Source organism: Carassius auratus, chromosome 37, assembly GCF_003368295.1.
Source record: "Carassius auratus strain Wakin chromosome 37, ASM336829v1, whole genome shotgun sequence".
Lineage (NCBI taxonomy): Eukaryota > Metazoa > Chordata > Actinopteri > Cypriniformes > Cyprinidae > Carassius > Carassius auratus.
The window spans coordinates 8,589,853-8,731,970 of NC_039279.1; the positions used below are offsets into that span (position 1 = coordinate 8,589,853).

Below are 142,118 nucleotides of genomic sequence, written 5' to 3' on the forward strand. Positions count from 1 at the left end.
AATATTAATTGCAAAATACAGTTTCTACCATTGTAATAAGTATGGTTGCAAATACCGATCATGTCAAAAATAAACAAGCATCTGTCACAAAATGTTGAAAAAACACAGAATATGATTTACAAAGCAAACTAAGATAAGAACATATCAAAGTCAACTGATCTGCTAGATAAGGCACTGCTCCACGTATGCAGGATTACTGGTTTCATAATTGTTCTGACAGTAACCTATTCTATTGAAGAGAGGGCAGCAATAAAACAAACCCCACACTGAGCATGACAGAGACACCAATAACAGCTACTAAAAATGACACTGAAATGCTGTATTAGACAATAAAGGCAAGCAATGTCATTTTCAAAGCAACCTTTAATGAATCTTGCTTGGTAAGTACTAGGGTTAGTCACAGACCATACATCATTCCAACATAAGATAATTATTAAAGGGGGGGGTGAAATGCTATTTCATGCATACTGAGTTTTTTACACTGTTAAAGAGTTGGATTCCCATGCTAAACATGGACAAAGTTTCAAAAATTAAGTTGTATGTTTGAAGGAGTATTTTTGTTCCAAAAATACTCCTTCCGGTTTGTCACAAGTTTCGGAAAGTTTTTTTCGAGTATGGCTCTGTGTGACGTTAGATGGAGTGGAATTTCCTTATATGGGTCCTAAGGACACTTCTGCCGGAAGAGCACGTGCTCCCGTATAGCGAGGCTGAGCAGCACAGACATTTCACTAATCAGAGCGATTCACTGATCAGAGCGAGAGCGTCGCGAAAAGTCACAAAAGAAGTGTGTTTTTGGTTGCCAGGGCAAAACAACCCTGCACAGATTACCAAAAAAAGCCAGCATTAAGGGACCAGTGGATAGAGTTTATTTTTACAGAGCATCAACAGAGTTGTGCAAGTGTTTTTGTTTGTTCCCTGCATTTCGAAGATGCTTGTTTTACAAACAAGGCCCAGTTTGACGACGGATTTGCGTATCGTTTATTTCTTAAGGATGATGCAATCCCAATGAAAAAGGGTCACGATCGTGTGTTGGAACCGCAGGCGGTGAGTAAAACTGCTTCAAATATCTCTGCCTCCTTGTTAGTGCCTCCCCTCCCATGCCGGAGACCCAGGTTCGAGCCCCGCTCGGAGCGAGTCGTTGCTGCTGCTGCTCTCGTTCAGTTTCAGCCTCGGGATCTGATTCTGGATCATAAATAAACGGCTGAATCTGACTGTAAGCCATGGTTTGTTTTGGATGATGGTTTTTTTCCCTCACGGTAATGTCACAGCTTCCAAACGCTCTCAACGCAAAAGCCTACTGGCACTCGTGATTCTTTAGCTCCGGCCACACGTCACGCCTCCAGCCGGTCATGTTTTTCCGGGAAAAATCGGTACAGACTATCTTTCTCTTATGAATATAATAAAACTAAAGACTTTTTGGAGTTATGAAGGATGCAGTACTACTCTATAGGTACTCAAGATTAACAGGATATTGAGTGAAAACGTGCATTTCACCCCCCCTTTAATGATTATAAATTAGGCTCAGTATAGTACTGTCAAATGCAAAATGCATATCACAGGGACTGTCATCAGTCCATACTGCTGTACAAAGGCAAAATGCAGTAGCTACATATTTGCTCAAAACTAAAATCTGTAGATGTACTGTGACAGACAGGTTTGCTTTACATCGCTAATTAAAAAAATAAAATAATAATAGTAATAATAAAAAATGTTGTTTCAGTTAATGCCTTTGTGAGACCGACATGGTAAAGGTGAACATTGTGATTGACCGTCCGTTAACAATGATAAACACTTACACATCTTATTCACATTTTGATGATGCTTCACAGAAATATTCTGTACCTTAGCAAACTGCATTACCATTGAATCTATCCTCACTCAGACCTGGACATGAAGTGCGGTAGCTGTACACAAGTGTCCACCGAGACAGTTTCAAGGACTAAAGGTCATGTGCACAGTTAGACTGCAGTTTCTCACTTGGGGGGGAAAAGTTCCAATCCAATATTCCCTTGTGCCTGTTCTCCCCATATGAAACCACTCTTACAGGTTTTTAATTCCCATGTGTGCAACTAACTTTTTTTGTTCTTCAATATTAGTGCATGTTATAAAATAGTGAAAGACCAGATATGGATGGAGCACTGCAACCAACACATGATTAAAACATTTTAACAGGTTGTGCATGTATAAGATGAAACTCGTTTTCTTTTAAATCTAAAAACATTTTCCAACAATGGAATTATAGCCAGTCTTTTGGCTAAAAATAGCCTTGTACACTTTCTTCAGTACTGTAAGTACCTTTTTCTCTTTTTAACACTCAAGTGCTGAACATTGGAACGTGCTGACTCAGGCCCCCAAAACAGATAGGAAGAGATGAACCAGCGTATTTTGACCCATCTGATTCACTGCATCAATGTAGCATTTCTGCCAAAGTGACTGAAATCTAACACAGTTCCAAATGACGTACATAACGCAGCATAGTATAAAGGTGGTCCCAACATATCCAGAGAGCCTCTTTTGCTGTATTCTGCTTGTGGTTCTACAAATGTGTTTGTATCTACTGAATATTATACAAAAAACATCAATAAAAGTGATACCATAGCAGATTGTTTAGCAACTTGGTCCACAAAGCAGCAGAGCATCCGATGAAGCCCTCAATTTCTCTATTTTTAATTCCTCTTGTGCTGAAGAGCAAAACCTCATTAGTACTTATTAATTCCAAAGAGACGGACCCCGTGGAACTGAGGCAGTTTGGGGACAAGCACAGTGAGCAGGGAAATTGTGTTGATGATGAAGTGGACCCTGTCATACTTTGTATAGAAACTGGTCAGGAAATACCTGTAGAGGGGAAGGACAAGATCAAGTCAGATGTCTGATAGCAACATGAGAGGCATAGATACAGAAGCTACAGAAGTTGCTCAAGCAAGCACAGCATAAGACTGCATCTAATGGAAACACAGGATGTGGTTTCTTCATGCTGCAACAGAATACTTTTCACACATACACTGCCGTTCAAAAGCTTGGGATCAGTAAGACTTGTAATGTATTTAATTCTTTAAAAAAACATTACAAGTCTGATTCTAAACTTTTGATCGGTAGTGGATATATAAAAAGATTAGTATAAACAATAGAAAATCAGATCAATATAAAAACAGATACAGTTACTTTCTTAATGAACATTTCTAGTATTGTGCATGCTATTCTAAAGAAAAAAAATGTTTATATGTAACATAATATTTAATATACAGTGCACAGCATAAAAAAAAAAAAAAGCGCAGGAGAAATAACATGCAAGTCTCTCAGAGCCAGCAACAGCTATGAAAACAGTGACACTTTATCTCACAGAGTATGACGCAGCCTGCAGAAGAGACATGCATGGCTGTTGTCACCACTAGAGTTACCTACTGTAGCCAAAGCAAAATAAACTCATTTAACCTATTTCAAGGCCAAAATGTACAAAATGGAGACTCCTGGGAATCCATTCTCTGGTCTAAAGAGACTCGGATCCAAAAGCATCCCAAATGTTCTGGTGTTGTTAGAGGAGAAGTACAGTGCAGAGTTTGTGAGCGGAGCGAGGAGTGGAGCGGCGTGATTTTGCCTGGAGCTAGGAGCAGATTTTTTGAAAGTTGGAGCCTTGAGGTTTTCATTCACTCGAGAACGCTCCGCTACCACTCCATCACGAGCACAAATAAGGCAAAATCACGCATTAAACAGAATTACTTAGCTTGACAGATATGTGGATCACATACAAAGATTAAAAGGGTGATGGACGAGTGCGTTTTAAGTTGTACAGTTTGTTAATCTCCGCTCGAAACTAATGTGCTGCTACATTGCTGCACACAGACAGAGCACACAAGCTCACACATAACATACAGACCGTAAGCATACATTCAGGAATGAAGAAAAACTGAAAAGTTACAGCATATTCTGTTTCTGAAGTAACTACCCTCAGCATCGCTATAGTAGAGAGAGACGTTGCACACAGTATGCTAAGCGAGATAAGCAGTCCTTTAACATGGACTTGGGCTAATTGTAGGTGTCCAATAAACCATATTAAAACTATTCTTCTATTATTATGCATTTATTTTTCGTTTAATATAACCGGTGAACCCGGAGCGGAGTGATTATTGATTGCTTGGAGCACGGAGGGGAAATTGTTGGCGCTCCACTCCACTCACATACTCTGGTAAATCGAAAATTGCTTGGTACTCACAGTGACTTTCAGTGGTAGTAAAGCTTTTATATAGGGATGAATAAATGCTGAAGGTTTAAGGTAGTTGTGCTTTATCAATGCTGGCATGAATTCACACACTACTGTGTGCTGTAACACAAAAACTTGAAACAGAAGATGCGATCCTCCCCTCATTCCCTGCATTATTGGGCCTTTTTTCAGCATGACAAATATATTGATTCTCCCAAGGTGAAAATCCTTCAGCGGACATGTATTTCACTCAATCTTAACACTCTTGAGCAGCTGTGGGGGATTCTGTAGAGACGAGGGGAGCAAAACCCTCCATTAAAGACCAGAGCATTTAAGGAGGTCGTCCAGGAGTTAAACAGGACAGATGTGAAAATCTGTCATGAACTTGTACACTCAGTGCCAAGAAGGGTCAGAGCAGTATACTTTAATTCTGGAAGACATACTAAGTACTAGAATATTATACATTTTCTCAATTAAATCTAGGGCGTATTTACTTTACGTAATTGTCTTATCTTACAGAAAATAATGGCATGCATTTTGTTGTTTTTATTAAGCATATGTTTAATATTTTTCAATTTTGCAATCTTTACATGAATTATATTAGTGATCATTAATAAAATACATCTTTTATATTTATTTAGAGGAGGTGTACTCATTTATGCTGTCCACTGTAATATAATATAATATAAAAACATTTATTGAAATTCTTTTTTACATCAATACAGGCTATTAGATACTATTATTACACAGCTCTATGGATAACAGGAAGTATTAAACATCCAGGTTTTGAGGCTGGCACATTGTTCATGTCTTTCATATTACACCACTGTGCACTCTTGTTTTATTCAAATGCAACAGTTATCATCCTGAACCACTGATATTAACTGTATCTACTGTAAAACGAAAACAGCAGACTTCACTATTAATAGTAGGCCTTGTTGTCAGAATTATTGTTTTGTACTGGATTTAAGATAATAAACATATTATATAAAACACTTTCTTTTCAAATAACATTTTATGTTGTCGTGTTTCTTTTTGCAATGAAAAGTAGTGTAATTAGTTATACAACTGTACGTAATGCCTTAAATGTCTGTCTTGTCTGAACTTCATCTAGGCTCAAAGCCTAGTTTCTTTGAGGAAGCTTTGCATTTAAAGAAAAAGCAATAAAATATAACTCAAAACAAGATTTCATCCATCATTTACATATTTGCCAAGTAGTGGTGTAATAAGCAGAATAATATAGATCCAGACGGTTGTTATGTCAAAATAAACCCCTTCAGGGTGATGCAAAAGTGCTTCGCTTCGTGTCAGGGTCTTGATCACCATGTGAGGGTTTATTTTGCAAAAACAATGGATGTGCATTATTGTTATTATTACTTTTTTATAGTATAAAAACACTTTTTATTCAAATTAAACTTGAACTGGCAACTAATTTAAATTGAAGTTGTAGTTTACTTAATAAATAGATTAAAGCTAAAGAGAAACAGAATAGAACTAGTTAGAAATATTAGTAAATACCATAATACTGTATTAATAATACCAAAACACTGCTAAATACATATATACATACATATATATATATATATATATATATATATATATATATATATATATATATATATATATATACACACACACACACACACACATATATATATATACACATATATATACACACATATATATATATATATATATATATATATATATATATATATATATATATATTTTTTTTTTTTTTTTTTTTTTTACAATATCTTGTCGCTTTGAAATAAAATCTCTCATTGAAACTGATAGATATATCCTCACAATATGAGAGAATACAACACAAGAGAGAAGAAAAGAGCAAATGACAGTCAGGACTAACTAACGGTTTCTAAATCCATCTCTCCTTGCCAGCGGACACCACAGGAAATCAGCATCACTGCCTCTTGCTCATGGTCATGCAGAGCAAGCTGTTAAAGCTTTCCCAGTGCGTGTGCAGAACACAACCAAAAGGGACAAATTAGCGTGACAGGCAGAATGAAGCTTCGAACAGCACAGAGCAAAGGCGAACACTCTTACAGTATAATAGGGGTGATGGTGAGAAACTTGCGAGAGGCGGTGAACTGGACCCCGTAGTCCATCTGTTCCCAGTGGGTCAGAAGCCGGGCCTTGCCTTGGTCCGGAGTCTCAAACGGTGTTCCTTTTACCGTATGTAGGAGGATATACATGCACTATGGCAGAAAGAGAGTCACAGAACATCATGACCTTTGGTACAATTCCTCAAAGCTCTCTCAGCAGATGTTGTGAAACTCTTAGGACAACAGCAAGAGCTGAAGCGTTTTGGCTGCAGGACGACTAAGAAAGGTGATACAGGATGGCTCGGTTAGTCCAACATTGGCTGAAATTACAGAACCCGGAGTCAGCAATTGAACGGGCCAAAATTCAGCAAGAAAAAATGTTGCCATTTCAGAGTTTCTGCAGCTGGGGACTGTCACAAAACAAATGATTATTTTAAGCCTTTGCATCTTAAAAATCTCTTAAGAAAGCTACTTTTACACTATGACACTAATGCAATGGTTGTCCGCAAAGGCAGACTGGAAGCCAAAATGTGTCGCAGACTTGTTATGGATTGTGACGTCAGGAAATAACAAAGCTACTAACTATAGGAGTGTTTTAAGGCCGGTTCAAATAATAAAGATTTCTATAACAATAACTCTATTTTACTGTTCACATCATTGCATGATAATTTCCTATTTATTAATTATTATGTTGCTTTCTGATTTGAATGTTCAAGCTTTTTATAGTCTGACTGGCTGTCAATGTGTTTACCATTCATTAGCAGGGAAAAAAAATGAAAGTGATTCCAAATATATTGTTCCTCTGTGTCATTAATCAATATATAGCTGTGGACTTCGCTATTCTAACCGAATTAAAAAGTTTATTAAAACTTTATGGTTATCCTGAACAGGCCGTTACGTGAGCAAATTAACTAACTTATAGGAGGACAAATGAATCCCATAACTATTGCTGGATGTACAAAGCAAAACTGTACAAATTCAAATGTCACTTAGATGCTTGTCTAATTAGATGAATCAAAACAGACTATATTAAATATAATATAAAAGTATATAAAATAGTAATAAAAAAAATGTATATAAAAATATAATAGGATCACTTCCAGTGAGGACAAACACAATTTGAGCACAATAATTGTTCTGTATAATGAGACACTGCATGAAATTTTCCTATTCAGTCAATATGCCACGTTAATCATTTTGCATATTTGGGGCCTATTAAGTTCATAATCATTTTTAATAAATTTCAGAGCTTGATGTGAAGGATAATTCGGGTACCAAACTATTTTGGTACGGTGTTGGACCACGTAACTTAGCAAAACAACCAGCACCACGGATAAACTTTCGAGCCTGGTGACATTTAGCAGCTCTTACCAAGTTGTGGATGAGGTTGGTGAGGGTCCAGACCACAGGCACGCTGACGAAGGGGATGCTGAGCAATATGACGTGTAGGAGGCCGATGCCAAGCACATAGGAGAGCCATATACCCCTGCTGTTCATCACTCGCGTGTTTGGATTGACCTCGCTGTGCGCCGTGCCCACGTTCATCCTCGCGCAGTGGAGGGACACTCACAACTACTGCGTACTTACTGTCAGACACAAGAGACACGTGGAAATGCATTTATGGGTTTAAAATTATACAACGTTCACTGACATTTAGACGCATAGACCTTAAAAAGGTCATAGGCAATATGCAGAGAGTGGAAAATCAACACCACTTCTGTAAAGGTTAATTTGTTGTTATTTAAAATGATAAGCGGGACGAAGCAAGGGTCACGCAGAAACTTCACAGTACTTACGAACAAATATTCCTCTGGCTTTAAGTGTTATTGAGATATGTTCCGTTCTGGAGCCATTTTGCAATGTAGCCTTGCCGTTTTTCGCAACTTGACTCGTCTGTTTATTTCATCATGTTTGCTTTGAAGCAGTTTGTTCCCGTGCGAGCAGATGGTGACAACACAGCAAGACCTCATCGTTTCACGTCATCATTTTTTTTTTTTTTTTTTTTTTTTTTTTTAGAACTCACCTTTAGAAGGATGGGAATGTATTCATCGAGGTAACCGCTGATTGGATGATATGAGTCACGAGGAGGATGTCGCCCAATCAACGTTCGATGCGTTGATAATTTGTTGAAAAGGTGCACGCCCCCTTAACGTCACAGAAACTGCTAGTGAGAGAGATAACCCGATTATGCAAAAATACCGAGATTTATGGGTATGGTAGTTTCTTCAAACTAATTTGTACCTGTACTGTAGCAGTCTCAAGTGTCTGTTTCTGTAATAAACTGAATTGTTACAGAATTTCACAATACTTGGTACTTTGCATTACGCTATTAAAGTTGCAATGCATTTAAGTTCGCCAAATGAAAATTCTGTCATCATTGACTCTCTTTTGTTCCAAAACTGCACAAGTCATTTACTTCTTTGGGTCACTAAATGAGAAGTTAGGCAGAATGTTAGGGACTGAGAGCTTCAGTCACCATATTATGAAAATTCACAATTCATAATATGGGGGGAAAACAATGCAATGACAGAGAAAGATGACAAATGATGTCAGTAGCACTCTCCCTGACTTCTGTTCTGTGTTCCAAAGAAGAAATAAAAACTAGCTGGTATGGATCACTGTGAGAATGAGTAACTGGTGACATGATTTTCATTCTGAAAATCATTAAACTGTTCCTTTAAGTATCATCATCTTGCATAACACAACTACTTATGATTAAAATGTGAAATTGATCAATACAGTGAAAATGAATGGAATTAAACTATAAACTGTCTTGTTTTACATTCAAAGTTAATAATATAAATTACTTTTTGTTATTTCTACTGTGCACTGAAGAAAAAATAATAATATCATGGTTATTAATTCTAACAATGTTTATTGAGTTATTTTCATTAAAACAAACAGATTTTTCTTCCCAACCTTTTGTTTGTTTGTTTTTAAATGAAGGTCACATATGAAGGTCACCTTGGAAATGCCTTTCAAGTAAAGCTAAGGAAGGCTCCTTATTTGAGAATATCATACTATGAAATCTATCAAATAAACATGAATATTTTGATCATCCAAAGGTTAAATCTAAAAGAGTGAAATTCATACAAACTTTAAAACAACACATTCAATATATGTTGAATTATGTTGAATGATTTATGTCATTTTATTATTTCTTTTTAAACTATGACTGTAATGTGTGGAGGAAAACAAAAACAAAATCATAATAAATATAGGCTAACTTAAAAACTTTATTTTCTATAATGTATACCTTTCAATTAAGCTCTAATTTTGTAAAAAAATAAAAAAAATAATAATAATAATAATAATAATAATGATGACGATGATTTATATTAAAATATGATATGATGATATGAATGCACTGTAAGTTGCTTTGGATAAAAGCTTCTGCTAAATGCATAAATTTAATTTTTCTATTTAATTTAATTTAAATAAGAAATACCATTTATGACCAGGCCAGTCCACTATGAAGATAATGTTATTCTGAACCTTTATCTATTGATGCTGCACACCTCAGCCACCTAAAACAAGATTAAATTCTTTCACAATGAAAAACAGAGGATGTTTCGCAGTCATGCATAACCTAAAAGCTACATAACTGACTCAAAATTGCTATATTTGAACAATTTGTAACAGGTATATTCATGATGTCAGCTCATCATTGCAGTAGTCCTGTAATATTGCACAGCTCATTGTTATATAGCCCTTCAATCCTACACTTTGCAGTATGTGAAGCTAATGCTCTAACAGATGCTATAAGGACACTAATAGGCTTCTAAAAGAAGTTGCTTAGTCTCTGGGCCAAAGATGTGTGAAATATAAGCTCAGCTACACAAACTCTGTCATTTTGCCCCGTAAGAACTGAAATGTGAGCCATGTGTCTGAATGACGTGGGAGCGTCTTCACTGATGATTAAACTGAAGCAAATGCACACAACATCAAAAGACTGTGGTCTTCTGTCTCATGCTCTTACAAGGTGGGGAAGCTACTACAGTACGTTTTAAAAGCTGTTAAATTATATCTTGGAGCTCAGAACATGCTACTCTGATATTCTTTAACAATGCAACCCTTAGGCTCGAAGATTTATGTTTCCCAACGTGATGTGATTCCATCAGCTGGATCTGAGCCTGTTGGAAGTAGGCTACATTTAAAGACAAGATTACGTGAAGACTATAGAATTTCAGTAGCATTGTGTCTTTCTGTCCCCGAGGGATAAATGCATGTGACGTTAATTAGCCTTTAAATGATGGCTTTATGCATAGTAAATCACTGGCTGCAGATGAGATCAAATTGCCATTTTGTCAAGAGAGGCCAAACTGTGGGTATTTTCATTAAATTACTATTTAGCTTTTTTTTTAATATACTTATACTTTTAACAGATGTTTCCTTGAGGTTTTTGACAACAGTCTATGAAAATCATAAAGTATACAGAAGTTATTTCATTTTAAGAGCTTCCATAATTACTACTCTTCGTCTTGTAGAAGACAACAGCTCCGGGAATTTATACAAGATTATACAAGATGAAAGTTTCGCTGACTGTTCATGTTCTTACACATGTACGCATATTTGCCCCAGAGGTTTTTAACTAGAATTTAGAACATTCCCTAGCAGCATGCCTCAAATATTTCCAGCCAATCCCAGCCTATGTCTGTTTTTTTTTTTTTTTACATGTAGCATGCTGATTCCTCTTTTCCTAAATAAATGTAACAATATATGGAGGTTTAAGGAGCACAGCAGTCTATAAGATGGTCTACAGTGTCTATACACAGAAAGGAATTTCTGAGATAAATGTGTGACGGAACTGTGAGTAACCAGAAGATGTCAGTATAAATACACTCTTGATGTTTTTGTCTTACTGGAAAGATACATAATACTCACAATATTTTATAAGCTAACTGAGTCATATTTAATTTCTGTTACTATAATACTTTACTACGTTCTCCATCCTTACTATATTATAGAGCTTTAATGTTTACTGCTTTCTACTTAAACCTAATAATAGACAGTATATGCCTTGTGTGTTTGCTTTATGTTGTAAGCAAATAAATGCATACAAATATAACTTATATATATTGTATCATATATTGATGAATTAGCATAAAAACTGGTTTGAGAAAAGTTTGTAAAAAGAGCAGTTTGTACAGTAGTTAATGACTGTCACCACGGACTTAAACAGCTTGTCACCAGGACAGTTCCTTCAAAAGGACATCTTCATACCTTATCCATCCCTAAATAGTAGTTATCTAAGGCAGTGATATGCACCTTTTGAAGTAGACAAGGAACAAAGTTGTCCCTTAAAGGGAAATGCCCTAAGTAACAAGCTTGTAGGGTGTCATACTCTGTTCCTGGAGGGCCACTGTCCTGCAGAGTTTAGCTCTAACCCTAATTAAACACACCTGAGGAAGTTAATCAAGGTTTAAGGGATTACTAGAAACTTGCAGGCAGGGCTTTTGGAGCTGGATGGAGCTACACTCTGCAGGACAGTGGTCTTCCAGGAGCACAGTTTAACAAACGTACCCTAAAATAAAATGTTGGCACATTTTTCTGGCAGTAAAAGAATCAAATAAACCCCAGATTAAAAAGGATCTCACCACAATTTGTCGATACTCAGATCACATCTTAAATGGACAACAAATGAAAATGCTGTAATAATTTATTCACCCTTACGTTGCTCAAAATCCATATTCTCTGTAGAATTCAAGAGGAGATGCACTTTTCCATATAATAAAAGAAATTGGCCAAGTGCGGTTAAGTTCCAAAAAACAAACAAACAAAAAACATAACATAACTGTCCATAACAGCAGTCCATACAAACCATGCACTAAATGAAATGTCTTCTAAAAACACGTGATAGCTCTGTGTGAGAAACCAACTGAAATCTGCCATTGTTGATGAAAACCTGGCATTACATGAGACCTATCTTAATATATACTGTATAAAATCAATTTGAGAGCTGCCATATGAATAATAACATAGATTTCAGATTTTTCTGCCATCTATTATATGGCTTCAGAAGACTTGTAATATATGGATTACTTTTATGCTTTGGTTGGATGTGACACAAATCATATGGTTTTATTGTGCTGGTGTGTGAGGGTGAGTAAATTAAAGAAACCTCAATTTTAGGTGAATTATCCCTTAAATACCCAGAAGAGAGCATTTGGGCATCTTAAAGGATAGTTTACCTAAAAATTACAATTAATTATTCACCCTCATGTCATTCCAAAACCATAAGAATGTTTTTTTTCATCTTTAAAAAATGAATTAAGATATTTCCGAACCCTGAGTTGAGGTCATTCCATCAAAACACTGACGCTTCAAAAAGTTCATAAAGACAGAAAAATAATCCATATCAATCAAGCAGTTTAATCCAAGTCTCTGTTAAACACAATCGCTTTATTCTGTATGATGAAAAGATTTAATTTGAAATAAACAATGTCAGTGTGCATACGTATAGCACATTAAATATTGTACACATGGAAGCTGAAGCACACTAGCTTGATGCACAAGAACAAACCCTTTCAGTGTTTTCATTTTTGGGCGAACTAACCCTTTGAGAAACCGTGGTAAGGAACTTTTCAGTCTGAGGTACATAGACATTGCCAAATCTCGAATTTAACACACACAAGTGACATTATTTCCACTGCCCTTTCTTAAAATAAAATCCATTCATTCACAACCGTAATATCATCATCTGGGGCCTGGGGTTTGGACTGTCGCACTCTGAAAATAAACACGCTCTACGCTTCTCACGTTTGATTTGACATTCACGTAAGAATGCATGCCAGACGACACACCCAGAAATATGCAATATGCCCTGGTAATTTATTAATTTTTCGAGCTTCATTAACCCTGAGTTAAGAATCATTTCAAACCTGAGAAAAGAGGAAGAGAGGGCTTGTGACCCAAGCCGGTCTAATGATAGCCACACTGGAAAAAGCTAAAGTACTGACACTCCATTATTGTCCTATAGAGGAAGCTGAGGATTAGAACACCAAAGAATTCCAATAAAAGAAGTGTCTGTTGTGGGGCCGAGGGTCCTGGGGGGCTGCGGAGCTTTAGGCATTGTCCTGTAGGGTGATTGAGAGCGAGAGGAGGGGAGTGGAGAAGCATTGTGCAGGGATGGAGACTTTCTAAAGGTGGTTATTAGGATAGAAATGGCGTGGGGGTGGCTGTTGACTCTTCATCTTGTGTGAACAAAGTATCTGGCATATAACTCTCTCTCTCTCTCTCTCTCTCTCTCTCTCTCTCTCTTATTGCTTATTGTCCGGCTTAAGTGTGGTTTAATTAAGCGAGCTCTGTGTCCTGAGAGAAGAGAGGTGCTTTAAAGTGCTCAAGTCCTGCAGAGATGCCGGGGATGATGCTATTGAAGGGGAAAATGTTTGCTGCTCTAATGAAAAAGGTTTGTTTGGGGGGGATGAACGGGGAGGGGTGGAGGAGTGTCTGGGCTTTGTCCCCAGCTTACAAAGTAGGGACAAAAGCAGTGATATTATACAAATGCACCCATTTCCAGGACATGATGCAGAGACGGGGGCCCGGGGACGGGTCGGACTGCTCCATCTCAGCCCTGTTGGCACCTTACAAAATGATTTTTTCCCCCCACCACAAAGATAGGCATTCTAGTTAAATCCCGAGAGCAGGGGCTTCTGGGTACCGCAAATTTGGGGCTCGCGGACTTAAGCGGATTTTCTCTGCAACTGTAAGAACAAGCTAATTCCTCAGACCTCCTTTATCTCTAACATGGTAATAACAAACAATGAAATACTGAGGAGAAAGGGGCAAAGGAAGAGGAGGGAGGAGAGATGCAGACACAAAAGAAGGAGAGATGGAGGGAATGAAAGAGAGGAGAGAGGTGTGCGAGGAGAGGGTGGGCTTGGGCGTGTTAAGAAACTTTCTCGCTCTAGTGTTATGTGTGAACTCGCTCTGCTAATCCAGGTTTTATTGCTCGCCTGTGTCCGGCCACACTGTCCGGATTGAGTGTGTGTGTGAGGGACAGTGGGGGTCTACACATTTGAGGGAAGCCTGAGAAAGAGCCGGACCTGGTTGCGGCCGTTTTCGGGTCGCCTTAGAAACCCGCACCACAGGGGGCCTCTGTGTATGTCTCTGCATTGCCTGCGCATGCTGCTAGCAAACACGTACGGATTAAAGCTAACGCTAAAGGTGCTATCTCAATAGCGAATCTTCAATGAAAGTTTGCAGGCAAAACAAGTACATTATCTGTTGTCAGTAGTCTAGCAATGTATGAAGAAGTCACTTTCAAATCAAGCATCTTTATTTTTGTTAACGCGGCAAAACTGTGTGATCAGCTTGAACCGGTTGCGAATTCTAAGTGGGGAAGTCTTTTGCCCTCACGTGAAATTCCCAATCGTAAATGGATTCCTAGTGAAATGTATAGATTACACCAACTAATTTTGCAGAACAGTGTTAAAAGTGACCAAATCTTATGTATTAATTCACCAGTTGGCTTGTGTTGTTTGCGATAGCTTAAATTATCTTCGGTTCACTCTCTGGAAGCCAAAAGGGTGTCTTTCCCAGATTGTAGGGGCTACTTTGTGGGTGTGTGGGGTGATGTATTAGCCTAGCCCTAATAAAAAGCAGGAGTGTCCACAAACATGACTTAATGAGGGAGGATGAGAGACTCCTGACCCAGAAGTCAAAGCTCCGGGTGAGTCTCTTTATTCCCATTGATCTGCTTGCGCACTTCATTTCCATGCTCTAGGGCCCACTTCAGTAAATTCATTAAGTGCGATTGATACGAGAATCAAAACTTCCTCCTAAGCACAGTGGCTCTGCTAGAAGGGAATGGTCATGTTTGTGCTGTAGCTATGTCAAGCATCTCTGGCTTTTGTCCTGGCTTTACACCGTTGCGGTGCACGCTGGGGTTCGAGTCCTTGAGATTCTAATCGTCAGCTCATTTCCAGCCGGTCTGTTGTGTCAAGGCCTTACAGCCTTGACCTGGGAAATGTGGTTTCACTGTTGTTCAGATGCCGACCGCAGACCATTCCTCGCCTCCACTCATAAATTATGCTCCGATCAGGTTTTCCCAGCCAATCCTGGCGAGCAGATCCACGTCTGTCACTCTTCAAGAATGCAGAATCAAACTGCTGATCTAGGCACAATGCAGCTGATGGAAAGCAGATCTTTATTTTCAATGTCAGGAACACAGCACATGCTACACATCGATGTAACCTGCAGTCTAACTAACAGGTTCATATCAAATCAGCCCAGGGATGTAGCGTCCTGTTAGAAACACTGAAATGCAGTTTATGATAAACCTTTAAGATGTCAGAATGACCTCTCATCCTTCGAAGTGCAGTTGCAGCACATCTCTGACTCTTCTGATGTCGGAGAATAAACGGGGGAAAGAACAGGGCAATGGAAATATGACCTCCAAAACATGGTCAGTGTCTCTCTTCAGCTCCTGCGGTGGCTGCACACAGACCATGTCCCTGCCGTGAGTTAGACAGATAGATGCACTAGCAGATTGGAGGAGAGAGGTTATCTGACCACAGGCAAGCAAGAGAATACTGGACAATAACACAAATGAAACATTCCTGGAAAAGAGGTGGGCACTTATGTTAAAACTCTTTTTTTATATATATGAACTGGAATGCGAAGTGAATTGGCCACATACCTACAGGAAACTGAATTGGAATTTGAATCGGAATGACAGGAAAAGGAATTTGCTGAATTGCAATTCAAAGGAATTCAACAAAGGAAATGAAGTGTTCTTCCACCAAAACTGAATGTATTAAATATGATGAAACATATTAATAACTCCACATTTCTATGTGACATTTTATCTATCTATCTATCTATCTATCTATCTATCTATCTATCTATCTATCTATCTATCTATCCATCTATCGTCATCTCTGTAAGTCCAACAGACCTTCAAACTTTAAAGCTTTTAAAACTTTTTTTTTCTTCTTCAAAACTTCCAAAGAACCTATTTTCAAGTCAGCATTCATTATTTTATTTATTTGGTCTATTATTTTCTAGTTCACAATTACAGTCATGTCTAATTCAATGAATTTGTTTAATAGTTTCTGCTTTGTCACATTTGCGTTGTAATTATTCGATAATCATTTTTTGTTGTTGTCGTCTGATCGAATAGATCATTTATTATATTAATGCATTTCTAGGTTGTTCTGAATGTAAAAGCACACATATATTTGATATTTTCAGTATTTCTACCTGAAACCATGGTCAGTCTGAGACAGAGGCTATATTAGAATGCATTGTCATCTTTTAGTGCTGTGTCTCTTTCTCAGCTCCGTCTGCCCTCATCCTATCTGAATGACAATAGTGTTTATGTAAGATGTGCTGCCTTTGGGCCACAGGGGCAGAGAACACTGCATGCCTAGCCCTGCCACCCCACCTTTTACGCCTTTTTATTGTTATCTCTTTGTGCCACGTCGACGCGGCCATCAAAATTCTTCAAGACAAAATTCTTCTCAATGTGTGAATGCATGTGTATGCACACATATCCAGAACAATTAGTTTGGGGCATGGCGTACTTAAATATGAAGACGACGTTCCCCGATACTGTCAGCAGGCCCGACTCTGACCCAGCTGGTTTTCCTTGATGTTAATACAGACAACATAGACCTTAATAAAACAGGTCCACCCCTCACAAACTCTGACACCCTTTCATTCTTATTCCCTCTCAGCCTCCTCTCTCTTTCTTTCTCTCCCTCTGTTTCTTTCTTTCTTTGCTACATTACCAGGGGGTGGTGCGTGATTGACAGATGGGCAGGAATAATCATTTTTTTCTTTTCTTTTTTTGCGTAACCTAAGGCCATGCTCTGTGATTGGCTTGCCAGCTGACATCTCCAAACCTCGCTCTTCGTCCCCCCCCCCACTCTCTCACTCTCTCTCTCTCTCTCTAATATTGGCCCTGATGATCCTAAGGGGGAAAAAGTGGGGAGAGAAAAAGATATGTACCTTAGGGAAGAACCTCAGTGAGAGGGAGGGAATCAGAAGACGAGTAGGAGCGTGTGTGCGAGTGTGTGTAAGAGACACTTACTCTCCTAACTACTGGGACACACACAAGTTCCTCACCCAACTCAAAGAAGCAGCAAGCCCTGGAGATGTTTCATTTTTTGTTTTTATTTTTTAGCTTTCATTTAAACCCCAAAGCTGCTAATAATTCTCTCAAGCATCCATCTTTTCCTTAAGACTTGCCGGCTGGAACTTAACTTTCAGCCTCTCTCGAGGAATTCTATGTACTGATCAATAGACCGTTTCCATCCACACAAGACATACCTCATGGATTTGTACCTGGTTGGATATCTCATGTGCATGTGGTTGTCCAGCTCTCGGGTGCTTGGAGGCTATCCCATCTGGTGGTGAGTAGCAATAATCCCCACTTTCTGCATCACTTTCTCCAGTAGCACTGGGGGAGAATGGTGGTCAGTGACCATTTTTCAGAGGGCAGTAAAGAACACTTTCAGTTGACTGCGTGGAAAAAAGCTTCTCGGCTCAGTCCAAAGAATCTTAACCTCAGCCACTGAAGGGATGGAAAGGGCTAGCCTGTCTGTTTCCTCGCTGCCGTGTTTCGTCCGGCTCCATTTATTTTGAATGCTCAAACGAGGCTGTTTTTGAAGGTTGGAGTGTTGTGAAACAGATGCAGCGTGTTTGTCAGAGATAAGGTTAGGTTAAGGCTGCAGGATGGGGTATATTGTTGTCTCCTCGCTAATAGCCTCAGCACTCCAGCCGTGTTAGGAGTGTTAATTGAGGCATTAGTGTGGATGTCCCTTGGCTTGAGTCTCAATAAATTCATTGGGGTTTAACCTTAAGTATCATTACACTTTAAACTTGACTATGCTTTGAACATTTGTTTTTCTCTAAAGTCATTGTGTATTACAATCGAATCTGTGATTTTAAAAAAAAACTGATTAACTACTGTACATTAATCTGAAATTGGCTGACTTTCCAAAGAAGAGCACACTTTCCAGCAGAATCCATACAAAGTATACTGAAATGGGCTGCGTAAAGATATCACACAAGCTTTAATACTTTTACTTTTTCAATTGAATCATTTGAAAGCAAAACCGTTCAGATCATTATGACATTAAAAAATTTACAATAAAAAAGTAAACTCCTTTTATTTATTAGGATCTTTCTTTCATTTGTTTCTTGGCAGGTTGAGTTGAGCCATTTAAATATAGAAACGAATTAAATAATTAGCAATACTGAACGAATATAATACTGTATATTACAGAAACAAATAAATGACATGTCATTGTATATATTTATAACATAATACTTTTTTTTTCCTCCATTTTTCAAATGATGTCATTCCGATTTGACAGGTTAGTCCTGTTAAAGCACTTATGCTCTGTAGTTTTCGCGACATTCTGCAGAGATCATATTTACCTCCGAATAGTGCTGATAATGTCATAGTTCCACTAATTACCCCATCCTCAAAATGACACTGACCTCACAAGGTTCTTTAGTAACATGAGTCTTTTTGCAAAAATATTTGTGTAGGCGTACGACAAAAGCCCCCCTGGCTCATGATACAATACTTGTCAGAACTAATGTGCTTTAGTAGTCCCAGTTAGCATGTGGTCCCCGCTGCACTCTCGTTCCAAACCACCAGCATCTTCTGGTTTCGTTTATGAAGCGAGAGTTGCCAAACATGCAGCCGCACTCACAGACGTACAGTACACACACACAAAGGCCACGGAGCTGAAGCATGAGAAAGACAACGATACGCAAACGTACATGGCTGCAGGTACATGAGAAGATGCGTCATCATTTCTTGTCTTTTACTTGAATGGCATCAGTGAAACTGCAGTCTTTAAAAAAAGAACAGGAATAGATTAATAGAACATTATATATGTAGCAGGTACAATATCTTTACTGAGTGATTGAAACAAAAACTTTCGTAACTAGTGGTGCTAAATGTAATAAATTATAGATTTGTGTGTGTGTGTGTGTGTGTGTGTGTGTGTGCGTGTGAAAAAATAAATCATGCTTTCATGTCTACAATTCTTTCGATCTCAAATTCACGATTTTACATGACACAACCCCACATTTGTATAGCAGTTATTCCTAACAAATTCGTTTAAGGGAAAGAATATGAATTAAACCGTTAGAATAATCAATAATATAACTATTAGTATAATGCAACTGAATCAACTTGACTTATATAAAAAAAAAAAAAGGCTATAATAGAAACGTATAATGTAAATAGCAATAATTGTGTTTTCAGTCGTTGTAACGGTGTCATTCAAATACATTTGTGTCTTATAGTGAGATTTAAATCCACCCTGTGGTAGATCCTCTCCTTTTAATCCCTTCACATCTGAATGGACTTTAAATCTATGACGAACAGTGCTGCAGTAATCAGGCCAATTTCTTCCCTAATCTGTTTCAACAGCTTACCAGGCCGCTGATATCTGACTTTATCCTCTCAAGATGAACTAATTAAGCTCAGTCTTAAGCAGGGGGAGCTATTGAAAGCGATCAGCCTGTCTAGCTTTGTTCAGTTTCACGTGCATTACGGATGACGAGCAAGCTGAGACACAATCGGCAGTCACTCCGAATACCAGACAGAAAGGAACAAGGTATTTGTGGCTTCTTCCCACGACAGCACCGCAAAGCCGCCATCCGTTCGGATCCAGCTGGCTGTTTCCAGCGCCGTTCATCTGTTATCTATCAAAACCTCAGCTCGGTTACAGCTCAGAAGAGGCCTGACCTCAGACGATCAAGTCACGGCTTGACCTGGAAACACTTCAGTAGCTCTTATGATCCGAAGGACCCGTCGAAACAGGAGAAAAATGAACCACTCAAAAACCAAATACACTTTTGGTTCACAGTTTACTGAAATGTATTACTTTGAATTAATAATGAAATTCGAACTAAATATCTGTCCACCTTTTTTAAGATATTTTTTATAGTTTACTCGTAAAATTACCAAAAACAAACAAGCTAACTGATGGTTGCATTTACATTTGTTTACACATAATATGGATTTTTAAGCTGCTCTTTATGTTGTCGAGACAATGTAGCTCACATTTAAGGCTTTTATTCTTGGTTCTCAAAAGGAAAGTGTCCTTTCAGACGGGAACATACGCAAACACTTAACATAAAACTCTAATTCTGAATTAATTAAAATTTGGAAAACTTTTTTTTTTGAGGGAACAGGCGTGAAGGAGACGGCATCGGGAGGCCAGAAAGCATTCTGACCTGCTCTGGTCCCCTGCTGGCTTCAATGGGACTTGACTCATCTCTGCGAGAGAGGAATGTCATTATACACCCTTCATCCCAAACCCCCTGCATGTCAGCCGGTGTCACTGCTTTAATGATGCCGCAAGAAAATCCACCAGCTGCAATTCAGTCTGAAAAGATCAAGGATGTTCGGGGATAATGGGGGCCACTTAGGAAAAGGAGGGTGAAACAGATAGCCTGGTCAGAAGAGTATTAGTTTTCAAATGTATTGGTTCTGTATCCGTAGCAAACCAATCAATTGAATTGTTGCAATGCAATTGTGTGGGATGGGTTAGGATTAGGTGGTTACTTAAAAACAGTTTACACTTTTTGGAATTGCTAGTAAATTTGATAAATAATTACAAAGAAATGGCCAACAACACATTGAATTAAATGTGAAATTTTGAAGTAAAAAATAAGCATTAGTACATCATTTTAAATATGCTCCAATAATATATTTTACTCTCAAATTTGAAAAATAATCTTTATAGTGTAAAAGCCATCTTACTTCCAATTAAATCAGAGTTTTTGTTAACTACTTGTGAGCCCCGTCTACTGTGAAATCTCATCGATCCAAAATTCTGCTCCATATTAACCACAAAAGCACTCTTTTTTTTTATTATTTGTTTGTTAGGACACAGAGGAAGGTTTAGTATGCCTCTGTTTTCACTGACTGACACACACAAGGTGCCTTATTAAATAAGATGGATTAAGAAGAAGAGCGCACAGTTAGGATTCAGGGTTCGATGATGAATGGGTATAGACTACACCTCTGATTTCTGGATCATCCAGACAACCTGAGGTTATCTCTGGAGTTATCCTATCACACACACACACACACACACACACACACACACACATTAAATAGTGACAGATGGCGGGTGTGTGTCTATGAGAGAGAAAAAAGTAGGAGGTTTCTTTAAATGAAAGTTCTGTTATGATTTACTCATCCCAATGACTTTCCATGAAACAGAAAGGAGATTTTCAGACTCATTCAGGCCAGTCTTGTGAACTGGATCAACGGATTCTTGGATCTGAATGAAAAGAATGATTTGCATAATTCTCTAATTAAAGGAAAGTCTTTTTAAGATTTAGAAAAAACTTTACAAAATGTATTACATTTTTAAACATTGTGATAGCAATACAAGTACATTAGACTGCCTGGTCTGAAATTACCACATTTTGACATTGGGCTAACGTTTGATCATGCTTCCGAATGGAATTGCGAAAAACATCTAGGCTCTGGTGAAACCCAAGCTTCTACGTCCATCTCAGTTCTCTTTATAAGGGCTTTAGAGAGTTGTGTAATACATCACAACTTTAATCAGAAGTGTCAGGTCACTTACGTAGGGACTGCCGGTGCACTCCAAGCTCTCTGACAGCTCTGCTAGTTGAACAGTGACAGGCAGCAGCTCCTGGAGACAGAGCCACAGAGCCGTAACGTCACAGTCGTTTCCGTACTACAACACCAGGCCAGCAGTTTCAGGATTGAGCTAACGACAGAAAGTTATCATACTGTCTTTACATCACTGGGAGACTTGCACATATAGTAATACAAAAAAAACCTTCCCCTGCTGGAAAATCAAGCTTAAGCTGGTAGTAGTATTTAGACATGTGGTATCTTGTTTAGGCTTGTCATTAACCAGCTACTAGATGATGTAACTGGCTTCAGGAAGTCTGGAAGCCAGCTTGGACCAGTTCGAAACCAGCTACCGTTTCATCCGAATGACCTTCACATTCTTGCAACTGTTGTCCTCTCACTATGCTTCTTTAGTTAACTCGCTGCCATTCGAATCTTGTATTTGATTCTGCCAACATAATGTTTTCATAAAACCATTTCTCCCACTGAAATAAACAGCACAGTTTGGAACTACAGTTATTTAGATTGTTATATCAGACAATGGTGCGGTGCACCTCCCACAAAAAGAAATGTAACACTTTATTTCGATTGTCCACTTTAGACATTTTACTAACAGTAAGTAACTTTGCAAATACATGTCAACTAGCAGTTAGTAGAGTATTAGTAGACTGTCTACTTTATGTCTCCTAACACTTTCTTTGTCAACTTACTGTCAACTTATACTAACCCTAAACCTATCCCTTTACACTAACCCTAAACCAGTCTACTCTGAGAGTTAGTAGACATGTAGTTGCAAATGAATGATAATTAGTTGATATGTAGTTGACATGTAGTTACAAGGTTACTAATAGTTAGTAGAATGTCTAAAGTGGACTATCAAAATAAAGTGTAACCAAAAGAAATCACAGAAAACTGACACCCACGATGCATTAATCAATGACACATTTCCAGCAGTGCATTGCTGATTATAATATGAATACTCTAGTGTAACTTCGCTCACTAGCAAGGGTGCATGGGGTGTTATTAGGGGGAAAAAAACAAGAACTGAGAGAGAGAAAACAGGTTTGAACATTTATCAAGAATTCTGACGCATGTGGTATTTTTTTTTTTTAAATCTGATAAGCCCAGAGCAGTTAAAATGCCAGTCAGAAGTGTGGCGGGAATAAACCTGAACTCTTGATGATGGAGCGTTTGTTCCTGTTCTGACAGAATGACTGAGGAAAAGCCCCATCCTCAGGCTAACAAGCGTCTCTCTCTCTCTCTCTCTCTCTCTCTCTCTCTCTCCCTCTCCCTCTCTCTCTCTCTCTCTCCATTTTAAGGCTATTTTAAGTTGGTGGAAAATGAGCTCAAGTCATAATAAGGCAACTGACCAAAATTAAAGCAGCATATAATTAAACTGAAATGAATACAACTTGGAATATTTGATCAAATTCCAAATATGATTCCGAAAATTCAAGTGATACTTTCCATAAATACTGTAATGTACCACAGGACTCTAAAATGGAGAATATACTGTATGGCCCACTGTATTGCCCAGTGGGAAATTGTAAATTAATCAATTGTAGACCATTTTACTGACATCTAAATTAGAGACATTTGTTAAATTACACAAATGTTCCATCATTCAATAGAGGAATTGATTATGACAAGATGATTCTCTCTCTAATCCCTTTCCTCTCTCTCTCTCTCTCTCTCTCTCTCTCTCTCTCTCTCTCTCTCTCTCTCTCTCTTCAGTCATGCAGCCTAAGGCACACATGCTTTCCATACATTTGACACAAAAAGGTGTGTGTTATTTTTCAAATTTCTCTTATCTCCTGCTTCCTGTCTTAAAATGTCAAGCATGAGTTGAGGAAAGGGCAGAGATCCATACCTAACAAAACAGAGATCTTCAAGCATGCTGTCGATCTTGACCAAAATTTGCCATGACTTTAATCTCTTTGCTGCCAAGTCAAAGTCATGATGGAGCGTATGCTGCATGGACAGGCATAGATGCATTATGGGAGCACACTAAGCATTAAGGTGTGATGAGACATGAGAGTACTTGATAAAGAGCGGCCTAAATGTTACGTTCTCTGGTCTAAAACGCACCTCAGTGTATCTCCAAGCAGCTCTCAAATAAAGAAGAAGCTGGGCAGGAATGTGTGGTGAATGTTCGCTGACCTGTCTGGGGCCTGGGGTAGCAGGCCAAAGCTGTGTACTGAACTCAAACACAGCTTTAACAAGGCATCAACCTTTAAGAGCTCCAGGGGTCGGATGTCAAAAACTAACAAGTTCAAAGAGTTTCTTATTTCTTCTGACAAAACCAGAGCACTCAGCAGCGTGGTCATAGACAGGTGCCTCATCTCCCACTTTTCTGGAGAAGCTGGTGAATGCATGAGAGTTGAAACAGTTGGCGAGGGACATTAAAACATGTTTTGTCTATGGATGTTTTATTTGGAGGGTGAGCAAAAAAGAAGCTTAAAGGGATATTTCATGCGGAAAAATTCAAATGAATGTCATCATTTACTCACCCATGTCGCTTCACACATGAATGACTCTGTTCTCTATGTCTTCTGTGAAACAGAAAGTTGAAATTCAGAAAATTGGTAAATAAAATTGAAATTACACACAACTATAATGAATGGGAATGGAAATTTCTTCAGTACGTTGGGCCTTGTTTTACATTCTTTTCTCAGAATGTGTTAATAACAGCCTACATTTCCAAAACCATTTTTATACGCTTCTTTGACCAGCTTGACAGCTCCTCGTTCACTTTCATTATACTGAAAAGAGGTTTTCAAGAGACTTAATGTTTGGGTGGGTATGCCTTTATTCTTTAGCCAATGGCAAAATAACATTTCTCTGTTTTGTGTTGAGAGGAATTCCCTCACTTCATAATCATTGTAGCTGTGGTTTCCGATGGCTCATTAATGCTTGCGTCATTATTTTCTAACACTGCAGTCACCACCCACCCAGCAGCACAGAAAGTTAGCTGAAGGCTAGAGGTGGCCCTAAACCTGCTCAGACAAGCACCTGCTAGACCCTAAAGCTTCACCGTGTCTCCTTGCAGTAGCAGATTTTTAGCAGACAAATTAGCAACTCACATCAATGTTTGTATTCCCGACTCGGTTGTTTCACCGCACCCTTCTTGAAACAGTTTTAGTGCGTATTCACGTGTTTGCGATCCCCCAACACTGACGTGTTCTTCTTCTCGTCCACTTCAGAGTCAATGGTGCAGATCACAAGCAAACAAAGCACAGATCACTGAGGACGTGAAGCATGCAATGAAAGCACGCTCGGGTCTGTATCAAAGCAAGCCGATTAGCAATTAAATTCATCAAAAACACATCCATATCTAATTAGAGCCTCTTCCTCATACATAGACACTGTCAAGGGCATAGACAGGCTGATCCACAATTCAACACAACACAACACACTAATCATCCACATGGGTGAGAGATTAATGGACAGTTATGCTGCAAGCAGATGTGTAATTATGTCATTTATTCACTCAGCAAACACAGCAGAAAAATAGGCTCCACTTCCAGTAAGGTCCTATGTAAGGGGCCGGGGTTTCTGTCAGACACTTCGAAAATAATAATCCAAACTGATAGGAATAATACATGGTGGAGTAAATGAATGACACCCTATGAAAGATGTCATACTGTGGCCGTGGCTTCTTGGATGGAATTATGGTAATAAATACAGGCAAAGAAAAACAGGCACTAGTTTCACTGCTCTTCCTTTAAGTGAGAGTACAAACCCCAAAAAATTCTGTCATCATTTATTTACCGTCATGGCATTCCAAAACGTTCTTATGTGGGACACAAAAGAAAGTCAGTGGGGTCCTAATGATGACTTTCATTGTGTGGAGGGTAACACTTTAAGGTTCCATGTGTTGACATTAGTTAAACAATGACAAATAGATATAAAGCATTTATTAATCTTAGTTAATGTTGATTCAAATATTTACTAATACATTATTAAAATCAAAAGTTGTTCCTATTAATGTTAGTTAATGCATCTGAGCTAACATGAACTAACACTGAACAGTTAAATTTGTTTAAATTAACATAAAGATTAATAAATGCTGTGACTAATCAGTGGCTCATTGTTAGTTAAATAAATATAGTAACAATTAGAACCATATTATAAAGTGTTACTGTGGGAACAAAAAAGTTTTAATGTCCCGAATGAACCAAAGTCATGCATTTTCCGATCCGGAACGAGCGCTGTGTGAACAAAAGCCAGATCTAATTCCGTATCGAAGTGATGACGCGCGTTATCGCGCGACTCTTTTACCGACTGTTTTGAAGGAAAATCAACATTAGCGACGAAAACATATGTGCAAACTTTAATGAAGCAGAGATCAGTTAGTTCCTCACTTTCCGCGCTGACGCAGAGATCGTTTGCTTGCTTCAGTTAAAGTATAACGTGCCAAGCGTTGTCGACTCGTACATTACACGTCACGCGCTGATGTCACGTGTCTTTACGGGATCTTCAAGGGTTGTGTGTGAAAGCACGCACATTTACCGGGTCATCACTGGCAGTGTGAAAGTGCCAAATATAGCGACCAGGGAACAATTACAGGAACACTTTGCCGGAATGGCAGTGTGAAAGGGGCTCAAGCAAGACATATTCCTGGATCAACATCTTTTGATGATGCTGGATCAACATTAATGTCCAACAATATAGACTTAACCCAATCCCTACCCTTACACCTAACCCTACCCATAATTTATTCATAAAATCAGTGGGAAATGATAGCTGATTAACAAGAGTGTAGACGCACCTAACCCTGATCGTAAGCCTAAAACAGATTTTCCCTGAAAAGTTATATCTCAATTCTGATTGGTTGATTGAATTGTTGTTCCAGGATCAACAAGGATCTTGATCCAGGAACATGTTGTACTTGGTGAAATCACGCTCACCGTGTTATGACGTCAACTCCCTGACAAAGCTGACAGTGCCGTGACGCACCCTTATGATGCATCAAAGGCAGCGAGACGCACTAGTAATCTCCACATAAGACTCTTGGCTCCTCTGATACAAAGACTCACCTCTCACACCTCCTCTGATACCTGGCAGCCTGTTAACATCTCCCAGCTCTGTGTTCATGATTTCACACGACATCAAACAGAGAGAATGTGCGACTGGAGCGAGGGAGGAGAGTAAAAGAGAAGCCGAGAAGCCTCTGAGGGGGATTTTTCTCTTCTGACTTCAATGCTGGTGCTTTTGTGTGTGAGGGGTGCAGTAGGACACTCATCTGTCAGAGAGACCGGCGCTGTGATAGGGTTGCACCCCGCGGGGGGCCTGAGGTCATCGTGAGTGGCTGATCTCTAAAATGTGTGATCCTCCACTGGCCCGAAGGAGGAACTAGGTAAACCTCTGGCCCACAAGACAGCATCTATGTCAGCGCTGTCAGGCAGCAGATCTCATCATGAAAGCATGCAATACTGTCTTTGCACACTCAGGGCAGCTTATTGAATTCACAGGTATATCTATCTATCTATCTATCTATCTATCTATCTATCTATCTATCTATCTATCTATCTATCTATATGGCAGTGCAGAGATGCTTTTATGGAGAATTCCCTTTATAGAATTCATAGAAGAGATGTTGGGAAACCCCCTTAAAGTAAAGATATGAAAATTCACCATCTGTTTCTTAAAATGCATTTTATTGGTCTTATTGTAAAACTGTGTTTTTTTGTTTGTTTCTTTTTTTTTTTACATTTATTCATTTTTTTCAACCTTGTGATTCTTAATCAAACTATCATAACCCGATCTTCTGGTGAAACTTCTGACTTCTCCCAATAATTTTGTCTACTAAACCCTTTTGCTGTCTTGAAACTCTTTATATAAATTGGTGTTACTGATCTTCATAAAATTGTTTGTCAATTTCTCATTATGTTGTATTATCACCAAATCAATGATTTTGTCAACTTTCGTTAAAAAAAAATATTATTTGTGAGTAATTTTAACAATGTTCACAAAAAAAAAAAAACTGATACAAAACTTGTGCTAATTGAAAGAGAACAAGTTGATTAAAAAAAGACTGAATCCAATATTTGGTAATAATATGGAATAACAAGAAATTGTTATTCCAAAAAAGACAGCAAACTCACATTCAGCTCTGCCTCCTAATCAACAAACGGATGAACATAATTAAGTCCCCACCATACTTTTTTTTTCTTTTTTGGTAAACTCTTTCACTCTGATGTAGAAAAGATCTGTCACTATTTCTTTTTCATTGTGACTTTAACCTGAAATGTATTGTTTTAAAAAAGCTATGGCAAAACCATGGCAATATAATAAAAGACTGTTAAAAAGTGTGTTTGATTAACTCAAAATAATATAGTTTATTATCCAAAAGGTGGGCTTTTTAGTGGTCGCTAGGCAATAAAACATCTTGCTGTATGACTATATAATGTAGAATGTATAGTCAGACGTTTGAACTTAGTACTTACATTTTCCAGCATCTTTTTACATTGGCTCATATTATCACAGTTTAGAGTCTGAACTTTTGTTTTACACAATTTTAAATGCTTTTTACAGACTGTGACATTTTACAGATTAAGTGTCACTGGGTTCAGAGGTTCATGTGAATATGTATTATAGCATCGTCTGTGAGAAAATGAGGAAAGAACTGCTAATAGATTCCTCTGATGTACAACTGAAACTTTCCCAAATGTCACAGGATTTATAACATTGAATATTTGACTTATTCCAGCTCAAGACAGAGCAAGTGTGCTCTGCATATTTTATCAAAGAGAAAATAACACACACACATTTTTTTTTAAATGCAATAAACAGCAATGAGAGCTAAAGAAGAATAAGGGTTACACCTACTGTATGCATGTCAAAACTGTGTGATCTCCTTATTCTTATTTTGGAAAGAGAAAGAAGCCAATAAGATTAATTACAAGTATCATTTCTGGAATAATTAATAGATCGGGCCTGTTTCCATAAAGTGTTCTTGAAACGGTTGAGCTACTCACTTTTTGGAAAAGAAGTACATTTCTGAGGAATCTTCTGTCAGCTCATCTACAGCACACATCCACACACACACATGCATCCACTTGCAAACAGCCAAATATATAATGACACACACACACACACTCAAAGATTTGGGTTAAAAACCAGATCAGCAAAGACATAAATGTAAAAAAAAACAAAAAACACACACATACAAAAATATACGATATGGTCATAATAACTATAATAACAGACTAAATCCCAACTTTCAACACTAGCATCCAATCAACATCTAATACTAAAGTAAACAATACAAACCATAATTATTATGACAAAAATACACATTAAGTAAATTATTTGATTACATAATCACTATGAACAACTGTACTCCATCTGAAGACTTAGGGGCTGTTTACACGACAACGTTTTCAGCCAAAAAGGTAAACTTTTTATGCGTTTTGCCTGTTCGTTTACACGACAATGGCGTTTTGGGGACTGAAAACACATGTTTTTTGAAAACGCCACCATTTCCGGGTAAAAACACCCAAAATGGGAGACATGCGCAAAATGGGAAGACATGCACAGTATGTGTCGATTTTAAAGGCAAGTGCGAACAAACATACACAACAATGGTGGAGTACATGGTACACAACCAACAGCAGAGACACATCATATACAACATATATTCGTCACTTCCCTATAGGAACTGTTAACTAACTAGGTGACAGCAACCAACTAGCCTACTGGAATTGTTTTGAAAATGTTGTCTATATCACAAGCATTTTAAAAATGCAAGGGAAAAACTTTGCCATTTTTGACTACATCGTTGATGTGTGAACGTAGCCTTATATCTCAGGTGTGCCCAGAGTTGGCTTTAATCTTCACATTTGTGTTTCAGGTCCCTGGCCCTTGGGCAGCAGTACTCATCCCTAGGCTCCCAGCCCATCCTGTGTGGCTCCATACCTGGTTTGGTGCCAAAACAACTGCGCTTTTGTCGCAATTACATCGAGATCATGCCCAGTGTAGCGGAGGGGGTTAAATTGGGAATCCAGGAGTGTCAGCACCAGTTCCGAGGCCGCAGGTGGAACTGCACCACTATCAAGGACAATCTAGCAATATTTGGACCAGTACTTGATAAAGGTATGGGTTAATAACACGCACCAGTCTACAAATTGTATAGTATTTAAATTGCAATTACAGAAAATAATTCCATTCTATACATTTTGCTTTTAGTCTATGTGTTAGTGTATAAAAAAAAAAAAAAAACACAGCAAATATGATGAGAAAAGTAACACTGCAAGATATAAGTGACTTTATAATGTTTTTAGAAAAAAGTTTCAAAGAATGTTATCGTAGTATATTGGGGATTACTCCACTTTAGCTAAAATAGTTGCATGCTTTAAACTGAACCACTTCAGTGGGATAATTAATTACTCAAACAGATCTTACACATATGATATGAATTAGCAATATCCGCAGCATAAATATAATAGTACAATCTACTGTATAACAGCACAGACAATAAAACAAAACCACAAGGAACCATCTAGTCAGAATGTTTGAAGGTACATTTGTTGGGGTGTCCATACATTTTCGTATACTCTAGATGTGAATGTTTAAGGTGAAGGGTACAAGAACAACTTACCTTTATTTCTCAAATAAAGGATGTGACAGAACATTGGTTGTGTGTTTCTAATGTACTTTTTCTGTGCACTATGTACTCTACCAACTTGCCTAAGCACACCTGGTGGGAAGTTTCTAGTATGACTAGTAAGAGCTTGATTAGCCGATTCAGGTGTTTTGCAGGACACAGCTCCTCCAGGACCGAGTTTGGGCACCCCTGATCTAGTGTATGAGTTTTAGAAGGTAATTTTGTCATACAGCATCGGAGTCAGATGTTAAGTTAAATAAGTGGATCATCCGCTTATAAGCAGTACACAAACTGGGACATACATGCTGGATGGATAAGATCATAAAGGAGTTAGCCGCATTGCAGGACCTGGGCAGAAACAGGCAGTGAGTGAGGGGTAGACCGAGAGAGAAAAGAGAAGGGAGGCCAAATGAGATTACAAGGAATAGAAAAGGGCTAGAGGGTTCACTTCGACCCCTACTGTGCATGAAGGCCAGAATGAGCCATCCCTGTGTGCCTCTTACCGCCCGGCTCCCACGGACGCCACATTCACACGCCCTTTTGACTGTGTCATGAAAGCAGGCTGAAAGGGAATCTCCCATCCTTCCCCATCATGAAGGAAGAGAGGTGGAAGGCTTGGGGAACTCAAGAGGGGGATGAGGAGACGATGAAGGAGACGGAGAGTACGAGGTGAAGATAAGGAAGAAGGTTCTCTGCTTGCATTCGGATTGAGCTGGTGGACCCTGATTGGATTTTTTTTAAACACTTAGGAATATTTTGGCATATTGGCTGGTATGAGATGTATGTGTGTTTTGTATATGTGTGTCATAGGAGGTGGAGGGTGGGGGTGCTCTGTTTAGGAATGCCAGCCCCTGCTCTGGGCAGCGCTGAACTGGGCTATGGGGTGCGGGGTGCTGGGCCCTTTTGTGTGGGTAATACGGTGTGACAACACAGATACAAAGGCGGATTCATGGACCCAGCAGGTAGCGGGAGCTGCGCTCTTCTTGGCCCTTGGCCAGGGCTCCTGGGGCCCAGAGCTCACAGTTCTCTGTTGTGGTGAACCCAGCTGGGCCTGCCAGAACTAACTGGGCCTCCTTCTGGCCGCAACCCCAGAGAGGTGCGCGCCCAAACACAACCTTTATTAAAAAGGACTGTTTGTCTATCTGTGCGGACATGAACTTCCTGCAAGAATAAAACAAGAATACCAGGGGTGAGATGAGTCTGCAAATTCATGAGAAACAGCTAGACGGCAACAAACGTCCATAATGTCTTAAAGACCCTTTGAAACGCTTGTCAAACACAGCTTTTGCTCTAGTGTTTGTGCATTTCCTGTCGAAACAGGAAGTTTGAGAGGGACATATTCAAAGGGATTAGCCTCAATAGCATACGGCTTTAGTTACATCACACTCATGAACCATAATTTGCTACTTGCTAATCAGTCGGATTATAGATGGTAGGAATGACATTCTCATTCTAAAAAGTATCTGACTGGACACAAATCTGTGTAGTGCGAAATGAGTCATCACTATTTTCCAGGAAGAGAAAGACTGAAAGTTTAAATGTGGATATCTGCTAAATGCTAAATACACTAACATATATACAGTTGTTGAGTTTGAAAACTGATACTGAGGATAAAGAATGAGGTCTGCAAGTGTTAAAAATGCATGTTCTATATTGTATGAACGTGTAGTATGAATGAAATCCAGACTTTGTCTTGTGACTTGTGAATCAAGTTGCGTAGCTTCACTGCCATTCCATTGGATGTGCACTTCAGAATCTGTCAAAGTAGTAAGTTATTTATATACTTTACTCAAATCGTTAAATGAATATTTTGAATTCAGAAATATTACTCATTTCACATATGTTTTAATGCCTACTATATAGAAGGTAAGTAGACATATTCAGACACAGTAGATGTCTTCAAGTCTAGTAAACATTTACAAAAAAGAAATAACTATTTTGATTGTTAGTTTTGACAGTTGCGGTTTGTAGGTCAGAATTCCAAAGCCTAGTGCCTACACAGGCAACTCTTTTTTTAAGAAAGCATCCTAACAGTCGTGGAATGTAATAATAATCAACTGAAAATGAAATTTCTAGTGCTACAATTAGGTGCACTACAGCTTGACTCGCATTTCAACAGTTTGCCATTAGCATGTTGCTAACCTAAGGGCAAAATACACCAACCAGCATTAAAACACACCGCACACAAAAACGGTAAATTAAACAAATACTCTTTCATTGCTAAATTCTTGTATTGAATGGCATTCCTAATAAACCTTATTTTCTTGCGTTATCCCCCATTATGCATTTATTTTTCACTGAGCTTGTTTCAGTGTATTATGAAATTTAAAGGGATAGTTCACCCCTAACCCCACAATTAGTTGTCTAATGATATTTCAAACCCCATTGACTTTTACTGCATGAGCAAAAACAGCTGAAACATCAAAATACATCTAAGATTTAGCTCAGGGAGACATTTAAAAAAGAATGCTATGGACAGAATTACAAAATTCTTGTACTAGAATGATAACATGTTATCATGACATCCATCATCTAAACACAACATTTTTGGTCAGACATTACCCACAATACACCAGCATATTCCATGTGTGTGAGCGCTCCTTTAGATAACCTTACACCATTATAGGCCTTGCGGATCCCTGACAAACTCGGTTTGAGAAACACTGACATTAGGGGCACTTAAATGTTTGGGGTGATATAGTCATATGGGGTGGTTGGGTAACAGTTTTTCCTGTAGGGACCAAGAGAACTGGTGAGCCACAGTAAGTGTGCTGCGATTGTAAAACGATGGTGTCTGGTTACATAATAAGCTGTTGCATTCAAACGGGGCATAACTCCATCTCTCAGAACATGCCTTCAGAAACCAAACACGCAGACTTATTGCTGGCTTTCACACATGTGCCCGCGGGGCTTGGACGGGCGGGAGAATGGGGACGGGAGTAGGCTCCCGAAAAATTATCCAGAGAGAAACCAGCACACCTTTGAGACGACACAGGGTCAGTGAAATCTCCGGCTGCATTAGCCACAAGTGACATGATCGACAATCGTCCCGGTGCTGTCAGAGACGTTTACAGAGCAGCACTCAAACACTTCATCAGAATATTCCAGAACTCATCACAGAAAAAGATCCATGCCCTGAAGTCACAGCACAGATAGATGAGAGACTTTTGTGAGGGTTTACAGTTAAAGAGACAGGGATCTCCTTTTACAAACAGAACTGTCTAAATACATGGACTTCATAACTAGGCAGCATCCTAACTGTCATGGTACCAGAAATGTTTGATTTGGAATTCTCTAGATACAGAACAGAAGAAGAAAAGTTAGCTATGCTGCAACAAACAGAAAAATATATAGTGCACTCAAAAACATTGGGTAAAATAATCTATTTTTAGTAATTATTAACTACTTTGAGGTACCAAATACTTTTTGGTAGTACATGAAATGCCTGTTTAGAATAAATAATTCTCACAACTTGTCCGCAATATATATATTTTTTTAATTGCAGTGCATTCTGGGACTGCCTTCTCCAATAATAATACACACTATGCTGTTTTTCACCCAAAGGTTTAAATTCCGTCATCATTTACTGACTCTCATGTTGTTCCACACTTGTATGACTTCCACAGTAAGAAAACAAAATAAAAAAATTTTTTAGAGTTAAATCTCTACTAGGACATTATCTGTTAAATTCACAGACATTTCTTTTAACTATAAAATACAAAACAATTCAAGGTGTCACTTAAAATACAGGTAAAACACTTGTAAAAACCCTTTTCTCAAAATATAATGTCTATGTTCCACAGAAGAAAAGTAGACTATCCCTTTGAAAGGCAACATAACTAAGTACCTCTAGTTTTTGGAGAAGGACATGTGTCTGTCAGAGCAAGGAAATCTTATAACCATAACATGAAAAAATGTTTACTCAAATGTCATTTTAAAAAGAAAAATCTCTTTCTTCTCTTTAGCCACAAGAGAGTCTGCATTTGTCCATGCGATCGCGTCAGCTGGAGTGGCGTTTGCAGTGACCCGTTCATGTGCAGATGGGACCTCCACAATGTGCGGCTGTGACTCCCATCATAAAGGCCCACCGGGAGAGGGATGGAAGTGGGGTGGCTGCAGTGAGGATGCAGAGTTTGGGGTTTTGGTGTCTCGAGAGTTTGCAGATGCTCGTGAGAACCGACCAGATGCTCGGAGTGCAATGAACAGACACAACAATGAGGCAGGACGGATGGTAAGAGACTCATGATCTTTCTAACTGATTTCAAATATAATGTTGCTGGAAAATATTCTATGCTATTTTATATGAACAATTCTGTATGTACACTACATTCCAAGATTTGGGGTAAGATTCATATATATTAATACTTTGATTTAGCAAGGATGCATTAACTTCATTCAAAATTTACACTAACGATATTTATAAAAATACGAAATAATTATATTTCTGATAAATGCTGTTCTTTTAAACTGTTTATTCATCAAGTCCTGAAAGAAATTTCTTACTTCAAAAATTAAAAAATATTGATAAAAGAAGAAAGGTCTCTTGAGCAGCAAATTAACATATTAGAATGATTTCTGAAAGATCATGTGACACTGAAGTCTGTAATATTTATGCTTTGCAATCATAGGAATTAAATTAATTTACATTAAATTAAATTAAAAATATATCAAAATTGAATACTTTTTTGAAAATATCCTCATGTTTCAAAATATTAGTTTTTTTTTTTTTTTTTTTTTTTTTTTTTTTTGCAATTGCAATTTTTTGAACAAAATGCATCCTTGGAGAACATAAGAGACTTCTTCTTCTACCTTGTAGTGGACACATTCTTATACACAACTTTTGACCCCAATTAATTCCAAGGCATGACATTTTGTTCTCTACATACTTAAAGCCTTATTGTGTATTTCTTTATTTAAGTATCCTTATATCTCCCCCTGCTTAGCACAAATGGATATGATTGTCACAGTTTTGAAACTTAATACTGTTGTCCACTCTTTACATGCCGAAGGGAGACATATGTTACGTGAAAAGAGAAAAGCTGAGAAATCACACCATATCTGGGAAATCACTTTAGGTGTGTGTAATTTGCACACCATACCAAACAGAAATGCAAAATAATTGCTGCTTTCAAATACTCCATTTGTCATTGCTGGGCCAAACAGTTAGTTCCACCCCAAATTCACACGATTGGCTGAGCAAAACGTTGTTTTTGTCCCAACTGTGCCATTAAAAGAGATTGTGATTCCAGTAGCACCACAGAAATAACACACTTCACCTTTAAGCCAGCAGGTTCATGATAACCAAACAAAGAACAAAGCTGTACTTGTGCCGCTCCTGGGTGGGACCTACCCTACAGTTCACAAAGGTGTTAATGCACCGCACATCTGTCAAATATCTCCTGATCCCTTTTACAAGAGACTTTCAACTTTAAAACTGCTATTTTCATGAGAAATTACCGGGTAATTACCTCTCTTATCCTTTCATGCCTCTCATAAGTTGCATCTGTACTGAATCCGTGACACTCAGTTGGTGGTTTGCAGAAGGCAGGGAGTGAAGAATAACGCTGGCGTTCAGGGTTTAGCCCGTCACTGCTGCTGTCATGACTCAGAATTGGAGTCTTTGCGCTAAAGGTGCTTAAGGGGCAAAAGGCGAGACCACACTGCAACAGAACGCCGCTTTGATCAGTGAGGGACCACAGGAGCAGGCACTGAGACAGTCGGCCCTGGCAGGGCCCTCGCCTACTCCATTGTTTCGACACAGCCTGAGGGACCCTCCCAGGGCCCAAAGAGTTTGGGACATGACGTCAGCGGTCCCAACTAGACCCCGAGGCACCTGCAAACACCTGCCTTCCGCCGCAGCTGGGGAATTCTGAAGCTAAATATAGAAAGTGAATTAAGGTAAACAAACCAAAACAAAGACATATAGTGCCTGTGGCAAGCTCCATTAAGCAGGCCTTCAGAAGAGAATTAGCCGAGAAATGCAAGGGCCTGTCTGCACGCTCAGCACCTGAACAACTCCTGTGGCCTGAGAGCATGCAGAAGAAGTTGCGGTCCAGGTTGTTGGAGTCGTGATGTAGATCCTGATTTTTAAATCTTCTTTAGACAACACAGGCAATATTTAGGCAATAAATCCAGAAGTTGAATATAGCAGATAATATGAGCGATTATATTTAGAATGATATGCAGCATGACTGCAATTGGGATACTGTTTTTGTGCTGTAGTTCTTCAAACAGGAAGTAAGCAACATTTCACACAAAATTTGCTTACTGTTAGTAAATTGATAAAAGAAAAGCAGCTGGCCGAGAAAAAGGAAGAAATGCAACTGGGATTTTAAGTGGCTAAATCACAAGCATTTTTAAATGGTCCTTGATAGATAACAGCAAACTGGTACCAATTCCCAATGTTTTCTCTGTTTCAGACCATCCTGGAAAACATGCACCTGCGCTGTAAGTGCCATGGATTGTCAGGTAGCTGCGAAGTCAAGACCTGTTGGTGGGCTCAGCCTGACTTCAGGCTGTTGGGGGACTACTTGAAAGACAAGTACGACAGTGCTTCTGAGATGGCGGTGGAGAAACACCGGGAGTCCAGAGGCTGGGTGGAAACACTACGGGCCAAATACACCTTCTTCAAGCACCCCACAGAACGAGACCTGGTGTACTACGAGGGATCGCCCAACTTCTGTGAGCCGAACCCAGAGACGGGCTCTTTTGGCACCCGTGACCGCATCTGCAACGTGTCGTCGCATGGCATCGAGGGCTGCGACTTGTTATGCTGTGGCCGTGGCCATAACACGCGGACAGAAAAGCGCAAGGAGAAATGCCACTGCATCTTCCACTGGTGTTGCTACGTCAGCTGCCAGGAGTGTGTCAGGGTCTACGACGTGCACACATGTAAATAAGTGCGGGAAGAAAAGGATCGGTGGACATTAAAGGATGGAAAGAAAGAGAAAGAGAGGCAGAGACTGAGAACATGCATAAGATAATGGCACTTCTGTGGTAGAACCCTTTACTAATGTGCCCTTTTTGATCTACATGCCCCAAAAGATGCCCATCGTGAGCATCATAGTTACTACTGCCATTCCTCTTGCTCTTTTATTGTGGCACGCAATATTTCTGCAAAAGAATACAATTCCTTGTTTTCATTCAGTCTCCTGTAACACCATCTCTTTGATCATCTCGGCCTACTGCACAGGAGCCGAAACAGGATATGTGAAAATACAACCAATGACACTAAGCATGCATTAAAGAACAACAAAAGGGGGGAGAGGATGATGAAAAGTTCTCGGTTAACTACTGAACGCTGGGTCTCGAAATATGCCCTGCTATACTACTGAATCCAATGTAATGCCCATGTTTTCCCTCATGATCTCCCAAAGTTTCCCAATCCAAGGACACTCCTACCATATTCCCTATAATCATATATGTTAAAATCATGGAACGTATTGCTGTTAGCTACGTAAAAACTCTGGTAATTTGCTTTATACAGCAGTTTGGAGGGATGCAATTGATATATTAGCGTAGAATGCAGTACAAACAGGTAAAGGCATCATGGGTACCTTCCCAATTACAAAAGGTTTTGTTTTCTTCACAGAAAATGTAAATGCAAAGCCATCGGTAACTCTCCTGGATGAGTGCAGGACAGCTGGTGAAATGCATGACAGCAGAATGCGACGATACACACTGGGCTCATTCGCACCCGACCAGTAAAAATTTGCACTTACAAAACTACTAATGAGTATACTAATTCTAGAGATTAAGATGATTTTTTAACATATTCTTTTTGATAAAGATCCTCGTATATGACTGTGAAGGCTCCGTTTCAACATTTCCCTGATGAGAAGTTTGCATAGAGGAAGGAGAACAAGTGAGCTGAAGGAGGATAGTTAAGAAAAGAAATAGCAGGGTAAATAAAGAAGGGAAGTTGCAACCCAGTTTCATGGAAGAAGAAAAAAACGCAACAATTTTGCGAGGTGTTGATTTTGTATTAATTCGTACAATTTGATACGTACAAAAAAAGCCAGATTTTTTTTTAAAAAAAGAAAGAATGAGGGTCCATCCCTAAACCTAATCATCAGTGGGGCATAAGCAGATCTTGTGGAAACGTACAAAGATCATACAAATTTATACGAAGTAGTCACCAATTTGTGAATAGTCATGAGAGTGAGTTGCAAGTGGAGGACTGCTGTGGGTTCGAGTGTGTGAAAGAAAGACCAGCTTCACAAAGCTGCAGCAGACTAGTGGAGGTTTCCATAGGACATGTTCTGACAGTCCCATACGCTTCCCATTAATTAAGTTTAACTACGCAATGCTAGTTTCACATTCACACCGATCCCTGAGGAGCCCTCTCACCAGTCACATCTACACTCCCTTTTCCATTTCTCCTTCCGCTATATCCAAAGTTTTGTACAAAGCCTTTAAAAGTTCATAATTCCCTTTTTATTTTATAATCGGAAAATGTTATGTTTTTATAAATATTATTTATTACACAATGTATATATCTGTATGACTGAACTAAGATTATATATTTGAAGAACAAAACAGTCTCATGATTTTGCTTTTTAATATAACACTGACTCTTGCTTTGCTGATATATTATGCTGTGTGTAGCCTCATTTATATTAATATATAATACAGATAACCACACTTTAAAAAAAAGATTATTAAAATAAAGCATAGCAAAAAAAAATACTATGTGGCATTGGCAGGCAGCTAAATAAAGGGTTCCATCTACCTGATCACAATCATTTGATCTTCATGTCTGCATCTAGGTACTCTGTCATTCCAGCAGTGACATCATCCTGCAGGTTTGATGATGATGTAGTCTCCACTACAGTAGCTCCACTTAATGACAGAGTAAAGCATGACACAATGCACATTACAAATAGTTACTGCAATAAAGCTGACTTCTTTTACCTGTTCATGCAGATATTACTCAATCGGTTCCAAATCGGAGAGTCATACCTGTTATTAAACACTAACAATACGAAGTCAGCCAATGTGACAGACCCGATTACACAATCGAATCACTGAGGGTGCTCTACCCTTAATGCACATCTATTCTAAGTGACTAGATATTTGTGTCCAGTGCATTGTGATGGCCATGTGTTAGTCATTGCAATTCCCTGAAACTTTGTGGCCTATACTTGGCTGTTGGTCCTGTTAGCAATATTAAAAGCAAAACTGTATTCAAATTCTGAACGGCTTATATCCTGCTAGCCAAGAAAGCATGCAAAGAGCACTTCCTTATTTATCATCAGTAAGGCTCATTTCAGTTTCATTTCACAATGTCCCATTATAATCAATGAATCTCTCTATAGTGCACAATAAATCTATTACTTCTAACATTGTGTCTACACATATGATGAGAGGATTCGTGCCCTGCATAACTCTCTTGAACAAAACACCAGAGCTTTGTTCGGTGAGTGAATTCTGACTAACTTGAACACTTCTGGTTGGCCACTGCAATAAAGAAATCAACAGATATGTCACTGATAGTCTACATTGTTCAACGTTGCAAAAATACGCTGAATCTCTTCTGAGCACAAACTGTTTCTCCAATATCCCGTTTCTAACTGGGAAAATCATTTAATCTACTTATCCAGGCCTAAAGCATGCGATTCCCAAATTTAGCAATAAAATTTCATTAATTTACTACAACATCATTTTTTTAAATAATTTTTTGTTTTAATTACAATATCAAGTTAATGTAATGGTTAAACATTATGTCAACTGAACTCAACAAAATAATGTTTGCAAAGGTTTAATTAAATTACAATTTTTAAATGGACACCATGCATTTACTGAAGTTGTGTTAACAAGCATTCTGTCTTTTTGGAGGCATACCTTTTGACATCATGTCCTGGACCAAGCGGACCAAGAACCACTTTTGGTTCTCAAGCCACTTTTGTGTGCACAACAAGATTCAGATGGCAACTTTCACACTTATTCAAATGAACCAGTCAACAATAATGGCATTTATTGCAATCTTAAAACTGCATTTTATCTACGAAATCATTGAAGACAATATTTTATAACTCTATTTAACAGGACAAATTATTGCATTTATTCATTCCTTGGGTTATGCCATGATAAGCACAAGTACTAGAGTGTGACATGCAGTCCAAGATCCAAATTGTACACAAAATGCAAATTCTTGTAAAAATGACTTTCACAGTTCAACGGTAAGTTATAATGGGGTCATAATGTTCTTCTTAAATGTTCTGAAAGAGAAAGCATGCATATGAAAGATATAACAAAGATGAAGAAGAGAATTCAGGGCCAATGTGAACTATCTCGGCACTGTTGGCAGACTGGCAACGTGGAGGTAGTACACAATGATTAAGGCCACTATTTAGGTCCCCATTACTGAGGTGAGGGGCTGAGACAAAGCTTTCCTGAGATGGAATGTCCAGAGCCACATAAGAAGGACGGATAGTTCCCTTTTTAAAAAAGTGTTTGTTTTTTTTCTTTGATTTTGGACAGAAAACAATAAAAGCAATGAACAAAACTGCAACAACATACTGGCATGCAAATAAGCATTTCAATATTCTTGGCAGTTCAACATCAATTCTTGCCAGGAACTAAACGTTAAAATAATTTCATTTGTTTAATAATTTCAAAGTCAATCAATAGCAAGCAGAGGATTTGGTCATCATTTTACCACTGCTAAATTTATACGGCCCAGTATAGTCAATTTTAGGAGTAAGGCATCGTTGATAGGAATGGTTCATGCCACTAAATACATATAAATATAATACACTTTAAATATAAACACCTTTTAGGTCTTCATATACATGCATGTACTATTTCAAAATTCCTGATGTCTTAAGACACCTGAGGCACTGTACAAATATGAGACCCTGTGCACGTCAAGGAGCTAGTGTTGAACAGTGGGCAGTGTCTGTAATTGCCTTGGAAACATACAGTACACTACACTTAAGGAAAGTGTGGGATAGAGACATATTCTGTATGTGCGTCTGCTCCCTCTCAGTCTCTCAAGTGCACCCAGTGTTTTCCTGACTCCTTTAACTGCTTCTGAAAGATATGGTAAAAAAAAACACAAACAGGAAACCTTATAAAACAGTACACATGTTATACGAGTGGATGACAGCAAAAAAAAATTAAAAAAAATTTCTTAATAAATGTCCCTGGTGTCATTTTGTAAGATTTAAAAATAATTATTATTTCAAGTAAAAATAAAGTATTTAAAAGATGTCTCTTATGTAAATTAGGGTTGCATTTTTGTTGACCAAAAATACAGTAAACTATTTTTAAATGTGGTGAAATCCGTGTCGAATCATCGGTGATGTTTCCTGGGTTCATCCAGTGTTTTGGGTCTTACAACATCATACAAACACCTTCACCCAGGTGACCCAGTCGAGGGTGATCAAGCCCCCACTTGTGTCCCAGCAGCGTATGGCCGCAGATCATCCCTTTTTATCCACAGCTTTTGCGAGAACTCAAATAGAATGATGATATCATGGTTGCAAATATATTCCTGCGATGTGTGCTGGGAATTTCAACTGCTTCTCCAAGTCAACCAAAAGCTGACAGTCTCGTGATGTATGAAGAAGGCCTGCTGGAGCTTTGTGCTGCAGTATTGGCTGCTCTCCTTCTTTCACAATCCGTATTTCCTCCGAAGCTCTAGCTCAGTGATGGTACTCACTGCTTGTAATGGCCAAGGTGACACTCTCCACTACTGCCTTTAGGACCTAGTCAAGGGCCTTTGGGCTGCAGCTCAGGATCTGTTCTAGTGACATTACAGAGGGAGCAAGAAGAAATATCAGCCTTGGTTGATAGAGAGGTTCGCTGGGATTGGTAAAGCATCATAGACAGCTTGGATTAAGAATTTCATGCACTGTAGCTCTGCTTGCCAGATGTCAGACCATGTGAGCCGCCGTTCCATTGCACCTTCCTACTCATCCATGCCCCTCTTTGCCTCATACCGGTCACCCTGCTTATGCGTATTTCCTCCACTGTCACAATCACCTTCACCTGCACGAGGTATCGCCTTACTTTGCATTGGGTTTGGCTGTAGTTTGGCATTGGGAAACTACTAAGCTCTGCTCTTCCACAAGCCACTGTCCCCACCATGACCTTGTGCCTAAGTCTGGACTCTGCTGCATCCAGCTCCCTTGAGACTCTCCACTCTCTGCCAGTACGGACTGTAATCAATGCCGGCTGCTGGCGGCTGCTGGAGTCTCAGCTTCACTGATGCGGGAGACCATGAACTGCTCTGTGGTGCTGCTAAAAGGGAGTCGCAGGGTGTTGTTCTCCCCATACAGAGCTGTTGAACTGCGTGGAAGACCGAGCCATCAGCGGCGATAGCTGCTAGCTTTCCTCTCCATTAGCTCGGCTGATGCAATCAGCACTTCATATTTCAGCAGATGCCATATAATACGTGGCAGAATGCCATGCTGTTAAATAATTATACAATTAGGCAATGGCAAATGCACACATGATTACTGAAATTGTGCATCCAGTAATAATACTCTTCTCCAGGCGATGCCAAATTGATATTACAGACTCGGACATGACTCTCAACCTGAAGTTGTTATGGTAGTCCAGGATGAGGTCTGTGATCTTACTGGGGACATGGTGCCGGTTCACTGCAGGTCTCTACTAACTTTTGTGGTATGGACCCACATGCAGTGGCCAAGTCAAGTCAACTGGGTGATTACTCCAGTGTTCTCAAGACAGCCAGGCGTCCCAGGAGACCCTCCTTTCTGCACTAATGTATCCATGTAAAGCAGAAAGTCGGTGTTTTGGGTCTTACAACATCATACAAACACCTTCACCCAGGTGACCCAGTCGAGGGTGATCAAGCCCCCACTTGTGTCCCAGCAGCGTATGGCCACAGATCATCCCTTTTTATCCACAGCTTTTGCGAGAACTCAAATAGAATGATGATATCATGGTTGCAAATATATTTCTGCGATGTGTGCTGGGAATTTCAACTGCTTCTCCAGTCGGTGATATGCCTGGACAGAACTCTGAAGAAGGTTTTGCCCTCAGCACCGAGCAGCGAAATGGATCTAAACTGCTCAATGTAATTTATTCCTGTGATGGCAAAGCTGAAGTCTCAGAAGCCTTTACTGCAGTCTTCAGTGTCACATGATACTAAAGAAATCATTTTAATATGAAGGTTTTGCAATGTTGAAAACAATTGCTTACGGGTCTTTTTCAGGACAGGCATTTATTTGAAATGTAAACATTTTGTTAATATTATACATTTTACTGTCACTTTGGATCAATCTAATGCATCCTTGCTGAATAAAAGTATTATCATTTTCTTTTATCTTTCCCAATATTTTGTTGGTTGTTAAAAATAAAAATGCTCTCCACTTCTGAAATATTTTGTGCAAACAGGGAAAATTTAATTTCAACAATCAAGTTTTTTTTTTTTTTTGTCATTATACATTTGTTTTTACAAACCATTCAAATCCCAAAGGAAAAAAAATCAGCTGAATGCTGAATATTCTGTTGTAATTTTACATACGTTAAATGCAGAACGATTGCTTTTTATGATGTTGTCTAAGTTTTTCAGAATTTGATCACCTCTAAACTGTGCACAGAGGCTAAAACTTGGAATACTGAAATACTGACAGTCAAATGTAAAAAGTGAGGCTTGGTAACTACATGTCAGTCCTACCAAAATAGCCTTGGTGTGTCAGGCTACTCCCCCGGTCCCGACACTATATGGCCACATGTTTATCAGAGCCAAACCTGGGGAACATGAGGAACATGTTAATGATAGCAATCAATGATAAAGAAAAAAAAAAACATCTGAAGCCAACCAAAAAATGGACTTACGCTCCTTCTTCTTTCAGTAGTGCCAAGAACTTTTGTACTCTGTATTCCTTAGGCATCTGAAAAATACCAATGAGAGGTGAAAAAAGGGAGAATAAAAGTGAAATCAGAAATGAAATAAACTGGTGTTTGTTTTGGCTATGCTGCTATAAATTCCTTGCAAGCCCCCTTTTTTTGGAAAGTTCTGAGATGTTGAAAAGACAAAAACCTTGTCAGCTATGTAAAGTCTGGAGGGTTCGGAGGGGCCCTGAGTTTGTCTGTGAGGAGTTGTGAGTGGTGGTTGGTGATGTTTTGAGTGAAAAAAAAAAAAAAAAAAAACACCACCACAGACTAATTTTATTGTACCATCAATTTCCTTCTGATTTAATAAAATGTCTATAGAAAGAATAATTAAGAAGCTGCACGGGTTTAATCTTAGTGATGAACTGAATTCTGCTGTTAAACTTTTCCTTTATAGACTAGAATGTGATTTTAGTTCAGAGGAGAGCTCTGAGGAGGAAGACAGCACCAAGGAGGAAAATTAATGAAGGTGTGTGCAATAACTTTTCAATTGCCTGGGGCTGCTGAAGAAGTGGAAATTATTGAAAGAATAGACGGAATGGGAGGAAAACGCAGTGTGGCTGTGTGCAGCATGTCCCGGCAGACTCGGTCTCATTCCTCTCGCAGCGCTGCCACATTACTGCATACCACACCAATTACACAGCATCCAGCACAAACACCACTGCAACTCCAATGATGCCACCACAAGACAACACTAACAAACACCACTGTAATTTTTATTAAACAAGACTAGTAATAATCTAGCACTAACGGTTTAAAATGTACCCAAAAAAGAACCCAGAATAGTTTCTAAAATACAGGTTTTCAAAAGACCCAACACTGGCATAATAAAGCACAACAGTAACTGGTATGTTTTTCAGTGGCCTTGGTTCCAGAAGTATTTTTCCCATTATTTTCTCCACATGGATTTCAAAAATGTCTGCAATAATGAGTTCTGAGATGTTGCATTACAACATCCCAACAATTGAAGTAAAAAAACAGTATATATTATAAAGCTGTTTTTGTATTTTAATTCATTTCAAAATATTATTTATTCCTGTAATGAAAAAGCTGAATTTTCAGAAGTCGTTACTCCAGTCTTCAGTGTCACGTGATCCTTTAGGGATCATTTATATATGATTTGGAGCTCAATAAACATTTATTATTATCACTATGAATGATTCTGTTATATTAAGAAAACTGCGATAAAATTTTGGTGAATAGAAAGTTCAAAAGAACATTATTTCAAATATACTTTTCTATTTAGATTTTGAATAAAAGCAATATTACATTTGAAAAAAAAATCTAATTGTAATATTTTATCATTTATAATTATACATGTATGTATATGTGAGTTTATATTTATATTTATATTTATATTTATATATATATATATATATATATATATATATATATATATATATATATATATATATATATATATATATATATACACACACACACACACATCATAATATTATATATATTATGCAGCTAACATTATTGCAGGATTTTTGAGTATAGTCTGTTTTGGCAGGAAAGTGAAAGGCTCCAATCAACTCCAGAATCAGTCCATATACACCAAAATACATACAGATGAGGAATATGGAGTTCTGTTTACTAGTGTGTGTGTGTGTGTGTGTTTATGTGTCAAGAGAGAAGGCACATCTGGAGGGGCCTGTGTTCATTCTGATGCCATAAAGTAATTAAATTTGACATTGACTCAAACCACAAATGATTTTGCAGGAAAAGCTGTGACTCAGGGAGTCGTCTAGACGACCCGCAGGGTGAAAAGGTCTTTCTGCGTCTCACCTGCATTGACATCTCAATGAGCATCTGCAGCTTCTTAATGCCGAGCCACACAGCTTGTCCTTTCACCATTTTTGCAATAGTTGCTCGCTCTTCTTCCTGGAAACCCCCGAGAAGCTGAACAACACAGAAGAAAACAAAAAGTCAGTCGAGACCTAACAATCAAAAACTATGGAAATTATAAATAAATGAATAAAATAAATAAATGCATTTAGCAGACACTTTTATCCAAAGCGACTTACAACTACAGACTAACATTTTTTACCTAACGTGTTCCCTGGGAATCAAACCCACAACCTTGCACTGCTAATGCAATGCTCTATTACTTGAGCAATAGGAACATATTTATGAAATGTACTTCTAAGATTTAATGGGATAGTTTGCCCAAAAATGAAAATATTATAATCATTTACTCACCTTCATGTCATTCCAAACCAATAAGACATACTTTCTTCTAAAAGATTCTTGAGAAATGTTTCAAATATTTTTACCCATACAATAAAAGTCAATGGGGTGTAAAACAACACTGAACCCACAATGACTTTCACTTTATGGAAAGTGCAACATTTTTTCAAAATATCTTGTTTTCCACAGAAGAAACAAAGTCATACAGGTTTTGAACAATGAAGGGAAGTAAAGGATGACAGAACTTACATTTTTGGGTGAACTACCCCTTTAAGATTATTTGCTTAATGTTAATGAGTTCCCAGTAACATCTTCTACAAAGTACATTGCTCCATTCTTTCGTCAAGAAAGTTTTTCTGCCCTTCAAATAGTGGCCCCAAAACATGTGTACACCTAGTTCCTTGGTTTTTAAATGATAAAACTGTAGATTTACTATTCGCTATCTGCAATGCAATGAAATTATTTTTTCATGAAAGCCATGACAACAGCCTGAAATAACAGTCAGAAAAATCTATTTTTAAATGGAAAAGAACATTGAACCTTTACATGAAATATAACCTAGAAATGTTTTATATTTTGCATCATATTTGATATAATAGGCTTTTATGGCCCATATATTGATCTAGTGAGTATATGGTTCAATTCCAGAGATATGGGGATCTCAATGTCCAAATTGCTGAAGATAACCCATCTTCAGTGGACAAAAACTAAATGATGGTAACTTGGTTTTCATCCACTGAAAATGTATAAATTCAACAATACGGTATCAGTATCAGCTGAATGCAAAGTGGCCCACTTTTTATTTCTGACCACTGAAAATGTGTACAATTGAACAATTTACTTCTGGAGCCATTCTGAGATTCCAGTATCCGTTTTTCCATTTTACCCCTCTGTAATTTGGCTCCAAATCTCAGCTGAAAATTGTCATTTTGACCCCTCCGCTACAAAATAGTGAAATACTCAGTATCCGTTTTTATTTAACATGTTTATCGTTCTTAAAATATATATATAATAATAAATAAAAAAATTTGAGCTAGGGATCCTTGGTTGAGATGACACGGAATGAGCCAATATAAAATTTATGCTTACATTTACTTTATAAAAATCAGTCAAGATTTCACAGGGAAAGACAAATGTACCATAACCTAAAGGTGGACATTTTAACAATTATATTACAAGGTCTTTTACTTGCTAAAATATGATTAACTATCACTCAGATGACAATCAACAATCAGATGACAGAATACATGAAGTAGATTATGTAAAGCCGTTTTTTCAGAAAGATTTGATTATGTTGATATATTCCATAGGTTTTAAAAATACATAATAAACTAGGCTCTATAAGTTTTTGGGTCCACTTTAAATCTCTTTTATCTCTTAAACCCTTTGTGTTTCTGAGAGCCTCACCTCCAGGGCCTCCATGAGATGTTCTCCTCTAGAGATGTTAGGGATGTGGATTGTAGTGCTGAAAGTGTCCAGCATGCCCATCTCCTGCAGAACATCCTTCCTGCTAGTCGTGCCAAGAATCAGCAGCTTACGACCCTGCGGTATAAATACAAGCAAACGTGTGTCAAATGATTTATAGTAATACTTTTTAAAAACCCTACATTTCTCACTGGAGAACTTTCAAGATGTTCAACTACAGCCATGCAATGGTGCCTATCTACGTGAAGTAAAGAGGTGGGCCATTCCCAGAGGCCGCAGCGAGCAGAGGGGATTATGGGTCGCCCCCCTGTGGTGTCCAGTATATGCTAGTGCATGCAGATGAGGTGCCACACAGGCAGCGGGCCTGCCAGGTCTCGGCTCTCTCACAAACTCTTTCTATCAACTCACCCAAGACCCGGCTCCCTGCTGAGTGCTGCTCTATACAGTCCTGATCTGGAGGAACAGACCCTCAGCTATTCAAAACACCTTACAAACACAGCACAACACCGATTCCTGCCCGACATACACACTCACTGCCACCAGGCAGGCTGACACAACAGTAGCTTTTTGGGTGACCTATACACTATGAAAAACACAGACTCCAAACAAGAAAACATGCTTACCAAGGCTGCGTTTATTTAATAGAAATCACAGTAAAAACAGTAATGTTGTGAAACATTATTACAACTGTTTTCTGCTTGAATATATTTTAAAATGTAATTTATTCCGGTGATGTCAAAGCTGAATTTTCAGCATAATAATCTGTTCAGGTTCGGAGTCTTATCAAACATGTGAAGTTTGGGGCAGATTGGACATTGTTTGTCTGAGTTATAGCAACTTCATTTTTCATGGCGAATCATCAAAATTTGCCAGGCCGCCACAGACAGACCCTTTGACGAAAACTCAAGATCTTCGCAATTTAACATCGCAAAGACCTTTTTGCAATTTTACTCAAGTGAGTACAAAAGTACTCAATTTTTTTTATTTAAGTAAAAAAGTACTGAAAGATAGATGTTTGCAAATTTATATAGGCTACTTATTATAAATTTTTTTTTTATTCTTCCACTCTGCTCTACTTATTTTTTTTATAATCCTACTGCTCAAAATACCTGGTTTTTCCAAAATAACCACTTATATACTTAAACCACTTAAATAACCAGTTACCGTGTTCTGAACATCACATCCTTTCTTTTCTACCCAGATGTAATCTATATATATATATATAGGTGGTTAAAATAAAAAAATATCTGGACATTATTTATAAAAATTACCTCAAGTTAGCACCAGCAAGTTTGTTAGCTAGACAGTTAGCATCAGCTAACAATATTTACTTATTTTCAGTACGGTTATGAATAAACATTCATGTCTGTCTACTCGTCTAGTTAATCCAAACAATATAACGTTACCATTGATGAACAATATAAAAACAAACGTCACATAGGACATGGTAGCATTTTCATAAAACTGTTCATATTACGGCAGCGGGGAATTTGAACATGCATGAGTTATTTTATTTAATCTGTGTTTTTTTGTTTTTTTTTTACCTAAAACACAGAGACGCTGATTGATGTGCATCGTCTGCACTCGAGCATTTCAGTGGGCTTAAATAGATCACTCTTTACAGCGGATTTAGCTCCCAAACAACTGACAATTTTGACCCAAATATGATTTTCAGTTACAATAATTAATCCTAAATTTCTACATTAATAACTTACTTTTAGCAACATCACAAGATCTCCCGGTTCTTACTTCTGTAGACTCGCACTAAACGGTTCATTTGAATCAGTGAGTGGTAGACTCCAGAACAGCTTCAATCGGATCATTCTAATTCGTAAACTAATCATTTGGTGCGATTTATGATCCGATTAAAAAGTTTATTATTTCGTTCGTTCATGATGAATCAGACACCGCTTCTGCGCATCGGGGAACGTGATATATTATAGGGAGTAACAATATGTTTTATGAAATGTAGTGAAGTTAAAAGTACGATCTTATGCTTTAGAATGTACTGAAGTAAAAGTAAAAGGTACTCAAAATAAAACTACTCCAGTAAAGTACAGATAAAAATGTACTTAAGTACAGTAACGAAGTAAAGCTACTCCGTTACTGTCCACCACTGTTGGTGTGTTACATGTATGTGCCAATTTTCGTGCATGTACGTGAAACATAGCCGGAAGGCTGTTGATTTTCTTAGTATAGGTGGCGCTGTCGAGCCATTTTGCCACACCCTCTTCTGAATCCTATATCAGACAAAAATTTTCACCAGGTTTGACGCATGTGCAAAGTTTCATGACTTTTTGAGCATGTTTAAGCCCTCAAAAATGTGATTCATTTTGGAGAAGCGGAAGAACAATAATATGAAACAGAGCAGATACAATAGGGTCCTCACATCATCGGTGCTCGGGCCTTAATAAATAATAATAATAGCAGACTAAAATAACTGATATGTCTACAAACAAAGAACACGTAGTGAGTTGTGACTCCGTAGTGACTGCATTGCAGTTAAGATAGTCTCTCTTTTGATGGTGTTTACTGGTGAAAAAGGAGGTGCTGCCCCCAGTCTGTGGGTGGCAGTATTACAGACCGGTGTGAATGTGAAACTTTCTCACCCGAGGAGGAGGTTTCTTCAATAATACCAGCAGAGCCTGCAGCACCAGGTTAGAGAACCGTGGCCCAATGGGAACAAAATCTGTGGAGTGGAGAAACATCAGAGTTGAATTGACAGTACTGGGTAAATTTAGTATGTGGATAGTCCAATACATACTGCCAACAATTACTAAATAAATGGGTGCACACAATGAGCACAGTGATTCATTTGAAGGAATTATCAGTCTTCTGACAGACTCACCCAGAAGTCTTTCTATATCGTCCACCACCACACAGCTCAGTTGGGACTTGTAGGCATCCTCAAAGATCTAGACAAATGAAAACCATAAACCCACTATTAAAGGCCAGCAGCTGAAATATCACATCCATAACATTCCCCATGAAAAAATGCTTCTAGAACACACAGATCTCTTATTGTCTTAACCTACGGCGATGAGGTTGCTACCTTTTTGATGGCCTGACATTTGGCGGTCTCTGTATAGCCAATCATTTTGTCTGGAGAACAGATCTTGATGAAGGGGAACTGGGAGTCCTCTGCGATCTTGGCCGCCAGTGCCGTCTTACCACTGTGAGGAGGCCCTGAGGGAGCGGAGAGCGTTCACACTCTCAGTCATATCAGATTGTGTTAACAAGAGAACAAGAGCAGGGAGAAATGCTATTCCCTCAGTGTTTGTGTGTACATGTGTGCAACTGTGACTTGTCAAGCTATAAGTGACACAAATTTACAGTCAGCTACCCTGTTGAACAGTTAGCTATTAGCTCTTATATGAGTGACATTATCATGTTTTCTATTCTGCCATCTTTATCCACACACCCTCTCTTAGTCCTGTGGAAATTAAAATCACAATATGTAATTGCGGAACCATCAAATCTTAAATGCTTTTATATAATTTAATAAAGATGTGCAGCTAATTTCAGAGTGCACTGTGTTAGCAGCTCACGATCCAGTGTTTTCAGTGTCTCTGACCGGCATGATTCATAGAAAACATTGCACCTATTCTGAGTAAGGGTCTCTTAAAATGTGCTTTTAGGAACAAAATATGCACCACTAATTTCCCAGATTTGTAAAGAGAAGTGTTAAACGTATCAAAATGAAGAAATTAAGACAAATATTCTAATTGTAACTTTACAGTTATACTCCAAAATAAAATCAGAATTGTTATTTCCTTAAAGGAATAGTTCACCCCCCCAAAAATGCTTGTTATATTGCAATAGTAATACTAATTAGTGCATGTCTATGCATATATCTGTAAAGTTTGTGTGTTAGACTTGCCCTCTAAAAGCACAGATACTAGTGGTGTGCGTTCACTGTTCTGGGTCTGTTGCACCAAAAGTTCTCCATCTCCCAGTATGTCAGACACAGCATTGCTCCATTTCACAATACCATTCATGATGTAACTACTGTAATCCTCCTGATTAGTGCCAAAAGCCTTCACAGAAAAAAAAGAGAATTGCATTAAATATTAAAGCAATACATTACTTTATACATCGCTAAAATGATCAATATTGGTACTGCATAATGTGAGTTCAAGCTTAGGAGGCCCATTAACACAGTGTAGAATGCACAAAATAATTCACTGAACATTACTTTACATGTTGGGCAGTTCTTTGCCAAAATGAACTGCAATGTGAACCAGACTTAATGTTGATAGTGAACAATATAAAAGAGTGGACTTACAGGCTTGATGTCATTATTCAGAGAGGCCAAGAAATCACTCCTGCTGACTTCTAGCATCTGAGCTTTCTCTACGTCCACCTCCACCTTAGTACTGGCCTACAGGAGCAAAAACACACAGACTGATCCTCAAACTCATCCACTTAATCAAAATTAAAGGTCTAGTGGCAAGAGAAAGAGAGACCTATTACACCAGTGTAAGCTCCATCAAATATGGGAGAATTATGTGTCAACACCATCAAATATGGGTATGTGTGAGCCACTAACACACACACACACACACACACATTTTGTCTAGCTATACACAAATATCCAGGGGCTTCTAAAATGCTTCTAAAAACTTCTTTTCAAATAATTTGTTAACATTTCTCTACCTCAGGCATTGAAACAATATTTTCTTGTATTCATATAAAAACCACAGCATTTCGATGGTATTCAAATGCGTAACACAACATTGCTGTAATCGGAGGTAAACAGCATTTTGTTGATATAATAAACCAATTTTGTAACTTGAGATAAGTTCCAACCAGGGTTCAGAATTGATTTTGTTTAAATCCGCCATAATTGGTTATGATTGTGGTGTTGCATTGTGGATGAGGTGATGAGATCGGACCTTGATGTGACGGTTCATGGCAGTCGACTGGGCAGCCCGGACAAGCCCCTCCAGCTCTGCTCCACTGTAGTTCTTGGTCTCAAAAGCCAGCTCCTTTATGTCAACATCTTTGGCCAGCATGTTTGACTGCTTCATTTTTGCCGTGTGGATATTCAGGATCTGAATACGGCCCGTCTCATCAGGCAAGCCTGGGGAAGGATGATTAAACAGCTGTTTAGGCTACTTAGAATATGCAACCTATTATTGAGCAGGGCCATGATGGCTAATGTAGCTCTCACCAATCTCCATTTTGACCTCCATTCTACCCGGCCTCAAGAGGGCGTCATCGATCAGGTCAGGCCTGTTGGTCATTCCTTAAATAAAGTATGATTTAATAAAGAAAACAAAACCAAATCAATGAACAAAAGATGAAGCATGACTGTTCTTTATAATGGCTAATCTCACAGGAAGTTCTCACCAATGACCAGGATGTTGTTGAGCTGGTCTACGCCATCGATCTTAGACAGTAGCTGGTTGACTACAGTGTCGTGGACCCCGGTGCTGCCCGCCATGCTGCCACGTTGTTTACAGATGGCATCAATTTCGTCAAATATGATGATGTGCAGTCCACTGTTGGCCCCCAACTTCAAAAACCAAAAAGAATTTTAGCATTGCAGCCATAATTTCAAAACTGTCATATAAAGGTTCACTTGTAAATGTTAATATATAATAATGTTAATATATAATAAGGTTTCCTTGTGTCGCAGCTGACACGAAAAAGTGTAAGCTGCTTGCATTTAGCAATACAGAAGAGGCTAATTGTTAAATAAAGCAGTTATTTTTGTTTTCTTCGCGTACAATAAGTATTTTTGTCGTTTCATTTTTGTTCTCTGTCCTATAAGCATTTATATAGCCCTGAATGAGAAGCTGCGGTTCGCCATTACTGTTCTCTTGCTGTAACTGCAGGAGATACAATGTCAGCGGTAACTACATGAGGTAGGGTTAGGTTTAGGGATAGGTTCAGGGTTATTACCTAGTTATAACATAGTTATTGTAATTATTATAATGAGTACATAGTATGTACATGGGGAACAGGACTGTAAAATAAAGTGCTACCGAATAATTTTAACTATTGTATCAATGCATTCTATGGCACCTTTATATTGTGTTCCGAAGGCGAGCAAAACTTTTACAGGTTTGGAACGCAATTTTAGAATTTTTCATTTTGGGTCGGAGTATCTTTTAAAAAAACTTCTGCATTTAGTTCTCTTGAGCTCCCTGCTTAAATTTCAGGTTGGTGAATGGATTGCGACTGTATAAACTCTGTGAAAATGGCCCACAATTAAGAGTTATCTTCATCTAGGAGGCTGTCAGAGGCTAGGTCGTAACATTTAGCACAGATGGGAGACCAATATGAGTGTGCATGGCCTCTCATGAGTCAGGGTGAGGGGTTAGAGATAGCTGGACACTATCATTAAGAGGTGACGAGTGAGCTCTTCGAAGTCATGTAGTCACACAGTCTACCAACACAACATCACACTCAAGCACGGCCAGAACCAGCAGTTCACTGCCAACACTTCATGACATATCACCCTTGGAAAAAAAACAAACGATGATAATGTTTCTAAGCAAACACTAGGCCATTTACAGTAATTCAGTAAGTGTATTTCAGCAATTTGGAGTTATTTGTAGAGCTGCTGGAGGACCCGAAACCGGGAACAGCATCCTTTGTGCAAAGCGAAGTTGCTTGCCATGATTTTTTTTGACTGTTGATAGAGCAGCCTTTCTTTAAAGTGTCAGATATCGGTGGGTTCAGTCACAGAGCCAGATGAATGTAAGGTTGTGCAAAACATCCATATGGCCTTTCTAAGATAACACCGATTTGTGAAGTGCATGAAAGTATTGAGGTTTTCCTAAGTGTTTAATGTTTAATAATTTGCTTGAAATGCCATTTTTTCCCTTTATCCTTTTTCCTGGTTTCTTACCCTCTTCTGTTCATCCTCGGCATCAGCAAACAGCTTTCTGACGTTGGCCTCCGATTCGCCCACATATTTGTTCAGAATCTCTGGCCCGTTGACCACCTTCGGCTCTCTGGCATTCAGCATCTTACCAATCTGACGCGCCATCAGTGTTTTACCACAGCCGGGTGGCCCAAACAACAAGATCCCCTTCACGTGTTTACAGCCTACAGAAAAGAGAAAGGGATTGTGGGGTGTAAAGTTCTTTTCTTTTTTTTATACGGCATATGTTTGCATGCATGTTGGTTAGATTACTGTTAATGTTTTTTAATGAAGTCTCTTATGATCTACTGTCATCCTTGATGAAAAATTTTTTTTAATCTTATCCCATATATAATAACAACAAGTATGGCCAAGTGTCTAATACAAATGTTTTCAAAGAAGCACAGAGGTCTTTTTAACGAGCAATGGCATTTCTCAGACAAGAGCCTTGTTTTTGGTAGACAACATCTGCTGGCTGCCATTTGGAGAGAGCGGGAAGGCTGGAGATAACCAGCAGGCCTGAGATGAGAATCAGCACGGCCATTTACACCTGATGACAGACTTTTCACGGAGGAGAAGAACGAGGCCGTGGCCGAACAGACTGAAGTGACCTTTAGCTGGTGGGAGTTTTGGGAGAAACTGGGTATATTGGTGTAAACTCCCACCCAAGCGCAATCAGACAATAACATACTCAGACACACACCCACACCTTCCTTCAGCACCTGGGCTCCAAAACCAACCCCAATTAGGTGCCCACCTTTGTGCTATCAAGACCCACCATCTCATTAGAGCAGCCAGCTGCCTGAGCCAGAGGCCGATTCCTGCAGCCATCACACCACAAAGGTCATCTCTCACTCTCTCACACACACTCTGAAGGATGTGTGTGTGTGAGTGTGTATACATGATCAAGTCATCTGGCAGCTTACAGGAATAATAAAAGCATTTTCCTCTACAGGGTTAATCAAAACACTCTCTAAAGTTAAACTGTGAACTGATTGACATGATTAACTGAAAATTGTGAAAGTCATTCAAGAAAACCTGATTTGAAAGGTACAAAAAACTGATAAACAGAATCAAATCTATACTGGGCTGTTGGTAGGTGCTTGATAAAGCCAATTCACACTGCACCAGTAGATGCTGACAAACGGCGACAGATACATTTGTCGGGTTTTGTTGGATCAGTGTGTTACCCAGGTCTGTGTCCGTCGGCATTGGTTGGTGCTTGATTTCACTGACTGAACATGTTAAATCAGTGTTTGTAGGGTCTTGGAACATCTTAGATTGGCATATTTAAGTTGGTCAGCTGTTGCCATTGGCCTGTATCTGTTGGTGGAGAATGAATTGGCCTTTAGGGTAGACTGAATGGTTAGTAGGCTGGCCACATATCTACTTTAGTGGTTAATAGGACCAGAGGGTTGTCGGTTCTGGTTTGTTGCTAAGCATTTGGTAGGTGGCTTTATGGGTGTACTGGGTGGTTAGAGTAGAGTATCCTGGGTTTGTTCAAAATCTCAAATCTTAAAAATGAGCAACAGTAACAGTGATGCTTGACAGTTTGGCAAGTGCAGAACTGAGTGTTAACAGTTACGATAAACCAACTGAAACCACATGTATGTAAAAACCACAGACTTTCCGTGCATTGTGTTAAGCTGAAATATTTAGTAAAAGTATTATTAGACATTAAACATCAAAGCGCCACACACACACACAAAAAGTTCAATTTCAGAGTAACAAAAAGTTATAGCTCCACTGCTTTATGAGAAGTCCAATGCATGATAAAAAATATTGGACCCACTTCATATTAAGTGGCCTTAACTACTATGTACTTACATTTTAATTAATAATTTAGTACAATGTACTTATTGTGTACATACATGTTTTTACATTGTACTTATATTTAAAAAAAAACTACATGTAATTACATCTGTATTTAATTTCTGTTATAACATTTATAACTACACTGTTGACCCATACTTTACACCTTAACCCACCCTTAAACCCACCCATACCTCCAACCCTCTCCCTAACCTTACCCCTATCCCACCTCAATAGCAGCAAAAGTGTTTTACAATACAATATGAACACAACATTTATGTAGGTACATTATAGTTAAGGCCACCTAAAATAAAGTGGGACCAAAATATTCGTAGTCCAAATAAAAGGTTTTATACAAAGATCTTGGTGCATGTACACCACAACTGCATCATTAGAACTATGGTGTTATTTAACTGATAAATGTCATGAGCGCATTGTTGTATATTAATATAATGTAAATTAATATAACAGTGCTGTAAAGTTAGTTTTAGATTTAATATTCGCTGCATATTCCTCTAGGCTTCTTCTGGGACAGTCTGCCAATTCCACTCACAGTGCAAAACGAAGTCAAATAAAATCATAGAAAATTAATGTTTAAAGGTTCATAGCACATGCCTAGTGAGCACACATACCTATTATATGGATACCTCCTTTACTGTACTTACAGTGCACAAATAAGTTCATAAAATTAATCACAGTAATTCACAAAAAAAAAATATTTTTCTTATTTTGCAAACATTGTAGTAGGCTCCTGTTGGCCAGACTGACTTACTACAGCTGAAATGTTGCCAATAACTCCCCTACTGTACATACAGTATACAATTATTTTCATGCTAATAATTACAGTAATTCACCAAAATTGTAATTCATCGTGCATTGTATAAATGTACTTTCGCACAACAACAATGCGCTCTTGACATTTGTCAGTAAAATAAGACCATACGGTACAGGTCATGTTGTGTGGAAAGCCAATATATGGAGATGGTTTGACCATGCATTATGCTAAGTTTTAACTGTGACATGCACTTCCTCGTTCAGGATCCATCAACATGAGCACCTGTTGAGCATCTGTATGACTAAAATGTCACGAGTAAGAACACTTGTTTGCAATTATTAGCCAAAGACACCCAGTGTATGAAAGCTGAGAATGGAATGCTTCAACTGAAAATGATTATAATATTTTCACTGCAGGAGTCAGTCTGATGGGAATTTGTCTGCTGGATAGCATCTTAAACAATTGTTTATCTGTTTAATGGGTGAATGTAAATCATAAACACACAATCAGTCTGCAGTCTGACGATAGAATTTAAACTAGGCTTTTGACCTTGAGCCAGAGGCAAATCAGAACGCAATATAAGGATGTTTTTTCTACCTGAGAAATTCTCTCATTTACAGTAAGGATGAGGTGCTGGGAGGATCTGAGAGCAGGTGTCTGTCCAATATTAACAATGTACAATATCCTCTCGTTTATTTTGGTTTTGTATGCCGTCAATCAATCAGTGTGTTTCATGTTGCCCACAAAACGCTGTGTTCTGCCTCACTAGCCACTTACATTGGGAGGAATGTATATATATATAAAAAAAAAAAAAGAGATATAGCCCATATCTTTCCAAGAGAGATAAGGGCATCATGGCCTTTTTATTTAACACTTTTCTTTTTATTTTGAGGCAGCACTAGTTGTAGTCCTGGTTTACTTGGTACCGAAAGTGAGCTATAACACAAGGAGTTAGTGGCTTACAATGTAAATCTGATCTTTATCATAGCTGTACAGATTTCGCTTCAAACTGGCAGAAGGAGAGAAAAGACTCACCCATCTGCTCCACTATGTCTGGAGGAAAGACTCGCGAGGCGAAGGCCCGACGGAAGATGTCGGAGAACTCCTTGTCTAGGCCTCCAATGCCCATGCGCTCAAAGTTCCAGTCTGGGTTGATGATGGACTGCCGAGAACCTCTGGTCTTTGCTTTACCTGGAGAAATATGACCAAAAACAGACTGCTGAGGAACATATTTATATAAAATATAAAATTTTCCAAGGTTATACAACATGTCAAATAATAAGGGATGTATAAAACTATTCATTAATAGGATGTATAAAACTACTCATTAATAGAGATAACAATTAAGTAAGGCAGCTGAGGTAAAGCCACCTGTGTTCTGCTGTCATCTAGTGGTGAAGTTTGGTTTTTACACTATTTGAAGAATATGAATTGAACTGAATTGTCCAGTCATTGACAACACATAACCTAAATTATTTTTACTTTTGTTTACAAAACAAATCCTATCACTCAATCTACTTTAACACCGCTAGATACAAAAATGTGAACAGTCAAATATGAATAAAATGTAGTGTGATTAAGAATGAATTACCAACTCAGAATACTTTCAAATAGATTTTCAGCTCCATTACTGTTAGCAGACAGACCGAATATCTTTTGACAACATGATGTTGAAAAAAAAAAAAAAAAAAAAAAGAAAGAAATAAAAAGAATTCAATCAAGTTCACCCTCGAGTTGTTCCAAACCTGTATGGGTTTCTTATTTCTGTTGAGCACAAAAGAAACTATTCAGAAGAATGCTGGTACCCAAACAGTTGACGGTAGCCATTGACTTCCACTATAGAAGTCTTCTCAACAGAAGAAAGAAATTCATACATGTTTGGAAAGACATCAGGGTGAGTAAATGATGACAGAATGTTTTTCTGACATTGCTAACTACTAATAGGAACTACTAAAAATAAGGAAACTTAATAATAATCATAAAACTGAACAGACATGAAATCACTGTATCAGTGCTGTGTTTGCCAGTTAAACACTAACCAATCAAATTGAGAGATGAGCTCTCAGCTTTCTCAAAAATCACCTGACTGTTGCCATGCAACAGACCAATCTCGATCTGAAAAAGAAAAACGGAGACACATCATATTTAAGCCATATCTCTATTAACCCATGAATCAGCATGATTTGAGAGTAAGCAATAAAAAGCTACCTTCTGTCTTTTGCTAGAGCTTTGCTCGCCTCTAAGTATACTGGAATCCATGGCCTCGATATCTTTTATGACCAGTGAAAAAAGCTTGTCAAAGCAGCTGAAGACAAACTGTCAGGAAGAAAATACAGGCTTAATGTGTAACTAGGCCCAAACTATATAAAACTTCTCAGACTTCTTTAAGTGTGGTTGTGACATTCATTTCGTTAGCTCTTTGATAGCTCACCTGCTGGCCCACACTAAAGGCCTGTGCGGTAAAAAACTGGATAAATTCAATGGCCATCTTATCAGAGTCGTAAGGGTTGCTGTCAACGCTCTTCTTCTGGAGGAAGTCGACCTCTAGCGTCATGGTTCCCACATACTGTCTCGAAGGGTCAAAGCTGTAGACACTCACTGCAAACATGAAAACAATAAGACAACGCTCACTGCTGAAATATACTATAAATGTTAGTCAGGGCAGACGACATATTTAATATGACGTGAATGGAAATAAGACTTTGTGGGAAATATGTCTTTCCAAAACAATTCAACAGGATGAAACCTGCGCTAAGAACTTAAAACAATACTACTCCCAATAAATGTCAACTTTAACTACTGTTCAAAATGTTGGTGTTAGCAAAATGTGTTTTCTTTTTCTTTTTTAGATTTCCATTCTCTGAAGACACAATTAAATATTAATAACTTTTTATACTTTCTATTCATTAAAGAATCCTGAAATATACCACAAAAATATTAAGCAGCACAACTGTCTACATTATAATCAATCATTTCACAGCAAATGAAGGAAAACTATCTCCCCGAGTGATTGCACTATTAGTTTGCAGCCAATCAAATTCAGTAAATCTGTTCCCATACCTTCAACATCCTGGTTCAGAGAGAGTCCAGCCCATTTCCTCTATGACACAGAGAGCAGAACAATGAGTTTCTATTATTTCTATTGTTTTTTAACATATTACCAGCCACACAATTACTATTTGGAAAATCTTACTGCTAAAAGCCACACAATAAATTTGTACAACTTTCTCTTTTTATCTGGTCTTACTATAGACTAGAGGACACTAACAACAAACTGTGTACTTTTCTCTAGTTGTGATTCAATCCTTGGTCTCTTGTTTATAAAATATCACATCATGCCATAAAATAAGACCACTGTGAGAACGTTACTGTAGTACCTGAGAAGTCTTGCTGCTGTCATCTTAACAGATGAACGAGAAGCAGGCAAAAACAATGCGAGACATTAAGAAACAAGCATGCTGGAAACAACAGTGCATCATTGTACATCTGCATACTTATGCAGTTCACAAGACAGAAGGCATAAAGATGGTGGTATATTCGGAGTATATAATATCTCATGAGATGTTAGAGAACCCTTTGTGGAATGAAGACACAAACACGTACCTGCGGTAGACTGAAGGCAATGGTTCCTGGCACCACGCTTGAGTGCGTTCTCACCGTGAACACAAACTTCTGAGTGGGTGTGGTTTTAATGGTCAAATGTCTAGAGAGAATTAAAGCAAACAAGTTCAATATATAAATAAAAGACAAATATATATATATATATATATATATATAATTCTGATTTATTTATTTTGACATAGACATTCTGACAGTATGTATTTAAACCTAATGACAATCCTCTTGTCTGATTCATTACACATCAAATACTCACTGCCCAGATTTGAAGTCCTTCTCACTTGCAACCACACAGTTTGTGAGAGAGAGTTCATCTGTCGGGCATCTCGCTGCTTGCATTAGCTGTACAGGGAAGAAAAGCACAACAATGATGAAGGGATAGCAAATCACAGAAGCTGAAATTTCAGCCTTGATATACACTTCCAATCAGAAGCTTGTACATTCGCAGTCATCTTTTTTAATTAATCACTGTTTTCTAAAAGCCACTTTTTGTCTAGATCAGGGGTTATACACTGCATTGCAGTTTAAGACTGGGCTATATTTGCTTATATATTGGTTGAAGTTAACTATATGTAAATATATATATATAGATTTAAGATTAAAAGAACGCAAGAAATAATTTTCAACAAACTTCAGATATTGTAACTATGTATGGGTTGTGATACTAAAGCTGAAAACTTTTTTACTGAAAAAAAATCCAACCTATATGTCGACACTCACTCATTTTCATCATGAAAAACACTCATTGAATAAGGAGCCACTCCTCCATTACCTTTTCTGTAACCTGATATTCACTTATTCAAATCTCTATGTTTAACCAGCTGGAGCTGGCTCAAAATACTGAGAACATGCAGTAATGCTGTGTGATCTTATAGGATTACTGAAGGGCTTCTTCATTAAACCCTAGTGTGGTATTACCAGTAGCATGAGATGAATTCCAGACCTAATCTCCTCAAACATACAGACTGTAATCATAATGCTGGCTGATGCAGATTGCTTAGAATGATTAGCTTAGTGTTGCTTATGCTGGGTCCAAAGGGTTGAGACCACACTGAAAAGCTGTTTATTATTACTTCTATTATTATTATTATTTATACCAGTAAATTTGGTGGAAATCAAAAAATTAGATTTTTACTCAGTTGTTTAGATTTTATATATATAGTTTGGAAACATTACTATTTTTAATATTTTTGAAAGAAGTTTCTTCTGCTCAACAAGCCTGCATTTATTTAATCAAAAATACAGAAAAAACAGTAGTACTGTGAAATATTATTAGACTTAAAATAATAGTTTTCTATTTGAATATACTTAAAAAAAAAAAAAAAAAAAAATTACTCCTGTGATGCAAAGCTGAATTTTCAGCATCATTACTCCAGCCTTCAGTGTCACATGTAACATCCAGTCTATCACATGATCATTTAGAAATCATTCTAATAATCTGATTTATTATGAGTGTTAGAAACAGTTCTGCTGTCTAATATATTTGATGAATAAAAGGTTAAAAAGAACTACATTTATTCAACAACAACAAAAAAATCTAATAATATATATTCTAATAATATATTTTCTTTACTATCACTTTTTATCAATTTAACACATCCTTGCTGAATAAAAGTATTATTTTATTTTAAAAAGAAAGAAAAAAATTACTGACCCCAAATTACTGACCAGTAGTGTATATTGTTATTACAAAATATTTATATTTTAAAAACATAGCTTCTTTTTTTTTTTACTTTTTATTCATCAAAGTATCCTAAAAAAGTATGACATGTTCTGAAAAAATATTAAGCAGCAGAACTGTTTCCAACTTTGATAATGAATCATCATATTAGAATGATTTCTAAAGGATTATGTGATAATGATCCTAAAAATGCAGCTTTGCATCACAGAAATAAACGATAATTTAAAGTATAATAAATTTAAAAACAATTATTTTAAATTGTAATATTATATCACAATATTACATTTTTTCTGTATTTTTGATCAAATAAATGCAGGCTTAATGAGCAGAAGAAACTTCTTTCAAAAACATAAAAAATAGTAATGGTCTGTACTGTATAATATATATATATATATATATATATATATATATATATATATATATACACACATATAAACATAAACTAAAACATCATATTGTATTTTTGTTTTCACTTAGGAAGTTGAAAATTAATAAATCAGTAACCTTGCTTCCTGTCAAAAACTGCATTTATCTCCTTTATTAACTCTCACTCTTGACTGAACTATCTGTAATAACAGCCACAGTTATATTAGCATGCATTTGACAAAGTCACTCTTCAAATTCCTTTAAAGAAAAGAAATTTGTCGGGTCCACATTAAAAATTGTAAATATTATCGTGACTTTATGTATAAGTAAAGTTAATGTTTTCCTGAAAAGTCATAAGACGTGATGTGGAACTTGTCTTCCGGTACTGCACGAGAGCGAATGACGTGTGCAAACACAGCACGAATGAATGGAGCTGAGCTCTGGACGCGCTGAGCAGACCGTAGATATTATGAGTTACTTCTGTGCGACAAAAACAACTTTAATCATAAGGAGATACTCACCCGGCCAGCCATTGTTGCGTTTATCAGGTGATCGAGATGAATTCCGCAAGAACGACACGACTAGACGCTGCCCCTAGCGACTGCTCTCAGCTTAGACTCGAACACCAAACCGGAAGCGAAAACCCACCAAAATAAAAGCACGAACTTTGTTATTATGTATTATAATGATAATAACTTTTTAAAATCGAACTGTAAAATTTATATAAACACTTATAGAAAATATGCAATTAATTTAATGATTATAATAGCCACAATTTATTTATTATCGGTACATAATAAATGTTTTAGCTCAAATGTATAAACTCCTGCCCTCTCATGTTTGCATGTTTTGTCATCTAGTTTTTGTAAAGAATAAAATAAGTATCTTACTGGGTTTATATGAGACAGAAATATGTTTTTCTAACCTAATTAATGCAATAATCAAAGTATATTGCCCATTAGATGGCGCCAAAGGCATATTGATCTCATCTAGGCCCTCAAATTATTAAAATGATCAAAATTGTTCTGAGAAAAAAAAAAAACCTGTTGTACATAATCTTCTACATGCTTTCTGAATGTTGTTTTGGTATGTAAAAGTAAGCAAGAGCCTTTTTATTATAATTACAATAATGTCCAGCTTCAGAGGTTGTGGTAGATTTGCAAACTCTATTTGAGATTTTCTATATAGTTTGTCCAATGGTTCAATAAACGAATCCATTTGATAAAAAAAGACCATTACCTTACGACTAATAGTTCCTATTTCATAATGTCAAGCTTTAAATTGTTAAATAAAGTTAACTCCTTTTCCAGGGTTAAACTGTTCACAGAACATGATGCAATTATAAAGGGGTTAAAATTACTCCCAGTCATGTTCTAACATCAAAAACAGAGTTTAATGTACATCTACACCAACTCCCATGCCCACACATCCAAGCACAGCCTCACAAAACAAGGGTGTGGCTTTAATGGCGCAGTTGAATATGCCATTTCCAAATAGTCAGCAAATTGTAATCATGGATCACATCAGTGTTTAATATCTGGAGCAGATCATGATACACTTTTTAACCCAGATATGAATATCTGTCATCATTTACATACCTTCATGTCATTCTATATTGAAAAGAGCAGCATTTCCCTTTGTTGTCTACAGAAGACAAAACGTTATACTGGCTTTGAAGGGCATGAGGGTGAGCAAATGATGAAAAACTACATGAAGACATTTTTTCTGGGTTGACAATATCGATTTATCAGTCCAATTGTGTAAAACATTTCATTTTAATGTACCATAGTATACACACATTTTGTTTGTAGTAAACACAAGCTGATTTTGTGCACATTCAGTGCTTCCATGAAAAACTGAAGACTAGTCATGCTGGTTGTGCCACACATCCTGATCAGAGCTACCTATCAGATCACGTGACATGTTATCAACCGACATACCAACCTACACCATTTAACCCTTCCGCTCCACTTAACTGGAATTTTAGTAGTCTGACATTCTTGAAAGAAGCGCTAAACATCACAAGCACGCACAGACTCATACCTGTACACACACACACGTTTCTGAAATAATGTACATTCCATATGAGGATCCCAAACAAGAACATTTTAATAAAATGGACACACTTCAATGAGATTTACTTAAACAAGTGACTTTTGTGTTGTACAAAGACAAGTGACTTTCACATGTTCTTTTCTTTCTTTCTTTCTTTTGTAATTCCAACAGAATTATATATCTGATCCTGAAAAGGATGTTAGAGATACATTCAAAACACTTCCCGTCCGTATTGAGCCCCGTATCAAAGGTCTACGGTTTAAAAGACTCCTCCCATTTTAAGAACTCTCGATCTGCCAGGATGCAGTTGATTTAGTCTATGGCATACTCTGAGTCCTTGCGACAATGCCGGCAGCCTGGATAACACGGTATCGCTCGCGGAGGTTGCGTCGCCGCACGTGCTCGTTGGTGATTTCCAGTACATTTGCTTCAGGAAACCAGCCTTTCTGTCCATCAGATAGACGGATTCCTTCGCACCATCCTAAAGAAGGCAAAAAGTGGTCAGATGGATGAACAAAAACAAATAAACATATCAGATGTGCTTCCAATAAATGGAAGGTATAGTGTGACACACCTTCGTTGGTTTTGCGCACGACGTTAATGATCTCCGTTGGCTCCAGATTTAATTCATCTGCTTGGTTTGCCACATACTGCTCCACACACTGCACCTGAGGGCAATCTGTCACACAAACACACATATGATTAGAAAGAAACTTATCTGTAGAGAGAAATAAAAGGCAAGCACTGACATGTCACACGTGAATATAAACCTGAGCGGCTTAGAGAAATAAGCACCCACACTTACCCCAGTCTTCATATATGACTTCTTCTTGTTCATTGTGGGGTTTGTCAGGATTGGGGAATGCTGCCAACCACCTATGCAGGTCCGATCTGATTTAGAGAGATTGAAGAAAAGTGACCTATACAGTCTTTAAAAGCAGACAAAATGACTATACAATCCAATTGTGGAAATGTGTGAATTGCAGAAAAAAACAGTCTCGGCTGAGTAAAATTATGCACGCACTGTGTAGGAGCTTTCAAAACTCTCTCCATCTGGCGTCCCTGATGATTCTCCAGCAGGGTCAGACAGAAGCTGTGCTCCATGTTTGGGACAGCTGTGTCCTCCCCAAAGGGCTGCACCTGGACCAGGGAGCGATGGGCATGATCAAGGACTACATACCGCTCAGAACTGCAGCACGGGGAAAGAGAAGAAGAAATAAATGAGTGAAGTCTGATTTAGAAACAATAGGATTCATGAAATAGCAGTTGCAAAAAGGTGTCTCACTATTTATAAACCATAATCAAAAAGCGAATTCAAATAAATGGAATGTCAACACAATGCAGTGTTTTGTAACCCTCATAAAACAGAGTAAAGCCTTAAAACAAACAGGTTTTTCAGCTTTCTACCTTTTCTTGCTGGCAATGACAAGCAGGTCATTGAAGAGGAAGAGGTAGACGGGGCTGAATTTGGGGCGGAGGTTCAAGAACGTTCCTCCTCTGTTAACTTCCTGCAGCTCTCCCCGTTTCTCCAAAAAACGTGTTTGAGAGATAATCGGCAACGCCTGAATAGACGATTCAACGATTAAACAAATGATTTGATTAATGGAAAATAATGATTATAAAAGGTAAATAAAAATATATAATAGTACAAAAAAATGTAACACGATTTTTATAAAAAAAAAAAAAAAACGTTTTATGATTTTAAAACGTTAAAAAAAAAGTAATAATTAAGATTCTACACTATTTTAGGTCACTAATCAAAAAATGTTTGCAGTACTGAAAATCATCGTAATTATTATTATTTTTTTTTTTTTACAGTTTCTCAGAATTTTAAATCTCACTGCTGTAAACAACAATCCATTGCTCACCTTTAGTTTGTCGAACTCCAGCATGCCATTAATCTGAATCAGTTCCTCCATCTGCTTCATTTTTCCAACCTGAGTATTACATTCTTCAATGATCTGTGAGGATATGCGCAAAATGTTTTTTTAAGACCACATCTGACAACACAGCCCGTAAACAATACACGCAAACACCAAAACATTCTTTCCATGCAGACAACTGAAACTGAATACATCATAACATGACAAACATTAAACATGACCTATTTTGCTTCCTTCATGAATAAAAAGTCCTTTATTTGCCTAACGCTATAAAATCCCTGACTCTAACAAAATTATGGCAGCCTTTTATAATCTGAAACATAAATTTCTAGTGAGCCGAGCTGCATTTACCTTTGTTTTTCACTCTCTCTCCCCCCTCTTTTCCTTTTACCTTCCTCTCTAATAGGCTATTCTGGGAACAATGAGGTCTAGTTTGATCATAGATCAGTGGGTGAGGAGTGAGGAAAAACAGGGTGTATTAACGGTGACCTTAAGGTGTTTACCTTGGACACAGAGTCCAGAGCTTTAGATGCTGTTTGTTCCTTATCCGTCCCGATGGCAGTTCTCTTTAGGATGTTCTGATGAAGAAAAAAAAAATCTTTATATTACCTGGATCACTTTAAGACAACTCAGCTTGATAATAATGATGCCTTGCAAACCAAGTATAATTGTGAAAAAAAAAACTTGTACAAATTGTTGTACAATATTGGGGTCATTAAGATATGTTATTGAACGATGTTTCTTAAGCTCACCAAGGCTCAAAAATACTGTAAAACTGTGAAATATTAATGCAATTTAAAACGACTGTTTTCTATTTGAATATATTTTAAAATTGTATTCATTCCTGTGAAGGCAACTGATTTTGCAGCAGTTTTCAGTGACACATGATCCTTCAGAAATCATTGTAACATGCTGATTTGTTGCTCAAGAAACATTCTTCTTTCATCAATGTTGAAACCGGTCAAGCTGCTTAGTGTTTTTGTGGAAAGTGTGATACTTTTTTTTTCAGGATGACGAACAGAAAGCTAAAAAGAAGTGCATTCTAATGTGGATAATGTGAGTTATTCTCCCACCTCGATGAGCATTTTAATGCGTGTGATTCGCTGGAAGGGCAGCAACATGAAGGACATGAAGGGCAGTCGTTGACAGATGGGCGACTCCTGGAGTCGGGTGATTACGGTTGCAAACTGAGTGTTAGTTTGCCTGTGACAGATATTAGGCAAAGCAACAATTGAGAGAATACAAAATACATTTAAATGGATGATAAAATAAAAGCTTGTGTGTAGACGTATGAGTTTCTCACATGAGATTACTGTAGGTCTTTTCCTGATAAATCTGGTTTCGAACATAGTCGATATACGCAGGGAAATGATGCTGGGCATGATAGTGGATGATGTCACAGATGTCAGAAATGATGATGCTCTCATCGACACGCTCCTCTAGGTCCTTTAGAAACCTGTGAATATCAATAGACAATGGTATTTGTAAATTAATGTTTGTGACGGCTGTGACTTGTTTTACAGGCTACACTGCATTGACTAAGTTGATGATGATGATTTATTTTAACCTCCTGAGACTTCATGGTTAATGGTTTTCTACTCTAATTATTGTAATGAACCATCAAACGGTGCTGTCTCAGCAAACTCTGATGGGTTACACCTGGCAAAGCATTCGTAGCAGTAAAATAATGCTGCAGATGTAGTCTAAGGGGTTCAACTAATTTGTGGGGTTCAGTCAGTGCTATTTCAGCAAATCTCAACTGTAAATGTCTGCATTTTACACACATACAGGCACTCACCTCTCGCTGACCTCTTGGATGCGCAGAATGTTCGAGAAGAGGGTTTTTTTGTCCATGTTAATAAGAGTGTCATTCAAGTCACTTGACTCCATAAAATGATCTGTTATCACACGCAGAGAGCGCTGGTACGACATTTCTGATGTAATCACCTCGAACATGCTCTGCACACAGAGAAGGGAAAAACAAAACTATGATTTAATGCAACTGACTCAGTTTCTGTAAAATCTTTATATTTGCAAGTAATAAATCAAATTTTTTACATTCACTTCTTTTATCTTCTGTATTGTATTACATTGTATTGTGTTATTACATTTTTGTAATATATTAATACAAAAAAACTGAATATAGAAAATAATATTTTTTTTACTAATGTTTTTTGTTGCATTTTGATTTTGAATTATTTTTAAACAACAGAAAATTTTCCCTCAAAATTCCCTTATTACTATAATGCATCCATACATATTTTTTTATGTAGTACAGAATAAAAAAAAAGTTATAAATACTTTATTAAAACAACATCTTGTTTATGTTCATTGTCAACAAAGAAAAAATACAAAAAAAGTAATGTTATTTATCTTTACTGCGTTAAATTTCTATTAGGCAGTTAAATTCACTACTGTTCAAAATATTTTTTTTTTCCAACAAGGATGCATTATTAGGAGTGCATTAAATTTAATCAACACTTTTGAAGACATCCATAAAGTTACAAAATTATATTTCAAATAAACGCAGTACAATTGTTTTCAACATGTTTCTGAAAAGTCAGCTTTGCCATCATAGGAATAAATTATATTTGAAAATATATATAAAAAAAATTATTGTAATATTTGACAGTTTTACTGTTTTTAATATACTTTTGATCAAATAACTGCAGCATTGGTGAGCATTAGAGACTTTAAAACAATTGAAACAATTTGAACGGTAGTGTATACAGTATGTACATATTTGTGAGATCGTACTTCCTTTCCCATCCACCCCTTTCCATCCCGTCTTATCTTAGAGATTTCCATCCTCTCTTTCTTCTCTTTTCCTCTCAAATCACTTTTTCCATATTCCCAAACACATATTCTGTCTTTGACCCTCAAATTTCAGCACTTGCTATGAAGAACATGCTCTCCTCCGTGTTGATTGAGGATTTCTGCTCACCTCTTGGTACTTGCACTCCTCTGAACTTAGGGTCTGCAAGACACCACTGTCTCGTACTGCTGCCTGCTCCCGCCATAAATTGCCCTGCTTGAGATTCGGAACACTACTGGATCTGGGTTTTTCTCCTTTCTCTGGGCTGGATGTATTGTGTGGGTCCATCTGGAAGTCCATGCTGGTTTTACTGATGTTGCGACATACTGTCCTCCTGATCTCCTTGTGTATAAATGTTTCTGTGTAGAACTGATACAGCTCTGCAAGGGGCAGAAAATATGGCATTAAACTCCATACCCCCTAAATCAACCCCCTAAAATCACAATTTTCAATTTAAAACTAGTAATTTCTTTATTTATTTTTAAAAAATGATACCCTCCGATGTTCCAGCTTCCGAGTCAACAGATTGTTGGAGATGTGGAATGGCTCGTGGAGGTCTAGACCTGAGACAGAGATTGATTTACACACATAGTAAAGGCAGTACATATGACAGCTGTGTGACTACAATATTAATGCTTAAGAGAGCAGAAACTGTTTGATAGACGAAAGAAATATAAACATATATACTTCTCAGTGGATCCACATTTTTCCCCATCAGCCCCGGCAATGTCATTCTCATCTGATGATGTCAAGAAAAGAGAAACTAACAATTAAGTACCATAAAACAAATACACAGAGAAACTCAATGTCTGTCTGAAATGCTTTAAACATGTTACTTCTGCAATATAATGCATTTCTGAGTGAACAGTATATTAAAAATAAAAAAAATAAATTAAAGGATGAGATTTGATCTCTTAGGATTAATTGGATTGGATTGGTCATTACAAATCTTTTTCGTCAATTGAAATAAAGCGAAGTAAATACATAAATATAAATACCAGAAAAAAAAAAACTAAAATTGGTCAATAATGTTTATATTATAGTAATTTAAGTTGACGTTAATTTGATCATTTACTAATACATTATTAAAATAAAAATTTTTATCTGTTAATATTATTAAAAACTGAGCTAACATGAACTAACAATGAACATCATCAAAAATTACAAATATTGTAACAAATGTATGGTTAGTAAATAATGCATTAACAATGTCAACTAAAAGAACCTTATTTTTTTACTTTAAAACATAAATAAAAAATAGAAATGTTGCTTTGGCAACCCTAACCCTAACCCTAACTGAAATAAAAGTCATTTAGTAAATAAAAGTACTGAGATGATTAGAACTAAAATAGAAAATAAAGCTAAATAGAAATATTTTAAATAATACCAAATCAAATAACAAAATTGCTGAAAGGAAAATAAAAACGGAAAAATATAAAAATAAAAGCTAATTCAAAATATTAACAAATAACAGTTTGGAACATTTAAGACATCATTTTCAATTTAGATTTCTTTAAAGGACATAAAATGGGTACATTTTGATTTCATGCCTGTTTTGAAAGTTTTTATGTACCTATAGATTTGAGAGAATAACTGCTGAGACGTCTTCCGTTCTCATAGGTCTTGGCCGGCGGTGCTGGTGGAGCTCTTTGTGGTCGGGGACTGGCAGGTGGGCTGCACTTTTTAGGGGGAAGCAGAGGGGAGGCAGGGCGTGCTAGAGGCTGAGGTAGAATGATGCGAGGTGGACCCCTGTTATCTAAAGGCATCCTTGGAGGAATGGCCGGAGGTGAGTCCTTGCTTACAGTGTCCGGCCCCTTCTGAGGTCTGGGTGGAATGACCACCTCCAGGCTAATATCGTAGATGGACTCCTCTGGCTCCTCCAAAGACTGGCCTTTGGGGACGTTTAGAGGAGTCTGAGGAAATGGGACAACAGAGGCGATCAACGTTGGAGGTCCAGGGTCTGATTTCCTCCTCAGCTGCTGCTCTATAAGTTTTCGAGTTTCCTGAAAATTGCCTTTTTTAACTTGCAGTTCCTCCTTCTTGTTCTCATCTTCAGCTATTGACTCGCTTAAAGAATCAGGCTCCTTATTCGACTTGTCTTCGTTCTCTCCCTCTCCGCTTTTGTTCTGATCCTCCGTGTCACTGTATTCAATCTCCTCATCCTTACCCTCGTCATCATCCTGCTCGCTTATTGGCACCCATACGAGCTTCATGCCAGGCCTCTGCAGGTGACATATACAGCCGCAGTTCTTCTCACACTGAGGCTCTGGAAGAGGGCTGGAATCCTGCTCTTCTCGCAGTTTGCCGCCTTCTTTTCCATCAGGAGCTAGAAGAGGATATGGATTTGAATGAACTTTAAGATGGGTCAATAACATGATGTTATTCTTTTGGCCCCTCATTATTATTATCTTTAAGAAATACATAAAAAATGATTGGAAATGTAAACTCCATGTTTTTGTATTAAAAATCTATGTGAAATAGCTTTGGGGATATAAAGTAAAAAATGTCAGGATGATATAAGGTTGCGATCAAAATTATTCAACCCTCATTGCAAATCAGGTGTATTGGCAAAATGTACAGACTTTCTCCTGTTTTAAATGACCTAAATCAAACAAAAGTAATTGAAATAGCTCAACACTGCAGATGTTACAAAGTGGTTTCCCAACTTCTTATTCAAAAATTATTTAGCCCCTTCATGGCAAGCATCTTTAGTACTAAGTAGAGCACACTTTTGCTGTTATGAGCTGCAGCAAATGAGATTTATAGCAAGACTCCAGCTACAGGTTTCCAGTGCCAGAGGATGCAAAGCAGCCCCCGTGCAGCACCGATCCACCACCGTGCTTAACTGTAGGCAGTGTTCTTTTATGTGTACGCTTCATTCTTCATCCTCCAGACATACTGCTGATCCATCGAGCCAAAATATTACAGTTTCGTTTTATCATTCCACAGAACAGAACCCAAAACTTCTGTGGCTTATTTATGTAACTTTGTGTAAAATTAGAGCCAACATCTTGGAGTTCTGGCATGGAAACTGGCTGCAGCCAATGACAGCTGTTCCTTTATATTTGAACTTGCAAATTATGCTTCCAGCAGTGTCTTTATAAACATTCAGCACCTTCACTTTAGTTGTGTATCCTGTTCATTGTTTGTGAAGGGCAATGATCTCTTTTGGACCATTCTTCCAATTCAAGTATTTCCTTGATTTATTGCATCAGGTGTGCTTGAGACAACACCTATTTTACAGATTTGTGCTGTTGGGAGGGATTCTGTTCAAAGGGTTGAATAATTTTGAGACTCTAGATGTTGTATTTTCAGTTGAATTTTGGGGAAACCACTTGAAAGATTTGCTGTGTTGAGCTATTTCAATTACTGTTGTAAGTCTGTACATTTTGCCAATAAACCAGTGGGGGTTGAATAATTTTGATTGTAACTGTCCTGCTATTATAATAGAGAAAAAAACATCTTAGTAAAGAAAACCTGAGGAAGGTTAGTTTGTGTCATGAATGCTATGTTAACTATAAGACAAGACACTAGGTAAAACATTGTTTTTTTACAGTCTCCACTAACATACACCAAACCTTTCGAGTTTTCTTGAAAATTACATTGCAACATACAAGATTAAGATGTACTCAAATGGTTAGAAAAATGTTATTACTTTTTACCTTATGGTTATACCACATGACCACATTTAAACTACTTTTAAAACAGCAGAAAAGTTTTCTAAACCATATGAAACAAATATGGATACAAAGAGTAAAAATCTTGCTTTAGGCACTAGATTCTTCTTTATGGATCCTCTTAAGTATCTTTGGCTCTTACATAGACATATGCAAAACAAGCTGCAGCAAAGACTGACTCTATAGCCCATGACTGAATGTCTCTGCCGTACTCTAAACATTATATTGCTCTTCGAAAGGCTTCATATCCTTTCCCATTTCCAGTGTATAAGATCTTAGATTACCATCTCTTCTCTGCCTCTGCTTTGACAGGTCCACCTCCCCCTTCGACCCTGCTGTTATCAGTCCCGTCAACTTCTGCAAGGAACCTTTGCGCTGTGTCGATCCCTCCTCCCCACCCTTAACCCGAAGATCTTCAATCGCCTCAAACACATTCTGCTTGATCTTGCCAAATGCTCGTTTCAGCCCTTCTGCCATTTCACTACATCAGTGCATGAATGACCTGCTCTAAGCTCTCGGATTCTGGACTAGTTGAGTGTATGAACTTTAGGGTAGGACACTGGTTTATTACCCCAATAATCACTTCAAGTCCACTTGCATGTAACTTTAAAGCCTCGAAGACATTCAAACTAGCCCAGTTCACATAATTGTCACTGTAAAAGAGTTTTATGAACACTATTCTCAGATGATGCCCAACAGGAATGTTATGAAAAGAAAGAAGGTTTTTCCTGTTTGGAACAGACTTTCTGATACTGTGTATGGACAATCTAGACAAAAGTCTCAAGTCTTTAGTGCGGCAGACATCTACAACTGAATTGCTAACAAAATATAATATTGCATTCATATGACTCAGTACTGCACATATAATATAGAAAATATTATGTGCAGTACTGATCATATTTATCTTTCTCCATCAAGTCCATCAAGTTCCAAAAAAAAAGGTAAAATTCCAGAGTTATTTCCACAAAAGCTACACCAATTATTCATTTAAGTGCAGTCTTGGTGAGCGTAAGACACTTTTTTTAAATAATCCCCCAAATTTTTGAACGGTAGTGTAGTTTTAAAATAATTAGCTCGAAGAGGGGTTATTTTCTCCCCCCACACCCATCTGTCTGTGTTCAGCAGGCGACACAGACTGTATAATCCTACTGACCAACCAATAACAAAATGACCTCCGATGTGTTATGCCTGAATTATGCTTCATTGAATTAGCAATAAAAAAAATAAACTACCTTAATCATCCAATACAAAAAACATTGATCAATTTAATTGGAAATGAACTAGCAATTTTCATTCACTGGAGAAAACACAGCTTTTTGCTTCACAAGACATAAACTAACAGACTGGAGTCTTGTGGATTACTTGAGGATTATTGTGATTATTGTGTCTCGTTTACATCTTGGATGGCCTACAGGTGAGCGAATTTCAATTAATGGGTGAACCATTCCTTTTTAAATAGTTGACTGCTATTTCAAATGTTGTGACTGAACATCGTGAAAGAAAATACCTGAAACTGGAAGTGTCAAACAAATCCTGAAAATGAAAGTAAAAACACACCATACCTGAGCGGCCTCCATCAACATCACTCAAAGCTCCTTCTTGTCTCTCTTGGCTGTCCACCTCGTCTTTCTGTCCACTGTGATTTTGTCTGGTTTTTGGAGGCAGAGGAGGTGCCCTGTCGGCGCTGGCGAGGGAAGAACTTCTCAATTTGAGTCTGGGCTTTATTGAAGGAGGTCTCTGTTGTCTCACTTCTATGCTGGTGCTCTTTGCTGTATCTCCACTTGGAATCTTAGTCTCTGGCTGGCTGAATTTGTTGACTATCTTTTTGACATTCCCAGAGTTCTGTGAGGTTGCACCTTCCACAGGTGACGTGTCTGAGGTATTATTAGATGGCTTAGTGGGAATCGGGGGTCTTTGTTTGACCTCAGGTTTTGAAGGCGGATGCGGAGACTCTTGAGAAGACATCTTGATTGGTTTTGATGTTTTAACCAAAGCAACCTGGCCAGTATGAGGCCAGGCAGCAGGGTCACCGAGGGCCTCCAATCTTCAACCTGCAGTAACAAATAATGAGGACATTAAACATGACTGATGCACCTTAACAAACGCTTTCCATCATTTGATCAAACACCTGACATTGCATTGTTTTCATTAGATATATTACAATTCTGGCTAATACTGCTAAACTGACAATTTGACAATAAACGGGCGATGTTAAAGTCAATTTCAATTTGTTGATAGATTTTTTTTAAAAATAGGAATTGCACACAAAAGTGGATGCTCATGAATGTGAACTGTGTGAATGTGAAGAGGCAGGGCTTGATTATTGGAGTCTTACATTTCGATTAAACTGAAAACTGAACAGATGAAATGTGCAGATGAATTATTTAGATCTAAAACATGCATTTAGAAAACAGAGGAATTTTCATTTCATGTAAATTTATCTTATGTACAATTAGACAATTAAAGCACTAAAAACCGAAATAAGTTTTTTAAATGCTACAAGTGACATCACAATATTTTGATATACAATACAAAAATAACTACAGCCAATAACCGATATAGTACCAATATATTGTCCAGCCCTAGTTTTATTCTTCCAGTTTCATATCCCTCATGAAGAGTACTGTAATTGCAATATCAGCCAGAGACAAAGTCCTCAGAACTACATATTTATTTGTCATGACGATTACCATCTGGTAACTCATTAAATAAAATAAAAGGCACAGTGATCTTTGTACAGGACTTACCTCAAACCGTACAGGTTCAAACATACTGGACTTTGCTCTTAAATGTATTTATTTTTGTATAGAATAGGAGCTGAACTTGTAATCAGACTGGAACTTTAGCGAAAAAGCATGTCGAAAACAGTATGAAATACAGCCTGGAAAGTGTTTGTATGTAATGTTTGCTAGTGCCATGTACTTTGACCTTTCGTATTATAAAAGCCTATGCATGTCTTAAGAACACATTATGAGATTAAAGATTAGGCATTTATATTGTTTCTCCTTATTTAAAAACAATACCAATGACTTGAATGGAACTGATTGGGAATGTTGGCTTGGAATAAACCCATTCTGGATATTTCGGAAGGTAAAGGGTGTGTCAACAAGACTTCCTTTGTCAGTAATTCTGCAGCCAGGTTGAACTTTGGCGTCACCGATTTCACTTGACTTACACCCCTCACTCAACAGGTCCGGCAAGTTCTCTATACTGTGCTGCCGTGATCTCATTTGATATCCTGAACATACAAAACTCAACATTAAAGAAAGCCAGAGAGAAATGCTTTCCCAAGGGGTGAAACAGGAGGGCTGTAAAGGTAACGATTAGAAGGGCGTTAATGTTTTGTAATTTTTACATCCTTCTGATATTTCAAACTTCAGTGAGGTATAAACATCCTCTAAGCAACAGGACACCCAAGTATCCCCTGCTGGGCAATTTTTTTTTTTTCCAGACATTTGTACAAGACACTTCCCCTCCCACCTATAAACATCTTGGGAATGGAATCCTCCTTTCCTGTTGTGAACCTTGGCTTTGCTTTCAAATTCCTGAGAATCATTGGGAGATATATATATATATATATATATATATATAATAACAGTTTTTTTATGTAAAACCATAGATGTCTATAAGTTCCCTTTTAGATCAATAGAAGCAAGTGTGTGTGTGAACATGTTTTTCTATCCCGTTGGGGATTAGACCTGAATACACACAGACTTATGGGAACTTGACATGGACATGGGGAAACAAGCTTATAGATCATACAGAATTTTTTGGAGAATGTAAACATGCAGAAAGTTTTCTGTAAGAGGTAGGTTTAGGTGTAGGGCGATAGAATACGATTTGTACATTATAAAAACCATCACGCTTATGGAGAGTCCCCAATAGGATTTCTTTCTTTTTTTTTTTTTGGTATTTGAGTTATTGTAATCCATTGGATTACAAATTCCTTTGTGTTCTCGGACCTAACATTTAAATTCTTACATAATCATTTCTGACAATGTTTCAGAAACAATGGACCAATGAAAAATGTAATCCAAAAATCAATATTCCTAAGGATCTGCTGTGTGAACTGAATGTGGCCATGCAACGTAATGTAACCAATGAATCTGTCATTAATTTGTAAACATACGATAAGATGCAGTAAATATACTACATTCACAACTGAGGCTGCTAAAAGTCATATCTGTTATATTACACCAGACTACTCACCAAATGTGTCTCACTCTCCTAAATAATCCATAAAGAAAAGCGAATTCCTGAAACGTGTCCAGAGCAAACTTCCTCATAAAAATAAAAACATTAGAGTGGCGAGGTGTAACACTCACAGTACACATGAACACATCAGTGTACGAACAGCTATACAGTCACCCATGTTAATACATTTCTTTAAAATGACAGCAACAGATCGCCACATTCCAGTACGAGCTTCAGAACCGTACGGATCTGATCAGACGTTACTTTCATATTTCCTCTTTTGTTGTCCTCTCCGGTAAATCCACGCGCATCTCCGGCTCTTTGTTTTCCTGCTCGTGAGCGTGAACAAGAACAGCCGGACTGAGACAGTGTGATTAGTGGATACCCCTCCTCCCAAATCCCACCCTACCCTTTCCCATTTCTGCCTGTGCACATCCTCCTTTAGCTGCCACCCAGCGGAGACTCTTTGCGTGTGTGTGTTTGTGTGTGTGTGTCAGGTTTATAGGAATCAAGCACAGTAAAACCTGAAATCATTAAGTTACGAAATGGTCATCAATTTACTATGAACAACGGGTTAATAAACCTAAAAAAAATAACAGAGAATTTATGAAATATAGCATACCTATACCGTAAGAACATAATTGCTGAAAAATATCGTTCTTGAAAAGACAGTCTCTTGTTTTGAAAAAAAAAATCATAAAGTTGTATTTTGTATTTTTGAGTTCTAATTAATAAAGTTCGTGTATAGTTCTAATTAATAACGTCTTGAACAGTCTTTTATTTTGAAAAGCAGGCGGAGACTGCGTTTGGAAACCCTGAATTTACTTATCTAAATTACTCTACATTTATATTGTTTTCTTCCCGAATCGAATCACAATTTGTATTGGTGAGGGGAAAAAATCTAATATTTTACTAAGGATACAAGATTTACTTTAAGTCTTTCGAAAATATACAACCGGGAAAATATATATATATATATTTTTTTTTTCACTCATTCCACTCTGTTTTTATACAGTCTTTGATTCGTGATAAACCAGAAAACAGCACTCCGAAAAGTAAAAAATTTAGTGATGTAGCAAAACTATAAAACTACGTACTGTACTTTAAAAGTAGGTCTATATCTACAGATAAAGTTTAAACCCATATTCTGTGCCCTATTATATTCTCTATATGTGAAGAGACAAATACATCTAAAGCAAACTATCGTTACTTTGTCGGTTTGCCCAGTATCCAGTACAATCCAACAGCATTTATACACCTACCAATAATTTACGATTCAAAATAGTTTTTAATAAAATAATGATCTGTTTCCCTAAATGCAACATTGATTACGACATAAAATATAATTAAAACATAGATAAACAAAAACACAAAAAATATTAAAACATAAAAAGAATATCTCTGAATCATTACAGATATCTCATGAATCAAAGATTCGATTCAATTGGAGAGTCGATTCTCGGCAGCAGTGTTTACTGTCAGCGGACCAGCGGCTAGGCTTTTCCGTCTGATAAGGTGATCAGTTGCTTTTGTTTCCGTAGACGTGCTTCAAATCGCAACGTTTTGTTGACTGAATGTACACATCCGCGTTTTGTGCAATCAGATTAACGTTATCGTATTTAAAGCAGAAAAAGACAGAAGCTCTGTAGCTAACGAGCTGTTACATGTAACGTTAGCAGATTAGCTGGCCAGCTAAACTCAGATATCCTGAATATATATTCTGCAGTCTAGAACATTTACTACCAAGACTATCACCACGATACCGAATGTATTTCTCCCTCACTTTGCTAATCGAGGTTTTAACAGCCGTTTTTATTGCCTAACGCGCTGTAATATGTCAGGCAGTGTTGTTAGCCTGCTCCAGTATTTGTTTACACTGCACTGAGCTTGCAGATTATATGGATTCTGCATGATATATGCATGTTATACAGTATGCAAATAGACAGGAGATCTCGATAATTGTTTGTGTTGTTGTTTGTTTTGGTACTGAACATGCAAGTTTTGTAAAAAAAAATATATATATTTGTGGACTGCATAGGTCCCTCAAGACTTAAAAGCTGTGAAAACCTTAGTATACAAGGCATTTTTCCCTACAAATTTATCACTGCAAAAGCAGACAAAGTAACACTCGGCAATCAGATCCTCATAATATTAGATAATATTGGCAAGCCTATTTAGCCCATATCTGTTTTATTACATGTATTATTCTACTACATGGGCAGTTTGCTGTCTCAATGAGTGTTAAGATGAATATGTGTAAAATGTTTCAATCCCATGTGTAAATACAATGCGTGTGTGTATTTTTGCCAACACATTACAGTAAGCACAAACACCCACACACCAATTAGATACCTAGTCACCTGAGAGTGAAGTGGAGCCTATCCTTAGCACCACATCTAGCTATTGCCTCCCACAGGACAGACCACTGTGACTCGGCCCCCTCCCCAGTCAACCTCAGAGGGCTTGCCACAATATGTTTTTTTTTTATGCTGTGTATGTTATCATAAGGCTGGTTACAAACCCTCTTTGCTAACCTCACCCACATAGGGCTGAACAAACAGACCAACACTGAACAGCTCTCAGTAGGATCCACCTGGACGGACTTTCTGGTTTTCGACCCTTTGCAGGTGGGTTAAAATCTCTGGCTTTGGCATGATTATGATATTAAGCTGATAAGCATATTTGATAAATGAGAATTTTGCATGCATTTACATAATTTAATAGAGCTTGTTTTTAATGCACATGCGCAGTGTATAAGCTGCAGTGAAAATTTCAGAAAACTGTTTACAGAAATTGTGACTTTAAGTGTAAGAAGATACAGTAGATAGATAGATAGATAGATAGATAGATAGATTGCTTCCATTGTCCTCATTTGTGAGTCACTTGGGATAAAAGTGTCTTCTAAATGTAAATGTAAAATTATATGTGTGTGTGTGTGTGTGTGTGTGTGTGTGTGTGTGTGTGTGTGTGTGTGTGTGTATAATAATTTTCATCGTCACATCTTTCTTCTTTACAGTTCCACTGGTTTAGACCAGATGTTTTCAATCTGGTGTTGGGGGCCCCCAGGGGGCTGCAAAGGAGTGCTGGGGGTCCATGGAAGTTTAAAGAAAAATAATGTAAAAATTAGATTAAAGTAAAAAATGTGTTTATTTTTTTCATTTATTTATTTTAGTTTAAATAAAAACAAATTTGATTAAAATAAGTTTGATTAAATGAGTAAAAACGTGGTTAAAATATTTAAGTTACTAAATAAATATTACATTAAAAATATGTATTAATGAGACACCTAATTATTTTTTAAACAATATTGAAATTAAATTATACAAGAATGCATTTGAAATTTTAGATTAGGGTCCCTTGGACAAATATGATGATATTTGGGTGTCCTTGGCATCTAAAAGATTTAACAAGTTTAAACAGTTAGCCTATCATTTTAAACAACGATCAATAATTGTTACATTAGTCAAGCTCACACGATGCTTTTCGTCAGATTTCACAGCTGCAGCATCTTTAATTGGAGAGCTCAGGTGGAGAGAGATGCTGCTGGGCTCAGGGAGATGACAGTGTGTGCCGGGGCCCTGCTGGGCTGCTGAAACCGCTGAGAATAGAGCTCAGCATCACTCAGATGAAAGAAGTCTATTACTGCTATGCTCTTTCAGTTAGTTTTATTGAAGGCTGTGTGTTTGGCCTAGATATTCTCTGCTGTTATATTTATGTTTGTCTGTATTTTCTCTCCACATGTCCCTCCTCTTCCTCCTGCTCTCTGCAGGATAGCGGATCAGGTCTTGAAACATGAGCTCTGTGGCAGTGTTGACTCAGGAGAGTTTTGCGGAGCACCGCAGTGGCTTGAAGGACAGTGAGATCACGGGTATGATGACTGTGGCAGAATTAGGGGTGAAACTATTCTTCTACAAAAATACATATGATTTTATTTTTTATTTTTTGTCATGGCAGGAATAGATGTAACAATGAATTCAAAGATGCTAGTACAAATATTAGTATACTTAATAAGTAGCGGCAAAGATAATATAAACTAATGAATTGACACAGGAACAGTTTTAAAGGTAGTATTAGACACATCTCTTTGATTTCGAACACATCCCTGATGGGTGAACACTCATGCTGTTTGCTAGTTGTCAGTGTGTCACAATGATCTTTGACAGTGACAGCAGAGGTAATAATTCAAAGAAAAGTTGTTGTGTACATTTTACAGTTCTTTTTCTTATTGTCTGTGAATAGGTAGAGGACCAGAAGACGAAGCATATATACCAACCTATCTGGAAGCCTTTCCACCTTTGCCGGACAAGGGCACTCCAGGTGAGAAGAGCGGTGAGCCGGCAGGTGCCTGGAGCAAAATCCGACCCATCAAAGCCTCCGTTATCACTCAGGTAACATATATATAATCCTCTATAGAAGGTTTTTTCAGTCCGAGGCTACGTTTACACAACAACCATGTTGTCAAAAACGGAAACATTTTTCCCCTGTGTTTTTAATTTTTTTTATTTATACACGACAACATTTTCAAAGCGATCTGCATTTACACATATCTGCGAAAACGTCTAAAAATGCTGTATTAAGTATGCCAGGCCAGTAGGTGGCGCTGTCACCTTGTTAGTAGGGTTGCGCGATAAATATCGTCCGATAATTAATGCGCATCTCATCAGTAAAGCCGGTTCTCTAATCAGCAGTAAATTCCATCAGGTGCGTGATTTCACATAGAGCAGCTGTTACTACACAGAGCCGGTGTTAACTGACTAGCTGCGCAAATAAACGCTGATAATGAACGTGGATTTGCGCAGCTAGTCGGTTAACAACGGCTCCGTGAAGTAAAAGCTGCTCTATGTGATATCACACCACCTGATGGAATTTACCACTGATTAGAGAACTGGCTTTACTGATGAGATGCGCATTAATTATCAGACGATATTTATCGCGCACCCCTACTTGTTAGTAAACAGTACCTGTAGAGAAGTGACAATTTTATGTTGTATGTGATGTGTCTCCGCTGTTGGTTGTAATATTGGTGAAGTAAATCCACACTTTGCTAAGGAAACGTTAACAAGATCATGAGCAGCAACACCAGTACCATGTACTCCACCGTTGTTGTGTATGTTTGTTTGCACTTGCCTTTTAAAATCGACACACACTGCGCATGTCTACATACCTAACACATACTACACACACGCATGTCTTCAGTGTTTTCAAAGATTCCTGTCTTGGGTGTTGAAACGGAAATGATAATGGTGGTGTCAAAAATATGTGTTTTCAGTCCCCCAAAACGCAGTTGTTATGTAAACGAACAGGCAAAACACATAAAAAGTTTCCCATTTATGACTGAAAACGTTTTCGTGTAAATGGCCCCCGGGTAAGCTGCTTGTCAAGCCACCATATCTTTTCATTGTTACTGAGGGCCTGTCAAACTTCCTCACCCTTTGCACCTTAAGGTGTTCCATGTCCCTTTGGAGGAGCGGCGGTATAAAGACAACAGTCAATTTGGTGAAGGTGAGGAGGCGAAAGTGTGCCTGGATATCATGCATAAGACTGGGGCACATATCGAACTCTCCCTTGCTAAGGACCAAGGCCTCTCCATCATGGTGACTGGAAAACTGGATTCGGTTATGAAAGCCAGGAAGGAGATTGTGGCCCGACTGCAGACTCAGGTGCTCGTTTGAGTCTTGCATTTCGTAGTCAATTAATTTTTTCTCCGTTTTAAAAGTTGTATTTCAATAATGAACTTCTCAGGCTTCAGCGACTGTGCTTATTCCGAAAGAACATCATCGGTTTGTGATCGGAAAGAATGGGGAGAAGTTGCAGGAGCTGGAGCTGAAAACAGCCACCAAGATCGCCATCCCCCGATCTGACGATCCCAACGCCAACATCCGCATCACCGGCACCAAGGATGGCATAGAGAAAGCTCGCCATGAAATCCAGCTCATCTCTGCTGAGCAGGTAATCTTTAACGCTAGATGAGATGAGGCTTTGTGTTTCATTTCTAACTGAGCCTCACTATGACTTCACTGTTTGTTTTAGGATAAACGGGCCGTGGAACGTTTGTCTTTTGAGAAGGCTTTTCATCCGTTCATCGCTGGTGCATATAATCGACTCGTTCAAGAACTCAGTCAAGAGACCGGAGCTCGTATTAGCATCCCGCCACCCAGCGTTCCCAAAGATGAGATTGTCATTACCGGCGAGAAGGAGGCAGTTGCCATGGCGATTACCCGCATCCGGGTCATCTATGAAGAGAAGGTGAGAATTTGTTAAAAAAAAAAAATTCTAAGAAATTAATACCTATATTAAGCAAGGACACTTAATGATCATAAGTGACAACAAAGACATTCAATTCATTAAAGAATCCTGTTCGATACAAAAAAATAGTATCACAGTTTCCACAAACATATTAAGCAACACAATATAGGAAACCGCTATTTCACAATATTTGGATTTTTAGTGTATTTTTCAAATAAAGGCAGTCTTTGTATTTCAAAAACATGCATCTCGTGACATTTCCTGACCTCCTTCTGAATTTGCACAAGCAGAAACGAAAAACAACCACGATCTCAGTGGAGGTGAAGAAGTCACAACATAAGTACATAGTAGGCCCCAAAGGCAACACCCTGCAGGAAATCCTGGAGAATACTGGTGTGTCTGTGGAGATGCCCCCTCTGGACTCTGCATCTGAGACCATCATCCTCAGAGGAGAACCGGACAAGCTGGGTCCGGCTCTCACGCAGGTGTACGCCAAGGTCAGTTTTGCCATTGTATGGCCTTATTTTCAACAAGAATGCATGCAAAAGCAGCTTTTTTACATTGCACCTGTGTGTTTTGCAGGCTAAAAGTGTGATCGTGGTGGAAGTGATTGCTCCGGCTTGGCTCCATCGTTTCATCATTGGCAAAAAAGGACAAAACATCAGTCGCATTACTCAGCAGCTGCCTAAGGTATAGAGAATTGAAATGAGAAGTCTGTTCTGAAATGAGGAGTGCTGGATTTTTACATTGCCTTTCAGATTATTTCAGAGAATAAGCTCTGTGACCAACAAAAGTGTATGATTCCTACATTTAGTGTCAAGATCGTATTCATTTTAAAGCCTAAATACAATCGTCAGAAGTACAATGCTATAAACATACTACATTTCAGTGTCATCACCAGTAAGCTTCTGTCAACTCTTTCAAACTTTATTTAAAATCTTCACGTTTAAAAGTTTGAGTTAGAATATTCACGAGTGCAAGTAGAAACACAACACCATGAGTAGATGAGTTTACCTGTATAGTGTGATGTTCTTTGATGTCTCATTCAACCTCTATAGTCCTATTAAGCCATTTGTTAGCAACCACCTTTTTCAAGATACATGAAAGCTTCAAATATTCATGAGTGGGGTATTACTGGTGTTGGATAAAATGTGGCTGTTTGTCATCATCAGGTGCATATAGAGTTTACTGATGGAGAGGAACGTATCAGTCTGGAGGGACCGACGGAGGAGGTGGAACAAGCCCAGGCTCAGATACAGGAGATCATAAAAGACCTGGTAACAGAACCCAGCAGATCTCTTACTATCAGGCTTTTTGCTGTTGTTGTTTAAAAACGAAGATCGAATGGGACATCTGGTTGCTAAAAATGGTTGCTTCGTATCTGTCAAATTTCAGTTATGGTTCGTTCTTCAGGTTTCTGCATTTGTGGAATAGAAACAGTTTAGGTATAGTCCTCAAGTGTTTTCTTTTCCTCCCTCCAGATGGCAAGAATGGACTATGCCGAGATTAACATTGACCACCGTTTTCACAGACATCTCATTGGCAAAAACGGGGCCAACAGTAGGTCTAAACCCTTTATGGAGTGCTTAGTCTGAAACTTTAGTCATGTTTTGGATGTCTGGATAGAAACCAATCATAGCACAGATAGAAGAGTAATGTTCAAATAGTCAAATTGTGGTTTTACACATTATTTGATTACAAGCAGAGCACAATGTCAGTATGCAACAGTTTGTGTGTTGCGACTGCCACAGAACCTGGGAGAAATGAACGACTGTGTTGCACACTTAATCTGATTATGAGACCTTTGAATTATCAAGATTATATTTGTTACAGTAAAGTTCATTCGTTTAGTGAACAGAGCAGATTAATGAATTATTTGGTGCTTTTCCCAGTAAATCGGATAAAAGAGCAGTATAAGGTATCAGTGCGGATTCCTCAGGACTCAGAGCGCTGTGGGCTGGTTCGTATTGAGGGTGATCCTCAGGGAGTACAGCTCGCTCGCAAGGAACTGATGGACATGGCCCAACGTATGGTGAGACGTACTTTATGGAAAACACTCTTATGACATTATGAAGCTCGCATGGTTTAAGATGTCATTTTCTGGCATGTTTGATACTTCAGGAAAATGAACGCACAAAAGACCTGATAATAGAGCAGAAGTTTCACCGCGCCATCATTGGACAGAAAGGAGAGAAGATCAAAGAAGTACGGGACAAGTTCCCTGAGGTGCTCACTGCTTCATTTTGTTAAACACACCAATATCTATATTCTGCTGCACATTCATCACGTTACATGAAAGATGATTTCATACAGATGGTTTCATTTCCACAGGTCATTATCATCTTTCCAGACCAGCAACAGAAAAGTGACATAGTACAGCTCAGAGGGCCTAAAAACGAAGTGGAGAAATGTGCAAAGTTTCTGCAGAAACTCATCGCTGAGCTGGTACATTTCTGAGTGATTTCCTCTTGATTCCTTCCTGCTCTCAAATTACATTTGCTTCGTGACTAATGCAAGGTCACAAAAAGAGCAGCTGTTATATGAGATCAGACAGCTATGAAATTATCATACTCAGCCTACGGATGGCAACTTCCTCCAGTGCTATTGTAGTTAAAGCGCATTTTGTTTTAAAGTCAAATCATCTGTTGAACAGCTGGGAAGTTAAGTCTTTGAATGGCATTGAGGTTTAGTGTTTTTTTATATTATGTTTTTTAATGATAATTATGTTTATGTTATTAGGTTGAGAGCAGCTTCTCAATTTCTGTACCCATCCACAAGCAGTTCCACAAAAACATCATTGGCAAAGGAGGAGCCAACATCAAAAAGGTGAGGAGACAAAGACAGCTATTGTTTTTTTTTTTTTTTTTTGTAAAGCTGACATATTCAGTCCAAAAATTAATATTGCTTTTAATCTCAGTTAGTTGAAGTTAAAAAATATTCAAGGAAAATAATGCAGTTTCCATTGTTTTCCTGGCATACTTTGGGTAATGTTACATTAGACAATATAAACACACTATCAAGCACAATAAGAACATAGACTGTATAAAAACATGGACGTAGTGTCCGTGACATCACTCAGAGTTTTCTGAAGAGCATTTTTGAAGATCAAAGTGGGCGGAGCGGCCAAGATGGCGGGAAAAAAAATTGGCAAAAAGGCGGGAGCTGGTTGCTGAAGCCACACCCTCCTACCTTAACAGCGGTGCCAGCAGCAGCAATCCACCTGTCACTCAAGTGGCCACGCCCTTAATTATGCAGAACTTTAAGGTTTAATAAAATTTAAACGGATGATTTATAAAAAAAATTTACCTCCCTCACAGTTGTCATGAAGGGCAAAATTAGCTATATAGACCAAAATCTTTTTTTGTACTAGACTGTAAACTGTTCTGCTGTAAATTTGGCATTTTAACATGGGGAGTCTATGGGATTTACTCCCTTTTGGAGTCAGCCTCTAGCGCCCAGTGTCTGAGATTCAATATGAAATTATAACAATATAAATATATTCATATGCAAGTAATTATGAATAATTAAAGGAAAATTTACAGCACTAATTTATACATTATTTTAGTTCAGCTTTATATAACAATTTTGGTTCTAGTAAACAATACAAACTATTGCTCATAATGAGAAATTTAGGGAAAAAGGACCATAAAAGCACTAAAAGCATTGGTGGTGGAGTATTGTGGTGTGGCCACCAAATATAAAAAAATAACATTCAGTATCTGAAGAAATAATCACAGTACAGTTTATTTATTTTTTTAAATAATGTTCTAATTTAGTTGTTTTGTTTTCAGTGAGATACATTTTTGTTGCTGTGTAAATCTATATAGATACGTGAGGAGACCAACACCAAGATTGATCTCCCAATGGAGAACAGCAACTCGGAGATGATTGTAATAACTGGTAAGAAGAGCAGCTGTGAAGCCGCACGAGATCGGATCCTCGCCATTCAGAGAGAGCTGGTGAGAGAAACAGGAAGCTAGGGAATGTGTTATGGGTGTAATTCTCAATGCTCTACGTTTATCTTCTCTCACACGTTCTCTCTTGATTTTTCAACTCTCCCAGGCCAACCTGAAGGAGGCTGAGGTTTCCATCCCAGCCAAGCTGCACAACTCTCTGATTGGATCCAAGGGCAGTCTGGTGCGCTCTGTGATGGAAGAGTGTGGGGGTGTTCACATCCACTTTCCTGCGGAGGGCTCAGGGCTGGACAAGGTCACTATCCGAGGTCCTGCAGAGGAGGTGGAGAGAGCCAAGAAACAACTGCTGCAGTTGGCGGAGGAGAAGGTCAGTAATGAGAGAAGATCTAAAGCAAAAAAAAAGCAAAAAAGACAGCAGTGCAGAAAACTACTTTTCAAAGTTTGGAGTCAAGTTTTTTTTTTTTGTCCCATCAGCAAGTCAACAACTTCTCAGTGGAGATCCTGGCAAAGCCAGAGTATCACAAGTTCCTGATAGGCAAAGGAGGAGCTAATATCCGACGGGTACGGGATCGAACCGGCGCACGAATCATCTTCCCATCACCAGATGAGCCAGAACAGGAGCACATTACCATCATGGGTAAAGAGGAGGCTGTATGGCTTGCCCAAAAAGAGCTGGAGACCCTCATAAAAAATCTGGTATGACAGAAAAAAACGTAAAAGCATTTGAGTTAGTGTTTCTTTGAATGCACCTCCTCATCTGTGCTTTTATTTCAGGATGATGTGATAGAGGACAGTCTGGTCGTGGACCCCCGGCATCACCGTCACTTCGTCTGTCGGAGAGGGCAGGTGTTGAGAGAGTTGGCGGAGGAGTATGGCGGTGTAGCTGTTAGCTTCCCTCGCACGGGCACACAGAGTGACAATATCACTCTCAAAGGACCCAGAGAGTGTGTTGACGCTGCCAAGAAACGCATTCAGGAGATTGTTCAAGATCTTGTGAGTTCCAAATCCAGTCCATGTATACATATTGCAGTGACTTGTCCACCATGAAAAGTATATACCGTATTTTCTGGACTATAAGTCGCACTTTTTGTTCATAGTTTGGCTGGTCCTGCGACTTATAGTCAGGTGCGACTTATTTATCAAAATCTATTTGACATGAACCAAGAGAAATGAACCAAGAGTTCACGTTACCGTCTACAGCCGCGAGAGGGCACTCTATGATGCTCAGTGCTCCTGTAGTCTACCACTGAGCAGAATAGAGCGCCCTCTTGCAGCTGTAGACGGTAATGTGAACTCTTGGTTCTTGGTTGTAAATAAATGCGACTTATAGTCCGGTGCGACTTATATATGTTTTTTTCCTCGTCATGACGTATTTTTGGACTGATGCGACTTATACTCAGGTGCGACTTATAGTCCAAAAAATACGGTACATTACTGTTTTGCAGTTTGGGGTTACTCTGGTAATTAGTAATTAATTGATCAAAAGTGACAGTAATGTACACTTTAAAAATATATATTCCAAATAACTTCTGCTCTTTTGAACTTTCTGTTCATCAGAGATTTCTGGGGGAAAAAATGTATCATGGTTTCCACAAAAATATTAGAAAGCATGTTAGAATGATTTCTGATTGTCATTATCTGCTAATGTGTCATCAGGAATCACAGGTGAATGTGGAGGTGTTGATTCCTCAGCGTTACCACAGAGCCATCATGGGACCCAAAGGCTGCAAAATACAACAAATTACACGGGAACATGAAGTTCAGATCAAATTTCCAGACAGAGATGAGTCTGCAGGTCTCTTCCCTTACACTCAAATTAGTTCAGATATTTCTTTCGTCCTATCTATTGATGAAAAGAATATTTACGAGCTATGTTGTTTGTTGTGTTTGTGGCTTGCAGCTCAGGAAGCTGCATCTCAAGAGAACGGGGATACGAATCTCATTCCTCGGAAGTGCGATATCATCATTGTGACGGGACGGGCCGAAAAGTGCGAGATGGCCCGTGCAGCTTTACTTGTAAGGAATTCTGGAAATTCTAGCAGTCTTTTTAGTCTTATGGTGTATTGGTTTTCATTCTCTTTTATCCCATTTTGAATTCGAGGCTTTAGTTCCTGTGACGATTGATGTTGAGGTTTCCTATGACCTTCATCGTTACATCATAGGACAGAAAGGAGCTGGAATAAGGAAAATGATGGAGGACTATGAGGTAGAGACATTTTGACATTGTATTTGTACTACTGTTCAAAAGTTAAAGGAGTCTCTGATGCTCACCAAGGCTGCATTTATTTGATCAAAAATACCGTAAAGACTGTAATATTGTCAAATATTTTTTTCAATTTAAAAGAACTGTTTTCTATTTCATTTGTGATCAATCTAATGCATCCTTACTGAATAACAGTTTTAATTTGTGTACTGTCATGTGCTGTACAGGTGAACATTTGGGTTCCTCAGCCTGAGCAACAATCAGATATCATAAAGATCACAGGACAGGTGGCCAGTGTGGAGCGGGCCAAACAGGGACTGCTGCAGAGAGTCAAGGAGCTGCAGGCCGAGCAGGAAGATCGGGTACAACTTCTTCTCAACACCTCTCTGCTGACATTAGAGAACATGCTGTTACAACAAAATTTTTCTATACAATCTGAGATTTACTTCTTGCAATAGAATATATTGTTTTTTTGTCTGTTTGTAGGCCTTACGAAGCTATAAGGTGACACTCTCAGTAGACCCAAAATATCACCCCAAAATTATAGGCCGCAAAGGAGCCGTCATCTCTCAAATACGCAAAGATTATGATGTCAATGTGCAGTTCCCTGACAAAGGTGATGAGCAGCAGGTATGTTTTCGCAAGGGCATTTCCTCAATCTTTAACCCAAACTGGTTAAAGTAGCTCATACCTTTCATACCTGTCATCCTGCTTGTCTTTGTAATGTCAGCCTTTTTCACGCGACTCTGTCTTCCTGTAGGATGTAATTATAATCTCGGGTTATGAGAGGAATGCTAACGAGGCCAGGGCAGCTATAGAGCAGCTTGTGGCAGCACTGCAGGATATGGTGAGTGAGGACATCCGGCTGGACCGGCGGGTCCACGCACGCATCATCGGAGCACGCGGCAAAGCCATTCGGAAACTCATGGAGGAGTTCAAAGTAAGAATACTTCACATATTTGTCGATAGTGATAAAACTATATCAACATCTAAATTAGTCATGATATTTAGCATAGTAAAAATAACGATGATCGTTATTATTCATTATTAAATGTATTTTTAGAAATTTTGCAGCACATAGTCATAAAATGTAACATTATAATCATAATAATAATATTATCAGGGTGGCGGGTCCTTAAAAAGTCATAAAATGTCTTCAGATTTGATAGGTCTTAAATATTTTTGGTCACTTTCCTGCAAAAAGTTTTAACAATTTGATGGAACTGGTGACTGTTTACAACATAGAATGTAAAAAAAAAAGATGGACGTGAAAAGTGAAGCGAAAGCATCTTAGTATGGCTGCTGCCATCTTGAGTAAATTACGCCAGTAAGCCAGAGTCTGCACAGAGAGATTGTTTGGAGCCAGAGTCCATGCAGTAGAGATTCATTTGGAGCCAGAGTCCGTGCAGTAGAGATTCATTTGGAGCCAGAGTCCGTGCAGTAGAGATTCGTTTGGAGCCAGAGTCCGTGCAGTAGAGATTCATTTGGAGCCAGAGTCCGTGCAGTAGAGATTCGTTTGGAGCCAGAGTCCGTGCAGTAGAGATTCATTTGGAGCCAGAGTCCGTGCAGTAGAGATTCGTTTGGAGCCAGAGTCCGTGCAGTAGAGATTCGTTTGGAGCCAGAGTCCGTGCAGTAGAGATTCGTTTGGAGCCAGAGTCTGCACAGAGAGATTCGTTTGGAGCCAGAGTCTGATCAAAGAGATTCGTTTGGAGCCAGAGTCCACACAGAGAGATTCGTTTGGAGCAAGAGTCCGCGCAAAGGGATTCATTTGGAGCCAGAGTCCACACAGTAGAGATTCGTTTGGAGCCAGAGTCCGCGCAGAGAGATTCGTTTGGAGTCAGAGTCCGCGCAGAGAGATTGTTTGGAGCAAGAGTCCGCACAGTAGAAATTCGTTTGGAGCCAGAGTCCGCGCTGAGAGATTCGTTTGGAGCCAGAGTCCGTGCAGAAAGATTCGTTTGGAGCCAGAGTCTGTGCAGCAAGATTCGTTTGGAGCCAGAGTCCGTGCAGAAAGATTAGTGTGGAGCCAGAGTCCGTGCAGAGAGATTCGTTTGGAGCCAGAGTCTGCACAGTAGAGATTCGTTTGGAGCCAGAGTCCGCGTAGAGAGATTCGTTTAAAGCCAGAGTCCACACAGAGAGATTTGTTTGGAGCCAGAGTCAGTGCAGTTAGAGATTCGTTTGGAGCCAGAGTCCGCGCAGAGAGATTCGTTTGGAGTCAGAATCCACGCAGAGAGATTGTTTGGAGCCAGAGTCCGCACAGTAGAAATTCGTTTGGAGCCAGAGTCTGCGCAGAGAGATTCGTTTGGAGCCAGAGTCCGTGCAGAAAGATTCGTTTAAAGCCAGAGTCCACACAGAGAGATTTGTTTGGAGCCAGAGTCCGTGCAGTAGAGATTCGTTTGGAGCCAGAGTCCACGCAGAGAGATTCGTTTGGAGCCAGAGTCCGTGCAGTAGAGATTCGTTTGGAGCCAGAGTCCATGCAGTAGAGATTCGTTTGAAGCCAGAGTCTGCACAGTAGAGATTCATTTGGAGCCAGAGTCAGCGCAGAGAGATTCTTTTGGAGCCAGAGTCCACGTAGTATTGTCGTTAAGTGGAGCCACGGTATCAAATTCCCGTAGACCCAATCAACCATAATGACACGCCCCATTTTTATAGCATCAAATTACTATCTAAAAACAAACATCACAAAAACAAACAATTGAACCTATATCAGTGTGATAACAACTACCTTAAATGACCAAACCCATTTTTCAGAAAATTGTATTGGAAGTGTAATTTTTTTTTATTCAAGTCCCATTCATTTATAAGGAGAGGATGGGGTTTATGGCCTGTACTGCAGCCACCCACCAGGGGGTGATCAAAAAGCCTGCAGCTTCACATCTTCAGGACATGTGAGGCACACCTGGTTTACAATTATTGGACAGACTGAACGTCATCAGAGAAAATTGCAGTAGCAGAATCCAGTTGAACACCTGTTAGCCTTCTAGGTAGTTTAATGCTAGTTACTGAAAATGGTTCAATAATTTTACTTCTCCCCAACTGGATAAATAGCCTGATAAAGACTAGTGACAAAAAAAACTAGTGAAGCATCAAAAACGTTAAAATGATTCTTCTGATTTTATAACATTAAGCTGAAACAGCGATTAATGATGGATAATGTATTTATGTTATCAACGACTCGTTGTTGAGGCTCGTGTTGCCCATTTCTGTGAAAGACACTTTCATAGAGAAATCAAATGAGTGTAAGGGCACACATAAAGAAATACAAATTGTTTAGTTTATTGATAACATGATGTAGTTCCATCTCACCATAAGTGAGCTGTTTTGCTGAATATTTACAGTACATTGTTTTTAGTTCAACAAACAAATAGATATTAAGTTACTTACATTTTAGACACCGTATTGATTCTTTTGTTCTTTCACAAATGAAAATAGTTCTAAAAAAAGATCCGAACAGAAGTATTGTTCAGTGTTTTAAAGTAATCGGAATGAATAATGACTCAACACCACTTATAAGCGATTAAGTCTCATGTTTAAAAATATGCATTTTTCCTCAACATTTCCTATTTATATTTTCAGAAATTTTATTTAAAACAATAATCTTGTAACATTATATATTGCAGATGTAATTTTGGACTGTAAATTATTTAATTTGATTGGTGAATTTCCTGATCAATTGTAAGAATTTGACATGAAAGATGATGCATGCAATAAGGTTGTATTAATAATGTTAAAAAATATTGCCATTTAAAAAGGTAAATAACATTGTAGGGTAAATATTAAAAACAAGATTAAGTATATAAAAAGCTGATAGAAAACTGAAAGTATTGCTTCATAATTAATGGTTGGTGGTTTTTACACAGGGATATTTTGTATGGGATATTGTCTGCTGATATGAAAAGTTCACTGTATATCATAATAAATAGCATTTTTGACAGGAATGATATTTTGTTTTCTTTTTACATTATATTATATATATATGTGTGTGTGTGTGTGTGTGTGTGTGTGTGTGTGTTTATATATATATATATATATATATATATGTGTGTGTGTGTGTGTGATATAATGCATAATTCCATTGCAGGTTTGGTCTTAAATTTCACACAAGGTGTTATTATTACTTTATTATTATTATTATTATTAAAAATAGTAATTACATCACCAATAATATTTAACACCATAATAATAATAATATAAGAATCATCAAAACAACCATAATAATAATAATTATTGTTATAAAAAATAATAATCATCACCAATAATATTTCTTATAATAAAATAATAAACTAATAAAGTGTTATTGTTGTAGTTGTTGTTGTTGTTTTATTTATTAGTTGTTGTTAGTAATATTAGAAAAAAATACTTTTAACAATAATAATAATTTATACTTATTATTAATAAAAAATACATATTGAAATTATTGTTATCTACTGATCTATACAATTCTCTGTCATAGATCATTGGCAATATCTTATATAAATATATATTTGGTTTATATCATCCTTAATAATGATCTTTTTTATTTCAGGTTGATATACGGTTTCCTCAGCCAGGTTCTGAGGACCTGAGCAAGGTTACTGTTACTGGACTGCCAGAGAATGTTGATAATGCCATTGACCATCTACTTAACCTGGAAGAAGAATATGTGAGTTGGGAATGCAGAACTGCAGATGATTCTTTCTAGACCGATAAAATCCATCACCTGTGTTTTCCATTCTTTTGCATTCTCACTCGCTCATCTTTCCTCTTAGATGCTGAGCGTCACAGAGACAGAGACTATGGCATCTTATATGAAGCCTCCTTCAAAGACGATGGGGGCAGGAGGAAATGACGAGGATAACAAAGCTCTGGCTAAAGGTTTTGTTGTGCGGGACGCCCCCTGGAATGCACAAGGCAACAAGGTTTAAAAGTTTACCTCTGTAAAACCTTCATTTCATGTTGTCTCTCTCATCGTCATGTTAACGATTTGCTTTTTGCTCTTTTTCAGGCACCAGACATGAGCAGTGCCGAAGAGTTCCCCACGTTCGGAACTGGAATAGCTCCGAAACAGACATCTGCGTGGGGACCTAAAAAGTGCTGAATGAAACAGATTTCACTCCGGATCTCAAATCTCTGGCACTTGAGAACAAGAACATTCCATATTTTTTGCTCGTCTTTCTCCTGGTGCTTTAGTGCCCTTGGAGGAGTTACTTCAGTCCGCTCCTTCCTTTGCCTGAATAGTTCCTTATCATTTGGTGGATAGATGTTCTTCAGCACTCCTCACCTGCCTCCAGGTGGTCACAACACTTCAGTTCCTGTTGTGCCAGATTGAAATCACAGAAGCAGATCCTCAAGTAGCAATTACCGTCATTATCCACCTTTTGTTTTCTTGAGCTGGACGACGAATGGCTAGGCATTGAAGAACAAGGCAGAAGTTTTCCATTTCTTGGACTGTTTATTGCAAGAGAACCCCTAGTTCACTGTGTATGAGTTATTTTTTAAGTCCTTGATGGTTTTTACTGTTCTTTTTATGTGTGCGTGTGTGTGCGTGTGCGTGTGAGAGAGATCCATCTAAATGCACTTGGTTTACTGAATTTTCATTTGACACCGTAAAAGAGATGAAGGCTGGTCAATACTGATCTTTTTAAAACTGTTTTCTGTATATACCGTATTAGTGTATTTATATGTCTGTTATTTATTGATTTATTGAATATTCAAACTGATGAGTGTGAATGGTTTTGAAGCATAAAAAGTAGGTATTATTTTGCAGTATGCTTGGTTTCTTTTTCTTTTTTTGTGCGTCGTAGTCATAGTTCATTTTCACAAGAAGTGTGTGTGTGTGTGTTGTGTGTGATTTACTTTGAATCTCAACATTTTGTCTTTGAATCTGCTGTTTATAGTTAAAAAGTATTTTCCACTTCACCTTTGTCTTCGACTTTTTTCCAAAGTGAAGGAAATTAAGATTTCCTTTTTCAAACCAGAGCATGCATACTTCCATAATTCAAATTAAAAGTCTCTGGATGGCTGTTTATTAACATACAATTTCACTGATAAAGATAAAGCAACTATTTTGCGACTTTAGAGTCCCCTACAGTGAAGTGAGTGGAATTCACTATTGTAATTACACTGGATAGACAACAATCTAGATGAACAAACCATTCTCCTTATTAGAAGTCAGTGTAGTAGCAGAATTTCAAGGTAAAAAGCAACTTAACAGTTGCTTTAACATGATTGACAAACTCACACTCATGCAGATTGCTGGTGCTCAATTTGCATTTATTTACTTAAAGGTGATCGGTGTAATTTTTTAATGTTGAATCAATGTCTTAATTTACAGAGAGAGCTGTAAGCAGCCATTCATAGGTGGCGCTATCAATACATTTCAACACATTGCTCTGTTTGTTTGAGCATCACAACCAGCCTGTTACAGCAACATTAGCTCAACCAATGGCATGAGTGTGTTTGGATGGCTGATAATAGAGGGGGGAAGTATTGCATGAAACCTATTATTTTTTTGCAATTCCATGTGGTGGCCCAGAAACTACACACTTCACCTTTAAATTTGGATGTTTTGACATTGAGGGTCATTCCCTGTCCTGCTAGCTGAGTCTTGTGAATCACTGTTGTATGTAGTGTGAACGTATGCTTGTGTACATAGTTGAGTGAAGAACCATCTACAACCAACTGGTGATAGAAACACTATCGGCCTTAAGAAGTTATTGCCATAGGATATTTTTACCAAGATTTGATGACATTGATATGCAACACTGCAATAACGTGTCAGTGACAGAACTTTCCTACTCTGAATAAAAACCCATTCCAATGAAAAGGAAATGTGTTTTTGCTTTTCTTTATTTCTCAAGTTTTACCTAAATGTCAAAAAGTGCAAAATAGATAATCAGTTCAAATAAAATGAAATCTAGTTAAATAAATTGTATAATTATATATTACAGAAATAGTATAGGCCTACATATGTGGTGTTGTTTTTAATATATTAATATGTTTATTCAGCATAGACACTTTAATTCGAGCAAAAGGTCAGAAAGACATTTCCAATATTTCAAAAGATTTCTATTTTAAATATATGCTGTCCTTTTGAACTTTTTTAATCACACACACATATACATAAATATGTACAGATACAGATACACGCACTCACTGGCCACGGTACACCTTGCTAGTACCGGGTTGGACCCCTTTTTGACTTTAGAACTGCCTTAATTCTTCGTGGCATAGATTCAACAATGTGTTGGAAACATTCCTCAGAGATTTTGGTCCATATTGATGTGATAGCATCACACAGTTGCTTTAGATATGTCAGCTGCACATCTATGATGTGAATCTCCCGTTCCACCACATCCCAAAGCTGCTCTATTGGATTGAGATCTGGTGACTGTGGAGGCCATTGGAGTAAAGTGAAATTATTGTCATGTTCAAGAAACCAGTCTGAGATGATTTGAGCTTTGTGACATGGTGCTTTATCCTGCTGGAAGTAGCTATCAGGAGATGGGTTCACTGTAGTCATAAAAGGATGGACATTGTCAGCAACAATACTTAGGTAGGCTGTGGCATTTAACAATGCTCAACTGGTACTAAGGGGTCCAAGGTGTGCCAAGAAAATATCCCAATTCTGATGCTCAGTTTGAACTTCAGAAAGTCATCTTCCCCACATCTAGATGCCTAAATGCATTGAGTTGCTGCCATGTGATTGGCTGATTAGCAATTTGTGCTACCAAGCAATTGAAGAGGTGTACCTAATAAAGTGGACGGTGATTACATACATACAATATTTTACATGCACTATGGTAATGACAGAAATATTTTTAATTGACATGGAATTTCATGAGATTGAATTTATGGAAGACACAGACACGTTTTCCATGTTGTGCATAACTGTCTCTTTTTTTGGATTTTTATTTTCTTACAAACCAGGAAGGTAATGTTAGTGTTATGTAACAGTCTGTACAACATAACGTAAAGACATAAAAATAACACAAACATGAACAAATAATAAAAAATAAAAAAAAGCAGCAATGGGCCGACACAAACCCTGTTTTCACATTTTCTGATTTACATAGCAAGCATTTATCCAGATATTGCCCTTGGCAATAAAGCAGGATTGCTGATGCAAAATATCAGACAAATGGATAGATATGCCTTCAAAGAGAGTACTGTACATTTTTTGTTGTTGTTGCTGTTGTCACTTTTCCAGCAAGAGCTTACATTTGTGCAATCTTAGTCATAACAGAATACTAAAAAATAAAATAAAAATGGCAATATATCTAGCATGGAGTAAACAATCTTATCACATTCCCAGTGTAAACACCAATTCTGGGGTTAGGGATTCGAGCAGACAACTTCCCATGATTCCTCATGAGTCCAGGCACATCTACCTCCTGATAGCTGAATAAACACTCCTTCTTGTTGAATAGGATGTTGAACGCAGAACATAAACAGACAATTCCATTCGGCTTTTGTACCTACCACCATTCATTTCAGAAACACGTACATCCTGGTTCTTACACTAAGGTTTGTGAGTAAACAAATGAGCTCAACAGCACACGTTACTTCAGAATAGAAGACAAACTCGAACATAACCCATGTGCAAACGTCTAAAGCAGTGAAGCATTTCAAACAGAAGACAAGAACTTCCACAGGTGACTGAGCTTAAATAACAGACGCGCGGATAGAAACATAGCTTCATAAACTCTCTTCTCCAGGTCTTTTTAAGAAGTGCTTTAGGGGGCGAATTTCTGTTTGTATGCATCCATCCAGTCAAACAATGTACTTTTGTCACAATTGAGGTCACATGAAGCGATTCTAGTGGTATGATGATGGGTTAAACGGAAGAAATGTGAGTTCCACCTCATGGATGGTTACAGTTATATTTGTATTCACCAGAAAAAAAAAGACTGTATTTGCTGTAATTTGTGAATAAACACCAAAAATACAAAAATAAGAACCAAAAATAGAGCAGAATCTGTAAAATAAGTAAAGAAAGAAAACAATGGAATAACAGTAACACTGAGTTTCTTCCTGATTAGTTGATTTCGCTTGCATCTTTTATCTTGTTGACATTGTCGTCTTGGTTATTTCCAGGCTGATTTGTCCGTTGCAAGTTTTAAGAAAAACACAAGTATAAATCCAGGGCTGTGCTATGAATAGGTGGTCCTGTTTTGCTTCAGTCCAGTTTTATTTCTTTGAGAAAACAGGCTCTCAAGGCAAAAAAAAAACTGAGGGGGGCTTGATGCACAGATTTAGATGCATGAAGCGATTGAAAAAAATAATGGAGAGCCTGCTGAGTGAGTGACTTTAATGATTTAAAGACTAAAAATCGCCCACCAGTGTCCGAAACATAAAGTGCAGGCAGTGTCTGTGTCTCTGGGGATTATCATCGCCCTCCTTCAAACACAAAAAGGATGTCTGGAACATGCAAAGATGGCTGAGATTGGGCAGCGAAACAATGCTTAATACTCAACGCGGGGGGCTGCGCTGAAGTTTGGTTGATAGTGAGGAAGGTAATGCCTCGAGTCTCTTTTTACTCCACCCGTATGAGCAGGCCGTACAGAAGCGTGCCTCCCTTTTCCTTGGTGATCCAATCGATTTCTGCATTGCTGAATCGGGGATCAAGGGGCTCGCTCATTCCCAGCGATGTCGGCCCCACTTTGTAGGAGCCTGGCCGCACGCACACCTGGAAGCCCACCTGGGCCTGGTGACAGCGGAGGGAACGTGGGTCTCGGAATCTGTGCAGGAAAGTGTAACTGTCATCATTTTCAATTTCTATTTCTAGACAATCGTGTTATATTCTCTCTGGTCTTTTTCTTTAGAAGCACTGCTGTTGACTTACTGCACTTTGGGGGCAAAGACCTCCAGGCCCGAGTAGCGCATGGTTGGAGAAAGCTGCACACGGGGGATCTCGCGCTCTGGGGCGCTATTCTCCTCGGGCTCCCCGTAGCTGCCGTGACCCTCTGTCTTCACCGGGGACAAGGAGAAAATGGAGGACGAGTCTGCTCATGGGAAAACAGATAAGCTCAGCTGTGCAGGTCTATTCTAACTAATTCACACATTCATGCATTTCATTATCAGATGATCTGCTGTTTGGCTTTTTTTGACATTCATCTCGAGTAAACAAAAATAAAAGTAAAACCGGACCAAATTTGATTCAATTGATAAGCAAAAACATAGCTAATAATTTGATTTAATATACTGATGAGACTTCATTACGTATTTTTTATAAAGTTTTCAGTACAATACAATATTTTAGTGGAACTTTTTTTTTTTTTTAATCAGCATTTGATTCAAATAGTTCTATTTCAAATAATGTAAATGTATTTACTGTCATTTTCAACAAATTGCAACTTTGCTGAATTCCAATTCAAAAATCTTTAAATTTAGTGTGTTATTATATTATGTTCCGAAAGTATAAATTAAGAATTATTTTCAAATGAAAAAAATTTGCTTAACCGTTACCAACCTGACAAGAGTTGGTTATGGTCCAGGATGCGTCTAAGGGAGCCCACACTAGTGCCATGGTATGCAATATGCCACTTCTTGAAGGCATTGGAGACTTCACAGTGGGTCTTGATCCTGTTAAAACACAGACAAGAGCTCTTTTTAAGTAATTAATACTGCTAATATTAAAACATTCTGAGCTTGATTATGGAGTTAAATAAAAACTGACCGGAGTGCAAAGCGGCACCAGCCGAATGGCAGAGCGTAGTCTCTAGGAGGCTCTCCTCGCTTGTAATAGGCCTCATCACCCCTTAGCTTGTGACAGGACTCACAGTAACACAGGTTGTACTTAGCATCCTCATTAAAATAACCATCTGAAAAAGAGGACAGAGTAGGAGATGGAAAAAGCAAATGTTCAGTCAATATCCTGTCTTAATCAGAAAAGTGCTCTAAAAACGTCTACTAATAGGTCCACATTGAATCTGTGGCCAGAAAGGATTTCTTTTTTTGTGGGTGTTAGGTATAATGCAGCTGTACCTGGCAGTGTGAGCAGTTCTTTAAATCTGGAGCATAGCGCCTGGTACTCGCACGTTTTATTGGGGTTGACCTCTGGAGGAGGCGTCCAGCAGACACTCTCCTTTATACCTGTCACAGACAGACAGACCAAATGTGTTTAAAGTAGAGTCACACTACAACCACTGTAAGACATGGGGTCAAAATCTCACGCACCATCCACCATATCAGCCTTCTCCATGTCCCCTTGACAATGCATGTCTCCTCTCTCCCCGCCAACCACCGACACGTGATTTGCCACTATAGTGACCTGAGAATACAACACCAATAAAAGACAGTTATTTCCTGTGAATCCAATCAAGGGTTTCATATAGAGAAGCTATTATGGATAAAAATAAATACATAAATAAAATACAAATTATTTTCATCAATATATAAACATTAAGGATGCACCAAAATGAAAATTCTTGGCCAAAGCCGAAAAAGAACAAAATTAACCAAATACCCAAAAATACCCAAAACATTTTTTCCCAATGGATTCACCATTACATAAATAAAATTACAAAAATGTGCTTTTTACGGTTTTGTCCCAAAAAAAAAAAAAAATTCATTCACACAAGTACAGTATGGAGTTCCACAAGGCTCAGTGCTAGGAGCATTGCTTTACATGTTGCCGTTGGGAGATATCATTAAGAATCATGGTTAGCTTTCACTGTTATGCTGATGATACTCAGCTCCTTATTTCTTTGCAGCCCGATGAAACCTACAAATTTGCAAAACTGAAAAAATGCATAGTTGATATAAAAAAACTGGATGACTAGTAATTTCCTACTGCTAAATTCGGAAAAAAACTGAGCTTTTAATAATTGGACCAAAAACCTCATGTAATAACCTAAAACACTGTCTAACACTTGTTTACTGCTGTGTTAATTCCTCGTCATCATTTAGGAACCGAGGTGTGCTATTTGATAGCAATCTTTCCTTTTGGGAACCATGTTTCTAGCATTTGTAAAACTTAATTTTTCCATCTTAAAAATATATCTAAATTATGACCTATGCTCTCAATGTCAAATGCAGAAACCTTAATTCAAGCATTCATGACCTCAAGGTTAAATTATTGAAATGTTATATTGGGTGGTGGCTCTGCACACTTAATAAACAAACTCCAGCTGGTCCAAAATGCAGCAGCAAGAGTTTGTATTATCTCACTATCTTTTTTCTATAATTCAAATCCATTAAAAGGATTGTTAGGCTGCATTAAGTCAACCGCAACAGGGAACTCTTCCCATAACATCTGATGTACTCACTGCATCATAATGAGAATGGGATCTATGCTAATTTTAGTCTCTTTCATTCTTATTCCGAGGTCAACGTAGCCATACAGATTCAGTCTGTATCCAGATCAGTTGGTGGATCAGCACCTAGAGATGACCTCTACAGCCCTGAATGTCAGAGGAGACCATGTGAACCAGATGCTCCCCAGAGATAGATCCCCTGCGAAAACCATATCACCTCAACAACCTTTGGCACAGGCTGGAATTAAACCACACCATGCTGGTTTCGTCTGGTCCTGGTGACTTGACTAAATCTAAATGTTATAATAAATGTATTAACAGAGCAATCAGATATTACAGATTTATTTATTTTTTTTAATTGTCTTTTTATTTTATTTAACAGAACAGTAAAATTACAATACTAACATTTACGAATGTTGATGGATTTCTTGCTTTTTCTCAACTTTTATTTTGGCGGAAACATGCAGGAAGACTTCAGTGCTTCTTTCTTTGACAACAGCAGATTTATAAATGAGACATTACAAATATGTTTCATGTATCGCATTGTCACATGTCTTCGAAAAAATCATAAAAATTAGCAACTGACGAGTAACACTGTTTCAGCGCACATTTTCCTAGCCCTTTGGATTTTAAACACTGGTTAACAAGCAAATTAGCCGCGAGTTCAAGCAGCACTGCCAGAATACTTGCAATTTGTGCATGTATTAGAAAACATAACGTTCTGCAGTTTATTTACTTATTGTTTGAGGCCATTTTGCAATTTCAATCATCATGCAGCAACCAGCAACAATCACCCTTTCCTCTTCTCATCGAAGACATGCGTTGCAGTACTAAAGAATCTCTTGCTTTCAGTGCTTGTAATGATTTTTGCATCTTTCTCGGACAGTTTTAAATGCTTCCACACTGCTGAAATGTTTGTTGCATTATAAAGAGAGTGCGCCTCTCACTCTATGCTGGTTGCTATATGATCACATCAAGTCATTGTTCAGTACAATTTATTCTGTATTTTTCCTTATTCTTTTAATACTTTCAGTTGCTGAACATTCGGTGCATCCCTAATTAACAAAGGGCCTTAAACATGTTAAAGTAAAGTTAAGAAAAGTACTTAAATTACAAATTTTCTGTGATGGGCATGGCAAGCAAAGATATTGAATATTATGCAAATAATACCAGTAACAACATTTTAAAAGAAAAAATATAAATATTCCCTGACACTTATAAAAAAAGATGCTGGTAAAAATATTCAGATTATTGTGGTAGGATCTGGGAAACATTGGCAGGGCAAGTAAAAATCATTATTTATACAACATTAAAGCTGCGGTAGGTAACTTTTGACGCTCTAGCGGTTAATAAACAGAACTGCTTGCGTCTTGCGGAAGAACATTGTAGCCGGAGCTACTTCTCTCTGTTTATGTCTATGAAGAATCACAAAGGTACTGGGTTACTCCGCCGCGGTACCCCCGAAGCAATCTAAAATAGTCCGAATATAAACACTTATTATAGGTGCACCCTAGTGATTCAGGACAAGCCAAAACACGGATATTGGATTCATTGTGTACTCGCTTATTATATAAATTTTTCTACATATTGAACACAAATAAAGTTATGGAACGCAGCTCTGATTGGTTGTTTCTTAACGGGAGCAATGCATTTCTGCAAATGGCAATAGGACCACTGGGAGGAGCCAGAGAAGCTTGATTTTTTCACAGATTATCTGTCTCATATTCTACTGTCAGGACATAATGACAGGTATAACAAATATGTAAAAACTATATTTTTACAAAAGTTACCTACTGCAGCTTTAAATAATAATTTTTTTAATGAAAAATACAAATATTTTTTCAAAATTTCAAAAGATGTTTGTATATAAGAAAATTACTCAATTTTTTTTTTTTTTTTGTAATGGGGCCTGTAAAAATGTTTGCAGGATAAGTAAAAAATATTAAATATACTAATTATAACAACAACAACAAAATGATTCATGAAAATAAAGATTTTCTCACATTTACTCTCTCCTGACTACTCTTTTTTTTTTTGTGTGGTGCAGTCTGTGAAAATGTTAGCAGGGCAAGTAAAAAAAAAAAAAAAAGTACTGACCTGTTCACACTGGCCGTAAAGGTCAATAAGGGGAAAACAGGGGCTTGGGATGTCCTGGGCTGCTACGCCCTGATCCATGCCATTAACAAACAGATGGAGACTACCACTGCTGTCCACCAAAAGCCCCAAAACTGTCCCTTCTGGACAGGTGTCCAGGTTAGGACCATAGTTTTCACAAATCTGAGGAAATGAGAGAGAGAGAGAATAAAGTTAGGAACTGCAATTTATACTGTAAAAACAGGATTTTAAACATCAGGAAAGAGGAAAAGGAAAGAAGTTCAAAATAGATGAAAAACAAACATAAAAGCAATGAAGTGAAATGAGTAAAAAAAACAAAGCAAGGATGTGAAGATCAGGGAAAGGGGGATCAAAGAACCAAGCAAATATAGTGACATCACCTTCAATGAGTTGTGAAATACAGAGTCTCGTTGCAGCAGCCAGACTGAGCGTTTAAGGCAGCAAGCTGTGGAAGGGAAGTTGAGACGGTCTGGCGAATGACCAATCACACCCAGTGACAGGGAGGATGTCCATGATGGATTCAGACGGTCTATTTGAAACTGAGGAAGAATAACAATAAGTGCCACAAAGACACTCTTTCACTTCCGAACACACTTACACACAAAAAACACACACCTGGAAGAGCTGCTGACGGGGCAAGGCTTGAGCTGTGACCAAAAGACCTTGGTTGTAGCTGGACACCCGGGCGGCAGTCAGGTTCTGATTGGACAGCTGGATATTTTTTCCATGATTCTCCAAAAACATCATGACCGTGGGCACCAGGTCAGGCTCATTCTCACACTGAGAGTTGATATAAAAATATTTTACTAATAAAGCTCGACATTAATATACACGCTTCAAAATATGATCCTCTAAGATGGCACACCTCTCTAACAGGAGTGCTGTCCTCCTCTCCCTCGCTGCAGCTGTCAGGCGAGAGCGAGGGAGCTTTCACACTTTCTGAATCCTCAGCTAGTGTGGAGCTGACAATGGACACGGCCGTCACCTTTCCATACAGGTCCAAAACAGCATATACGTTCTGAAACATGCAGTACAAACACGGATGAGCAAACTGTACAACTGAAAAATTTGATATATTAAAAGATCTAGTGGCATACTTGTACCTTTGCCACTGCAGTGGCTGCTGGTCCCATGTCTTCTCCATCAATGAGAATGTGCATGGTATCGTCACTGCATCTCTTCACCCCAACACGATTTCCTACCTATATTAGAATGGAGGTGTTTAGGCCCTGATATACTCAAAGCAAAGTAATTCACTTAGGGGTAAAAGGAAGTTTGATATATGCAAGCAGCGGTACACTGTTAGCGAAACATCCTGACACCAACCCAACAGGGGAATAAAACCAGAGAAGGTTTCCACGTCAAAGAAGGCAGAGCCCTAGAGCACCCCGTCCGGACCAAACTCAAACTTTTTTTAACTCCAAGCCAATTTCGTTTTGGCCTCTCTTTTTTCCGAAATTACATTATAACAGTTTGTTCTTAGATTTTACTTGAAGTATATTGCGGAATTTAGAAGAAATTGTTTATAAACAGACTCATACCCCTCATTAAAATTATTTTTTAACAAATCCACCACTTTTGTTAGTTTATTAGAAATTGGGTAAATTCTTGAGACATGTTTTTAAATGTTGGACTACTTGAACAGCTAGACACACCAAAAAATATAATGCATAATTTAATGGATCCAAAAAAACAGCATATTAGAATGATTTCTGAAGGATCAAGTGACAATAAAAACGACTAATGTTCATTTTAAATAGTAATAATGTTTAATAATATTACTGTTTTTACTGAATTTCTTTGAAATTGGGTGGATTCTGGCTGTAATCTCTTACTGTGAGCCGATCCAAAGAACAGCCATAGTTCTGTCTCTGCAGCACTCCATTGCGTCTGACCTCGGAGCCAGCGAGTACCCATGTGACCTTTGACCTGAGCTGGGTAAGCGAAGGAGAGAGGCCGCTGAGAGGGCAGGATGGTAGTTCAGGGGGCTGCAGGGTGGTCAAACCCACATGAAGGGAACCGGACCATCTGTCATCTACCTTGTTAATTTTCACCTAAAGAGAAGAACAACAGGACCATGAATAAAGACAGTAAAATTTCTGGTAACATTTGTTAAATGTATAGTTCACCAAATAATTGAAATTCTGTCATCATTTACTCACCTTTAATTATTCCAAACCTGTATCAGTTTTTTCTTCTGTTGAACACAAAAGAAGATATATACATTGACTTCCATAGTATAATTTTTTTTTAATACTAAGGAAGTCAATGGTTGTTTGGTTCCTGGCATTCTTCAAAATATCTTTATTTGTGTTAAACAGATGAAAGCAACTCATACAAGTTTGGAAAAAACGTAAGGGTGAGTAAATTATGACAATTTTCATTTTTAGATGAACTATCCCTTTAACATTAGTTAACTACATTAGTACAAATGAACCGAGGATGGAAAAATATTTCTTTAGTGTTTCTTAATCTTAGTTAATGTTATTTTCAACATTTACTAATACATTATTCAAATCAAAAGTTGTATCTGTTAATATAATTAAACGAGGAACTAACAATGAACTGTTGTATTTGTATTAACTAATGTTAACAAAATGAATAAATACAGTAACAAACGTATTGCCCATCATTAATGTTAAATAATATATTAATAAACTAATGGGACATTACTGTGAAGTGCTACCACATTTTTTATTTTTTTTATTTGACAAGTGTATTTTACTTGGCAGTCAATGGGACAGTCACAAGCCTCCCGGTTTTCATTCATCCAAAATATCTTAAATTGTGTTCCGAAGAAGAGCAAAGCATGTACGGGTTTGGAACGACATGAAGTAAGTGATTAATGACAAAAATTTTATTCTGGGGTGGAGTAACCCTTTAAAGCATGTCCTACATCTCACCTCAAACACCTCATCTGTCTTGAGCTCCTTCGCGCTAAACACGATTCCATGGGCATATCCATCGACCCTCAGCGCTTGACAGCCGTCTCCTAATAACACCACGTTCTTACCATGTTTGCTGTGCAGCCGATGAGCAACACCTGTCACTAGAAGGTGACAAAGATATAAAAAAGTAGACCAAAACATAAGATCCTGTTTACAACTGGTGTTGGTGACATGAATGTTAAAATACTCAATCCTAATAAATTAATATTCCCTCTAATGCTAAAATAAGGTTAAAAATATAATGCCTGGAGAGTGTATGGGGAAGCTCTTCTCTGTGATGTTACTGGTACACAGACTGTTATCTAGTGGCCCCGATGAGCTTGTAATGGACACTTGCACACACTGACCATAGAGATCGACCACAGCAAATACTTCTAAAATAAGACGGAAGAAAAGAAGGGAGGGAGATTTGTTAGCCGTCACGAAGTTCTGAAATATCAGTGTTGTAGAAAGTTAGGTGAATTAGCTCCCTTGACAATTACCTGGTGGCAGCCCGGTACAAGCTACACCCTGGTCAAGCCCGTTGATGAAGTAATGCATGTCTCCACTAGCTGTACGCATCATCCCAATCCTGGAGCCTGTGGTCAAAGAGTCTAAGTCACACCCGTAGTTATTCCTCATGGTATTGCCATCCTGCATGATCGCTGTGCCGCTACAGAAGAGAAAAAGCAAAGAGAGATGTAAGGTATCAGGTCTGGCAAAGAAAGGATCTCTAATCCATTAACCAACAGCTCACCTTAACATCCATGTGTCATAGTCAATGTCAGTCATCGTATTAGGGAACTCCAGTTCTTCTGGTCTGATTGCTGTTACTCCTGTTCAGATCCAGGATCCATCGAAAAAATAAATACATAAACAATGATTTTTGGAAATAATAATATATGGTTCCTTTAATATTTCTAGAACCAATATTTTTCTATTGATTTAAAACACCAAACAAAACAACGTTTCCTGCACTACAGCATGAACAGCTGTACTCTAATACATACTTTTTTTTGTGTGAATCAGTGGTATTCATCTACTGAATTAGCTGTGTTACTTTAGTGGCTTGTGCTATTTCTTAAGCAAATCAGTTTCTTTGGTGAATCAGAGAATTTCTCTGGTGAATCAGAGGTATTTCTTTAGTGAATCAGTGGTGTTTCTTTAGTGAATCAGTGGCATTTCTTTAGTGAATCAGTGCCATTTCTTTGGTGAATCAGAATTATTTATTTAGTGAATCAGTGCCATTTCAATAGAAAACATAAAGTTAATCATTAAGTTAATCATTGCAATTTCATTTGTGAATAAGAGGCATTTCTAGTGAATCAGAAGGTATATCTTTGGTGAATCAGTGGCTTTTTTAATGAATCAGAGGTATTTTTTTGGTGAATCAGTGACATTTCTTTAGTGAATCAGTGACATTTCTTTAGTTAATCAGTGGCAATTCTTTAGTTAATCAGTGGCAATTCTTTGGTGAATCAGAATTATTTATTTGGTGAATCAGTGGCATTTCTTTAGTAAATCAGAGGTATTTCTTTAGTAAATCAGTGATATATCAATAGAAAACAGTTAAGTTAATCAGTGCAATTTAATTTGTGAATCTGAGGTATTTAATATATTTGTGTTTTTTCTTCAGTAAATCAGTGGAAATTCTGTACTGAATCAGTGGTATTTCTTTAGTGAATCAGAGTTTCACTGGCCTGCTTCTATTGAGCCTGACCAACGATCCACCATTTTCTGAATTACAATTTCAAAGAGCTCTCCATCCCGAAGGCACCTGTTCAGTGAGACACACAAGCATAAAATATTAATTTAATCGATGACTGATCCATCAAGACCAACCATCATAACTTAACCACTTAAGAGTTCGTGCAAAAAAAAAAAAAGTAACCTGTTTGAAATCACAATGGCATCGTTGAACTCGCTGCGGCAGTTCTGCCTAAGTGCTGTTCGGCCACCATTTGTGATGACTGCGTTTGTTCCGTGTAGTTGATGAAAGCGCAGGTCGTTGCCAGCTGCAGCTCCCGAGACTGAACATGGGCTACCAGGAGACATCGCAGTAGGGCCTTCAGAGCTGTCATCAGGCAAGGGAGGGAGATCAGCTAAAGGAGAGAGAGAGAAGGAGATTTTGTAGGAGAAGGAGAAATCTGTGGACACTTGAGTACTTCAGGGTATCTACCATCCATCCACCCATTTCTACTCTCTCCTTATTCCTCTCACCCAAATCATCCATGATGGTGGCCTGGGCAGCCTGTCCATACAGGTCCACCACTGCATACACGCTGGGCGGAACATTCCAGGCTGCGGGGCCTTGAGGCACTCCGTTCACAAAGAAATGCAGACTCCCATCCTCCTTTCGGACAACTCCCACTGTATCTCCAGCCTATAGATTTTCGCATGAGACACAGAAATATGAAATCAGCTAAACCAGGATAAATTCCCCAAAAAGTACTCCCAAAATTAAGATAACAGGCATAAAAGTCTCAACTCACCGTGGTGACAGTTTAGTCTTTTTTTTATAATTTTTGGGGCTTGACAGATGTGGTCACTAGTAATTAATTTTTGTATTGAAATGCTAAAACCGATGTTTTCATTGATCTGAATAATGTAATTAAATTTGGTTAAATGGGTAATTGAACTCTGTATGCCATTTAGGGTTTTGCTAAAAGATGATAAACCATTCATAGAGAAGTTATTTGGTAATGAGCCATCTCTCAATATTTATCTCTCAATATTATTTCTCTCAATTTAGCATTTTGCTACTCTAGGACCTCTTTTCCATTACAATGAAGTGCATCCACATTGCTGGCGTGTTTACTGGCTGTTGCTTATCTATGTTGTGTACATAAAATATACTTTGACACAGTCACAACTGTTTCAGTCAATGATTTCAGAGCTCTGAAACTATCTGCGCCAAAACCAAAAAGGCGTTCAGTAGCCAAAATTTCAGTGCATCACTAGTAGTTGTACAAGTTGAACTTATATAAAAGCTGTTTTTCCAAAATTCTTCTTTTCTATTCACAATCACAACACCAATTTGGAATAACACTTTCTTAAGAAGATCGAAAATAGAATTGCAATTTTGAGCAGGGCTCCAAACTCACTTTTAAGCGGTCCAAGTTGTGCCCGTATTCATCAAGAATTGTGGTTCCGTTGTGCATGACACCATTTCCTGTCATCATCCAGGTTCCTGTGGAAATATGCATTTTACATTTGATGTAAATATCTGGTAATGTGGCTTTGACTCACAGACACTTTCAATTGTGACCTGTGGGTGTAACTGTGTGTCAGCATCTTACCCGAGCGCAGATTAGTCATGGTTGATGGTAGCTGAAGATAGGCAGGGTTATGAGTAGTCACGCCGATCTCTATAGAGCCCGCCCATTTGTCCACCATTTTGTCGATGCGTACCTGGAAAACCTCATTGGAGTGCAACGGACGGTTGCTAAGCACAACGCCATGGTTGAAGTCATCCGTCGCACTGTGCCAGAAAATAACATTTCACTGAACTGCCACTGAAATGATGCAGCAGGTAGAGAGAAGTGGATACATTTTTGGATTAAATAAACTCACTGAGGCCGTAAAGCAGTGCGGCCATCACTGATGATTGCAGCCTTCTGCCCACAGTTTGAATGGAAGAGCAATCGGTCTGAGACATCAGGCTCAGGGGTCAATGAAAGAGCAGGCCGAGGCCGGCCCACATCAGGTGACAGCGCTCTCATGATGGCATTGTTGCGACGCAAACGGTCACTATGGTTATGATTGTGGACAATGGTGACCTTTACTGCCATGCCATAGAGATCCACCACTCCATACACTACACCAGGTGTCTGATTGGCTGCAACCCCTATGACATCATTTCGGAAAAGTATTTTAGAATAATCTGAACTGTGTTTAATTTTATAATCACTGAGATCTGAAATTCCACCTTGATCTATGCCATTAATGTAGAAGTGCAGAGCTCCACTGGCTTTCCTCATCAGCCCGATGTGATCTCCCTCCTATAAATAACAACAACATAAAAAGCATGTTGAGTATAAATAAACAAAAGCAAATCACCTTGAGTATTAAATTGCATGAGATATCCTTAAGATATAGAGATCTACCTGCCAACTTACCTGGAGTTCATCCAGGCTGAATTCACAGTATTCCCGACGAGTCCCTTTCCCATTGGTTAAAATCCCACAGCCACTCATCATGATTGTGCCTTAAGACAATAACAATGTGACAAAAACTAAGATTTTGACACATGTGCCTGCTATGCATATTATTATGATTCTGTGAGAAATGTGGATTGATTTGATTACATGACAGAATAATAAAAAGTGTACCTGAGCGTAAATTGGTCATCGTTGCAGGGTAGTCGAGATTATTTGGGTTGTGGGTTGTCACTCCTATCTCAATGGAACCAGACCATTTATCCACCAGTTTGTCAATGCGAATCTAAAACAGATAAATGCGGTAATATAAACAGAGATGGTTATAGTAAAAGGCTACTTGTTCTTTTACTATAGTTTTTTTATTTCTTTTGTATAACTGTTGTATAATTATTTTAAGTAAGGAATTTGATACATTATTTTACGAATCAAAGTTACTTTAATTAGAAAATCTTCAGTCAATTTACATGGGTGAAAAAAAAATTACTTTTTATGATCAAATACTTGATGATATACTTTTTTTTTTATAGCTTTTGAAAGAAGTTTCTAATGCTCACCTAGGCTGCATTTATTTGATCAAAAATGATTATATATTAAAAATAAGTTTTCCATTAATACATTTAAAAATATCATTCATTACAGTAACGACAAATCTAATGTTATCTTAATATTCTGATTTGGCGTTCAAGAAACATTTCTTATTATTATCAATGTTGACAACAGTTGTGCCGATTATTAATTTTGTGAAGAAAAAAAATTATAGTTTTTTTTTTTGTCAGTATACTCTGAGGAATAGAAAAAAAAAATATTATTTTGTGAGATTATAAATGTTTCACTGTCACTTTTGATCAATTTCATGCATCCTTGCTAAACATGAGTATTCATCTCTTTTAAAAAAAACAAATAAATAAACTATTTACCTCAAACATTTCATTGTGTCTGAGCGGTCGATTTGTCATGACGACTCCGTTATTGAATTCATCCAGTGGTCTCCTCCTTTCTGCTGTCTTGTTGTTGTTGCTTAGTTTGATCAGCGTGCCACACTTCTCATGGAACAGCAGCGCATCATTGGTTGTCATGGCTCCAGTGGCCACCCCCAGTCCTGCCACTCCACCAGAGCTCCCCGCTGGGCTGCTATTGCTGCTACTGCCTCCACCTGCCCCTCCGCCGCCAATGCCGCTGTCGCTTCCGGTTCCTCTGCCCCCAACGCTACTTCCTGTGCCGCCCCTTGAGGAGTCAGAGCCTCCCACTCCTACCCCCAAGTCCTCTCCACCCTCTTCCTCCGAACGATAGAGAGAGACAATGGCATTGTTGAACACATCAAATAACTGGTGCTCAGTCAAAACTGGGAGGAAAAAAACAAAAAAAAGTGTGTAAAAAAAAAGACAAAAAGTTAGAATCAACCACAATGACACTGCAGATTTACAAAGATAAATAACTGAGGCTGGTTTTAAAAGTGACATACCACCATCAGGATCAAAGTTGTTTGGAAATTTGTCGGGCCGACTGTGCGACCTTGACGCATCAGGCACTGATAAGAAAACAAAACAGAGAACATTTGAGCTAATGACATATTAGAGAGTCCATGATAAAGAAAAGCAAAAATCTTTAAAAGATCAAGTTGAAAAAGTAAAATAAAATAACAATTATTTAGAAGTTTACAGTTTGTATTCATGTTATTCTCAGCACTTTCAAGAACAGTTTGAATTGTAATCAAATGTAATGTGTTTTAACCTCAAGCAAATTGTAATAACGCATTTACTTAACACCCTGAATACATGTGAACGTATATTATTACTAATAAAATTTCTTAGTAAAAATAATCAATTAATAAAAATCATTAAACTTTTGAAGAGTCAAAATGCTTATTTCTGCACGATTCGAAACATCATGGACAAAAGCTTTTCGAATATCAGCAAGCGGTTGTGTTAGCATTTGATGCAAATACCGTATTTTTCGGACTATAAGTCACACCTGAATATAAGTCGCATCAGTCCAAAAATATGTCAAGATGAGGAAAAAAACATATATAAGTCGCACTGGACTATAAGTCGCATTTATTTAGAACCAAGAACCAAGAGTTCACATTACCGTCTACAGCCGTGAGAGGGCGCTCTATGTTTTCAGGGGTAGACTACAGGATCAATGAGCAGCATAGAGCGCCCTCTAGCGGTTGTAGATGGTAATGTTTGCTCTCGGTTCATTACTCATGGTTCATGTCAAATTAATTTTTGTCCTCACTATAAGTCGCAGGAACAGCTATGAAAAACTATGAAAAAACGTGTGACTTATAGTCCGGAAAATACGGTACTTGGAATCCTTTCCATCAGACTACGCAGTGTGGTCTAGTTTTACCTTCCTCTGCTGATGTTGTAGCACCAGCTTCAGACAGCACGATAGCGCCAGCCCTATCATCTTGGCTTCGGCAAGCATCTGCCATTATGGACACCGCTTGTGTCGACACCAACTCATCCTCCACCTCTTCATCGTCTTCCCCATCTATTTCAGCTGGGGGTTCGCAGCTTACCACAGTCACTTGAGTACACTTCCCATAGAGGTCCACCACGGCCCACAAACGAGAAGGAAGTCCACTTGCAGCCGTGCCACAGTCCTGTCCGTTCACCCACAGATGCAGTTCTCCTTTCCCATTCCGCTGGATCCCGACACGGTCCCCTTCCCCTAGCTGGTCTAGGTCGCGACCGTACTCCTCCAAGACTGAGCGTCCGTCCTTTAGCACAGAGCAGCCGGACACGATCCACGAGCCCCCCTTCAGCCCTGTGGCACTGCTGGGAAATTCCAGAGCGGCTGGGTCCAGCGCAGTCACTCCGATCTCTATAGAACCACTCCATGAGTTCACCTGGACCAAAGGGAATAGAAATGTGAGTTAGTTAAATGTTAGTCAATCCCTTTATAAATGATCTCAGAAGACTCAGAACCATGGTGCATGGTGAGCCATGGGGCTTAAATGTTCAAGTTAAAGCCAGGCCTACACATACTATGGTATCAGTTCCCCTGTCTTTTCTCAATAGTGTTATTATATTTAATGTATAATATATATATATACACACCCATGTTTGTGTTCAGTAATTTATTTATTTATCGATCATAAGTGTAAGTAAAGACAAGTACAATGTTAAAAAAAATAGATTCTTAGAATTATTTCTGATTGATTATGTGACACTGAAGACTGCTGAAAATTCATCTCTGCACCCACAGCAATAAATTACATTTAAAAACATTAAAATAGAAAGGGTACAAATTTACAATATTACTGTTTTACTGCATTTTTAAATCAAGTAATACAGCATTGGCAAGCATTAAAAGAGACTTCTTTAAAAAAAAATTGATTGGTAGTGTAATTCCAAAAAAAAAGTTCAGCTTCAGTATAACTCCATAACCACAGAGAAAAAAGCAAAAAAAAAAAAAAAACTAAACAAAAATGTATACGTTTATAATAATCCACAACTGATGTCCATTGAGACGATATTCAAAGCAAAAAAGTGAAGCGTACAGTTTTGTTAAATAAATTATTTAAATGTCTAACATTAATCATTGATTAATATTAATTACATATCAATTATACTAATTTGTTATGCCCCGTCTAGGGTAAAGCCGCAACATGAAAGAGTACAAGATGCAAGAGTGTTAAAAAAAAACTAAAACAAGGAGCAGTATTTCGAAGAGCACAATGGTTTTACAGTACAACTGGGGGAATTTTTGCTTCAGAAGCAGACAAGGCCAAAAAAACTGCCCTTGTTCACAAAAAAAAAAAAGAAAAAAAAGAAAAAGAAAATGCATTTACTTCCCTGCCTCCCTATTAAAAACCAATGAATAAAAGGTTCCAACAAAAATGGCATCGGTCTCCCTAAATCCCCAAAACGTTATGTACAATTCTTTACAAAGGAGAGCAAACATGTCCGAACAGGAGCAATCCAGAATTAAAGTCAACGTGCAGTGGTCATATTACGAACTAACAAGCAACAATCAATATCTCACAGGCAAACACTCAACTGTCTTTATGTGGATGGTATGTACAGTAGACTGTCAGTGAAGAAGGGCTGTGTCTATCTGGGTTAAGGCAGGCTGAGAATGTGATAAAGTTATTTTCTCTAATCTGGTTACATAAGTGACCAGCAATCTGTTCATTGTCTTTTTCCCCTCTGTCTAGAAGTGATAGGAAAAAATACAGGAAACTGGAATAATATCAGGGAACACTATAGGAATAATATTGTTGTGCTGTGCTCTTCCTCTCTCAAGCTTCAGTTTCTACATAAAACTGAAAGTCATTTCTTTTAAACATCAGACACAGACCATCATAAAATTGCAACCGGTACCATGATTTGAATAATCATCATAAGTAACATACACTAGTAATTGCATGGATTTTTTCACATTTTTCTAAGAGAAGATCTCATTAAAAAATATAACACAATGTAGGCACATGAATTTGAAAAAAAAAAAAACTGACAGCATGTGCCATCCTCAAAACCATTTTAAGACAGACACGGATTACTGTCTCTCATTCTCACAGCTCAAAGTATAACGCAAACCTTTTCACTGTATATGATGAAATATATTCAAGATTAAATATTTATGTATAAAATTTCATCTGAATTGGCTGCAGCCGAAAGTAGATCTGTGCTATATAGTAGGCAAAAAAAAAAACAGTATGTGGAAAGAGTAGTATGTCCAAATTGACAGTATTTATAAAGCAGTAGGCTAAAAGTTCCCAGATGACCTACTACTTAGGGTGAGACTCAGAAGTGTGCGTTCCATGGACACTTTACTATCCCATGAAGCCGAAGGAGAGGATTTGTAAACAGCAACACAACTGTCACATGACAATGACAACATGGTGAATGTAGTACGTCCATATTAAATTCTTGCTATACAGAACATGCTTTTATTAATGGTCACAAACTAATTATGTATTCAAAACAATTAGCTACCAACGATGTGATTTCTGATGCGGTCTATGTGCTTTATGCAAAAGTGTGGTTTTGGTTGTTCCCACATTTTTCTGTTAATTAAAAAAAAAATTTTTACAAAAGCTATTGGTGAATCATGATTTGCTCGTACGCAAGTTTTCAGTTTTGAGTGTAAACAAATACGTTTAGTGAATGAGATACAATGTGTTTCTTTGTTTACTAGCATTGGCTTGTACTTAATTTCCCAGAAATCCTTGCTGTCTGTTCAGTGCCACATGATAATTCAATTATCATACATTGATCCAATTTGAAAAACAACAACAGGGTTTTAATATGTAACATCATCCTAAGCCAGTAGTCAAAGCCATTTGAATGAAAATGAAACCATAATTGTTTTCCCTTGAATGAAAATTAAATCTCCTATAGTTTTATTATATCCAACATTAAAATCATAGCTTATACATTGCAAAAACAAATTTCAAATTAATTATGAAAACCTTGAATTTTGAAGCCAGGGCTTTATGAAAACACAAGCTGGAAACTAAATTAAGATACCTTGTTCATGCGCAAACTGAAAAAGGCATTATTATAATTAATACATAAAACAATTCATGTATAGATCTAGGCTACTACTTTTGTCAACTGACATAAAGAAGAAAAATATAAATTCATTGTAATTTGTAGGGAAGATGTGTTTGTCGCTTATGCAATCTTAGATTTGTACACACAAAATGCAATAATGAATCATGTCAAGACCGCTACTACAACTGATGGAACCGGAGGCAAAATTGTTGTCCCCTTCTCCCACAGTCACAAATGAGCAAGCGTTTTGAACGAATCCCTTGGCTGACTGAATAATGAATGAATGACTCACGACACGCGAAAAGACTTGAGATGGTCACTGAACTAATCAGTGAATTCAAAAGAATCGATTCACTGAAATGAGTCAAAATCATGTTTACTTCGGCTTCCAGTGGAACATAATGTAGTATTTCTGTAGTAATTCCCCAAAATATACTTTGTGTATATATGCAGACAGTTCAGATCAGATGAGATTTATCTCGTTAACCCCCTCGCAGTTCAGGAATAGCCAAGCAGAGCAGCATCCTAACATCAACAGCCCTGACAGATCATGACAGATCACTGCAAAACCCGCAGCACACGCGCATCCTGAGACTTCCACACACCTAAACCTAAACAACACGCATGACCTGTGAACAAGAGGACAGTAATGGACCACTGCAGACGAGCTGACACACACTCCCACCCTTTTCTTTCTCTTTCTCTCTCTCTCTCTCAATCTCTCAATCTCTCAATCTCTCTCTCTCTCTCTCTCTCTCTCTCTCTCTCAATCTCTCTCTCTCTCTCTCTCTCTCTCTCTCTCTCAATCTCTCAATCTCTCTCTCTCTCTCTCTCTCTCTCTCTCTCTCTCTCAATCTCTCTCTCACTCTGGTGGGATATGCTTGTTTACCTTCTTGTCGATGCGGACAGTGAAGACATCGCGGTCCCTCAGCGGCTCCCGACTGAGGACCAGGCCGTGATTGAATTCCTGTACCGGCTGGTTCCGTTGAGCGGTTCGGTTGGAGTTCGACAAACCGATCAGTTTTCCGCTGCGCGGATGCAACTCAGCCGCCATCTTCGCACGGGCGGCGCGGTGCACGACACCGAGCGTCGTTTTGCGACAGTGGAGTGTCGCTTGTGGGCAATTCACCATTGGCATTGGGCATATTTATTGACATAATTATAAGTTTAAGTGTAAATAGAATACAACAACCGTGCTTGAACCGATAAAACTGGATAAATGTGCTGGAGGTAGGTAATATGTGGATAAATACAGACAAATAAATACTCAGTCAGCACTCACACGAAGAACTCCATTATATGATGACTTTAACAACTCTACTAACTGAACAAAAAAGGTTTTTTGTTTGTTTGTTTTTTACCTAAGGAAAATAATTTAAACACAAACCTGATTAATCTATTACTGATATTTGTTATTTGTGGGAGCTATACTTAAAAAGTCCTCTAGATGGCATCGGATTACAGAGAAAAGTGCATAACAACTGATGTATGAAGCTCATGTAGCCAAAAACATTAGATGAACTTGACATTATGTGTTCCAGAATTGTATTTATTTATTTAGTCGTTTTTGTTGCATAAAGGTCATGTTTAAAATATATAAATATGTCAAATAAATAAACAATTACTGTGTTCCAGAGGTTGATTATTATATTTTTTTTAATTGCTGTCATAAACTCAAAAATCTTAAAATATGAACTTACATTATGAAGTATTATGTGTTTAACTGTGATAAATATGAACATAGACAAAAAATAATCATTTATATAAATCTTTAAAGTATTATGACCTACCAAAACAATTTCACCATCAGAATATATATATATATATATATATATATATATATATATATATATATATACACACACACACACACACACACACATATATATATATATATATATATATATATATATATATATATATATATATATATATATGTGTGTGTGTGTGTGTGTGTGTGTGTGTGTGTGTGTGTGTGTGTGTGTATATATATATATATATATATATATATATATATATATATATATATATATATATATATTCTGATGGTGAAATTGTTTTGGTATATATAGATAGATAGATAGATAGATAGGTAGGTAGGTAGGTAGGTAGGTAGGTAGGTAGGTAGATAGATAGATAGATAGATAGATAGATAGATAGATAGATAGATAGATAGATAGATAGATAGATAGATAGATAGATAGATAGATAGATAGATAGATAGATAGATAGATAGATAGATAGATAGATAGATAGATAGATAGATTAATATTAATGATTAATTGTTTGTTTGTTTTACATAACCTGCATATTTTTGTATTTACTTCATGGAGTGATACATTAATAAAGCAACACATAATTTAATTGATCATGATTTATTTTGTTGACAAAGATTTTCATTCAAAATTGTTCCCTTTAAGATGTGTTTGTAAACAGAGTTACCTTTTACAATCATTAATGTACTGGAAAGATGTATCATTGCATTTCCGATGTATTTCATTGCTCACTGTAACATTACAGCCCATCAGTACTTTTTTGAGGTTTTGGGTCAGCTGAACATGGAGCATTTTTAAATATGCCTTCCTATGACAGATATATATATAGAGTTTAGATTGCTAAAGTGAGTCTATTAAGTGAGTTCATTCATTGCTTCTGTAGGACAGCTGTGAGAAGACACTGCAGTGTGTTTGTACAATGCCCGATCAAGATCAATGACCTGGCCTTGGACAAGGATTTTCTCCAGACACCCACGAAGGTAATGTGTGCTTTTTGCCTTCTCGCTGTCACCTGAAAAAAAAAAAAAAAAGGTTCAGTGAATTAACTAAAGCAGTAGAAGTAGAAGTAGAAGAATTTGTTCAATACAAAAAAGTTGTCTGTTTGACAGAAACAAGTGAAACATACAGAATTTAACACTGAATATAGGGTGTTGGTGAATGGAGAACATCAGCATGGAAATTCTTGCTTACTTCCACCTCGCAAATTTACCTGGCACTCCCCCAAAAGTCAGTAGCATCCCCTTTTTCCACATGGAGAAAAAGTCCAGACTTTCCTTTTCAAGCTCTGATACGCTGTTTACCACAAGTGAATGTTTCAGTATGGTGAGAGTAAGTGTTGCAGGTTCACGGGGAAGGACAACACTTTCCGATTCCTCTTTCAGGCCCAACTGCTCCTTCTGTTACAGTGCAGATACATGGGCTACACTTTACAATAGGGTCCCATTAGTTAACATTAGTTGATGCATCAGCTAAAATCCACTAGCATTAAGCAAAGCATCTATTGCAGTATTTATTAATCCTTGTTTCTTTTTATTAGAAAAATATATAACTTTCCATTGTTATTTTGTCACCTCAGGACCATTAAATAATATTAACAGGTACTCTTTTAGATTTTTTATAAAGTATTAGTAAATGTTAAAACATTAACTTTGATTAATAAATGAAAGATTAAGAAATGCTTTATTTTTCATTATAAGTTCGTGTTACTAACTAATGTAATGTTATTAAAAGGAACCTTATTGCAAAGTGTTACCAATACATTTTATAACAAGATTGCTTGTAATAGACCTGTGTACTTTAAAACAAAAGACTTGATGTTAATATAACTCAGATTTTTTGTAATAATCATCAGCAGCGTCATCATATAAATGTTAATAGCATTTCATTAATGATACAAATTATAATTTTTTTACTCTGTACATACCTTGACATCTTTATTCCCTTCTAACTCTCCCAAAACATACTCAAATCCTGTGCTTTGGAGACTCAGCGTTGTCCCAGTCCAGGATCCGAAGACCTCCACTGTAATACCGGCCTCTTCTGTCTTAAGTCCAGGAAGATCTGTTAGGATATGTACATGGAAGGATAATGTCATCCAATCTGCAATGCAAGTTTAAACATGTATGACTTTTCGCTCACCAGATGTATTAAACATAGCCACTCCAGTTCCTGGAAAATAGCTCCCTTTCTTGATCTCGGAGAAGCAGGGCCGGGGTTCCCATGTTTCGTCTGTATCCCAGGTAGCGTTGAGATTTAACCAATGGCCTTCTCTTATACAAGCATCTATTTTTGGCTCAAACTGAGGAATAAAATAAAGGAAATTATATTTAATGTGGCCAGTCAATTCGATGAGTAGTTATTTATCACTTTTCAGTTAAAATGTTCTACAAATACAAGTAAACGTACTAGATGGAAGAGCTTTCGTTTGTCCACCAGCATGCCACCAAGAGCGAGACGTATTGTTCCTGATAGGTCGTCTTCCGTTAGTTTAGAATGGAGGCCGACTACAAGCTCAACCTTGTTGTTTACCTCTAGCACCACAAATTTGCCTTCATTGCGCAACTCCAGCTGTCCGAAACCAAAAAAGAATGCTAAAAAATGTGTTTTATTTTCTTTATATATACATATATATATATATATATATATATATATATATATATATATATATATATATATACACTACCTTTCAAATGTTTGGGGTCAGTAAGACATTTTTAAAGAAATTAATACTTTTATTCAGCAAGAACGGAAGTTTACATTGATAATATAAGTAAAGAGTCAAATTAGCTTATTAGAATGATTTCTGAAGGATCATGTCACAGTAAAGATACAAGTAACGGGAGATGAGAATTCAGCTTTACCTTCACAGGAATGAATTGCATTTGAAAATATATTACAATAGAAAACAATTATTTTAAACTGTAATAATATTTCACAATATTACTGTGTATTTTTGAACAAATAAATGCAGCCATAGCATAAAAGACTTCTTTCAAAAGTGTAAAAAAAAAACATACAGCCCCACACTTTTCAACTGTGGTCTTTATAGGAGCATAGACATAGGTTTGTTGTTTTAATTGCTATCAGGCTTCAGAGAAATCAGTAGAGATTAAGAAAAGATAAAGAGATTTTACCAAGTGCCAGGCTCCATCATTGAGTTTGCGACCTCCCTTTACGCTCACTAAGATGTCTGCCTTCCCAATTTGCATTTCAGGTATGCCATCACGCAGTGAAAGCACAAACCAGTCCCGTCCTTCTTTGGTGTCTCCATAAAAGACAGCCCCCTCTGGATCAAGGGTCCGAAACTCAAAGAAAGATCTGATGCTGTATGTGCGAGGTAAGACATCTCACAGTGATGCACGATGAGTAGCTATCGCAATTAAATGCCTAGAAATTACAATTTAGAAAGCAAAGCCAAATTGAGTCAACTCACCTCGTGATGTCAGAGAGATTTGCGCTCATCTGCATTACGGGAGTCCATTTGGACTGTCTGTGTGCAAGATTGATGACTCTCTTGGATATCTGGATCTTTCATCCCAAAAATCAGAAAATGGTTTTGACATCATACAACAATCATAAAGCAGCCAAGAATGCTCCGATTACGTTTAGACCTATCTCTCGCACTCTCGCTAAAGGCTAAGTAAACACATGCATCTGCGATATCCCCAGACAAGCTGCCAGTGTAAATACTGCTGCCCCGGGCAAGTGTGCAACCAGGGTTCAGCGAATTCAGAGGCAAATGTGCTAACTGTGCAACGAATTTGTCAGCTAAAGTTGTTTCCAAGCTGTAATATATTTAAAAATGTAGAATTTGGACATGTTAGCAGATGCATAGGCACTGTTATACCAAAATGATTTCATTTAGCATGCCAATACTGGTTCAGGATATTTTTTTCTAAATAGAAAAAAAAAAATTATCACAAGAAGGAGCTTAGATGTTTTTCATAAACTTTATATATTCTCTATTTTTTAGTAAATACACTCAAAAAGTATATAATCCAATTTTTTATATTTATGCATTAATTAAATTAAAAAAAATCAATCAAACATAATTGTGTAATCCTTTAAATGTCATACGATGAATAAAGAAATGTTAATGAATAATAAAACATCAGTTTTTATCAAATTTAATGGAAATAACTAACATTTTCAGTTTATGTGATAAAAAAAAACCACATTATACAAATATTGTCAATGAAATATCTAAACAACGAAATTGACTTGAATAATTTTAGCTTTAATATTTGTATTAGATAATATATTACATGACATTTTATCCAAATTAACTTTCAAATGTTGAAATAAACTTAAAGAAAAGTCTTTTTGTAGCTGGAGTTTCACAAGATATTAAAAAGAGGGGCAATACTGTTTTTTAAAAGGCAAAGCGAGTTTATTTTCTTTTGTATTATACGAACTCATGAACTTTCATTTCATTTTTCAGTGTAAAATAGGTGAAGTGCATCAAGCAAGCAAGCCTCAGTACACAGAATCATCATTCATATCTGTGCTGTCAACTTTAGCCTTTACCTTTTCATTTCTGTTGATTCAGCTGCATGGAAACAATTGCTTCTGCAGTTTATGCTTGCATATTATATTTAACAAGCACTACTTTCTCAACATAACTGCCTAGTAAAACACAAAAGGCCTTTGTGAGTATATGTCTCTTATGACTTGTGAAACTCTAGTTAAAAAAGAAATTTTAGACCTGTCATTTCGAGATCTCATACTCACCTGATCACCTGACGCTCTCCTGCACAGCAGAATCAGGTACAGGCCTACCAGTACTATGACCACTTCCTTTAGATAGTTCATTCTCTTTCAACTCCAGAGCTTAGAAGATGAGTAGATACAAAAGGGAATGGACTTTGGTTTAGCCTACTTCCATCAGACTACCTCTCTCTCTCTTTCTCTGAGGAGTGAGTAAACTCCAGTCTGGCACACAGCTTCCCCTGAAGACCAGAGAATGAGGATTTCGACATCACAGCACTGGAAAATATTGATCTTGTTTGTTTTGTTTTTAGTGTACAAGTCTTGTGTATGCTGATAACATGGTGATTCTTTTCACGAGTGTACTATTACACTAGCCTAATTGGCATTCAGTTATTTGTTTGTGCTATGGTGTTTAATGAATCAAAACATGAAGTGGGTGAAAGTTGGGAACAAAATGAAAAAAAAAAATGAATGACTGAATCGTTGTAGAGTACACTGTTAGAAAAAGAAATTCAAAAATGTTACCTTTAGGGACACCTAGTACAACAAAATACTAATGTATCCTTTAGGAATAGATAAGATAAATATAAATTATATAAATGTCTGACTTTTGTTACTTTTCAGAAATTTTTTTTGGACTACTTAAAAAGTTCAGAATGTAAAAAAAAAAAATAGTAGAGAGACATTTTATGGTCAGAACTATCAAAAGCTAAACACTATCATTTTCTGGCACAAACTACCTTATGCAAATCAATTGTCTTGATTAAATGGATACTGTCATTTCTTAGGTTAGTAAAAATGATTTTGAGTGGCAAATGAGGAACCTTCTTAAAGGCATAGCTTAATGCAGTATGAGTCTTAGAGGAACCCTTTTAGTGTATAATAATAAATAAATAAAAAATACCAAACTCATAGGGCAAAAATGTAATTTATATATAATTTTTAACAAATAGAGTTTTTTTGTTTTGTTTTTTTGAAGATTTCACTTGCCATCTTCGACCTAGCACTCAGTCTGATTACATGACATGAACTTTGAAAGGTAACTGATGTTTGTTCGTCTATTACATTGAAACCTTGATGTATGACTAGTGAGGCGTAGGGGGCTTTTTTTGTTGTTGTTTTTTGTGTAAACATGTTAGAATGCTAAAATAAAAGTATATATATATATATATATATATATATATATATATATATATATATATATATATATATATATATATATATATATATATATATATATATATATTCAGACTAAAGCTAACAATTACTATGAAAAGAGGTCAAATTAGTTTTGGAAAAGTTCTACCATTTTGTTTAATTATTTGATAGGTAGACTTTCCCAATTCCATGGCCAGTACCAAAGAGCAGGAAAACCTGGCCATACATCCAACAATCAGTAAATGATTCCAGTGTCAGAAAAAAATGTAATACAATGATACCTTAAGCTTGTCAGTGGGGCCTACCCATAAAGGTCACATAATATTAGTAGCTTAAGGGTACTACTAATATGCACCCTTATTAAAAAAAACACTAATATGCAATCTCTTTGAGGGTACTGCTCCAGTGACAAGCTGGTGTACCTCAAAGGGTAGGATTTTTTCCTGACAGGGTAAAAAAAGTCAAGTTTATTTTGCTTTAAACATTTAAACACATTGCCGACATTGCATATTAATGATGAAGATAAAAGATATTTTGCACATCATCAGGTTAATACTTTATTTGTATGGTTGTAGCGTGGACAGAGGGAGTAAAGAGAACAAGAGCAAAGAAATTAACTGTTGATTGTAGACTTGAATCGGCAATGTGTGCCAACAGACCTTTGTATTAAACGGTCACAAAGTCAACAAGAAGACACAAATAAAGTTTTCAAACATTTCACTTCTCGGAAACTGCCCAAATATAACGTGGACCTCTAAAACAATGGCACAATATAACATCGTCACAAAAATACCAGACAATTTAGTCACATGCCTACAACTATGACCAAGTGCAGAACATATGCAGCTGGTAGATTTCAGTCTCTTTGATTGACATTTGAAGCCTCCAAAGGGTCCTTGTTCTGGGTGGACCAGGATGATGCTAATTTGGTTGTAGTTCGGGTATTGTTCAAAACCAAACATACTGGACAGATCTGGGATTATTTCAACACACATGTCCCCAAAAAGCTAAATTTCTAAAATATTTTAAATCTTTTTTTTTAAGTCTGTGCAAATATTCAGTAGTCTTTCCAGATGCTGACCGATAAATAGCCCCTTTTTTTTCTAAAATAGGACTAGTAGTAGTAGTAGTAGCCCACACAGTCACTATCCACTGAATTTCATTGAATGTCTGCTGATGGAAAAAAACATAAGAACATAAATTGTAACTCATTATGTTGTTCCTCAAAGCAGTACTTAAATAGAACGTTTTATAGAAAATGTAATGACAATTTTTTTCTTTGTAAGGTGCGTTCAGATTATGTGCATATTCTTAATAGCTTATTTAAATAAAAAATGTAAAGGCATCTCGTATGTAAACATCAGAATTTTAGATTTAGTCTTTTTCTTTTTTGGTTACTGATTCAGAATTTAGCAATTGCTATGTGGGCCAATATTTAAACCAAGCCAGGCTTAAAAATAATATATTTTTTTAAAAAGCCAATGTTATTAGTTCGCTGAAAATAATTATCAGTTTTTTATGTGACCCTCTCAACATATGATTGTTACCTTTTTTTTTTTTTTTTTTACATTCGTTTACACAAATTTAACATTATTAAGTGTTTGACTCAATTCAATCATTTACACACTTTTAGAATTCATGTAAAAATGTTGTCATGGTGAAGGAAATACAGCAAAAATAAGAGGTCCAAAATCAAACACAAGTTTGTTGGTAGCAATCAAGGGAGATAGACCTTGTTTTGGTTTCCTTTTCCTTTACCACCACACATCCTTTCTCTCTCACACACACACACACTTTTACAATGCAAACAAAAGGCTTGTACTCATACTCGAGTGAAGCTACATGATCCACAACCGTTCATTGCATTGTGTTTTACTCTCAGGAAATGAACAGTGCTGCGGCTACATTGCACAGTTTCACACTTATTTCAAAGGGAGAAGATAAAATATGGAGAGTAGACCGGGAAGAGGGTGTTGGAATGAAAAAGACTTGGAGATGGAAGGGTGGTATTTGAAAAGCTTTCTTAATGCTTGGGGAAAAGAAATAAGGCAACATAGTAGTATCTCTTTTTGGTTTTAGATTTGAAATTTCGTTTGTGTTGAAAAAAAGTTTTGTGAGGACATGCCTCCAGAGAAAAAAAGCAGGAGAAAATGAAGAACCACGTATGGAGGAAAATTGAGTTTTGTGACAACACCAGAAGATACTGAAGAAGCAATTGTTGCTCATGCGTTGTGGTTATATTGAATCCAACTTCCTTGACATGTCCCTAAGACTACTGTATATAGATATATTTATGTATGTATATATGAATACCTCATAGCGGTTCAATATTACTTGTTATTTTTCAAGTCAGTGTACAGAAATGATCTACGATTTTTCTTTATTTTTAACCTCATGACTAAATTACATTCATATTCTTGTGTACTTGAATGAGTTTCAAGTACAAGCCTTTTCACACTACCAAAAAAGGAAAATTATGTAAATCAAACAAATAATATAGTGAATAAAAAACAAAAACAAACAAGAAAGTACAAGGGAGTGCTTTAGCTACTCCAGTGCTATAAGTCCCATAGTGCAGGTCCTGCAGGGGCGTCAGGACTGACTGACGTCCCCTCCCTCTCTTTTCTCTGCTGCGGAGAGAGAATCTGCTAACCGAAAAAATGGTGGCTCGCTTGTAGTAGATTATGTTTTCCTAAAAATAACATTCACAAACTACTGCCTCTTACGAGCGTTCTTTATAAGGGAAGCTGCATTTATGTTGTAACGCACTGCCAAGTTGCGTTTTTCTCCACTTTTCTCCCAATTTTGCTCATGCTCTCACTCTGTATCGTTGTCTGTTTGTCTCACTTGGTTTCTCCCTCTCTGTTGAGTTTCAAATTCAGTCAAGTGAATGGAGTGACTTTGGTGGACACCAGGGGGCAGTGGGGAGGAGAAGGCCACAGACATGAAGGAACGTATGTTGTTGGAAGAGATGAAACAGAGTTGGCAGGAGTACTGGAAGTACACAGACTTATTACACAAATGATCAAGGATTAATACCAACATCCTACAAACCAAACTATGCGAAACACAATCTGTCCCTAGACATAGCACGATCAAATATAGAGTGGATTCTATATCACCATACATTTGACCTTGTCATGATGATCCTGGTTAGTGAAGGCATCACGTAATAATATTTTGAATCCATATGACATGTAGCTACACCATCAAGTTGCTATGCTATGACTTACGAAAGAAGAACTTCATCTATGATTTCTATTTACTGACCTATTAAGATTATAGCCGTTTTTTCAGGAATGATGCTTTTATGTGAACTTCCATAAAACTGACCAAGGCTGATGCAGCACAAATTATTTTAAATGTGCATGCCTACACCCCCAACACACCCCACAAATAGGCTTACACAAACTTGCAGGCACACATAAAGCCGAAATACTGAAAAACACATGACTGGAGTACCGATGTTGTAAGATATGACACTATGAGCTACCCCAAAGTCTCCATGCATTACCTCTATATAAAATTGCACACTATACACACCCATGCATACACACACACACACACACACACACACGCACACACAAACTGCTACTGCATCTTCCCTGTGTGTCTGTGTGTTGAGTATGTTGAGCCTTGTCAGGAATAGCATTTTGCTTTCAGTAATAAGCCACCCTTGTATTACTATAAGAAGCATAATTAACACAACTATTATTATCATTACTGTTGTTATACTGTCCCTATTATGGGAAGCAGACAGAATTAATTTAGCAAAACACATATCCTGTTAGCTGTTATTGATCATTGTTCATATGTTATCCCTAATAAGATTTCCAAGCTCTAACAACACTAGAGGCAAAGTAGTGGTGTGTTGGAGGTGCATCTTGGCAGTGCCTGAAGGGGGCGTTATATCTATTGTTCTTTACCCCCTTATATCCTTTCCTCTTGTCATCAAGACACCTGTCCATCTTTCCACCATGTTTGATTCCTATGTATGTCTATGCATTTACTGCTTTACAAAAGAGAAGTAAGAGCTGTGCAAGAGTGTTCAGTTAACAAACAGAAAAACATATTTTCCACCCAAAATGGCCTCCACTGCTCTTCCACAGATATTCCCTTGCTGCCATTTTGTACTCACTTATGGGTTGTCCTGCTTTGTGCTACTGCTGCCGCCACTGTTGTATAGGCTGGGATTCACCACTAAAGGATGGGGCACTGTGCCTGTTAAAGGGGCAGCAGCAGCGGCATAATTGAAAAAAGGAAAGAAGGGTAAGGGCTCTTTATCCCCTGATGACATCATATTTAGAGCCATTGGAAGGGCAGCAAGGTTATATGGGTATGGCAGTAGCTGTGGGCCATACAGTAGGTGATAGGGGTCAGGGTAAAAGGGCATTTTAGTGGAGTCAGAGTGTGGTACCATCTTCCCAAGTGGTGGAAAGGGCAGGGGTCCAGCAGGGTAAGACATCAGGATTTGCTCCTCCTGTTTCTTACCAGAGCAGTACCCTCCAGGTATGACCAAGGGAAGAGTAAGCTCCTGTACAGGGTAGCCCGAGCCTCTGTGGTGTTCTGTAGGAGTGACAGAGGTGTTGTCCTTTGATTCAGGCTCTGCTCTGGGCACTTGAGGATGTAGCAGATTGTGGCACGAAGAATTATCACTCATCCCAGCAGAATTTGCTGGCAATATAAGACCCTGTTTTTCTGTGTTGTGCCTTCCTCTGTATAATTGGCTTTGCTCCACCTGTGGCCGCAACTGTAGGTCCAATGGTCCTGGAGAGTGACAAGGTGACTTTGAATACCTTTGAGAAGTTCCTTTTGGAGTGGTTTGAATGACAGAGCATGTAGGAGATGGTATAGGACTGAGTGGTTCCTCTTTGGGTACTAGCAACGACACCTCATTACAAGACTGTTCCTTTGAAATGTTGGATGGATGTTTAATCTGTTGAACAAGCTCCTTCTTTTTTGCCAGTATTGTTGGCATGGATAAATCTTGGGCTTGGCTGCTGGATTGAGGAAAGAGTCTTAAATCCTGAGCATCTTGTAAATCACTGAAATCTTCATTTGGAATATTGTCACCTTCTCTAAACACATAACCTCTGCCTGCTTTTAGTGATATGGGTCCAGATGGAGTTGTTTCTCTTCTAATCTGGGGCTCTGTCAGCATTTGAGAAACTTGGATTTGCCTGTCGCTTGGTGTTGGGCTTCTTTTCTGCTGATCTAGTGTGTCTAAATTCCGTTTCTCTGGTGTCCTGTAGTCTAGGCACTCTGCACCATTCATTACTAGTACACTAGGGAGGTTAGGAGAGATGACGTTAAACCTTTCTAAAGTGGGGCTGTGCATAACTTGGGAAAACTGTGCACACAGTGGACTGTGGACTTTTTCATTGTTTGCCACTTTGGGGCTTTCACAATTTCTGACTCTTTGGTGTTCTTCCATCTTCTCACCCAGTTGGTTGTCAGTGATTTTACAGTCTGGTTTGGAGTAATATATGACAGACACGGGCTGTACTTTCTCACAGTTGGTGTCTAAACCTTTGCCTGGTGTAGTTTCTACTGCAGAAGGTGTGCAACTTGGCATATCTTGCTTTTCATGTGTGTCTTCAACCTTGGTTGGACTGCCTAACTCATGTCGCTTGAGGTGGCAGTTAAGTGCAGCAGAGGTTTTGCAGACCTTATCACATTGTGAGCATGTATACTTGATCAAAGGCCTCCTGCCCAAGCGAACTGGGCTGCCTTTCTCTATGGAACTTCCATTCGCTCCATTATCATCTGCTTTAATTTCTACCTCATTTCTTAATGACTGAGAGGTGAAGAAAGTAGAAGCAGACAGGGGCTTGTTTTTGGGATGCTGAGTTCTCTGATGTTCCTCTAGTTTGGACTGTGAGGAGAATGGAGCTCTGCAAAGCATGCACACAAACTCAAATAGATGTGTCAACTCATGTTTGTCTCGTTTCCTAGGGCTGGAGAACCAGCGTCCACATGTTCCACACTCAGAAGCCTGATCTTCTGACCATTGTTGTTTGATGATAGAGGACACTGTGTTTTGATGGTTGTTTGGAGCCTGAGGGACAGACGAAGGGAGAGGAAGATCAGGCTTTCCATTAGTTCCCTTTTCTTTTTCTTTCTGTTCTGTTATTGAAGAGACAGGACAAGTGTGTGACATATTTTTGACTTCAGTTTTCTGTGATTCACAGACTTCTCTCCGTTCTTTCTTTACTTGCTGTCGCCTCTCCTCTCCCTCATCTGCATCTTTAACCTCAATTTCTTTATTCAGGTTTTTCATGAGTCTTTCAGCTCTCCTCATAGGCCTCAGAGATCGTTTGTAGTGCAATTTGCGCTTCCAAGCTTTAGCCCCTTGCATATGAAGGGCTTTTCGCTTGGGTTTGTAAGAATAGTAAGGCCTCCATAGGTTGTCCTCCACATCATGGTCATTTCTGTCCTCCCTGACCTCCTGCCGGAAGAAGTATTTCCTCACCTTGCCTTTTAGTTTAGGGGTTTTCCATTTGGACTCTACCTCCTTTCTTTCCTGACTGGAGTTACGGTGTTTACGTTGGTGATGGTTGGTGTGCCGCTGCTCTCTCTCATCTTCTTGTGAGAGGTTACTCTTTTTGGGTTTGCTGCGTGTAGGGCTTTTGTCCCTCCTTAGATCTGTTTCAGAGATGCTCCGTTTGACAATGGCCTCTTCCCCTATGCGCACAGTAATCTGACAAAGTGGACCGCTGCCTTTGACTTCTGATCCCATTGCTAAAGGTATTGTCTTACTTGACTCTGTTTTATTGTGAACTTTTCGTCCCTTTTGATGTTTCTTTGTTGGATGTCTCATTTTCAAGGGCTCTGGGTCTACACTGACAGCATCCCATTCCCTGTATGCCTCTGTGTGCTCTCTCTGGCTATGTTTTTTAATCTTTTTTTGACCGGTTTTTGTCATTAGATGATTTTCTGGACTTCTTTTTCTCTCCACAGAGTCCATCTTGTTTCTGTGAACAATGACAGAGGAAGAGACTGCAGCACTGTGCATGATGACCGAGGGTTTGCTGTGCGCAAATGCAATGACTGAAGAGACAGCTCCTTCTGGGCACTTTTGAGTTTTGCTTTTGCCACTGTTACTACCTGACTGCCATAAATCTGAGCCCTCTGTCTCTCTTGCTTTTAATGTCATGTCTTTTTGAGGAGAAGCGATTTTTTTACCCTGCTCAACTCCCACCCTGATAGGTAATCCCTCTGGCTCAGTCTTGATTTCTGGGGTTTGAAGATCTTTCAGGAAAGACTCTAATTTCTTAGTGTCCAGAGGTTGTGGGAGGCTGCTGTCTATAGATAAAGGCAGGGTAACTGATGAATCAGAAGTGAGTAATCCATCAGCCATTGGCTGACTGTATGTTTTGTAAGGTCGCTTTAGAGATCGCATGGGCAGCAGGCGATACAGTTTAAGGGCATTGACCTTCTGCTTGTAGCCACCATTGACTGTTTTTTCACTTGAGATCAAGCCAGGATTGATACCGTGGAATGCCTTTTGGTGTGTTTTAAGGTTGTAGTAAGTAGGAAATGCCTCCCAGCAAAAGATGCACTGGTAGCGCCTTTCACCTGTGTGCCACACTTCATGTTTGGTGCGGTACTCAGCCAGAGCAAAAACCTTATCACAGTAGTGACAGGGGTACTTCCGTCGCCATGAATGCACATTGGAGTGTCGCTTTAGGCTGGACAAAGTCATGTAAGAGCGTTCACACACAGAGCAAAAGTAAATGATATGTCCATCCACCACTTTTACAAAGTGATCCTCTTCCTCCAGGGTATCGCTGCAAGTCAATGTTTCAGCATGATGAGCGTGAAGGTCTCGCACTTTCTTTATGGGTCGGCCAGGCCTTGCTTCTTGTCCAAGCTGTTCTGGCTCTGCAGCCTCATCTGCTCTCTCTCCCTCCACTTCACCCTCCTCCAGGGGCTCTACTTTGGGTGGCACTGGAAAAGCTGGCAGCCCTTGCCTGCAGGTGGCCTCATGGGATTGCAGTCTTTTATTATGGATGAAGGCTTTGCCACAGTGGCGGCAGCTGAGTACTCGTCCCCCCCGATGGAGACGCATGTGGACAGTGAGGGACGAGGCAGTGCTGAACAGACGGTGGCACACCCCGCACAGTAGTTCTGGCTTCGGCACTGCCCTAAAGGAGTTATGGAAAGATGGCGTGGGGATAGTCAAGGGGGAGGAAGTTAGAGAGACAGACGAGGGTGAAGGAGGAGGAGGAGGGGTTGATGAAGACGAGTGAGGGTTAATGCTAGGGAGAGGAAGGCTCAGTTCAACATGGAGGCTGTTTGCCTTGCGTTTTTTGCCTTTTGAACTCTCTGGATCCTTCACACTTTGGTCCTGGTAGGCTCTTGCGCTGAGGTTGAAAAGGATGTGTGCTGTTTCTGTTGTCGAATGCTCTTTGTATCCATTATTGAGGATAACCCCAGCTGTCTCTTTTGAATAGTCAATTTTGTTAGAGTGTTGTAAGGGAGATGTTGGGTATCTGGAACCACTACCATCAACAGAAAAGGACAAAGATGACTTGCAGTTCTTACTGACTGGAGCAGTTAGATCAACAGGGAAGGAAGAGGAAGCACATGGCAGGCGGTCAGTTTTTGTTGACGTTTTCGATAATTGTTTGTCTCTAAATGCTTCCCCTATCCACGCTGTACCATTTGAGCCATCTCTGCCATGGACGTCATTGGAAGAAGTGGGATGGGATGAGGAGCAGTGCTTCTGTGAAGAAAAGCTAGGCAGTCCAGCACTGAGGGGAAAACTGAGCGATATCCTCGTAGTTTTGGCACTGTCCGCCTCCTCCGTGCCCTCACCCATCCTGTCTCCTCTCATGTGTTTATTTCTGTGTTTCATTGGATCCTTGTACAAGTCCTCTGAGATTCTCTCCAAGGCTATAGTTGGCCTAAAACAGAGCACTAGACAGTCAAAATATGTTTCTGCAGTCCAGCAAGGTCCCGGAAAATGCTTTAAAGAGTGTCTGTTCTAGCTATGTCTTCAGTGCAGAAGTTGACAGTTGAAGGATGGTGAAAACCAGAAGTGTCAGATCAAGGATTGTCATGCATTGCACATTCAGCTCCAAGTATGCAGTGCAGGTGTGGAGAGGGTCCCAGCTATCCTCCCCTGACACCATGGTCCCGCTCTTGACCCTGCAAAAAATAAATACATAAAAAATAGTTCAAATATTCTGTTTTAATTACAGGAACCATTGTAGATTTTAGACAACCACAAACCAGAGAATCTAGTAGTATTATTCTGACGAAAAACACATTACAAAAAGTGTGCATTGTGTGGTGGCAAATCAGCATGCTAGAATTTAAAACAGACTTACTGCCTATAAAATACAGGCTAGCAATAAATAAGCAATACATTATGATTATTATACACAGGCAACTTAGTCAGACAAGGTTGGTTGCAATCATCTTAGTTTTCAAATTTGGCATGGCAAAATCTGAAAATGTGGAAACAATCTCAGCAATTAACCCCACTGAGTCACAGCATTCCCTTCACCTAATTGAAGACTGCTAGAATTTAATTAAGATTTCCCCAACAGAGTGTTATTTATAGTCAAAGTGCTCCAGATATGCCTAGACTGAAAAGGTACCAAAATATAGATGACCTTTTGAACCGAAGCATTGTGTGTTCCTGATGCTGATCTCTCTCTCTCTCTCTCTCTCTCTCTCTCTATCACTCTTTTTTACTACACTTTATAGCATTTAAAGCAAAAGACCATGTGATGAGTACTGTCAATGAGTTTTTCATTAGCAGTCTGAGAATTAATAGTCCACAGTGTTGTTGTGTTCATATACCCTCATTAGTTGCTCATTTAATGACTTCTTTTTTTGCTTAAACTTTTATACCAAAATCTACCGTAGATGCTAGTTAACATTCTTAGTTATCACTAATGATGCGACACCAGAGAAAATCCCCAGTCATGGTTTTCTGCCTGCGTTTTAGCCAGGCAGGCAGGCAGGCAGGCCTCTGTAAAATTCCACAAGCAGCCCTGAACGCACTGAAACTAGGTCAGCACTGTTATTGCAGAGAGAGAAAGAGAGGAGGAGGGAGAGCAGTAGAGAGAGAGAGAGACAGAGAGAGGTGGGGAAGAAAGCAAGATCCAGGCCTGGAGACAGGAACAGCCACAAACACACAGTTAAACATGCACAGAAACACACACACATACACACACAAGCAGTCAACAAGCTTTATGCACACGCACATACACTCTCCTCTCAACACACAAATACATTTGCAGGCGTGCAGGCACATATGAACCGGTCGGTCTGTAAACAAGTGGCTTTACAGCTAACGTTACCCATCATACCACATATGCAGCTGCTGAAAGTGTGCAAAGGATGAATAGCAGAAGACCTGTATAATAATAGATGTTATGTTAGAGTACAATTAGACAGGAAGAGTTGAATATTATTCAAACCTGTCCAGCACTTGTTGTGGCTGTGGCTGCTATGGCATGAAATAAGGCCTAAGAATGACACAGTTTTACATGGCATTCACATTGGGAATGGACAAACACATCTGCCACCCCCTCGTTTTCTCTGTACGTCTGTCCCTATTTATCTCTCCCTCTCACCCTCCTTTTCTCTTCACATATGACGCACACGCTGCCTCTCAACAAACAGTCCCTGGTGCTAGAGGCTGGCCAAGCGTGACAGGGCCTTTGCCTCCCCCCTCTGACTGCCACTCTACTTGAGCATGCGTTCAACTGAAAGAGTTAGAGCTGAAGTATTAAGGTGTTGGATCTTGCACTATAAAATATAATGTCGAGTGTATTAAATAAAGGTTAACAAACTGACTTTCTACCAAATGGAGGAAATTGAAAACGAGTGTCAGAACCATGTCATCAGCTGGAACATGAAGTGCATGCTAGTCATCGAGGTAAAGATTTTCAATTTAAGCACACGAGATGACTTGCTTTATAATGCGGTCACGGGTGGGTTAGGAACTGAGAAGAGTCTCGGAAGAAGATGGGTAATGAGCTAAAGGTCTCGCATTTAGCTGGGCCACTGAAAGAGACCATGGACTGAATGGTAGTGGGAGAGAGTAATGAGTGAAGGCCGCCTGTTTCAGTATCGCCGTGACGGGGCCCACCGGGGTGAGGCAGACTATGAAAAGGGGGATGTTGCAAGTTTCTGAACTCTGCACAACCCCCTGCCAAAAACATGGTGGAGGCAGCCAGAGGAGAGATGAGGAGTAGGGAAAAGAGCAAAAAGGAGGAGTGGGCTGGTTTGGAGAAAAAAGTGGGAAGCAATTGGGAGATGGAGACGGATGGTCCAAGGTTGCGTCCACGGTAAGATTTCCTCGCTCCTTGCTTTCCCCTCTAAGCAATTTATGGTATCTTGGTGATTTGTCATGAAGCATGCTCTAGCGAGTCTGCCCTTGTTACATGCTGAGTTTGACATGGTCCGCTGGGTTTAAACTCATCAAGTGATTCCCAGAAATCTGTTGCTGTAATATGATCAAGGACAATATTCTAAGTAGAGCAAAACTTGAAGAAAATTGCCATCACAGACAGAGTGAAAAACCCTGCTAGTGACCTGGCTGAAGCCATTTCCTTTAGATCATGCCTGAAGCTGCTTCTATAATGCTTCAGTTTGGTTAGGAAAGTGAGCAGCACTGCCATGTTTCCATTCTTATCTGATGCCCTTGTCACTACAATATGCCAAGATTCTTTATGCTAACATGTGTAAGTTTGAATAGAAAATATCCCATGCTAGCTGACATGAACCCTTAAGCAGCGACAGGAAATTCAATTTAATTTCTAGTGTATATGCAACTCACTTCAAAAAGACCATACAACTGGCTTCTAACGACCTCTGACCCTTTGGCCTTGCAGGGGTTTTTAATAGTGTACTTCCAACTATGCAGTACAGCAAAATACAGTGTAAATATAAACTGTTAAAAAAAGTGCATGTGCATGTTATAAAATCTAATAACATACACCTTACGAAAACACGGGTAGATGCTGTTTTTAGGAAAATGACTGGCTCCATATTCCAAGATGCCACTTGATCGTTAATTCTAAAAACATGTCCTTCGCTACTGAGATAATCAGATATGAACTTGCCACATCATAAAGTATCCAGATCTAGCAGAACAGAAACTATGATAAGAGAACGCAAAAAAGTCTGAAGCTTTATTCTGATTCTACTTTAATCAGCGACTCACCAGCCCTGAAAAAGAACTGCGTGGTTCAGCCACAACAGCCGAGGATAAGGGAGACAGGCCTTGATTAGCGCGCACACAAACCCACACGCACACTCATTTCTGGTGTCTACACAGAACCAAAACACCATCGATATGATATGAGAGTGGCATAGAAATGCAAGAAGCAGGAAGAGGTGAAGACAGAGAGATAGATAAGAGGAAAAAGTCTCTCCTTCTCACTCCCATTCTCTGCTACGCAAGCACACAAGACAACGTACCTCGAAAAACCTTCTGCTGCATCTCGGCTGCGATGTGTTCTCTCTCTCACTCTCTCACTCTCCCTCCCTTGGTCTCTGTGTCCTGGTCTGTGTGTTCCTGTGTGCGTGTATGAGTGAGAGAGAGAGAGAACACAGGGAAAGACGAGCGCGTGCACACAGGCAGCGCTATGTAGAGGGCAGAAACGACTCTCTCGCACTCTGACTCTCCCCTCCTTCTGCCGCTCTATCTCTCCTTCCCTCACCCGCTCACTCGCTCTCTCACACTTCAGTTTGCCACTGACACATGATTCTGGGCTGTTTTTGCTTCTTTTTTTTCAGGGGTACACCCTTACTCACCCACACCCACCTCCCAGCCTCATTTTAATTTCAATTCTCTTTATATTCAAATTTGTTTTTGTTCATTAGACACACACTTTAACCATGCACACTCTCTACTCTACATACACCAAGCCTGATGATAGCAAGGAAGGGAGGGAGAGCGGGAGTAAGGGAGAGAATGAGCGAGTGAGAGGACGCCATTTAAGCAGTTTGTTACGTGCACTGCCAGTCCCCAAAATGGCTGAAAACAAACAGGAGCCATGCCAACAGAAAAAAAAAGCTTGGCCATAGAGACAGGGAAAGAGATAAAGAGTAGGAGCAGGGAAAAGTGAGAGAGAGAGACGCCAGACAATACTTGGGTGAAACTCTTTAAGTGAGGTAGCCAAAAGAGAGATCAAAGAGAAGGGCATGGACATGCACTTTGGTTTCCATTTTATCCTCGCTCTACTTCCCTGACTAAAGAGGAGGACGTTTATGGCAAGAAGCGATTTGAAAGATTTGGCCTTCTCGCCATTACGTGGAGCAAAGAAATAAAACCTCTGCAAACTTTTTGCCCTGCCTTCGTTTGCTGAATCAGTCCGTCTGGTATTTGTTGGATGGATCGATCTTGCTCTCAATTCCTAATCTATCTATAGCTACTGAAAAGTGCAGGAACCACCTGTTTAAAAACAGCATTGTGTTTGAAAAACTATTTAAAACTTGACATTCCAAAATAATTTTGGACCTGCGGAGAGAGCAGGGCAACAGGATAAGGAGAATGAGGCTTCATATTGAATTCTGTCCTCTTCTGTCCACTTTTTCATGCCTAAATTTCTGCTGAACAGCTCATTATACCCCCATCCTACGTTCCTTTCCCCTGTGCCTCTCGGTCCTTCTCTCTATTTTTCCTTTCTCTTTCGCACTCCTTCTTTTTCTTTTCTATTGTATGCCAGCCCACTTGTCTCCATGGGAACTTGGTTTGGAAGGGGTGTTGTTCTTATGATCTCTCCGACTTGTTGGAACTTTGTCACTTTTCTCACACTTCTGCGTGGTTCTTACAGTGAGCTTGATTATAGAACTTTCAGTTCACATGCTTGTATTTTCTCATTTTAAATTATTTGTTTCTTGCTATGTTTATTTTTTTTTATTTTTATTATAGTTTGGGTAACGTCTTCAGTAAGGATTACCGCAAAGTAACACTATAAGCTGTTTGGGAACTGGAACATGGACATAAGAAACTCATATGTAGAGTTCGAAATCCAAGATATTTCACCACAGTCAATATTAAGAGCATGGTGTCCAGAAAACATGCCAAGATATGTAGACAATGGATGTTTTATCACTCGGTATCAATAAGGAAATTGAGTTCTTTAAAAGGAAGTATGTCTTGATTTAAGGTACCTTTGGGATAAGATCTCAGTTCAAATCAAAGTCAGTGTGATAGCAAATGTTCAAGGATTATGCATTCAGTTATAATACATTTATATGAGTTAAATTGTGTTGTAACTTCTCATTTCTTGTTTTAAAAAAAATCAGACAGAGGTGGTCTTCACAAATTGTCGTCTTGAATAAGCGATTCAGCTTTGTAAACACGCTTTTTCATATTCTAAATTATTGTATTTGTCATTTGATTGCCTCTAATCTTTGTCTGCTGTGAAAATAGGTGGCTCAAATGCTCCCCTGCTCGCTGCTGATCAAAGGCCTTCTTTAACATGACATATGGATCAGCAGACACTAATGAGAAGGCAGTGGCCAGCTGAATCTCCACGGTAACAAAAGAGGCTGGGACATCTGGAGTCAGCCACACACAGACTCCTGGGGAGTTTTGGGGAAGAGGGGGCTGTCAAATGTCCGCCTGCAATGGGAGGACTGGATAACAAATATGGCAGTGGGCAGATGAATGAAAAGCCAAGTTAACCCTCTAATGTTGTTAGTTTTGCTGTCAGAGTACAAATAATCAGTGTTTACATGAGATTAGTATGACAACCCAGAATCTTTTCTTTTATTCATATTTATCAAAGTTTGTTTAGGTGGCTTTTACTTAAATACTTACTGCTGTTATGACTATTGCATTGTCATTGTTCTAATTTATTTTTATTTTAACATTTTTCTTTTATTATCCATTAACCTTTTTTTTTATTTTAATTTTGATAGTTTTTCCATATTATTAATGTATGATTTTAAATATATAGTTCCTGTTTCCTGCAAATTATTGATGCTTCTGAAAATGCTGCCATTCTTAGTTCATCCCTGTTTTAAATTTACAAGACATATTTTTTCATTAACAATTTGCTGTTTGTGTAGCCAAAATATTTGTAACTGCTCAGATGATTATATATATATATATATATATATATATATATATATATATATATATATATATATATATATATATATACTTAGTCTCACCACACTCAAGTCTGAGCACCATGTTGTTACTTTGTACACTTGGATGATTTCCGGGGTCATATTCTCATATTCATCTTCCAAGCACATTAAATTCCAGAGATTGCGAATTGCTGAATGCTTCCATTGCTGTGTTTTCCTGTATTTTTTTATTTTATTCAATCCCTCTGTCACGATACACAGGATTAGGTACAGCCAATGGTAAATTCATTGAAATCAACACAGTGCAGGTGAGGAATGACTGTTAGTATGGTAGGATGAATATTGACTTGAATGTAACTGTGAATGTGTCTTACAGTATGATCTAAGAGCACACAGACACACACACACACACACACACACACACAGGAGCAGTTGAAATGAGTGGACCAGGAGATGACTTAGATTCGACTCGGAAAAAGGAGACAGCATCAGAGGTGCTTACGGTTGGTTTCCCAAGGTAAGTTTCCAGGTAAGAGAGTCCGTGTTCTCTTGACAAGGCTAAACAGTAAATACTGTGCATGTGTGCTTTGTAGTGGTATTGATGCTTTGTGACAAGGGTTCATGTGTGCGATTAGAAAATGTGAGGGCTGAGTCAGTGAGGAGCCGGAGCTTGGTGTGATAGTGACACCCTCTTGAATTCGTTCTGTTTCTAAACAGCCCCAAAATTGCATTATTTCCATTTTAAATGTATTTATATAGGGATAAGCATTTATGCTATAAGCTTAAACTAAATAATATCTCAGTTGTGGTTTTAATATTATATACGTCTCCCTTGACTTTAAGAAATTTTATCTGTATTAACATTATATAGATAAAGCAGATACATATAGTGATAATGGACTCCCTTGTCTTGTTTCTCACAAAGGTATAAACACATTTTGTTGTAGATATAGAGATGTAAAATATCTGAGGAAACAAAATGCTTACTGAATGTCTCCTCTTTATAAAACTGATTTATTGTAATCATAATATGGCATAATCGCAAAAAATGTATTCCTCAGTATAAATCAATTGGTAAACTTTTATGAAATTTGATGTATAATGTTATAATAGTGATTTAATAATGTATATATATATATTTATATATATATATATATATATATATATATATATATATATATATATATATATATATATATATATATATATATATGAATTCAAAAGCAAACCTGGGAAAGAGTAATATATTATGGAGCTGAAACAGCCCATTAGTGGTACTCTGATGCTTTTATTCAACATTTGTTTTTTAGAATTAAGAGATCTAGAGAGTCCAGAGAATTGTGCTGCGATGTTTTTACTGAGGTTGAGTGAAAAACTATTAGTTTTGAGCCAAGGATTCCAATGATAAAAGACACCTGAGTCTATAACAAACAGTTAGTACAGGGGCGCCCAAACTCTGTCCGGTGTCCTGAAGAGTTTAGCTCCAATCCCGATTAACCAGCTAATCAGGTTCTTACTAGTCATACTAGAAACTTCCAGGCAGGTGTGTTGAGGCAAGTTGGAGCTAAACTCACACTGGCCCTCCAGGACTGAGTTTGGCTTGTAGTTATGAATGCTTTTGCGTTTTTGATCGCTGTAGCGCCCCCTCTTGACCGATTGGGGCAAGTCTTTGTGTCTGAGTAGCGAGTGTGCACAACGTGCTTGAACCCCTAAAAAAAGTTTTAGAATAACTCGAGTAGACTAATCAAACAGTTGTTGGCCCCCAGTGACTTCCGCAGTATGGGGAAAAAGTACTATGGAATCAGTGGGGACCAGAAAATAGATACCCACATTATTCAAAGTATATCAAATAATTTTGTGTTCAGCAGAAGAAAGAAATGAGAAAATAGAAATGAGAAATGTTTCAACTGGTTATTGTCCATACAATGAAAATTAAAAGGGGTCCCAAAACAACATTGAGTTTTATCAAATGGACAAGAAAACTACTGAGATATTTTTATTTAATATCTATCTCTGTGTTCTACCAAGTTTTAGAGATTTGGAACAACACAACAAAATTGTCTTTTTTGATGAACTGTCCCTTTAAGAAGGTTAAATTAGAGAAAGGGTGTCGATGCATTGTATGCATGCAGGATGATTTTTTTTTTTTTTTTAAGAAGCCTCTTCTTCCAAGTTTGCATTTAGTTGATCAAAAACAAATGTGTATAACTAATAAAATTTCAAATAACTGTTTTCTATTTTAACATACCTTAAAATATAATTTATTTCTAATGGCAAAGTTTAATTTTCAGTAGCCATACTGCAGTTTTTAGTGTCACACGATGCTTCATAAATTATTCTAATATGCTGACTTGGTTCTTAATATTTTTTGTGGAAAGCGAAAATGTTAAGCATTTGTTGGTTCTTTGG

General features: G+C 38.1%; 8 protein-coding genes across 11 annotated transcripts; 2 read left to right on the top strand and 6 right to left on the bottom strand.

Moving 5' to 3' along the window:
- Window positions 1-1,402: 1,402 nt before the first annotated feature.
- On the bottom strand, window positions 1,403-8,255 carry LOC113056083 (ORM1-like protein 3). Its single transcript, XM_026222571.1, has 4 exons — window positions 8,058-8,255; window positions 7,633-7,847; window positions 6,263-6,414; window positions 1,403-2,835 (listed from the first exon to the last, which is right to left on the bottom strand). The coding sequence occupies exons 2-4, from the start codon at window positions 7,804-7,806 to the stop codon at window positions 2,700-2,702; spliced, it is 462 nt and encodes a 153-aa protein (XP_026078356.1). The 5' UTR covers window positions 7,807-7,847; window positions 8,058-8,255; the 3' UTR covers window positions 1,403-2,699.
- An 8,927-nt stretch (window positions 8,256-17,182) lies between these two features.
- On the top strand, window positions 17,183-38,483 carry LOC113056084 (proto-oncogene Wnt-3-like). Its single transcript, XM_026222572.1, has 4 exons — window positions 17,183-17,618; window positions 29,703-29,944; window positions 34,421-34,686; window positions 36,875-38,483. The coding sequence occupies exons 1-4, from the start codon at window positions 17,539-17,541 to the stop codon at window positions 37,352-37,354; spliced, it is 1,068 nt and encodes a 355-aa protein (XP_026078357.1). The 5' UTR covers window positions 17,183-17,538; the 3' UTR covers window positions 37,355-38,483.
- A 1,933-nt stretch (window positions 38,484-40,416) lies between these two features.
- Window positions 40,417-63,716, bottom strand: nsfb (N-ethylmaleimide-sensitive factor b). 2 transcript variants are annotated; one of them, XM_026222574.1, is made up of 22 exons: window positions 63,590-63,716; window positions 61,278-61,363; window positions 61,007-61,106; window positions 60,464-60,503; window positions 59,835-60,001; window positions 59,612-59,719; window positions 59,443-59,518; window positions 58,439-58,594; window positions 54,802-55,001; window positions 53,295-53,460; window positions 53,116-53,190; window positions 52,838-53,025; window positions 52,228-52,323; window positions 51,823-51,979; window positions 50,995-51,128; window positions 50,791-50,857; window positions 50,552-50,631; window positions 47,925-48,059; window positions 46,116-46,229; window positions 44,268-44,323; window positions 44,107-44,180; window positions 40,417-41,486 (listed from the first exon to the last, which is right to left on the bottom strand). In XM_026222574.1, exons 1-21 carry the CDS (start codon window positions 63,599-63,601, stop codon window positions 44,150-44,152), a joined length of 2,244 nt encoding a protein of 747 aa, XP_026078359.1. In that variant the 5' UTR covers window positions 63,602-63,716; the 3' UTR covers window positions 40,417-41,486; window positions 44,107-44,149. The 2 variants fall into 2 exon arrangements, with proteins under 2 accessions (XP_026078359.1, XP_026078358.1); XM_026222573.1 differs by having other exon boundaries at window positions 40,417-41,489.
- Window positions 63,717-64,516: 800 nt separating this feature from the next.
- On the bottom strand, window positions 64,517-78,098 carry LOC113056087 (rho guanine nucleotide exchange factor 15-like). Its single transcript, XM_026222575.1, has 16 exons — window positions 77,708-78,098; window positions 75,061-75,549; window positions 71,395-72,147; window positions 70,509-70,560; window positions 70,317-70,384; window positions 69,951-70,201; window positions 68,805-68,965; window positions 68,310-68,462; window positions 68,080-68,209; window positions 67,510-67,584; window positions 66,992-67,084; window positions 66,531-66,685; window positions 66,148-66,312; window positions 65,929-66,014; window positions 65,698-65,802; window positions 64,517-65,604 (listed from the first exon to the last, which is right to left on the bottom strand). The coding sequence occupies exons 2-16, from the start codon at window positions 75,461-75,463 to the stop codon at window positions 65,441-65,443; spliced, it is 2,814 nt and encodes a 937-aa protein (XP_026078360.1). The 5' UTR covers window positions 75,464-75,549; window positions 77,708-78,098; the 3' UTR covers window positions 64,517-65,440.
- Window positions 78,099-79,138: 1,040 nt separating this feature from the next.
- Window positions 79,139-96,525, top strand: LOC113056088 (vigilin-like). The gene is made up of 28 exons (XM_026222576.1): window positions 79,139-79,207; window positions 80,240-80,319; window positions 81,462-81,560; window positions 81,932-82,080; window positions 83,137-83,352; window positions 83,435-83,641; window positions 83,723-83,938; window positions 84,229-84,435; window positions 84,521-84,628; window positions 85,111-85,215; window positions 85,420-85,498; window positions 85,831-85,970; window positions 86,060-86,164; window positions 86,270-86,383; window positions 86,678-86,764; window positions 87,766-87,897; window positions 88,001-88,219; window positions 88,327-88,548; window positions 88,627-88,845; window positions 89,509-89,647; window positions 89,753-89,868; window positions 89,954-90,058; window positions 90,283-90,417; window positions 90,542-90,685; window positions 90,816-90,995; window positions 94,578-94,694; window positions 94,801-94,950; window positions 95,037-96,525. Exons 3-28 carry the CDS (start codon window positions 81,485-81,487, stop codon window positions 95,127-95,129), a joined length of 3,780 nt encoding a protein of 1,259 aa, XP_026078361.1. The 5' UTR covers window positions 79,139-79,207; window positions 80,240-80,319; window positions 81,462-81,484; the 3' UTR covers window positions 95,130-96,525.
- Window positions 96,526-97,902: 1,377 nt separating this feature from the next.
- LOC113056089 (neuralized-like protein 4) lies at window positions 97,903-118,135 on the bottom strand. 3 transcript variants are annotated; one of them, XM_026222577.1, is made up of 29 exons: window positions 117,887-118,129; window positions 113,843-114,344; window positions 112,953-113,018; window positions 112,408-112,832; window positions 111,662-111,773; window positions 111,437-111,537; window positions 111,259-111,331; window positions 110,904-111,177; window positions 110,630-110,811; window positions 110,435-110,520; window positions 109,551-109,713; window positions 109,222-109,432; window positions 109,031-109,107; window positions 108,088-108,166; window positions 107,834-108,003; window positions 107,597-107,725; window positions 107,307-107,452; window positions 106,239-106,457; window positions 105,507-105,605; window positions 105,269-105,421; window positions 105,019-105,183; window positions 104,784-104,942; window positions 104,386-104,565; window positions 101,210-101,303; window positions 101,018-101,125; window positions 100,710-100,854; window positions 100,503-100,615; window positions 99,876-100,035; window positions 97,903-99,771 (listed from the first exon to the last, which is right to left on the bottom strand). In XM_026222577.1, exons 1-29 carry the CDS (start codon window positions 118,127-118,129, stop codon window positions 99,567-99,569), a joined length of 4,839 nt encoding a protein of 1,612 aa, XP_026078362.1. In that variant the 3' UTR covers window positions 97,903-99,566. The 3 variants fall into 3 exon arrangements, with proteins under 3 accessions (XP_026078362.1, XP_026078364.1, XP_026078363.1); XM_026222579.1 differs by having other exon boundaries at window positions 99,567-99,771; window positions 107,699-107,725; window positions 117,887-118,135; XM_026222578.1 differs by having other exon boundaries at window positions 99,567-99,771; window positions 111,449-111,537.
- A 1,221-nt stretch (window positions 118,136-119,356) lies between these two features.
- Window positions 119,357-123,717, bottom strand: LOC113056090 (sex hormone-binding globulin). The gene is made up of 8 exons (XM_026222580.1): window positions 123,504-123,717; window positions 122,206-122,300; window positions 121,907-122,096; window positions 121,179-121,340; window positions 120,912-121,071; window positions 120,697-120,833; window positions 119,983-120,169; window positions 119,357-119,784 (listed from the first exon to the last, which is right to left on the bottom strand). The coding sequence occupies exons 1-8, from the start codon at window positions 123,582-123,584 to the stop codon at window positions 119,627-119,629; spliced, it is 1,170 nt and encodes a 389-aa protein (XP_026078365.1). The 5' UTR covers window positions 123,585-123,717; the 3' UTR covers window positions 119,357-119,626.
- Window positions 123,718-125,184: 1,467 nt separating this feature from the next.
- Window positions 125,185-137,361, bottom strand: LOC113056091 (zinc finger and BTB domain-containing protein 38-like). The gene is made up of 2 exons (XM_026222581.1): window positions 137,085-137,361; window positions 125,185-133,793 (listed from the first exon to the last, which is right to left on the bottom strand). Exon 2 carries the CDS (start codon window positions 133,498-133,500, stop codon window positions 128,779-128,781), a length of 4,722 nt encoding a protein of 1,573 aa, XP_026078366.1. The 5' UTR covers window positions 133,501-133,793; window positions 137,085-137,361; the 3' UTR covers window positions 125,185-128,778.
- Window positions 137,362-142,118: the final 4,757 nt, after the last annotated feature.

Bases quoted from the DNA above. Each gene is read 5' to 3' on its own strand.
- LOC113056083 (XM_026222571.1), bottom strand. From the start codon at position 7,806: ATGAACGTGGGCACGGCGCACAGCGAGGTCAATCCAAACACGCGAGTG. The intron at 6,415-7,632 runs GTAAGAGCTGCT...TTTCTGCCATAG, and splicing joins CCAACCTCATCCACAACTTG to TGCATGTATATCCTCCTACA. The intron at 2,836-6,262 runs GTAAGAGTGTTC...TCCCCTCTACAG, and splicing joins ACCATCACCCCTATTATACT to GTATTTCCTGACCAGTTTCT.
- LOC113056084 (XM_026222572.1), top strand. From the start codon at position 17,539: ATGGATTTGTACCTGGTTGGATATCTCATGTGCATGTGGTTGTCCAGC. The intron at 29,945-34,420 runs GTATGGGTTAAT...TCTTCTCTTTAG, and splicing joins TGGACCAGTACTTGATAAAG to CCACAAGAGAGTCTGCATTT. The intron at 34,687-36,874 runs GTAAGAGACTCA...TCTCTGTTTCAG, and splicing joins ACAATGAGGCAGGACGGATG to ACCATCCTGGAAAACATGCA.
- nsfb (XM_026222574.1), bottom strand. The intron at 52,324-52,837 runs GTCCGATCTCAT...TTGCTCCTGTAG, and splicing joins CCATGAACCGTCACATCAAG to GCCAGTACTAAGGTGGAGGT. The intron at 48,060-50,551 runs GTGAGAAAGTTT...TTTATACCGCAG, and splicing joins TGAAGAAACCTCCTCCTCGG to GGTCGTAAGCTGCTGATTCT.
- LOC113056087 (XM_026222575.1), bottom strand. From the start codon at position 75,463: ATGTCTTCTCAAGAGTCTCCGCATCCGCCTTCAAAACCTGAGGTCAAA. The intron at 68,463-68,804 runs GTGAGTGCCTGT...TGATATTCACAG, and splicing joins ATCCAAGAGGTCAGCGAGAG to GTTTCTAAAGGACCTAGAGG. The intron at 66,313-66,530 runs GTAGAAAGCTGA...CCCGTGCTGCAG, and splicing joins GTCATTGCCAGCAAGAAAAG to TTCTGAGCGGTATGTAGTCC.
- LOC113056088 (XM_026222576.1), top strand. From the start codon at position 81,485: ATGAGCTCTGTGGCAGTGTTGACTCAGGAGAGTTTTGCGGAGCACCGC. The intron at 86,384-86,677 runs GTACATTTCTGA...TTATGTTATTAG, and splicing joins AGAAACTCATCGCTGAGCTG to GTTGAGAGCAGCTTCTCAAT. The intron at 89,869-89,953 runs GTAAGGAATTCT...TTTGAATTCGAG, and splicing joins TGGCCCGTGCAGCTTTACTT to GCTTTAGTTCCTGTGACGAT.
- LOC113056089 (XM_026222577.1), bottom strand. From the start codon at position 118,129: ATGGTGAATTGCCCACAAGCGACACTCCACTGTCGCAAAACGACGCTC. The intron at 112,833-112,952 runs GTATGTCACTTT...TTTTCCTCCCAG, and splicing joins CAACTTTGATCCTGATGGTG to TTTTGACTGAGCACCAGTTA. The intron at 107,726-107,833 runs GTAATTGTCAAG...GTCTTATTTTAG, and splicing joins TTGTACCGGGCTGCCACCAG to AAGTATTTGCTGTGGTCGAT.
- LOC113056090 (XM_026222580.1), bottom strand. From the start codon at position 123,584: ATGAACTATCTAAAGGAAGTGGTCATAGTACTGGTAGGCCTGTACCTG. The intron at 122,301-123,503 runs GTGAGTATGAGA...TTGGGATGAAAG, and splicing joins GGAGAGCGTCAGGTGATCAG to ATCCAGATATCCAAGAGAGT. The intron at 121,072-121,178 runs GTACGTTTACTT...TTTATTCCTCAG, and splicing joins AACGAAAGCTCTTCCATCTA to TTTGAGCCAAAAATAGATGC.
- LOC113056091 (XM_026222581.1), bottom strand. From the start codon at position 133,500: ATGAAACACAGAAATAAACACATGAGAGGAGACAGGATGGGTGAGGGC.